General features: G+C 43.3%; 1 protein-coding gene across 1 annotated transcript; it reads left to right on the top strand.

The window, feature by feature from the left end:
• The first annotated feature begins 29,255 nt into the window (after positions 1 to 29,255).
• cspg4 (chondroitin sulfate proteoglycan 4) lies at positions 29,256 to 136,983 on the top strand. The gene is made up of 10 exons (XM_029668737.2): positions 29,256 to 29,387; positions 91,028 to 91,191; positions 92,343 to 95,906; positions 105,328 to 105,798; positions 113,552 to 113,728; positions 116,119 to 116,317; positions 117,554 to 117,685; positions 119,170 to 119,330; positions 129,067 to 129,250; positions 129,704 to 136,983. Exons 1-10 carry the CDS (start codon positions 29,315 to 29,317, stop codon positions 131,581 to 131,583), a joined length of 7,005 nt encoding a protein of 2,334 aa, XP_029524597.2. The 5' UTR covers positions 29,256 to 29,314; the 3' UTR covers positions 131,584 to 136,983.
• The last annotated feature ends 7,196 nt before the right edge of the window (positions 136,984 to 144,179 follow it).

Genomic DNA, 144,179 nt, shown 5'->3' with positions numbered 1-144,179 from the left:
CGTGCACAAGTCAAGATTACTTACATCATGATTTTAATCAGGCTTTACCACGGCAAGAAAAGGTCCCCAGGAACAGGATTAAGAAACTCTGATCTAAACAGTCTTTACAAATTGTATAGATCAGTGTTTTTACCTTCTGGGTATCTCTGCCTTCAACAGTACTCTTAGGTCAGCTACAGCGTAAAATAAAACAGGAGAGTATAAGAGACATGATACATGTATAATGGCAATATGACGAACAATACGTTTGGCAGTGCTGACAAAGATGGGGAAAAGAGATTCCCTTTTCTACCCTGTAGACAAGCAACAGGGACTTGAATTTGAAGCACACTGATTGGAGCGTGTGAAAGCGTTTTACACAGTCTGGTAGGGGGACACAATGGAGTTGTTAACTGCGACAGAGGTCTTGGAGCAGGCAGTCAATTCCAGGGAGGAAGAGCAGCAGAGTTAAGTGTTGTTTCATCTGGAGGGAGAGGACAGAGACCCCATTTGGGTAACTCAGTGTGATTGCTAACATTGTATTTTTGAAATAACCATTCGTTAGACAACTAACTAGCTAGCTAGGTGAACGAGTTGTTTATACTTTGTCTAAAAACAAGCTTTTACATTCATTAATTTAGCTATACAAGCAAGTTAAAACTGCACACCTCTGAGAACAAGCCATCTCAACCAACTGATAGCTTATTATGCTAGCTAGCTAATTCAAGGGCGAGACGAGCTATCCGCACGAGCGCAGCCATTTACACAGGAGTGTTCACACCTGGCTAACAGGCTCGTGGCTAATGCAGCAATCGCTATGCTCATCATTCCACCCAGTTGCTTTCGTGTGATATCTTTTGTGAACATCACTGATGTACATGGACCATATACTGGCGTAACACAGTTTCTATGGAACCAATGTAGGAGTTAACTTTCGATGCAACAGCATACTAATCAGATAAATGTTTTTTAGAACATTAGTTACAACTGTCCTGTATATCCTACCTGAACCTGCATGACATGAGCCGTCCTCATGATCTCGCCCAGCTTGGATAGAAAGTTGTGCGTAAAACCATTCTATTAATGCCAAATAATGCAGTCAGTCCACCCTCAAAACACTAGCTTACCAGGGATTGTTTCATTATTTAGTGTAGCCTACTATCTATAGCTATATACCGTTCCCCCCGAAAAATGCTAACCCCCCCTGTTATTGTAATGGTGAGAGGTTAGCATGTCTTGGGGTTTGATATTTATGCCGCTGTAACTTTCTCACTCATCATTATTCACGATTCATTCAGGATTATTCATAATCATGGTGGCATCCACATTAATGTAGAAGTGTTTACAAACATATTCTACTCTTATTTACAATAAAAGTGACTCCAGAATTACACAATACATTTTTAACTATTAATTTCAATTTGGCACAAAATTATCTGAAACACAAAACAAACGCAAATGCATCCAACAAACGAATAAAGTCATAAACTTGATGTAGTCATTTTGTGCTATGAATAGCCATTTTCTCTTTGCTAAAATTCAAATACTTCGCAAGCAGTCATCTTGTAGAGAATCATTGTACCATCTACATCTGAAATATATTTTCCATAACCAAAAATATTGGTTTGAAGCTGGTGTACAAAAGCGAAAGTAAAAGACCCAAAAATGAAACTTCAGAGCGGGAAGCATAGAAATGCATGCAGATCTATCGCTTCTTAGAGTTGCTTTCAATTGGAATGAAAGATTTATAACTCACATTTCCATGTGAATTTGGTTCAGTCGCCCAGCAAGTTATTTTATAGGTTTAACTTTTGACTACTTTAATAGAAGTGAATTTGTCCCAATAGTTTTGGTCCCCTAAAATGGGGGGAATATGTACACAAAGTGCTGTAATTCCTAAAAGGTTCACCCGATATGGATGAAAATACCCTCAGATTAAAGCTGAGCACATTTTATTCATTTAGCCTATATTAAACTAGGCAAGTCAGTTAAGAACAAATTCTTATTTACAATGACAGCCTACACCGGCCAAACCTGGACAATACTGGGCCAATTGTGCGCCACTCCCTATGGGACTCCATATCATGGCCGGTTGTAATACAGCCTGGATTCGAACCAGGGTGTCTGTCGTGATGCCTCTAGTACTGAGATGCAGTGCCTTAGACCACTGCGCCACTCGGGAGCCCTATGAGAATGAGAGGCTCAATTAAAGATGTTGCAGAACTAAACTGCTGTATTTGAAGCACCACACAATTCTGCCCAGTTTCCCTGATGTTGCTACAGCAATCAAGCTGTTTTTACCATCCCTGTAACTATTGCTTCTAAGGAGAGATTGTTTTCTAAACTAGAACTAGCTAAAAAAACATTAGGCTCTCGACAGTCTGATATGAGCTTTTGAACACCTGAGTAAGCTCCACTCATTGCTATAGGGAAACCTTGAGAAGTCCCTACCCTAAACCTTAACCATAACCCTTACCCTAACCATTTTAAATTTCAACTTCAATGGGGTAGTGACATCCCAAGGAACAAGGATTGCACGGACCCTCATTGCACTGGCGCAGCAGTAGGCTTGACCACGGCATTTGTTCACTGATATCCACCTACTTTCAATCAGTTACATTTTTCTTTTTCAAGGCTTTGGGCACCTTTTCAGTAACATTCCTGAAAGTGACCAAAAATATGTTTTTGAATGACTTTCTGGAGGGTTAGTGAAATGTATTACATCTACGAAAATAGACTGATGAAAGGCACTCAGAGCTCGTGGGCCTCTCCGCCTTGCGGGTGTGTCCGGTACCCCAGTGGAACCATACTGTTAAATTCCCAAATAAGTCAAAGCTAATACAATTCAGGCAATGACAGTCATACAATAGATTTTAAGAACAGATTCACTCTGCAATGACTCACTGGGTGGCTATGCTGGAATGATGATAGTGTTTGGCCTTTGACCTGAGCTCGAAATTGCAAGGAAGTTCTCATACTATCCTCTGAGATGCCCTCTTTCCTATATCTTTCCCAAGGCTCATATTTTTTCGACCACTTCTATATTACTAACTAATCTGTGAATGAAAAGCAGGGACGGAAATGACTGTTTATAATTTAAGATTTGTTTTTTTTGTATGTTGAGTCATTCTTGGCCTTAAATGACATGTAAAGTACTGTTTCGTAAACCAGCTTGAATTAAGTCTCCCAGGGACAACTTTTCAGATTAGATATTTAGATGAGACGGTCAGCATTGAGCTATGCTATTCATTTTCATCACTACTCTTGAATGAAATATGGTATTTATTGGTGCATTGATATGAAAATCATTCAATACATTCTAAAGTACTGCTTAAGAGGATAAAGGAAAGTGTGAGATTGGCACTCTGTAAGGGTCATTTGAACCTCCCCCACCAGAGGGCAGTAATTGACAGAATTAGGATGCTTTACTCTATTCCATCATACCACCCTAGTTCCTCTCTATGAATTTAGCAATGTGCCCATGCCTCTAGCTTGTCAAAAGTTGCTTGTCTGCTTTACTTAATCTATACTGATCTGAAACAACTGGACAAGTGAAAGCACCCTTCTCCACCATATCACATTCACCCATCATGTGATTTCAGATCAGTGCTGAAGGGGGGTGTTCAGTCACCCCTGGGACAGATATAGACAACTTTCTGTTTTTGCAAACATTGCCACATGCGCAAATTTGGTGGCAGAACATACATGGGGGAGTTTTCAAGACCGCCAGCAAGAAAAGCTTCCATTTACATGTTTCTTATGAATGCATTCCACGCGACTTTTGGATTCTAATTGGATTTTAAGACTCGTATGATTGTCCTGTTTAATATAATGTGTGTGTAATCATCAAAAATCAACTGTATTATACTTAATAAACACTTCAACTTCAACCAGTAAAATGGTTCTCTGGCTAGCTTTTGTTACAGCCAATTACAGCCATGTCAATGAGTGTTAGCATTCCAAGAGTGTCAATGAGTGTTAGCATTCCAAGAGTGTCAATGAGTCACAACCAAATATGATCTTAGCGACTGAAAACCCCCAAAGTTTTTGTTTTGTTTAGAAGTAATAACTATTTAAATTTAGGCTATGTTGAATGTGCACAGATGGCGATGGCCAGCCTTTCTGTGTCCAAAATGTGCTCACATCTGTGCCTGAAGTCAGTGTGTTGTGTACTAAAAAAGGATACATATAAAGTGCCTTGCAAAAGTATTCACCCCCCTTGGCGTTTTTCACTTAAATGTTTTTGTATTTGTATTTCATGTAATGGACATACAAAAAAATATATATATAAAAAGGAAATGTGGTGCGTGCATATGTATTCACCCCTTTGCAATGAAGCCCCTAAATAAGATCTGGTGAAACCAATTATCTTCAGAAGTCACATAATTAGTTAAATAAAGTCCTCCTGTGTGCAATCCAAGTGTCACATGATCTGTCACATGATCTCAGTATATATACACTTGTTCTGAAAGGCCCCAGAGTCTGCAACATCACTAAGCAAGGGGCACCATCGAACAGGCAGCACCATGAAGACTGAGGAGCTCTCCAAACAGGTCAGAGACAAAGTTGTGGCAAAATACAGATCAAGGTTGGGTTATAAAAAAATATTAGGAACTTTGAATAACCCACGGAGCACAAATTTAAAAAATATGGCACCGCAATAAACCTACCAAGAGAGGGCCGCCCACCAAAACTAACGGACCAGGCATGGAGGGCATTAATCAGAGAGGCAACTAAGAGACCAACGATAAACCTGAAGGAGTTACAACGCTCCACGGCAGAGACTGGAGTGTCTGTCCATAGGACCACTTTAAGCCATACATTCCACGGAGCTTGGCTTCACGGAGGAGTGGCCAGAAAAAAACATTGCTTGAAGAAAAAAATAAGCAAACACGTTTGGTGTTTGCCAAAAGGCATATAGTTGACTCCCCAAACATATGTAAATAGGTACTCTGGTCAGATGAGACTAAAATGTAGCTTTTTGGCCAACAAGGAAAACTTTGTCTGGCGCAAACCCAACACCCCTCATCACCCTGAGAACCACATCCCCACAGTGAAGCATGGTGGTGGCAGCATCATGCTGTGGGGATGTTTTTCATCGGCAGGGACTGGGAAACTGGTCAGAATTGAAGGAATGATGAATGGTGCAAAATACAGAGAAATTCTTGAGGGAAACCTGTTTCAGTCTTCCAGAGATTTGAGACTGGGACGGAGGTTCACCTTCCAGCAGGACAATGACCCTAAGCATACTGCTAAAGCAACACTCGAGTGGTATAAGGGGAAACATTTAAACGTCTTGGAATGGCCTAGTCAAAGCCCAGACCTCAATCCAATTGAGAATCTGTGGTGTGACTTAAAGATTGCTGTCCACCAGCGGAATCCATCCAACTTGAAGGAGCTGGAGCAGTTTTGCCTTGAAGAATGGGCAAAAATCCCAGTAGCTAGAAGTGCCAAGCTTATAGAGGCATACCCCAAGAGACTTGCAGCTGTAATTCCTGCAAAAGGTGGCTCTACAAAGTATTGACTTTGGAGGGTGATTAGTTATTTGTTTCACAATAATCATATTTTGCATCTTCAAAGTGGTAGGCATGTTGTGTAAATCAAATGATACAAACCCCCAAAAATCCATTTTAATTCGAGATGGTAAGGCAACAAAATAGGAAAAATGCCAAGGGGGTGAATAATTTCGCTAGCCGCTATAATCAAAACCCAATATAACAAAAGTATCATTCTCCTATTCTGTATCTCCTTTCCATAGTATATTTCTAATGACTATATTTCTATCTGCAAATATAAAGAATTTTACCCTTGCGTTGCAAATCATAACCATCACAGCGCATGTGATTTTGATTTGTCAATGACCAAAATGTAATAGGAGCATGCAAGAATGCATTAAAATATGCTTTTCACTTCTCATCTTGACCAATTTGAAAGGATTATCATCCATGTGTAACTGGAGCTAATTTTATTTGGTCAATCAGAGTACTCACTCATTCATATTTCTTAGTGGTGGTCTGATATGAGAAAGTGCTATGTTGTGAAGATTTAAGTGTGTCAGTGTGTGACTACAACTCCCTCATTCACATAGAGTTGAAAACATCAACTGGATTTCAATAGCCACTTCAGTGGGTAAGTGAGTAGTGGAGTCATTTGTATCCAGTTGAAGAGAATTACAGGTGTCACCCATCTTCCCATTATCCCCTGTGTATTTATACCTGTGTTCTCTGTTTGTCTGTTGCCAGTTCATCTTGTCTAGTCAGGTCTTACCAGCTTGCTTTCCCGTCTTCCTATTTCTCTAGTCTGTTTTCCTAGTGTTTCCCCGGTTCTGACTATTCTGCCTGCCCTGACAACTTCTGCCTGCCTGCCGTCCTGTACCTGCCTGACTCTGACCTGATTAACGAACCCATGCCTGTCCTCGACCTGCCCTTTGCCTGCCCAGTGTTTTCAATAAATCATCTGAGAACTGTACTATCCGCCTCCTGTGTCTGCATCTGGGTCATATCCTGAGTCATGATAGTCCAGTTTGTTGTTAAGTCTGTGTCACGTTCTGACCATCGTTCGTGTGTGTTTTCCTTGTTTTAGTGTTGGTCAGGACGTGAGCTGGGTGGGCATTCTATGTTGTGTGTCTGGTTTGTCTATTTCTATGTTTGGCCTGATATGGTTCTCAATCAGAGGCAGGTGTTAGTCATCGTCTCTGATTGGGAACCATATTTAGGTAGCCTGTTTTGTGTTGGGTTTTGTGGGTGATTGTTCCTGTCTTTGTGTTTGTGGCACCAGATAGGACTGTTTCGGTTTTTTCACGTTTCTTGTTTTGTAGATTGTTGTATTTTCATCTTTATTAAAGATGGACAAAACTAACCACACTGCATTTTGGTCCGCCTCTCTTTCCCCAGAAGAAAACCGTTACAGCCTGCAAGCATTTAGGTCATTACCTGTGTAAAGGACAGTTGATTCTCGACTGGGGGAATTCTGTCCTATAAACCATGCTTGACAAACAATTTCCATCAATGACACTGTTTTTCAGGAATGATCAACTTGAAACCAGCTCAATTCTTTGTTGTTTGTGTTTACTCTGCCCAAACAAGGGACACATCTAGGTTATTATTAATGAATAAGGTAAATGTTACATATTTACTAGGCCAGTCTCACCACTACATTTGAGTGTCAATGTTATTTCCCACTTGCTGCAAGTAAGAAAATGTAACGGCTTTCTTGTGGAGAAGGAGAGTCGGACCAAAATGCAGCGTGATGATGATTCATGATATTTTAATGAAGGAAAAAACTATACATGAAGAAACTACAAAATAATGAAATGTGAAAACCGAAACAGCCCTATCTGGTGCAAACACAAAGACAGGAACAATCACCCACGAAATACTCAAAGAATATGGCTGCCTAAATATGGTTCCCAATCAGAGACAACGATAATCACCTGACTCTGATTGAGAACCGCCTCAGGCAGCCATAGACTATGCTAGACACCCCACAAAAACCCCATGACAAAAACGCACCACAATAACCCATGTCACACCCTGGCCCGACCAAATAAATGAAGACAAACATACATACTTCGACCAGAGCGTGACAGAACCCCCCCTCCCCCTAAGGTGCGGAATCCCGGACGCACATCAAAACAATAGGGAGGGTCCGGGTGGGCGTCTGTCCATGGTGGCGGCTCCGGCTCGGGACGTGGACCCCACTCCATCAATGTCTTAGTTCCTCCCCCTCGCGTCCTAGGATAGTCCACCCTCGCCGCCGACCATGGCCTAGTAGTCCTCACCCAGAACCCCACTGGACTGAGGGGCAGCTCGGGACTGAGGGGCAGCTCGGGACTGAGGGGCAGCTCGGGACTGAGGGGCAGCTCAGCACTGAGGGGAAGCTCAGCACTGAGGGGAAGCTCAGCACTGAGGGGAAGCTCAGCACTGAGGGGAAGCTCAGCACTGAGAGGAAGCTTAGCACTGAGAGGAAGCTCAGGCAGGTAGTTGACTCCGGCAGATGCTGGCTGGCTGGCGGATCTGGAAGAGTCTGGTTGACTGGCGGATCTGGAAGTGTCTGGTTGACTGGCAGATCTGGAAGAGTCTGGTTGACTGGCAGATCTGGAAGAGTCTGGATAACTGGCGGATCCTGACTGACTGGCGGATCTAGCTGCTCTGGCTGCTCCATGCAGACTGGCAGCTCTGGCTGCTCCATGCAGACTGGCAGCTCTGGCTGCTCCATGCAGACTGGCATCTCTGGCTGCTCTATGCAGACTGGAAGCTCCATGCAGACTGGCAGCTCTGGCTGCTCTATGCAGACTGGCAGCTCTATGCAGACTGGCAGCTCTGGCTGCTCTATGCAGACTGGCAGCTCTATGCAGACTGGCAGCTCTGGCTGCTCCATGCAAACTGGCAGCTCTGGCTGCTCCATGCAGACTGGCAGCTCTGGCTGCTCTATGCAGACTGGCAGCTCTATGCAGACTGGCAGCTCTGGCTGCTCCATGCAAACTGGCAGCTCCATGCAGACTGGCAGCTCCATGCAGACTGGCAGCTCTGGCTGCTCCATGCAGACTGACAGCTCTGGCTGCTCCATGCAGACTGACAGCTCTGGCTGCTCAATGCAGACTGACATCTCAGGCTGCTCCATGCAGACTGACAGCTCAGGCTGCTCCATGCAGACTGACAGCTCTAGCTGCTCTATGCAGACTGGCAGCTCCATGCAGACTGGCAGCTCTGGCTGCTCTATGCAGACTGGCAGCTCTGGCTGCTCCATGCAAACTGGCAGCTCTGGCTGCTCCATGCAGACTGACAGCTCTGGCTGCTCCATGCAGACTGGCAGCTCTGGCTGCTCTATGCAGACTGGCAGCTCTATGCCGACTGGCAGCTCTGGCTGCTCCATGCAAACTGGCAGCTCTGGCTGCTCCATGCAGACTGGCAGCTCCATGCAGACTGACAGCTCAGGCTGCTCCATGCAGGCTGGCAGCTCTGGCTGCTCCATGCAGGCTGGCAGCTCTGGCTGCTCCATGCAGGCTGGCATCTCTGGCTGCGCTGAACAGGCAGGAGACTCCAGCAGCGCTGTAGAGGAGGAAGGCTCTGGCAGCGCTGAACAGGCGGGAGACTCCAGCAGCACAGGAGAGGAGGAAGGCTCTGGCTGCGCTAAACAGGCGGGAGACTCCAGCGGCGCTGTAGTAGAGGAAGGCTCTGGCTGCGCTGAACAGGCGGGAGGCTCCGGCAGCGCTGTAGAGGAGGAAGGCTCTGGCTGCGCTAAACAGGCGGGAGACTCCAGCAGCGCTGGAGAGGAGGAAGGCTCTGGCTGCGCTAAACAGGCGGGAGACTCCGGCAGCGCTGTAGAGGAGGAATGCTCTGGCTGCGCTAAACAGGCGAGGCGCACTGAAGGCCTGGTGCGTGGTGCTGGCACTGGTGGTACTGGACCGAGGACACGCACAGGAAGCCTGGTGCGGGGAGCTGCCACCGGAGGACTGGTGTGTGAAGGTGGCACAGGATGGACCGGACCGTGAAGGCGTACTGGAGAGCCTGAGAGCATGACTGGCACAGGATGTGCAAGGCTAGGTAGGTACACAGGAGGCCTAGTGCGTGAGGCTGGCACAATTTTCACCAGCCGACTAACACGCACCTCAGGACGAGTATGGAGCGCTGACCCAGGTGCCATTAAATCGCCGACACGCTCCGTCGGGCGAATATCGTATTTAAAGCACCAAACTAGGAACTCCCTCATAACTCTCTCCTCCACTTTCCCCATTAACTCCTTCACAGTCTCTGCTTCACTCACCTCCAACACCGGCTCTGGTTCTGGTCTCCTCTTTGGCTCCTCACGATAAACAGGGGGAGTTGGCTCAAGTCTGAACCCTGACTCTGCCACACTCTCCCTGAGCCCCCTCCCAAGAAATCTTTGGGGCTGACTCTCGGTCTTCCGTCCGCGCCGCCATGCTTGCTTCGCCAACTCCATTCTCCGATAACCTGCTTCGCACTGCTCCAGCGAATCCCAGACGGGCTCCGGCACTCTCTCTGGGTCGACCGCCCACCTACCATCTATTTCCTCCCAAGCAGTGTAGTCCCGATATTGTTGCTCCTGCTGCCGCTGTTGCTTCTCCTCATACCAGCGCCTCTCAGCTCTCGCCGCCTCCAGTTCTTCGTTGGGGCGGCGATATTCTCCAGGCTGATCCCAGGGTCCTTCTCCGAACAATTCATCCTCCCATGTCCGTTCCTCCTTTCGTATCTCCTGCTGTCGCTGCCTGTTGACACGCTGCTTGGTCCTGTTAGGGTGGGTGATTCTGTCACGGCTTTCTTGTGGAGAAGGAGAGTCGGACCAAAATGCAGCGTGATGATGATTCATGATATTTTAATGAAGGAAAAAACTATACATGAAGAAACTACAAAATAATGAAATGTGAAAACCGAAACAGCCCTATCTGGTGCAAACACAAAGACGGGAACAATCACCCACGAAATACTCAAAGAATATGGCTGCCTAAATATGGTTCCCAATCAGAGACAACGATAATCACCTGACTCTGATTGAGAACCGCCTCAGGCAGCCATAGACTATGCTAGACACCCCACAAAAACCCCATGACAAAAAAATGCACCACAATAACCCATGTCACACCCTGGCCTGACCAAATAAATGAAGACACACATACATACTTCGACCAGAGTGTGACAGAAAAAGATACATCACTCAGAATACATTTTTTAAAATATATATTTTTGCTGATGTACACAGATGATTGATATCCTATAAATGTATTGATACAGGTTGCATATCAGATTCACAGCGTCTCTTGCTGTAGGACCCCTGGAAGGTTTATGTAGCTACACATGATGAATTGATATGAACTCTTATTGGCAGGAGTAAATCGATGTTTACATTTCGGAGGAAAGAATCCAACTTCTGAATCATCCACAGGCAGCGTGAAATATCTTTGTAAATGCTCAATCACTGTTTGGCTTTATGTAAAAATATAAACACAACATGCAACAATTTCAACGATTTTACTGAGTTACAGTTCAAATAAGGAAATCAGTCAATTTAATTAAATTCATTAGACCCTAATCTATGTTTTTCACATGACTGGGCAGGGGTGCAGCCATGGGTGGGCCTTGGTGGGGGGCCTATGCTCACCCACTTGGGAGCCAGGATAATCAGAATTTGTTTTTTTCCCACAAAAGAGCTTTATTACAGACATAAAAACTCCTCAGTTTCATCAGCTGTCCGGGTGGCTGGTCTCAGACGATCCCACGGGTAAGAAGCCGGATGTGGAGTTCCTGGGTTGGCGTGGTTACACGTGGTCTGTGGTTGTGAGCCCAGTTGGACGTACTGACAAATTCTCTAAAATAACTTTGGAGATGGCTTATAGTAGAGAAATGAACATTACATTCTCTGGCAACAGCTCTGGTGGACATTCCTGCAGTTAGCATGCCAATTGCACACTCCTTCAAAACTTGAGACATCTGTGGCATTGTCTTGTGTGACAAAACTGCAGATTTTAGAGTGGCCTTTTATTGTCCCCAGCACAAGGTGCAACTGTGTTATGATCATGTTGTTTAATCAGCTTATTGATATGCCACATATGTCAAGTGGATGGATTATCTTGGCAAATGAGAAATGCTCAATAACAGGGATGTAAACACATTTGTTCATATAATTTGAGACAAAAACGCTTTAAGTGCGTATGAAACATTTCTGGGATGTTATATTTCAGCTCATGAAACATGGGACCAACACTACATTGTGCATTTATATTTATGTTCAGTATACATGGAAACAAGTGGGTTGGCTTGAGGGATATCCTACAAAGCAAGCTAGATCTACTCATGGTTTACTAAAGCTACCCAGCTTCAGTAAACTTCACAATCCAGCTCAGGCTTCATCTTGTTACTTCCGGCGCAGACAGAGATGGCCGCCTCGCTTTGCGTTCCTAGGAAACTATGCAGTTTTTTATTACATTGGTACCCCCGGTAATCTTAGGTTTCATTACATACAAAGAAAGGAAGAACTACTGAATATAAGAGCAACGTCAACTCACCATCAGTACGACCAGGAATATGACTTTCCCGAAGCGGATCCTGTGTTCTGCCTTTCACCCAGGACAACGGAATGGATCCCAGCCTGCGACCCAAAACAAAGACGTCGTAAAATAGGGAAACGAAGCGGTCTTCTGTTCAGGCTCCGGAGACGGGCACATCGCACACCACTCCCTAGCATACTTCTAGCCAATGTCCAGTCTCTTGACAACAAGGTTGATGAAATCTGAGCAAGGGTAGCATTCCAGAGGGACATCAGAGACTGTAACGTTCTTTGCTTCAAGGAAACATGGCTCACTCGAGAGACTCTAACGGAATAGCCAGCTGGTTTCTTCACGCATCACGTCGACAGAAACAAACATCCTTCTGGTAAGAAGAGGGGCGGGGGCGTATGCCTTATGGTTAACGAGACGTGGTGTGGTCACAACAACATACAGGAACTCAAGTCCTTCTGTTCACCTGATTTAGAATTCCTCACAATCAAATGTCAACCGCATTATCTACCAAGGGAGTTCTCTTCAATTATAATCACAGCCGTATATATTCCCCCCCAAGCAGACACATCGATGGCTCTGAACGAACTTTATTTGACTCGTTGCAAACTGGAAACGACATATCCTGAGGCTGCATTCATTGTAGCTGGGGATTTTAACAAGGCTAATCTGAAAACAAGACTCCCTAAATTGTATCAGCATATCGATTGCGCAATCAGGGCTGGTAAAACCTTGGATCATTGCTATTCTAAATTCCGCGACGCATATAAGGCCCTCCCCCGCCCTCCTTTCGGAAAAGCTGACCACGATTTTGACCAGCATTTTGTTGCTCCCTGCCTATAGATAGAAGCTAAAACAAGAAGCTCCCGCGCTCAGGTCTGTTCAACGCTGGTCTGACCAATCTGATTCCACGCTCCAAGACTGCTTCCATCACGTGGACTGGATATGTTCCGCACTGCGTCCAACAACAACATTGACGAATACGCTGATTCAGTAAGCGAGTGCATTAGAACGTGCATTGAAGATGTCGTTCCCATAGCAACGATTAAAACATTCCCAAACCAGAAACCGTGGATTGATGGCAGCATTCTCGTGAAACTGAAAGCGCGAACCACTGCTTTTAACCAGGGCAAGGTGACCGGAAACATGACCGAATACAAACAGTGTAGCTATTTCCTCCGCAAGGCAATCAAACAAGCTAAGCGTCAGTATAGAGACAAAGTAGAGTTGCAATTCAACGGCTCAGACACAAGAGGTATGTGGCAGGGTCTACAGTCAATCACGGATTACAAAAAGAAAACCAGCCCCTTCACTGACCAGGATGTCTTGCTCCCAGGCAGACTAAATAACTTTTTTTCCCGCTTTGAGGACAATACAGTGCCACTGACACGGCCCGCAACCAAAACATGCGGACTCTCCTTCACTGCAGCTGACGTGAGTAAAACATTTAAACGTGTTAACCCTCGCAGGGCTGCAGGCCTAGACGGCATCCCCAGCCGCGCCCTCAGAGCATGCGCAGACCAGCTGGCTAGTGTGTTTACGGACATATTCAATCAATCCTTATCCCAGTCTGCTGTTCCCACATGTTTTAAGAGGGCCACCATTGTTCCTGTTCCCAAGAAAGCTAAGGTAACTGAGCTAAACGACTACCGCCCCGTACCACTCACTTCCGTCATCATGAAGTGCTTTGAGAGACTAGTCAAGGACCATATCACCTCCACCCTACATGACACCCTAGACCCACTCCAATTTGCTTACCGCCCAAATAGGTCCACAGACGATGCAATCTCAACAACACTGCACACTGCCCTAACCCATCTGGACAAGAGGAATACCTATGTGAGAATGTTGTTCAGCGACTACAGCTCAGCATTTAACACCATAGTACCCTCCAAACTCGTCATCAAGCTCGAGACCCTGGGTCTCGACCCCGTCCTGTGCAACTGGGTACTGGACTTCCTGACGGGCCGCCCCCAGGTGGTGAGGGTAGGTAACAACATCTCCATCCCGCTGATCCTCAACACTGGGGCCCCACAAGGGTACGTTCTGAGCCCTCTCCTGTACTCCCTGTTCACCCACGACTGCGTGGCCATGCACGCCTCCAACTCAATCATCAAGTTTGCGGACGACACTACAGTGGTAGGCTTGATTACCAACAACGACGAGACGGCCTACAGGGAGGAGGTGAGGGCCCTCGGAGTGTGGTGTCAGGAAAATAACCTCACACTCAACGTCAACAAAACTAAGGAGATGATTGTGGACTTCAGGAAACAGCAGAGGGAGCACCCCCCTGTCCACATCGATGGGACAGTAGTGGAGAGGGTAGTAAATTCCTCGGCGTACACATCACAGACAAACTGAATTGGTCCACCCACACAGACTGCATTGTGAAGAAGGCGCAGCAGCGCCTCTTCAACCTCAGGAGGCTGAAGAAATTCGGCTTGTCACCAAAAGCACTCACAAACTTCTACAGATGCACAATCGAGAACATCCTGTCGGTCTGTATCACCGCCTCGTACGGCAACTGCTCCCCCACAACCGTAAGGCTCTCCAGAGGGTAGTGAGGTCTGCACAACGCATCACCGGGGGCAAACTACCTGCCCTCCAGGACACCTACACCACCCGATGTCACAGGAAGGCCATAAAGATCATCAAGGACAACAACCACCCGAGCCACTGCCTGTTCACCCCGCTATCATCCAGAAGGCGAGGTCAGTACAGGTGCATCAAAGCAGGGACCGAGAGACTGAAAAACAGCTTCTATCTCAAGGCCATCAGACTGTTAAACAGCCACCACTAACATTGAGTGGCTGCTGCCAACACACTGACTCAACTCCAAATCAAAATCAAATCAAATCAAATTTATTTATATAGCCCTTCGTACATCAGCTGATATCTCAAAGTGCTGTACAGAAACCCAGCCTAAAACCCCAAACAGCAAACAATGCAGGTGTAAAAGCATGGTGGCTAGGAAAAACTCCCTAGAAAGGCCAAAACCTAGGAAGAAACCTAGAGAGGAACCAGGCTATGTGGGGTGGCCAGTCCTCTTCTGGCTGTGCCGGGTAGAGATTATAACAGAACATGACCAAGATGTTCAAATGTTCATAAATGACCAGCATGGTCGAATAATAATAAGGCAGAACAGTTGAAACTGGAGCAGCAGCACAGTCAGGTGGACTGGGGACAGCAAGGAGTCATCATGTCAGGTAGTCCTGGGGCACGGTCCAAGGGCTCAGGTCCTCCGAGAGAGAGAAAGAAAGAGAGAATTAGAGAGAGCATATGTGGGGTGGCCAGTCCTCTTCTGGCTGTGCCGGGTGGAGATTATAACAGAACGTGGCCAAGATGTTCAAATGTTCATAAATGACCAGCATGGTTGAATAATAGTAAGGCAGAACAGTTGAAACTGGAGCAGCAGCATGGCCAGGTGGACTGGGGACAGCAAGGAGTCATCATGTCAGGTAGTCCTGGGACATGGTCCTAGGACCCAGGCCAGTTGAAACTGGAGCAGCAGCATGGCCAGGTGGACTGGGGACAGCAAGGAGTCATCATGTCAGGTAGTCCTGGGGCATGGTCCTAGGGCTCAGGTCCTCCGAGAGAGAGAAAGAAAGAGAGAAGGAGAGAATTAGAGAACGCACACTTAGATTCACACAGGACACCGAATAGGACAGGAGAAGTACTCCAGATATAACAAACTGACCCTAGCCCTCCGACACATAAACTAATGCAGCATAAATACTGGAGGCTGAGACAGGAGGGGTCAGGAAACTCCAGCCACTTTAATAATGGGAATTGATGGAAAATATATCACTAGTCACTTCAAACAATGCTACTTAATATAATGTTTACATACCCTACATTACTCATCTCATATTTATATACTGTATTCAATACCATCTACTGCATCTTGCCTATGCCGTTCTGTACCATCACTCATTCATATCTTTATGTACATATTCTTTATCCCTTTACACTTGTGTGTATAAGGTAGTAGTTTTGGAATTGTTAGGTTAGATTACTCGTTGGTTATTACTGCATTGTCGGAACTAGAAGCACAAGCATTTCGCTACACTCGCATTAACATCTGCTAACAATGTGTATGTGACAAATAAATGTGATTTGATTTGATCTGTACTACGATCTGTACTACGACGGTGGATATTTCTCGTCTGCCTGCCTCTAATTTCTGACGAAATCACTTACAGTATAGTTAATGCGGTCTTTGCTTATCAGTGCACAAGCACCTTTTTTTCCCACTCCTATCATACAAAATTGTTACATTACATGAAGTTGAAAATGTTTTCTGTCATTACTAAATGTGTTACGTGATTATATTTGAACATTACTTTTTTTTCCCCAAAAGAAAATATTTAAATCAGACAAATGAAGGGGATGATGACGCGATCTTTGCAAGAGCAAGGGAATCTGATTTCACTGGTCTTCTACTCGTGGCTCAGTCATTTCATTCAGGGTAAATGGAGATAGCCATGAGTTAGCCTGCCCCTGAGCAGGTTAGTTCTGAAGGATTTGCTGCCATAGAAACTTATCTGGCTAAAACGTGAGCCGCTTTTGTATGACTGGTTATCCTGAGTTGAACTCAGAGTTGACCAAAGTTACCTCATTTAATTAACTCCTCAAACCTGCTTCGTAGGATACCCTTTTGGTCTGTTCTTGTCACGCAGTGCTTGTGCTACTTTCGAGAGTAGAAACAGCAGGGGATATTATAGTGTTTCCCCCTAGCTCTATCTACAGCCTCCTCACTGGGCCTTGAGTTGATTGAAACAACTTCAGATTTTTTTTTCATTGGTGTAAATATGTATATGTCGATTCCTGTCGCAGATATAGCTAAAAGAAGTCCAAACATCTCTTTCAACTCCCGTACTCCAATTAAGTTGTTCCTTTGCCTTTCGGCAAAATTAGAAAACCGGATTAATATGTTATGATGGGCTTTCATGTTTTAAGCTATGCCTTGTTGCGTTGTGCACATGTACCAAAATTGAAAAGGAGTTGAACAGTTGTAACATTTAACATGTTAACTTTTTCTGTATGGTAGAGAAGATTGTTACATTTATCAAACAGTGAACTCTAAGTTTACTTTCAGTGAAGAGGAAATGACTTTTGACATCTTCAGATGTTCCCGTGTTTGTTCTCTTTGTCTTACAACTTTGCAAAGTCTCATTATAACAATGAAATTTCAACCAACGCTTAGTTGCTAATCCCTTATTTTCCCTTTTCCACTTATAATACCTGAGGATTCTGATCTATCCACACAGACAATACACCCGGCAGCATGGCATTAGAGATGGAGATTCACAGGCACAAAGCTGTCAGAAGAAAGATAAACACACTGTATGTGATGAGGATTAGCATTTAGTTAGGGATTCCTGTTACCTTTCAGAAGTGAGGGATAATACAGATTACGGCTCAGAAAATGTTGGACGTTTTTAAGTAAATACCAGGACTGTGAGTGCTTCGATGTTTCAGTATCAAGTGGTATCGCTTTTCAAGCTGTTAAGCGGTTTGACTGACTGACGGATTCGGGGCATGGATACTTGACATAACCATGTCAAAATATATTATAACAGCTGACATAACTTCTCATAACCTGTCATAATATGGCCCTAAGACTGTCATGAAACATATTTTACACCTGTTTTGACATATAGTACCAGTGAAAAGTTTGGACACACCTCATACAAGGGTTTTTCTTTATTTTTACTATTTTAAACATTGTATTAGTGAAAAACTATGAAATAGCAGAAACTGAATCTTGAAGTAACCAAAAAATTGTGAAACAAATCAAAATAGACTTTATATTTGAGATTCTTCAAAGTAGCTTCCCTTTGCCTTGATGACACTTTAAACACTCTTGGCATTTTCTATTTCAATTAGAATTTGGTAGCATTGCCTTTAAATTGTTTAACTTGGGTCAAACATTTTGGGTAGCCTTCCACAAGCTTTCCAAAATAAGTTGGGTGAATTTTGGCCCATTCCTCCTGACAGAGCTGGTGTAACTGAGTCAGGTTTGTAGGCCTCCTTGCTCGCACACGCCTTTTCAGTTCTGACCACAAATTTTCTGTAGGATTGAGGTCAGGGCTTTGTGATGGCCACTCCAATACCTTGACTTTGTTGTCCTTAAGCCATTTTGCCTAAACCTTGGAAGAATGCTTGGGGTCATTGTCCATTTGGAAGACACATTGGTGACCAAGCTTTAACTTCCTGACTGATGTCTTGAGATGTTGCTTCAATATATCCACGAAATGTTCTTTCCTCATGATGCCATCTATTTTGTGAAGTGCACCAGTCCCTCCTGCAGAAAATATACTGCCACCCTATGCTTCATGGTTGGGATGGTAACCTTCGGCTTGCAAGCCCCCCCCCCCCCCCCCCTTTTTTTCCTCCAAACATAACGATGGCCAAACAGTTCTATTTTTGTTGAATTAGAACTGGAGACATTTCTCCCAAAAGTACAATCTTTGTCCCCATGTGCTGTTAAAAACCGTAGTCTGGCATTTTTATGGCGGTTTTGGAGCAGTGGCTTCTTCCTTGCTGAGCGGATTTTCAGGTTATGTTGATGTAGGAGTCGTTTTAATGTGGATATACTGTAGATACTTTTGTACCTGTTTCCTCCAGCTCTTCACAAGGTCCTTTGCTGTTGTTTTTACACTTTTCGCACCAAAGTACATTCATCTCTAGGAGACAGAGCGCGTCTCATTCCTGAGTGATATGACGGCTGCGTGGTCCCGTTGTCAACGTTCTAGGTGAATGGATAAGGCGGAGTCAGGCGCAGGACACAGGTATGAGTAAAAATCTTAGCTTTACTCAATATACACAATGTTCCAATAATGATAAACATAAATATAGCATATAAAAGAAACCACTTGACAACGCCAATCACGCACGAAACAAAAGGGGAAGCCAGAGGGTTAAATAAGGAACACTGATTATGAAATGGAAACCAGGTGTGTACAATGAATACAAAACAAAACTAAAATGAAACATGGATCGGTGGTGACTAGAAAGCCGGTGACGTCGAACGCCGAACGCCGCCCAAACAAGGAGAGGGACCAACTTCGGCAGAAGTCGTGACACCCATGGTATTTATACTTGCGTATTGTTGTTTATTCAGATGAACGTGGTACCTTCAGGCGTTTGGATATTGTTCCCAAGGATGAACCAGACTTGTGGAGGTCTATAGAAATATTTTTCTGAGGTCTTGGCTGATTTCTTTTGATTTTCCAATGATGTCAAGCGAAGAGGCACTGAGTTTGAAGGTAGGCCTTGAAATATATCCACAGGTACACCTCCAATTGACTCAAATTATGTCAATTTGCCTATCAGAAGCTTCTAAAGCCTTGAAATAATTTTCTGGAATTTTGCAAGCTGTTTAAAGGCACAGTCAACTTAGTGTATGTAAACTTCTGACCCACTGGAATTGTGATAAGTGAAATAATCTGTCTGTAAACAATTGTTGGAAAAATTACTTTTGTCATGCACAAAGTAGATGTCCTAACTGACTTGACAAAACTACAGTTAATTAACAAGAAATTTGTGGAGTGGTTGAAAAATGAGTTTTAATGGCTCCAGCCTAAGAGTATGTAAACTTCCGACTTCAACTGTAAATACAACATAAACATACGGATACACGTAGGCTATGATGTAATTCAAATGTTTTGGCTTGTGTGGTACATTTTGGGGGTTTTGACACTCTTATGTAGGTGTCATAACCAGCAGTAAAATAACGCAATATATGCCACAATAGGTCTAAATATATATGTCATGACAGTTTTATATGACCATGTTATAACAGGTTATGACAATTTATGTCAGCTGTAATAACATATTATTACATGAATATGACCGTGTCGTAACGTGTTATGACACTGGGTGTCAAGTAAAGTGTTACAGAAGGGGTCATTCATAACATGTATTGCTCAAGGCCCCAATGGCAGTAGGGATGGCACCAGCCCTGGGTGTAGTATCGTTAAAATACATAAGATAGCTGTGCTGGATTGAACTTGCCTATTGCAGTGGAAGAAATGGAATAGTCCTGAAAGTACAAACCACACCTGCCCATCGGGCACTCCAGGCAGGCTCAAGCAGAAACTCAAAGTGTTTTTAAGATTTCAAATGCTATTTGAATCCAGGTCTGGGTGGCACCGGAGCAATTGTTTTCCATTGTAATGTGGTAGTCAACAATCTAAGCTGAGACCTGAAGACGTGTATTAGCTACACAAACTAATATTTCCTATTGGGGCTCCCGAGTGACTCAGAGGTCTAAGGCACTGCATCTCAGTGCAAGAGGCATCACTACAGTCCCTGGTTTGATTCTAGGCTGTATCACATCTGACTGTGATTGGGAGTCCCATAGGGCTGTGCACAATAGATCACTAATCACTTTAATAATAACCACTTTAATAATGTTTACATATCATCCCATATGTATATACTGTATGTTAATATCCTCTATTGCATCTTGGCTATGCTGCTCGGTCATCGCTCATCCATATATTTCTATGTATTGTTATTCCATTCCTTTACTTAGATTTGTGTGTATTAGGTAGTTGTTGTGGAATTGTTAGATGACTTGTTCGATAATACTGCACTGTCGGATCTAGAAGCACAAGCATTTCGCTACACTCGCAATAACATCTGCTAACCATGTGTATGTGACCAATAACGATTCGATTTGATTTGAATTGGTCCAGCGTTGTCCGCATTTGGCCGGCATTGTAAATAAGCATTTGTTCTTAACTGACCTGTCTAGTCAAATAAAGGTTAAATGAAAAATGAAAAAAAATATTCATCAGGCTAACAAAATCTTCTGGTGCGCAGGAGACCAGGGCTTGACCCCACCCCATCAGTAACTATCTGGTTCACTAACAACAGATTTTTCTACTAAAATAACTTTTTGTAATATCATGAAAATGTACTTTTATTTTGAAGAACCCTGATGAATGTTGTTGAATGAATGTTTTATGAATGTTGTATCCATGTCAATGTAACATTCATGAATCAAATCAAATGTTATTTGTCACATGCGCCGAATACAAGTGTAGACCTCGCCGTGAAATGCTTACTTACAAGCCCTTAACCAACAGTGCAGTTCAAGAAAGAGTTAAGAAAATATTAAACAGATAAATGAAAGAAAAAAAATCTAAAAAGTAGCACATTAAAATAACAATAATGAGGCTATATACAGGGGTACCGGTACCGAGTCTATGTGCGGGGCTACAGGTTAGTCAAGGTCATTTGTACATGTAGATAGGGGTGAAGTGACTATGCATAGATAATAAACAGTGAGTTGCAGCAGTGTACAAAACAAATGGAGGGGGAGGGGTGTGTCAATGTAAATAGTCCAGTGGCCATTTGATTAATTGTTCAGCAGTCTTATGGCTTGGGGGTCGAAGCCATAGCAGGCAGTGATGAAACCGTTCAGGATGCTCTCGATGGTGCAGCTGTAGAACTTTTGGATGATCTGGGGACCCATGCCAAAACTTTTCAGTCTCCTTTGGGGGAAAATATGTTCTTGTGCCCTCTTCACGAATGTCTTGGTGTGTTTGAACCATTATAGTTTGTTGGTGATGTGGACACCAAGGAACTCGAAACTCTTGACCCACTCCACTACAGCCCCGATGATGCTAATGGAGGCCTGTTTGGTCTGTCTTTTCCTGTAGTCCACGACCAGCTCCTTTGTCTTGAGGGAGAGGTTGTTATCCTGGCACCACACTGCCAGGTCTCTGACCTCCTCCCTATAGGCTGTCTCATCATTGTCGGTGATCAGGCCTACCACTGTCGTCAGCAAACTTAATGATGCGGTTGGAGTCATGTCTGGCCAGGCAGTCGTGGGTGAACAGGGAGTACAGGATGGGACTAAGTACACACCCCTGAGGGAACCCAGTGTTGAGTATCAGTGTGGCAGATGTGTTGTTGCCTACGCTTATCACCTGGGGGTGGCCCGTCAGGAAGTCCAGGATACAGTTGCAGAGGGATGTGTTAAGACCTAGAGTTTTTAGCTTAGTAATGAGCTTCGTGGGCACTATGGTGTTGAATGCTGAGCTGTAGTCAATGAACAGCATTTTCACATAGGTGTTCCTTTTGTCCAGGTGGGAAAGGGCAGTGTGGACTGCAAGTGAGATTGCGTCGTCTGTGGATCTGTTGGGGCGGTATGCGAATTGGAGTGGGTCTAGGGTGTCCGGCAGGATGCTGTTGATGTGAACCAAGACCATCCTTTCAAAGCACTTCATGGCTATCAAGTGCTACGGGGCGGTAATCAATTGGGCAGGTTACCTTCGGTTCCTTGGGCACAGGGACTATGGTGGTCTGCTTGAAACATTTAGGTGTTACAGACTCGCCAGTTGGTCCGCCTATGTTTGAGTACACGTTCTATTAATCCATCTGGCCCCGCAGCTTTGTGAATGTTGACCTGTTTAAAGGTCTTGCTCACATCAGCTACCGAGAGCATTATCACACGGTCGGCCAGATATCACTCGGCCGTCTAGAACAGCTGGTCCTCTCGTGCATGCTTCAGTGTTGCTTGCCTGGAAGCAAGCATAAAAGGCATTTAGTGTGTCTTTTAGGCTTGTGTCACTGGGCAGCTCGCGTCTGGGTTTCCCTTTGTAGTCCATAATAGTTTCAAGCCCTGCCACATCCGAGGAGCGTCAGAGCCGTTGTAGTACGATTCAATCTTACTCCTACATTGACACCTTACTTGTTTGATGGTTTGTCTGAGGTGAATAGCGGGGTGTCTCAAAAGCATCCAGATTAGTGTCCCGCTCCTAGAAAGCGGCAGCTATGGAGAGCTGCTGCTTTGAAAGAGCAGGACACTAATCTGGACGCTTATAAGAAATTCCTTCTGGTTTGGATATGTACGTACGGTCACTGTGGGGACAACGTCGTCGATGCACTTATTGATGAAGACGATGACTGAGGTGGTATACTTCTCAATGCCATTTAGATGAACATATTCCAGTCGATGCTAGCAAAACAGTCCTGTAGGCGTAGCATCCTCATCATCTGACCACTTCCGTATTGAGCGAGTCACTGGTGCATCCTACTTTAGTTTTTGCTTGTAAGCAGGAATCAAGAGGATATAATTATTGTCAGATTTGCCAAATGCAGAGTGGGGAGATCTTTGTATGCATCTCTCTGTGTGGAGTAAAGGTAGTCTGGAGTTTTTTCCCTCTGGTTGCACATGTGACATACTGGTAGAAATGATGTGAAACAGATTTAAGTTTGCCTGCATTAAAGTCCCTGGCCACAAGGAGCGCCACCTCTGTATAAGCATTTTCTTGTTTTCTTATAGCTTTATAGAGTTGGTTGAGTGCGGTCTTAGTGCCAGCATCGGTTTCTGGTTGTAAATAGATAGCTACAAATAATATAGATGAGAACTCTCTTGGTAGATAGTGTGGTCTACAGGTTATCATAAGGTACTCTACCTCAGGTGAGAAATACCTCAAGACTTCTTTAATCGCGCACCAGCTGTTATTGACAAATAGACACACACCCCGCCCCTTGTCTTACAAGACGTAGCTTCTTTGTTCTGCCGGTGTGTGGAAAATCCTGCCAGCTCTATATGATCTGTGTCATCGTTCAGCCACGGCTCAGTGAAATATTACAGTTTTTAATGTCCCAATGGTAGGATAATCTTGATCGTAGGTCAAGGAATGGATGGCAATGGGAGTTTACTCGCTCGCCTGCGAATTCTCAGAAGGCAGCCCGACCTCCGCCCCATTTTTTTCCTGTCTTGTCTTCACGTGAATAATTGTGATTTGGGCTTGTTCCCAAAAATGCAGTATATCCTTCGCGTCGGACTCGTTGGACTCGTTAAAGGTAAAAGCTTCTTCCAGTTCAACGTGAGTAATCGATGTTCTGATGTCCAGAAGTTATTTTCGATCATAAAAGACAGTATCAGCAACATTATGTACAAAATAAGTTACAAATAAGTTACAAACAACGCAAAAAAAACTAACAAAATAACACAGTTGGTTAGGAGCAAGTAACACGTCAGCCATCCTCTCCGGCACCATTCTACAATTCATGACTGTTTCATAAATATGTAATTACTGTTTCATAAAGATGTTATGTATACACAGTTTATTTAAAGTGTTACCAAATATTGGTCATGCATTTCAGGTGTCACAAAAACAACATGTTTGTTGTCAGAAGTGTAAAGGCTGTTGACAGTTACTCTTGACATCTTATAACATGTGTTCTATGTGAACATAGGCCCACCCATTATGGGTAGTGTTGGGCTGGGAATCCTATCGAAGTATGTCATATTCCAGTGGCCTGTCTGAGTAGCCACTTGTCTCTAGATGATAGGAACTCTTCTAAGGCACCATGTACTCTTTGAGTTGTGCTGATAATTGCCAAACCATCTGGATGACTCCAGGCACACATGAACTCTGCTTCTAAACACTACTGCTTTGTCTCACTGAGACTCATGAAAGTGTGAGCTGTAGCCGTTACACTGACAAGGGTGTGACCCCCTCCAAATAATGTTCCCTCTATAAAAATCTGGCCTCTGCACCCACACTGGAGGCAGACCACTGTGTGGCGAGGAGTGAAGTTACACAGGTGGCTTGGAGGTGACTCTTGCTTTTCTTAATGCCTGCTTATGGAGAGAAGCTGGCGTGAGGTCATAAAGTGATTACTTCTCTAGAGGGTAAATGTTTGGGTATGAATTTTGAATCATTATCACCCAACATGTGGGTTGTTATGATGTGGGACTTTTGAATCATGCCCAAAGCCAGAACAATGTGGAGCAAGGATGAAAACAGAGTTAAGACATTAAAGTGAAAGCAAATGCAACGCTTAGTCCATTTGCAAAATATTATCTCAAATGCAGTATGGAAATTCTAAACCATCTGATTTTATGTCTTATTTATGTTGGTCACAAGTCACATGGTGTCTGGAATCTGGTGCACTGCAAAATCAAACTTAAACACATTTTATGGGTATGTTATCTTAACCTCTTGCGTCTACTGAGACGCTTGCGTCCCATCCAGAGCTCTGGAAATGCAAATGCGCTACGCTAAATGCTAATAGTATTAGTTAAAACTCAAACGTTCATTAAAATACACATGCAGGGTATTGAATTAAAGCTACACTCGTTGTGAATCCAGGCAACAAGTCAGATTTTTAAAATGCTTTTCGGCGAAAGCATGAGAAGCTATTATCTGATAGCATGTAACACCACAAAAGACCCGCAGGGGACGTAAACAAAATAATTAGCATATTCGGCGGTACACAAACCGCACAATAAAATAGAAAACATTCATTACCTTTGACCATCTTCTTTGTTGGCACTCCTAGATGTCCCATAATCACTATTGGCTCTTTTTTTCGATTAAATCGGTCCATATATAGCCTAGATATCGTTATATGTAGACTGTGTGATCAACGAAAAAAACAGCGTTTCATAACGTAACGTCATTTTTTAAATTCAAAAAGTCGACGATAAACTTTCACAAAACACTTCGAAATACTTTTGTAATGCAACTTTAGGTATTAGTAAACGTTAATAAGCGATCAAATTAATCACAAGACGAAGTATATTCTATAGCTGTCCGTCTGGAAAAATGTCCGGCTAGAAACTCAACCAAAATATCCGGTCCTAGACCTGAAGAACTGCGCTGCCTTGAATCTGTTTGACCAAGAAACAAATCGTAGGCAAATGACAAGACTCTAGACACCGTGTGGAAGCTGTAGGTACTGCAACCTCAGCCTCATTAATTGTGGTTCACCTTTATCAATGGGTTCAAGTCGCGCAGCAATATATTTTTCCATTTTCAGTGATCAGGTTTTCCTGCGCTTTCCGATGAAACGCACGTTATGTTATAGCCACAGCCGTGATTTAACCAGTTTTATAAACGTCTGAGTGTTTTCTATCCACACATACTAATAATATGCATATACTATATTCCTGGCATGAGTAGCAGGGCGCTGAAATGTTGCGCGATTTTTAACAGAATGTTCAAAAAAGTAGAGGGTAGGAGTAACAGGTTAATTTTTTTGCTTGTTTGCTTCCATTTGGGTGCAGAACTGCAGCAAATGTGTACAGTATACTGTATTAGACCTTGTTCAAGGGGGCACTTGAATGTATATTTAAACCCAGAAAAAAATACAGTGATTATTTACCTTTTGTGATTATCTGGCAATTGGTGCTGGGTTATTACCCGACAGTGGAAAAAGGTCTAGAATAACATAGACACACCAGGCTGAGGTTAATCAAGTCTTTAGCTTTAAGAGTGAAGAGGTGGTCTGGGCCTGGCGTGACAGCAGTAGCAACACAGAGAGATGATATTGTAGCTCGTTTGTGGTGAAAACTGAGCCGTACTGCTTTTTCCTGAAGAGACGTGTGAGGAATTCCTTGGGAGAACTATCCCAGGCTTCTGCATATTAGAGGGTGTGTGTTTAGGGATTACACACATCAACTGTAAGGAAAATGAGAAGTGTTTAGTCTGCTTGACCCGGCTCCTTATTATTGATGTTCAAAAGAAGCCAAACAGAGGAACGAGTCCAGTGCAAAAGGGAGTGGTAGGTGTGAGGTTTTCAGCATTGTGCGCTTTGGCTAGGTGCTTGGGCCCAAAAAGTGGTCCAGTAGCAACAAGAAATTCAATGGCAGAACTTTGAAAATACAAAAATGCAAGAAGTGACATCATCATTTCCACTTATTCCATGTGAGCATGTCTGCTGATACCGTTCAGATAGCATTTTAACCCTTCTCAGATCATTTAGTTAATAAGTCCATTAGACATGTTGTGGCTCAGTCAGTATGGCATAGCACTTGCAAAGCCAGAATCATAGGTTTGATTCCTGCTGGGGCCACCCATATGAAAAATGTATACACACATGACTTTAAAAAGCGTCTGCTAAATGGCAAATATTATAAACTGGGTGGTTCGAACCCTGAATACTAATACTAATTGGCTTACAGCCGTGGTATCGCAGATCCATCGCAGATCCATTTTTCATTTTCCATTTGTTATGTCTTGTTTTCCCACACACCTGGTTTTCATTCCCTCATTATGTGTTGTGTATTTAACCCTCTGTTCCCCCCATGTCTTTGTGCGGAATTGTTTGTTGTAAGTGCTTGTGCACATTGTTGTCTGGTGCGCGACGGATTTTGTACCCATACGTTGTTATTCTGGATGCCGATGGTTTTGGATATTAAACTGCTCCGGTTGTTACCCAGTTTTGCTCTCCTGCGTCTGACTTCTCTGCCACCAGTTACTTTCCCCTTACAGTACTTGCTAAAAAGTTACAGAAAGTTAAGCCAACAACCACACAAACTGAAATTGGATGCATTGTAAACGCAGGTCCAACAAGGGAAAAACGTAGCTAGTTAGTAAGCTAGTATTGATTAATTTTTTTGCATCTGATGACATAATGTGGTGAGTGATGAACATGTGGTGAGTGATGAACATCCAGCCTACAGAGGTTAAGTTATATAAGAAACCAAATGGCAAATTGAATAATTAAATTCAATAACCTCTGTTATTGAGTTTACAGAAAAATGTCTGGGTATGAGACATAGACACACAACAACAAACTGTTTGTTGTGAATCTGTTTTATAAACCGCCACACAATTGACTCACCACACATCATGTGAAGTGGTTTGAAGCCGTCCTGACTGTGAGGTGAACCTCATTTGAATGAATGTCTGTGGCTCTGTACCCTCCCATGCTGAGAGAACCCACTCATATCTGTGAGTGGCATCCCTCCAGGCAAATTACCAAGCCCAGGGGAACGAGCCTCTGTGTCTTGGGACCATGTGGCGTGTGCTATGATTCATAAAGACATTATTGATGCAGCACAAGCTTCTGTGAAATTATCAAGGGAGCCGAGTCGAAAAGATTAGTCTCGTAAGTGGTGTCACTAAAGTCACGTAAAATACTGTTCATGAATAAGACCCATTGACCCATTCCTTTAATTTCTATACACAGTAAAAACATCTCCTATGGAGTCAAATTCAACACTATTTTGAGGTTCATATGGTTCCTCCCCCATTTTGAGGTAAAACGACTCTGGTCATGGTGTTTATATTTATATTATATGTATAGTTAAAACGACACTAAATGGAGTGAGTTGATTAAACTCCCATTTTCTGTGTTTTTCATTAACAATCAACTGTCAGAGTAAACCATTTCTCTGTCGATTTACCTCCTTTGAGTTATGAAGGTGTAAAGTCTCATTTTCATATTTCTAAAAGTGCCACATTACAGTGGCTTGCAATGTGTAATCCAATCTCTGTTGGAAACCAACTAGTAGTAGGAACATCACCGATTTGTATATCAACCATTACAATCAAAATGCCTGCCAAAGTAGGGGAGATAGAGTGCAGTTGGAGACCACTTTGTACAGTAGTTCCTTATGTAAACTGGAACAACCATCTCAGTAATGGATGCAATAAATCCAACCACTTACAGATTGGATTCGTTTTTCAAATGTTTTACTTACATTTCTGAAGCATAACATAAAATCCATCAACGCGAAATCATAAATAATTTAAACAAACTCTTTAAAAAATATACCTACAACTGAGAATGCTGGGAAAGATGACAATGAGGCCCCTCCCAAATATGTAGATATTCCATAGATTTAACTCCATGTCTCTGGTAGAGCTAAAAGTACTCAGTGATCAGCACCAAATCCAGAGAGTGTATCACTCTGTTAAGATAACTCCAGTTGAGTTAAGATAACGCCAGTAAAGTCCATTTAAACCTAAAATGTTAACACTGATTTTAACTCTCCTTGATTTACTATGTACTCTTTTCAGAAGTTATTCCATTGAATTCAAGTGTAGGATTTGTATGTGAATACCATTATTACTACCAAGTAGTAACAGAGACACTGCCTCCAGACTTAAGAGACAAAAGCAACAGAGAGTGAAACAACCTTGATTTTCATCTTTAATTAAAAGCAAAAGGTTTATCCCTGCAGCACCAGCCTGCAGTCTCTAAAGGCCATTCCAATTACTGGCAGAAGACATAAAGAGCCCTTCAACTTTGAGTGGCCAGACTCAGTAATTTGAGAGAGAGGGAGCGAGAGAGGGGGAGAAAGGGGCGAGGGAGAGTTGTGTACTTTTTTCCACCAGGGGCGGCGTGGCTCTCTCTGGGAGTGTGCTAGGCAAAGGGCTGAAGGGAGGCGTAGGCAGGGCTCTTGTGGCTTTTTGGGGGGTTGCAAGAAGGAGGGCGTTTACTTCGGGGGCCCAACCCCTTCCATAGAGTAGAGATGCAGAAGCAACTCGGCTCCCAAAATTAACTGGAAGACAGTTCCCTTTGAATGGAGAGTGAGTTGCAGAGGACTACACCGGCAATATGAGAGCCCTGCGTTTGGTCCTGTTGAGTGCCTTCTTGCCCCTGCTCTGTCTGCCCAGCCCCAGCCATGGAGGTAAGTGCAACAAGCCAAATTAGTTCGTCAAGCTATTAGTCTCCCAGCTGACCGATCCCCTGTTATGTCAGAAAGTCACAGCTGTAGCTATGGGGGTCATTCAAGTCAACTCGCACTTTCAGGGGCTTCTCTCCTATACATATCAATCATAATCACTTGAGTTTCCGGGTTGAATTTGCCTCTAATCCCTGACTTAGGTTCAGCTAATCGATCCTTCACCCTCCTCACTTTTGGGAGGTAAAAAAGAAAAACTGACATCGGACCCGGGCATAGGGGTAACTTCATCCCACACCATTAGATATCAATCAGTCAGGTTTCTTTCAAACACATTTTACTGCTGTTTTACATGAAATTACATACACCTGGAGAGATCTGCTGTAGGTGTTGTGCAGTGCTATAGGTCTCAGACAGCAGATGTTGAAGTTTATGTGTAATGTTTGCTCAGGAACAGTTTTGTGGGAGCAGTGTGTTGGTAGAGGGTACAGTCAGTGGTTAGATAGCTAACTTTAAAGGGAGGTGAGTAGTTTGAGGTCCCCTCCTCAAGCTCTGAAAAGCTCTTTCAGAAGCAGCCCAGGGCCAGGGTAGGCAAGGTTTGATTTCACCCATCCAGGGAAATTAGCTTTAAGGGGTGGAGTGTCAAGAAAGAGCTGGCTTCCTCTCTCCCTCCCTTCTCCTCTCTCTCTCCCTTCTCCTCCCTTGGCCCCACAGTTCTGAGATAGATTGAATCAGGAGCAGCAGCACCTCACAGTGCAGTTCCCCGCCACGAGGAGTTTTGGAAGTGTTTGTGGTTGGGGGAAGGCAAATCTGGTGTTCGCCCTGAATCTGGTGAGGGAATGAAACGATGCCTTTCAAAAGCTCACTGGATCCTACAGAAATCTGTACACATGGCAATTTGGCAGGAGTATCCCCGGCCCCATTGCACAGATGTTTAGTTTATTGTTTGTGCCAGGCTCTTAGATCTTTCAAATCACATTGGACATTTTACTCCAGTTAAACTCCAACGGGAAAACAGTGATGAGCCCCAGTCTGGGGTTGGGAATGGCACTTGGTCTGAGTGGAAAACTGCTTGTTAAGTCTAGTTTAGGGAATCATTTCAACCTTCAAAGCCTGTGTAGTGAATGTCATCTGTAGCACTGTAATGGGATGTTATCAGGTGATAGCATTGATATCAGTTGGCACCACAGTCTGTAGTGTTAAACTGCTGACCCGATAGCGCTAATGCTAAACAGATGTTCCAGAGTCTGCGCCTTTCTCCCCCCCCTCCCTGTCACCCTCACCCTTCCAACCACAAGCTGTCAGGAACACCTCACAAACTACCTGGAATGTGCATCTCTGACCTCACCTCCTCTGTGTTTGCATCTTGTTCCTGTGTCACGGGGTGCCACATTGCTCGCAGCTGGAACTGGACGAACTTGTACGTCATTGTACGACAGCAGAATGCTATAGAAAAGTCACTCTGATGATTTCTCTGGTCTGTGGAGCTGTTGCTAAATGACTCGGGTTCATAAACCTAATTCTCCTTAACTGCTACGTTAATTATCCTGACCTGCAACAAAAAGTCTAATCTGACAAAAGCTCTATCCTTTCCTGTCAAAACTACTACATCTCATTCTCTACCTCTGTGTATTTTGTGGCTATGGTAACAGAGCTAAACAAATATGGATTTTGACGCTGGGCTTCTTGGAGCTTCTATACAAGGAGCCCATGTGTTCTGTGTGAGTTGCCAGAAGGGTAAACTGCACAGACTACAAGTGTCTGCACGTTAGATTAATGAATCCAATACTTGTTTAAGGGAATTGACGAGATTAGTCGTTGGTGACTGGAGCTCCTCTGACTAATGCAGCCAGCAACCCTGAATTCACCCCCCACTTTAAACAGTTTACTAACTAAAATGTTATGATACATTGTAAATGCACATTATGTAGATGCAACATACTGGGCATGCAGTGTATAAATACGGCGCAAATCACACAGGACTTATATTTTGGCCCTTTGGACATCATCATAGAATAGGATGGGAACAATGTACAGTGCCTTGCAAAAGTAATCATCCCCCTTGGCGTTTTTTCCTATTTTGTTGCATTACAACCTGTAACTTAAATTGATTTTTATTTTTATTTCATGTAATGGAAATACAGAAAATAGTCCAAATTGGTGAAATGAAATTTAATAAATAATTCAAATAAATAAAAAATGGAAAAGTGGTGCGTATGTATTCAGCCCCTTTGCTATGAAGCCCCTCAATAAGATCTGGTGCAACCAATCACCTTCAGAAGTCACATAATTAGTTCAATTAAGTCCTCCTATGTGCAATCCAAGTGTCACATGATCTGTCACATGATCTCAGTATATATACACCTGTTCTGAAAGGCACCAGAGTCTGCAACACCACTAGCTAGGGGCACCACCAAGCAAGCAGCACCATGAAGACCAAGGAGCTCTCCAAACAGGTCAGAGACAAAGTTGTGGAGAAGTACAGATCAGGGTTGGGTTATAAAAATATATCAGTAACTTTGAAAATCTGAATTACCACCATTAAATCTATTATTAAAAAATGTAAAGAATTTGGCACCACAACAAACCTGCCAAGAGAGGGCCACCCACCAAAACTCACGGACCAGGCAAGGAGAGCATTAATCAGAGAGGCAACAAAGAGTCCAAAGATAACCCTGAAGGAGCTGCAAAGCTCCACAGCGGAGAATGGAGTATCTGTCCATAGGACCACTTTAAGCCGTACACTCCACAGAGCTGGGCTTCACGGAAGCGTGGCCAGAAAAAAAGCCATTGCTTAAAGAAAAAAATAAGCAAACACGTTTGGTGTTTGCCAAACGGCATGTGGGAGACTCCCAAAATATATGTAAGAATGTACTCTGGTCAGATCAGACTAAAATTGAGCTTTTTGTCCATCAAGGTAAATTCTATGTCTAGCGCAAACCCAACACCCCTCATCACCCCTCATGGGGATGTTTTTCATCGGCAGGGACTGGGAAACTGGTCAGAATTGAAGGAATGATGGATGGCGCAAAATACAGGGAAATTCTTGAGAGAAACCTGTTTGTCTTCCAGAGATTTGAGACTGGGACAGAGATTCACCTTCCAGCATGACAATGACCCTAAGCATACTGCTAAAGCAACACTCGAGTGGTTTAAGGGGAAACATTTAAATATTTTGGAATGGCCTAGTCAAAGCCCAGACCTCAATACAATTGAGAATCTGTGGTGTGACTTAAAGATTGCTGTACACCAGCAGAATCCATCCAACTTGAAGTAGCTGGAGCAGTTTTGCCTTGAAGAAGGTGCAAAAATCCCAGTGGCTAGATGTGCCAAGCTTATAGAGACATACCCCAAGAGACTTGCAGCTTTAATTCCTGCAAAAGGTGGCTTTAACAAGGTATTGACTTTGTGGGGAGAATAGTTATGTACGCTCAAGTTTTCAGGGTTTGTTTTGTCTTATTTTGCATCTTCAAAGTGGTAGGCATGTTGTGTAAATCAAATGATACAAACCTCCATTTTAATTCCAGGTTGTAATGCAAGAAAATATGAAAAGGGGGGTGAATACTTTCGCAAGCCATTGTACATGTAATTATGTAGTATAGACATCCATAAACAGACATCAATGTTAGAGACGTGGTTTCGCATTCCACTTAATCACAAAGGTTGAAACCCAAATGGCAACCTATTCCCTATGAACAAAAGTATAGACGCATCATACAACAATTTAAAATATTTGACTGAGTTACGGTTCCCATAAGGAAATCAGTCAATGGAAATAAATTAATTAGGCCATAATCTATGGATTTCACATGACTGGGAGTACAGATATGCATCTGTTGGCGACAGATACCTTTAAAAAAAATGCAGGGCAGTGGATCAGAAAACCGGTCAGTATCTGATGTGACCACCACTTGCCTCATGCAGCGCGACACATCTCCTTCGCATAGAGTTGATCAGGCTGTTGATTGTGGCCCGTGGAATGTTGTCCCACTCCTCTTCAATGGCTGTGCGAATTTGCTGGATATTGGCGGGAACAGGAACATGCTGTCGTACACAGCAACCCAAACGTGCTCAATGGGTGACGTGTCTGGTGAGTATGCAGGCAATGGATGAACTTGTACATTTTCAGCTTTCAGGAATTGTGTACAGATCCTTGCGACATGGGGCCTTGCATTATTATGCTGAAACATGAGGTGATGGTGGCGGGGGAATGGTACAAACAATGGGCCTCAGGATCTCGTCACGGTATCTTTGTGCATTCAAATTGCCATAGATAAAATGCAATTGTGTACGTTATCCGTAGCTTATGCCTGCCCATATCATAACCCCACCGCCACCACGAGGCATTCTGTTCACAACGTTGACATCGGCATACCGCTCACCCACACAACGCCATCTGCCCAGTACAGTTAAACACAAGATTCTTCCGTGAAGAGCACACTTTTCCAGCGTGCCAGTGACCACCGAAGGTAAGCATTTTCCCACTGAAATCAGTTACGACGCTAAACTGCAGTCAGGTCAAGACCCTGGTTAGCACACAGATGAGCTTCCCTGAAACGGTTTCTGACAGTTTGTGCAGAAATACTTCGGTTGTGCAAACCCACAGTTTCATCAGCTGTCCTGGTGACTGGTCTCCGACAATCCCGAAGGTGAAAAAGTCGGAGGTCGAGGTCCTGGGCTGGAGTGGTTACACGTGGTCTGTAGTTGTGGGGCCGGATGAACGTGCTGCCAAGTTTTCTAAAACGGCATTACAGGTGACATATGTTAGTGCAATTAACATAACATTTTCTGGCAACAGCTCTGGTGGACATTCCTGCATCAGCATGCCAGTTGCACGCTTCCTCAAAACCTGAGACATCTGTGGCGTTGTGTCATGTGAAAAACTGCTCATTTTAGAATGGCCATTTATTGTACAAGGTGCACCTGTGTAATGATCATGCTGTTTAGTCAGCTTCTTGATATGCCACCTGTCAGGTGGATGGATTACCTTGGCAAATGAAAAATGCTCACTAACAGGGATGTAAACCATTTTGGGAAACATGCTTTTTGTGTATGGAACATTTCTGAGATCTTTTATTTCAGCTCATGAAACATGGGACCAACACTTTACAGGTTGCGCTTATCATTTTGTTCAGTGTAATTCACTTGTTTTGGGCCCATGGGGTGACAGTCGTGATAAGATCAACCTCTTACATTAGTTCTTGATCTTCGCTATGTCTGCTATAGGCTGTATACCCAAACTTCCTGATATTGTACATCTGCTGTAGGCGGTATACCCAAACGTCCTGACATTGTTTAATGAATGGTATGTGCACTGAGCATTGTTATTTGCATTGGATAAGTGCCCTCCACTGGCTAAGACTAGTACTGCTACTACTACAATCGGAATCAGCCCCAAAGGACACATCATTTTATTACAACCTTTTTCTTGATACTAGGGGCGTAGGCACGAAAAAAATGCTTTACTCGTCAGTGTTCCAAATGTGACGTTATTTGTCTTTACTTGACTTGCATTGTACATGACTTGGGCAGGACCTCAACGGAACTGAGTACCGGCACCATTTCTTCTGCTTGAGTTCCTGCACCTCCTATAGAATACTAGTTCAAAAGTATTGAGAAGTTCCTGCAACTAAATATAAATGGTACCGGCACTCGAAATGAGTACTGGCACCTATTTCAGTCCAAGTCAAGCACTGGTCTAAACATGCATACACCATCAGATAGAAGTCATAGCAAGCAGTAGGGAGGGGGTGGGAAAATGAAAGGAATATACGAAAGGGATAATGACAATAACAATAATAATAATACAATAATAATAATATATGGTATTTGGCAGATGCCTTTCAGAACACTAAAGGACATCTTACATCAAATCTGGTGCTTTACATAAAATCAATTTCAGTTAGGCCTATGTAATGAATATGAATGATTCTTTATTTACAAGGGGGAAAACTATCAAAACAAATTGTAAAAAGAAATCAGCTCCTGAGTGGCACAGCGGTCTAAGGCACTGCATATCAGTACAAGAGGTGTCACTACAGTCCCTGGTTTGAATCTAGGCTGTATCATATACGGCCGTGATTGGGAGTCCCATAGGGCGGCACACAATTGGCCCAGCGTCGTCCGGGTTTAGCCGGGGTAGGCCGTCATTGTAAATAATAATTTGTTTTTAACTGACTTGCCTAGTTAAATACAGGTTAAACTGATGAATTTCCAAATAATATGTGGGCTCTGGCACGTGTCACTTTGCGCTGATACCATTTTCCAGAAAACAGCAGCTATCACTGTGTTGACTCTCTAGCCAACTTGGCTAGCAAAAACAAGTAAATGTGATGTTGGAGCATTTGCCAAGTTATTTGATATCAGTGATTTTGCCATGAAGGGCTTCCAGTACATTCAGAGACGATGATCAGCGCTACAAACATTTTTATTAAACATTCTTAGAAATCATGCTTTTCCACTTCGACACACGCTCGATCCCTCCCTCCGCTGAGACATGACATGAAATAAAAAATGGAGTTACTTAAATATATGCTCTGTTGTGCCTTGCAAGTAATAGGATACAACAACCGGCCCTTTACCGGTGTAATCATATAGCCTGGCTTGAGACTCGAGTTTTGAAATATAAGGGACTCTACATTATTATGAAAGTAGGCAAATGCATGGGGAATTGAATTGAATTGGAAATAGAACTTTGTCCTGTGCTTCTCCGCCAATGCACTTTAGTTAGGCCCTATAGGCTATTTGATAATTTAACTGATATCACACAATGCATTGTAGGCACACTTGATCTCCCGCGCCCACAGAGAATAGCATTCTACTTGCATTGTGACTCATAAAGTGATCTTGACTAAGAAAAGGTTGTGGACCACTGTTTTGGTCTATATAGGCTACAGGCTATTATGAGGTGCATTAGCATACTGTTTAGCAAAAATGTTTGCTGTGATGGTGTCTCACGCAAACCTGATCTAATTCGATTGGCCAACATGCTAGTGATTAACACTAGAAAAGCCTGGCCTCGTTGGATCCCTTCGGGCCAATGACGTGTCTTTCGAAAGTCAACAGTCTAATAAACACATTTCATATATACTATCGGAAGAATAATCATTTGGTTGTGTTTATGAGGGTGTTCGGTAACGCTATACAAAATATAATGTATTTCAAAGAACACAATAGAATTAATTTGTTTATGTAACTGTAGGCTACATGTACAAAATTAAAAAACAAAAAATTAAAAACAATTCAAGTGTTAAAATCCATTAAATAAACACCATCACAAAGATCAGAAATTATTCATTAGTTAAGGGCAGTTCTTAAGGAATTAATTTATGAAAAAAAAAGTATTTCAAAAGAACAGAATGGCATATTGTCTGTTTAAATATATTACTGTGCTTTGAGTGTTGCAAGTGCACGTGCTCAGGGGGTCATTTTTAAGAGTTTAGTAAGGATAGGTGATTTGGAAACTGCAGAATCGTCTCTTTCTGATACTGTATAGACATCAAAGCGTCTTACATGCTTGTCACTCTGTAGGAGAATTTGCTAAAGATCACTTTCTGAGTCAAAATGCTAGCCGAGATCTTATTAATTTAATATAAGTAGACATGCACTCAATATTGACTGTAGCGCATATGGGGCCCACAAGCTAATGGTGGCTGAAAACACAATCATCGCGGGATGAAAGAGTGACGAATTTCCTGCCAAGGGTGGTTCATTTAAAAATAATTCCTTCCTCCCTCGCCCCTTGCCCCTTGCCCTGCAAGTGTATACTCGTCAGGCGTCATGATACGTCATCAGAGGTGTCCACTTAATTTGAGGGCTGAGGGGATAGGTTGTGTCTTTTAAGTGTTTGGACCGCAGCCTATGGCTCGAGGAAGCTCAGATCACGTGTCTGCCAGCGACAGGCCTGTAGGTGCACTTGATTTGCTCTCTGGGTCTGTCGGGTAGGGGGAGTTCTACCTTCAGACACATGTAATGGTTTAATATGGGAGCCCTGCCTACCAGGCGCTGGGGCTGCTGAATCAAGTGCACTTACCGCCAACATCACAAAACAAATAAAAACAATAGGATCGCAGGGCTTTATCGTTGTTGTTTTCTACGACCGGTTGGTGACCACTGGTTTAGGTATAGTTTTGATGGGTCATCATCAGTTGCACAGGCCTGGCAGGGGGAAAAAAATAGCATGTCCTCTTAAAACTGCTTATAACACAAATTCTGTTTGTGATATTAAGAGTCTAACACAATAGTGTGTTATATAGACTTATTTAGGAAAAGTCAAAGATGGGGGACCTAACTTAACTTTGTTGTTTTAGTCTAACTATAGGTCTATGGTTTACCAGGGAACCGGGCTTGCTCTCTCTATGGTTTATTATATGTAGGTCTGTGTGAGTCGCATGTTAAATGCAAAAGTCATGGATTTACGTAGGCCATCACATGTGTGGGGTATAGTATACAGTAAAGCATAGGGTAAGCTATACTTTTATGATAATTTAATGTTGATTTAAGTTCCCAAGTTTTGGACCACATCCTTTTTTGCTGGCTCTGCCATCAACGGATTTCTGCCTACGCCACCGTTTGAAATCTTATGGAAATAAGAGGATGCCATAACATTGCAGAGCATGGGAAAGAAAATCAATGTTGACAGTGTTCTAATGAAGGTAAAGCTCCCTCCTCTTCCTGTCTGCTTTTTATCCTGGCAGCTTAAGACAGCAGGTTTCACTATTCGAGTGAGTTCTGTGTTATTAATGACCTTTCTGCCTGTGGCCGGGGGCAAAATCCGTTGTGAGAATCCACATTTCTTAATTTGGACATTCCCTATGCCTTCTCCCGCTCTTCCCCCACCAGGCGGAATAAGTGTAACTTTATAACCCTAGTAAAACTTACCATATGATAGGGCTTTCCATCTCTGCTTGTACTTATTCCCGCCTGAGATATGGCTTTTTCTTTGCAACTCTGCCTAGAAGGCCAGCATCCCGAAGTCACCTCTTCACTGTTGACGTTGAGACGGGTGTTTTGCAGGTACTATTTAATGAAGCTGCCAGCTGAGGACTTGTGAGGCGTCTGTTTCTCAAACTAGAAAGTGCATTTGTGAAGATACCCAAGTCAAAGCCAGTGTTTCTGTCCCCGAAAAGTGCAATCGTTACATTTTCTCCCTCAAGGTAGTAGGAAAAACAAGTGTAACACAAAGTTAAACAGCACCGCACAGCATATTTATTGTTGATAAGAACTGTTGGGGAATTTAATGGCGTGGATTTCATGATCAGACCAGCGTGACAAACTGGGTTTGAATAGACTGTGTTAGCCCGATCAGCTAAGGTCAAGGCATTACATTTCCCCTTTGGCGACCAATGAAGTACTGGAGAAGATCTTATCATATCTGGTTTTGAAGAAGTCTGTGTTAGCCCATCGAGCTGAAGAGTAGGCATGAGATCAGGGAACTAACCAATGTTTTCAGTTCTCAGGCGAAGTTATCATTTTAAAACATTCATTTTCTGATAAAAACAGTATCTGTTTTGCCCAATAGGCAGTACAAATCTGCTTCTCTAAGCTAATGTAACAGTGTAAATAAGTTGTTCAATTCCTGCATAAAATGGGTAATACAGACAGGAAGTCTCTCCAGTGCCTCGACCAGCACGACCGGGGTTACCTCTACCCGTCCCGTCCGGAGCCAGTCCCAGTGGGATGCATCTCTCCCTTCCCAGGGAGTATGATGGGACAGCAGCACAGTGCCAGGGGTTCCTTTTACAACTTGACCTCTACCTGGCCACCTTTCACCCAGCTCCCTCGGGAAGAGAGAGAGTGTCCGCCCTCGTCTCATGCCTCTCGGGGAGATGTCTGGAGTGGGCAAACGCCGTGTGGGGAGAAAGAGACGCGGCATTGGACCACTTCGAGGGGTTCACCCGCCGCTTCCGGGCTGTCTTCAACCATCCACCCGACGGTAGAGAGGCTGGGGAATGGCTCTTCTATTTGAGGCAGGGGACGAGGAGCACCCAGGAGTTCACCCTGGAATTCTGGACCTTGGCCGCCGGAGCAGGCTGGAACGACAGGGCCCCCATCGACCACTACCGATGCAGCCTGCGTGAGGACGTCCGACGTGAGCTGGCCTCTACGGTAAAGGATGTGCAGCGATTGCTAGGGTTTGCCAATTACTACCGGAGATTTATCCTAGGTTTTGGCCAGGTGGCTGCTCCCATTACCTCACTGCTGAAGGCGGGGTCCTGTATGGTTGTAGTGGTCGGCTGAGGCGGACAGAGCTTTTGGGCACCTGAGAGCTCTGTTTACCTCGGCTCCCATGCTGGACCATCCGGATCCCTCTTTGGCATTCATAGTGGAGGTGGACGCGTCCGAGGCTGGGATAGGAGCCGTGCTCTCAAAACGCTCGGGTACGCCACCGAAACTCCGCCCCTGTGCTTTCTTCTCGAAGAAGCTCATCCGGAGGAGCGTAACTATGATGTGGGAGACCGGGAGCTGTTGGCTGTGAATAAAGCGTTGAAGGCATAGAGACATTGGCTTGAGGGGGCTAAACACCCTTTCCTCATCTGGACTGACCACCGCAACCTGGAGTACATCCGGCAGTGAGGAGACTGAATCCTCGTCAGGCAAGGTGGGCCATGTTCTTTACCCGTTTTTTGTTTACCCTGTCCTACAGACCAGGTTCCCAGAATGTGAAGGCAGACGCACTGTCCTGGCTGTATGACACAGAGGAGCGGACTCCCATACTCCCGGCCTCCTGCCTGGTTGCGCCGGCCATGTGGGAGCTGAACGTGGACATTGAGCAGTCATTGCGTACAGAGCCCGCTCCCCTCCAATGTCCCATCGGGCGTATGTACGTTCCGTCTGCTGTCTGTGACCACGTCATCCTCCTCTGGTCATCCGGGGATCAGTCGGACGGTGCGCTCTCTGACTGGGAAGTACTGGTGGCCCACCTTGGCAAAGGACGTGAGGGTTTATGTTTCCTCCTGCTCGGTGTGTGCCCAGTATAAGGCTCCGAGACACCTGCCCAGAGGTAAGCTACATCCCTTACCCGTTCCACAACGACCTTGGTCACACCTGTCGGTGGATTTTCAAAACAATCTTCCTCTTTCACAGGGAAACACTACGATCCTGGTCGTTTCTCTAAGTCCTGTCGTCTCCTCCCTCTCCCCGGTCTTCCTACGGCCCTACAGACTGCAGAAGCCCTCTTTACTCACGTCCTCCAGCACTACGGGGTGCCTGAGGATATAATGTCTGATCGGGGCCCCCAGTTCACATCGAGAGTCTGGAAGGGGTTCATGGAACGTCTCGATCAGCCTCACCTCGGGTTTTCACCCCGAGAGTAACGGGCAGGTAGAGTCAACCAGGACGTGGCAAGGTTTTTGCGGTCCTATTGCAAGGACCGGCCGGGGGAGTGGGCGGCGTTTGTGCCCTGGGCCAAGATGGCACAGAATTCACTTCGCCACTCCTCCACTAACCTCTCCCCCTTTCAGTGTGTATTGGGGTACTAGCCGGTTCTGGCGCCGTGGCATCAGCATCAGATCGAGGCTTCTGTGGTGGACGACTGGTTCAGGCACGCAGAGAAGACATGGGAGGCCGCCCATGTTCACCTCCAGCGAGCCGCACTGCGTCAAAAGACCAGCGAGGACCATTACCGCAGTGAGGCCCCGGTGTTCGCACCAGGGAACCGGGCCTGGCTCTCGACCTGAAACCTGCCCCTCCGCCTGCCCTGCCGGAAGCTGGGTCCGTGGTTTGTGGGGACATTCAAAGCCCTGAGGAGGGTGAACGAGGTGTGTTACAGGTTACAGCTTCCCTCTGATTACCTTATTAACCCCTCGTTCCATGTGTCTCTCCTCAGGCCGGTGGTGGCTGGTCCGCTCCAGGAATCTGAGGTGCAGGAGGTTCCTCCGGCTCCTCTGGACTTCGAGGGGGTCCGTTCGTTCCATCCTGGATTCGAGGCGTTGGGTGGGGGGCCTTCAGTACCTCGTGGAGTGAGAGGGGTACGGTCCGGAGGAGAGGTGCTGGGTCCCGGTGGCGGATGTTTTGGACTCTGAACTGCTGCGGGAGTTTCACCGTCACCGGCCGGTTCGCCCTGCGCCTCGCACTTCGGGTCGTCCCCGAGGCCAGTGTCTGGCGCACTGCTGGAGCTGCGCTTCAAGGGGGAGAGGGGGGGGGGTACTGTCACGACTTCCGCCAAAATCAACTCCTCTCCTTGTTCTGGCGGCGTTCGGCGATCGACGTCACCGGCTTTCTAGCCATCGACGCTCTATTTTTCATATTTCCATTTGTTTTGCCTGGTTCCATACACACCTGGTTTTCATTCCCTAATCGCACTGCATGTATTTAGTCATCTGTTCCCCTCCATGTCTTTGTGTGAAATTGTATTTATGTTACGTGGGTATTGTTACGCGTCATACTTTTTGTCTATTGTTCCGTGTTTGGGCACATTTATGTACTTTTGTGCTTTCGTTGGACCGGAATAACAAGTGCGCCTATTCACTACACTCTGCTCTCCTGCACCTGACTTTGCCACCAGTACACACAACTTACAACAAAAAAGTAACTGTGTTATTGTCATTAACGCATTATACATTATCTACATTTTTACTCCAAGACGTCGGCAATTTGAAAAACTGAAAAATTTGATTGTGCATTGAACCATGATGTACGCTGTAGTTTCAAAACTCTGTGGATAGGGCTAAAACAATGACGCAATATCTGAATTCCGACATCTTTATGCACCTTCTCCATTGTTGTAGTTGAGTTGAGAGTGTCCTGGGAGAAAAACTGTCATTAAGTTGTCATAAAATGTACGTTTTGTATCGTGCATTAGCAATTTATGTTATCAGCAACTACCATTGTTTAGTTGGCTTCAAATAAGCCACTCCTTACATGTCTATTTCTGAATCTAAGAATATCGTTTCCATGTGGGTTTTATGCTAGCGAAGGTTGCCCATTTTTAGGAGTGCTGATCATATCTATTTTATAACTGAACATTCATCTATACTGTGTCCCATCATTGCAGGTAATTTATTGTTGACGATTGTACAAAGTATAAATGTTTTTATAAGCTCATGAGCACCAGCTAGCTTGTTAGCGTGGTTGTTAGAAATGTGGTGCATTCTATTTCTTCGCCACTAATGTGACATCGAGTCACTTTTCAGGTACATTTGACATATTTTGATGATAGTAGTTTATTGTATTGTTGTAGACATGAAACTATTTATTTGTATTATTAGAAATAGGAAGAAATAATAATAATAATAATAAGTATCTACTATACAATCACCAGGACATTTTATAGACATTCAGATTGTCTTTTTGTTAGTATATTATACAGCAGATCTATGGAGAAGTGTTGTTGGAGCGCTATTAATATGCCTTTGATGACTGAACATTCATCTATACTGTGTCCTATCAGCTTGGTAATAAATAAACTATCCATCCACTACTCCATTGTGTGCTGACTCACTGACGAGGGATGGGACCGAGAGTTCACACTGAGAAAATACAATTTTCATATAATCAAATCAAATTGTATTTGTCACATGCGCCGAATACAACGGGTGTGTAGAACTTACAGGGAAATGCTTACTTACAAGCCCTTAACCAACAATGCAGTTTTAAGAAGAAAAAACCTGTTAAGAAAGTATTTACTAAAATAAACTGAAGTAAAAAAAAAGATATTCTTATTTTAATTAAATAAAATAAGAAAAATAGAAAAATAAATAATTAAGGAGAACAATAAAATAACAGTAGCGAGGCTATATACAGGGGGTTCCGGTACAGAATCAATGTGCGGGAGTACCGGTTACTCGAGGTAATTGAGGTAATATGTACATGTAGGTAGAGGTAAATTTGGCTATGCATGGATAAAAATAGTATCCAGTGTTGGGATGATTCAATGGGGGAAGTGTGAGAAAAGAGCCTGGTCTGATGCTTAACAACATGGCAATACCTTGATCAAAATATCCCTGTTTCTTCCCCATCCTAATATAGACAAAACTGCTTCTGTGAGAGGCTTAGAAAATGTTCCGATTGCCATCTCAATAGTTCCTGATTTCAAGTATGCCTACTATTTGATTGTATTTTTTTGGTTCTTTCAATTAGATTGAGATAGTAATGGAGATTAAAAAAAGGACTTGTAAGAGAGCAATGTTATACCAAGAAACCTTTGTTACAATATATCGGCTTGGAGCCAAGCTTTACATCAGCTATGGCCAAATCTACATTAATGATCATACAAGGGAATACAAGGGAAAATGCATTCCTGACTGAATATCTGTTATGAAAATATGTCAACATACAGTATATCTTTGAAGACATACTTGTGAGGCTTTGTAATTTAAACCCTCCATGAAACTTTCCTTCTGTTAATAATATAAACATAGACAGCCTTGGTGGTCGCTCACATGTTTTAGTGAGTCATCGGCTACTTCCAAAATGGCACACTTGAGTCAAATGTAGGTCTATTGCTGCTGTTCTGTGGGAGTTCTCTCGGGTCCACACAGTGTCTGAGTGTGAGTCATACACTCATGAGGCTACTGTGGTTAAATCATGGGATACTGTATCTTACACTAACACAACCAACACATGTTGAGTCCTCTCAATGGTGCTTGTTAGAAATGTTGTGGTAGCGTTTTTGGGAAAACTCTCCCTTTTAACTATCTCAAAACCAATGGAAACCCGACGTTAATTTTCCTCTAACATCCTTGTATGTTCTACCTAGAGAGCATTTCTTTCCAGCAACCTTACACAGAAAATATAACATGATTGTCTGTTGATGTATGAAATTACTCTGTCTTCAGTTGACCTGAATATGCAGTTTGAATATCTCCTGCCATTTGAGTATCGCAACATGGCTTTGGCAGGCAGACGGCAATATGCAAGGAGGGCGACACAGAGGCATTTCAATGCCAACTTCTGTCCTGTTGAAATCTTCTTCAGGCCTGATAAAACCCTGAAGTGTTTCTGGGTAATTTGTAGCCTGCCTGTTCTCGTCAGAGGCTGGGTCCTATGGGAGAAAATCAAGGGGCCTGCTGGGGTAGCTTGGTTCTGCTCTTGCAGCTGACAAGACGTGACTAAATTGTGCTGGATAAATATAGCTGGGTGTAGCCCGACCCAGTAGCATATTGCTTCACATGTTGCAGAGAGGAGAGGGGGTGTGAGAGGGGCTGCTTGGAAGCTCTGGGGAGAGGAGAGGAGGAAAGGGGTGCAGAGTGGTGGTTCACACAGATTCCAGTGTTCAGGGGCTAGAGCATGTCGTCATCTCCCAGTCACGGCAGATTGAAATAGACAGAGGAAATGGTTTGTTCCATGGAGCTCTGCCTGACTGACTGCAACGTCTTCTTCAGTAGCTGCCTCGGGTGCTGAGGGGACTTGCCAGGAGACCAAGCCCTTGTCTGAGCTGATATAATAGCCAAGGCTAATACAGTTGCGTCTTTATTGTGTGTTTATTTACAGCACTTGAGATCATTGCTGTTTAATGCTCATTGTAAAGCAAACAAATGGGTACTGTCTTACACAACATTCTGAAGCTCTTGAATGTTTATTTGGTACATATGGATACATACTGAATGTAATAAGACAAGTCTCAATAAAATGTTATTGTATAACAAATTGTTGTTCTATGTTGCTCAATAACAATCAAATGGTGAACAATAATGCTAGCTAAATTATCGGTTTTGGCAAAAAAGTACAACTCGCAAAGTAGACAAATCATAGGTCAAATAGAAAAACACTATCAAATGGAAGCAGAATCAATGTACAATGACAAGAGCTACCCAGTATTTTCAGGTGAAAGTATTGGAATATGCTCCCACAGCCACATAACCAGTGCATCAGGTCACATACACTATATATACAAAAGTATGTGGAGTCCCCTTCAAATTAGTGCATTCGGCTATTTCGACCACATCTGTTGCTGACAGGTGTATAAAATCGAGCACACCACCATGCAATCTCCATAGACAAAAAATAGTCAGTATAATGTTTTAACTGGAGAGCTCAGTCACTTTCAACGTGGCACAGTCATAGGACGCGTCTAAGAGCGACGACAGCTCAGACGCGAAGTGGTAGGTCACACAAGCTCACGGAATGGGACTGCTGAGAGCTGAAGCGCAGAAAACTCATCTGTCCTCGATTTGCGCCACTCAGTACCGAGTTCCAAACTGCCTCTGGAAGCAACATCAGCACAGGATCTGTTTGTCGGGAGCTTCATGAAGTGGGGTTCCATCAGTGGGGGCTCATCAGATGAGAAACAGGAGGACCATCCTACTCAGTGAACTTCATAAAAATAACAAAAATGTAACATTTAAAGTTATCCTTTTTAGATTAAACTATACTAAATATATTGACATTTCACCAAATAATTGATTGAAACACACTGTTTTGCAAAAAGGTGTACAGTAGCCTCAACATCACTCTGTAGGGTAGTACCATGGTGTAGTCGGAGGACAGCTAGCTTCCGTCATCCTCTTGGTACATTGAAATCAATACAAAACCTAGGAGGCTCTTGGTTCTCAACCCCTTCCATAGACGTACACAGTAATTATGACAACTTCTGGAGAACGTCCCCCAACCTATCAGAGCTCTTGCAGCATGAACTGACATGTTGTCCACCCAATCAAAGGATCGGAGTATTAATCTAGTACTGAAAGCATAAGCTACAGCTAGCTAGCACAGCAGTGGATAAACTGTGGTGAGTAATTGACTCAAAGAAAGAGAAAGACAATAGTTGAACAGTTTTTAACAAATTAATTTCTTTAAAAATGAAGGAGAAGCGAGAGAGAGATTATCATTTTTTCACTTTCAGTTTCACTTAGCTAGCAAATGCGGCTAGCTAGTTTAGCCTTACTCAAACACCCGGCTCAAACAGAGGGATGCTATGTTAGCTAGCTGGCTATGACTATCCAACACAACACTGGAACACTTCCAAGTCAAGGTAAGCTTTTGGTTTTATTAATTTATTGCCACCGGGGCCCACCGGTGTAACTTCTTACTGACTAAACACTGTAAAGTTACTGCATGATTGTAGCAGGTTTACTAACACATTTCTAGTTAGCTAACGCACCTTTGTACATCGCGCTGTAATGTACAATTTACATTATTTTAGCGCCCAAAAAGTGTAATATGAATACCATTGTAAAGCAACATTTCTCCCCATTCCAGCAAAATCAATGACGAGACCTTCAAGCTGCCTGATTGAAGAAGGCAGTGAGCTCCATCGGGTCTTTTTAAAAATGGCGTGAAAGTGAAACCTACTGCGTGATAGGGAAATAGGGAGATAAGCTGTGTGGGCAAACTGCTTTTTCATCTGATCCGTCCAACTTATCACCTCTAAAATGTAAATAAAACACTATAAAGAGTTTATATAATATATCATTAAATACCTATTTGAATCATGTTTTTAGGGCGGTGCTAAAGTTATCTTCAGAAAAAAACAGCGGCCGTCGCGGTTTTGAGAGTCATGATGGCTTGCAGTGTTGACGCAAGAAATGAATGCATTCAATTGTACAATTGACTAGGTATCCCCCTTACCCTGTCCCTTTCTTGTTTTAAATCTGCCAGTGAAGTGCTACATCTGGTTGAGAGAGGCAGTACAACACAGAATGAGTTGCATTATGTGTGCTGTAAGTTAGTTACATCATGACACGTCACAATTTAAGGTACAGTGTCAGAGGGGTCAGTTATTTCAACTTTTCAACCCCATTACCATGTCAATCAACGCTTGAATAGAAACGTAGTTCACACCCCAGATTTTGATGTCAACACAGTCGCTACAATCCCATTAGTTTTCATTGCAGCCTTGTTTGAAAATACTGCATAGTTTCCTAGGAACGCGAAGCGAGGCGGCCATCTCTGTCGGCGCACAGAATCGTCTACAATGACGATTCTGTGCTTCCAACTTTGTGGCAACAATGTGTGGAAGGCCCTTTCCTGTTTCAGGATGACAATGCAGTACATTACATACAGAAATTAACGGTCCTTATTTTTACTGAAAGGAAACTAAATAAACTAAATTCTTGTAGGCCGATTATACAGCTGTCTTTTTTTTCTTGAAAAATGTATTGAACAATTAGGTTACGTTTTTCTTGAGCTATTGAAAATGCTTAGGCATATTGAACAGTAGCCTATAAATGTACTGAAACTAAACAAAATGTAAAACAATAAAGGGACATCTTGTAGACTGACTGCCTGTGTGGGCTAATATCCTACACCGGTATATTAATAAAAAATATATTTTAAAAAATTTAAAAAACATTTGAAAATAACTAGGCTATAACACAACATAAATGGGTGGGTCTAATCCGGAATGCTGATTGGTTAAAATCACATTCCAGGGCCCTCTCGAGTGGCGCAGCGGTCAAAATCACTGCATCGCAGACCTTGAGGCATCACTATAGACCCGGGTTTGATCCATGGCTGTATCACAACTGGCCGTGATCGGGAGTCCTATAGGGCGGCGCATAATTGGCCCAGCATCGTCCGGGTTAGGGGAGGGTTTGGCTGGGTGTGCTTTACTTGGCACATTGTGCTCTAGCGACTCCTTGTGGCAGGCCGGGCGCCTGCAGGCTGACCACGGTCATCAGGTGAACGGTGTTTTCTACGACACATTGGTGCAGCTGGCATCCGGGTTAAGCGGCATGTGTTAAGAAGCGTGGTTTGGCAGGTCATGTTTTGGAGGACGCATGACTCGACCTTCACCTCCCGAGCCTGTTGGGGAGTTGCAGCGATGAGACAAGATCGAAATTGGGGAGAAAAAGGGGGTAAAATACAACAAACAAACAAAAAAAATGTAAATACATTTTAAAAAGCGTTCCAGCCTGTTTCTATTCCAGAAGTTACCACCTGCTAAATATATGACTTTAAAATGCCTATTTAGTCATAAATGTATGACTTTAAAATGTCTATGTATCTGACTGCTCAATCCACTGTCTCATCAGCCCAGCCAGGAAGTGTATAAACCTGATCTCCACTATGAAAAGCATTCAGACATTATCTCACATTTCTTTTAGACTAACATTTTTTAAACAGTGGAGATTTGTATAAACCTTGCTGTGTGTCTCTCCAACATTTGCAACATTGTTTCAATATTCAGCTTAAATGCAAATGCAGCTACTTTGATGTTATTCTGGCTGCAGAAATTAAGTTAGCCGTAGTTGGCTAGCTAGCACGCAAGGGATAAGCCAGTATGGCAATGGAACATTCAGAATGAACTACTGGGTCGCGTCCATAGACAAAAAGACTGAACGACTGGGTCGTGTCCATAGACAAAAAGACTGAACGACTGGGTCGTGTCTCTTGTGTTGGGACTATGTCTTGTGGAATGAAATGGTGTAAATAAATTAATCAAAATAATGTTTTAATGAAAATATGACAATCATTATTTTAATATGTTGGTAACCCATTGTATAAAAGTGATAATGTCCTTGAAGCCGGTGTTTGGAGGATATATTGGCACGATTTGCCGACCCTCAACTCTCGAGCCTAACATCACCCATGCCAATATATTCTCCAAACACGGGCTTCTCGGGTATTGTCTCTTAAATAATTAGTTGGCTATCAGGCCATAGGACTTGGTGACACCACTTACCAAATAATAGGCCTACGAATATCCTATACACTAGCGGACTCAAATCATCAGTAATTAGATACTAGTAATTATTTTAAAAATATATGTAAGTCCTCTGCTTGAGGACCCCCCATGCTTCACTTGTCATTAGTCAACCACAGATTGGTTCATAATAATATACTATTCCACCCTGACAGAGTTTCCCTGCTCTTTTCACACGTGGCACATGGCGCATGGAGATTGTTATTGGCCAATCATGTCATCAAGTGGCAATAGGCTACAGTCATAGAGCCTCTGTGTATGGCAAAAGTTAGGAGATGTCTAATCAATAGAAGTTAAAAGTTAAAGGAGGAGGACAGGCTGTAGCCTAGGCAGCCGATAATGGTGTGCTCTAGATAATTTTCTCCCTGCCTTTTTGCCTTCAAAGATAGTTAAGGAGGAAAAGTATGCCTTTGCAGCCTAAATGGAGGATGCTTTATGAACGAGCCGGTCCACGGGGACATGAGTGTACTACCAGGAAATTACATCAAGCCTAGACGATTGTGCAGATCTAGCGCCCACCACTGCCGGCTGCCTAGGCTAGGTAGGCTACAACAACCAAGAGTCAACAGGTAGGCTCCTAGTTGTAGTTATTTTTAACTGTAAGACAAGAAAGCTCATGGAGCCTCAATTAGCCTAGCTCGCTAGCTGGCTAGCTTCTTCCAGTTTTATGCAGTCAAGACGGTACTACATAATCATAATGGATGATACATAACATAACTATGGAAGTTATTAGTCTGCTATGGCGCAAGTTGGCTTGGCTTGTTGCTGTCTCGAGTCTCTACCTCCCTGCACCCAATGTCACTCACAGCAGTAGCACGGCCAATCCCCCGCCTGCTAGAGCGGCACCTCTCTCTCCTTCTTTTTCTAATTAGAATGTGTTTTTTTGGCAGACTACAAGCTTTGTTGTGTATTCCTACTCTCCCTCATGCTTTATCAGCTCTGGTTAATAAATTAGCTTAGAAATATACATTTCTGCTGCTTCTGAGTCCAGTTGTTATATAGTGTCCGTTTAAAACGTGTTTCTATGTGTAAAAAAAATATTTATGCATATCGGGTCCGGGTGGGAAAGCTCCAGGTTCATTTTGAAATGGGTCCAACTTTTTGAATACCTGTAATGTGTAGCCCATGTATCTGAAGCTCTGGCCAAAAATACTATGACATGACATACTCTTTTTGGACAGACAGCATCAGATACAGTGCATTTGGAAAGTATTCAGACCCTTTCCCTTTTTCCACATTTTGTTACGTTAAGGCAAAAAATCTCATCAATCTAAACACAATACCCAATAACGACAAAGTGAAAAGATGTTATTAGAAATGTTGGCAAAAAAATTTAAAAATGAAATACCTTATCTACAGTCAAGTCATGTCCTTGGCATGCAGTCACAGTTGACTGAAGAAAGTCATTTTACATTTGCTGTGTTTTTATGTTTCTATTCAATTTATTCCACTTCCTAAGCAAAAGTGAATCATGTATTTTCCTTATTCATCATTTGTCAGCATTACATAGCTATGTTAAAACTTCTCTAGGATAGGGGGCAGCATTCGGAATTTTGGATGAAAAGCGTGCCAAAATTAAACTATGCATATTATTAGTATATTTAGATAGAAAACACTCTGAAGTTTCTAAAACTGTTTGAATCATGTCTGTGACTATAACGGAACTTATTTGACAGGCAAAACCCAGAGGACAAACCATTCAGATGTTTTTTTTTTTAGGTCACTCTTTTCAATGGGGTTTCATTGGGAATCCAGATTTCTAGAAATCTGCAGTTCCTATCGCTTCCACTGGATGTCAATAGTCTTTAGAAATTGGTTGAGGTTTTTCCTTTGAGAAATGAAGAGGTAGCCATGTTCAGAATGAGGCTAGAGAGAAGTGTACACTTTGTTAGAGGCACGTGACCTGAAAAGCACGCTCCACTTTGTTTTCCTCCGGTATTGAACACGCTTAATCCCGTCTTAAATTTTATCGATTATTTACGTTAAAAATACCTAAAGTTGTATTACAAAAGTAGTTTTAAATGTTTGAACAAAGCTTACAGGTAACTTTTGTAGTCATGTTGGGCGAGTTGGAACCTGTGTTTTTCTGGATCAAAGGCACCAAATAAATGGACATTTTGGATATATATCGACGGAATTAATCGAACAAAAGGACCATTTGTGATGTTTATGGGACATATTGGAGTACCAACAGAAGAAGGTCGTCAAAGGTAAGGCATGAATTATATCTTTATTTCTGAGTTTTGTGTCGCGCCTGGAGGGTTGAAATATGGTGGTCTGTTTGTTTGCTTGGGTGCTATCCTCAGATAATAGCATCGTTTGCTTTTGCCGTAAAGCATTTTTTAAATCTGACACGTTGGCTGGATTCAAAACAAGTGTAGCTTTAATTTGGTATATCGAATGTGTGATTTCATGAAAGTTTAATTTTTTAGTAATTTATTTTAACATCGCTGGATGTTGGCCAGTTGGGACACTACCGTCCCACATATCCCAGAGAGGTTTTAAAACCTTTTACTACAGTGGGCTAAATCAGGGTCACACAGAGTGTTTGTTTCTTGGTAGTCTTTAACAAATCTACTTTGAAACAAAAGTATGCACCTCACACATGATTATGACCTTAAAAAAAGAAGACACCTGTACCATGTCAGATATAGAGTTGTAATGTATTGAATTTTGAGTTTGCATCCCTTTATTACACTTTATATAACAAACCCTTTGCAATAGGACCATCGGATTTTCAGCATTCATGTTGAATAATTATCAAATTATGACAAATATTAATAACATGAGGTGTCTGTGTCAGTACGTGGTCCTGTGTGATGACAAACATAGTAGTCAGAATGGATCACTATTTAATGAAATATCTTGATTTGTAGCTACTTGAAAATAATTCACTGTGGGGATCGAACTTAATAAACATATTTTAGAGCCCAAAACGGGCGGACGTTTTTTTTTCTGTATGGCTCTTCTGGCTATCGTTATTTCTTTTAGGCATTCTAGGGCAGACCAGGGCTTTTGGCACCACTTGGTTGCTACGCAGTAACCGACCAGCAGAGCTTGTGACTTCATGCTCCAGACTGGACTCTTACTGTTTATTAAGCATGTGACAAATTTGATTTTATTTAATATTAGAGACCTTACAGTTAAAGCTGCAATATGTAACTTTTTGGGCAACCAAACCAAATTCACATGGAAATATGAGTTATAAATATGGCATTCTCATTGAAAGCAAATCTAAGAAGTGGCAGATCTGTTCTATGTGGGCAATTTCTATGCTAAGTTTTACATTTTGGTTTTGTCCACAGCTTCAAACAGCTGAAAATACAAGATTTTGGTTATTGAAAATGTATTTAAATGCATTTTACATGGTACAATATTTCTCTACAGCTTGTTTTGCCACATAAACTGAAATTAAGCTAGCTTTTAGAATGTTAGCAACCAAAGGTGAAAATGTATTATTAATATCATGCATTTGGCATCCTATTTGTAGAGCTAATGGTAACTACTTAAAAACTTCCAAAGATCCAATCAACCATAGATTAATGACAGGATACCTAGCTACAAGCTCAACTGAAATGTAGCTTGTTTCCAAACTGGTTGACTTGTTCTCTCCTCTCTGCACAGACCATACAAACGCTCCACACCGCGTGGCCGCGGCCACCCTAATCTGGTGGTCCCAGCGCGCACGACCCACGTGGAGTTCCAGGTCTCCGGTAGCCTCTGGAACTGCCGATCTGCGGCCAACAAGGCAGAGTTCATCTCAGCCTATGCCTCCCTCCAGTCCCTCGACTTCTTGGCACTGACGGAAACATGGATCACCACAGACAACACCGCTACTCCTACTGCTCTCTCTTCGTCCGCCCACGTGTTCTCGCACACCCCGAGAGCTTCTGGTCAGCGGGGTGGTGGCACCGGGATCCTCATCTCTCCCAAGTGGTCATTCTCTCTTTCTCCCCTTACCCATCTGTCTATCGCCTCCTTTGAATTCCATGCTGTCACAGTTACCAGCCCTTTCAAGCTTAACATCCTTATCATTTATCGCCCTCCAGGTTCCCTCGGAGAGTTCATCAATGAGCTTGATGCCTTGATAAGCTCCTTTCCTGAGGACGGCTCACCTCTCACAGTTCTGGGCGACTTTAACCTCCCCACGTCTACCTTTGACTCATTCCTCTCTGCCTCCTTCTTTCCACTCCTCTCCTCTTTTGACCTCACCCTCTCACCTTCCCCCTACTCACAAGGCAGGCAATACGCTCGACCTCATCTTTACTAGATGCTGTTCTTCCACTAACCTCATTGCAACTCCCCTCCAAGTCTCCGACCACTACCTTGTATCCTTTTCCCTCTCGCTCTCATCCAACACTTCCCACACTGCCCCTACTCGGATGGTATCGCGCCGTCCCAACCTTCGCTCTCTCTCCCCCGCTACTCTCTCCTCTTCCATCCTATCATCTCTTCCCTCTGCTCAAACCTTCTCCAACCTATCTCCTGATTCTGCCTCCTCAAACCTCCTCTCCTCCCTTTCTGCATCCTTTGACTCTCTATGTCCCCTATCCTCCAGGCCGGCTCGGTCCTCCCCCCCGCTCCGTGGCTCGACGACTCATTGCGAGCTCACAGAACAGGGCTCCGGGCAGCCGAGCGGAAATGGAGGAAAACTCGCCTCCCCTGCGGACCTGGCATCCTTTCACTCCCTCCTCTCTACATTTTCCTCCTCTGTCTCTGCTGCTAAAGCCACTTTCTACCACTCTAAATTCCAAGCATCTGCCTCTAACCCTAGGAAGCTCTTTGCCACCTTCTCCTCCCTCCTGAATCCTCCCCCCCCCTCCCTCTCTGCAGATGACTTCGTCAACCATTTTGAAAAGAAGGTCGACGACATCCGATCCTCGTTTGCTAAGTCAAACGACACCGCTGGTTCTGCTCACACTGCCCTACCCTGTGCTCTGACCTCTTTCTCCCCTCTCTCTCCAGATGACATCTCGCGTCTTGTGACGGCCGGCCGCCCAACAACCTGCCCGCTTGACCCTATCCCCTCCTCTCTTCTCCAGACCATTTCCGGTGACCTTCTCCCTTACCTCACCTCGCTCATCAACTCATCCCTGACCGCTGGCTACGTCCCTCCCGTCTTCAAGAGAGCGAGAGTTGCACCTCTTCTGAAAAAACCTACACTCGATCCCTCCGATGTCAACAACTACAGACCAGTATCCCTTCTTTCTTTTCTCTCCAAAACTCTTGAACGTGCCGTCCTTGGCCAGCTCTCCCGCTATCTCTCTCAGAATGACCTTCTTGATCCAAATCAGTCAGGTTTCAAGACTAGTCATTCAACTGAGACTGCTCTTCTCTGTATCACGGAGGCACTCCGCACTGCTAAAGCTAACTCTCTCTCCTCTGCTCTCATCCTTCTAGACCTATCGGCTGCCTTCGATACTGTGAACCATCAGATCCTCCTCTCCACCCTCTCCGAGTTGGGCATCTCCGGCGCAGCCCATGCTTGGATTGCGTCCTACCTGACAGGTCGCTCCTACCAGGTGGCGTGGCGAGAATCTGTCTCCTCACCACGCGCTCTCACCACTGGTGTCCCCAGGGCTCTGTTCTAGGCCCTCTCCTATTCTCGCTATACACCAAGTCACTTGGCTCTGTCATAACCTCACATGGTCTCTCCTATCATTGCTATGCAGACGACACACAATTAATCTTCTCCTTTCCCCCCTCTGATGACCAGGTGGCGAATCGCATCTCTGCATGTCTGGCAGACATATCAGTGTGGATGACGGATCACCACCTCAAGCTGAACCTCGGCAAGACGGAGCTGCTCTTCCTCCCGGGAAAGGACTGCCCGTTCCATGATCTCGCCATCACGGTTGACAACTCCATCGTGTCCTCCTCCCAGAGCGCTAAGAACCTTGGCGTGATCCTGGACAACACCCTGTCGTTCTCAACTAACATCAAGGCGGTGGCCCGTTCCTGTAGGTTCATGCTCTACAACATCCGCAGAGTACGACCCTGCCTCACACAGGAAGCGGCGCAGGTCCTAATCCAGGCACTTGTCATCTCCCGTCTGGAGACTCGCTGTTGGCTGGGCTCCCTGCCTGTGCCATTAAACCCCTACAACTCATCCAGAACGCCGCAGCCCGTCTGGTGTTCAACCTTCCCAAGTTCTCTCACGTCACCCCGCTCCTCCGCTCTGTCCACTGGCTTCCAGTTGAAGCTCGCATCCGCTACAAGACCATGGTGCTTGCCTACGGAGCTGTGAGGGGAACGGCACCTCAGTACCTCCAGGCTCTGATCAGGCCCTACACCCAAACAAGGGCACTGCGTTCATCCACCTCTGGCCTGCTTGCCTCCCTACCACTGAGGAAGTACAGTTCCCGCTCAGCCCAGTCAAAACTGTTCGCTGCTCTGGCCCCCCAATGGTGGAACAAACTCCCTCACGACGCCAGGACAACGGAGTCAATCACCACCTTCCGGAGACACCTGAAACCCCACCTCTTTAAGGAATACCTAGGATAGGATAAAGTAATCCTTCTCACCCCCCCTTAAAAGACTTAGATGCACTATTGTAAAGTGGCTGTTCCACTGGATGTCATAAGGTGAAAGCACCAATTTGTAAGTCGCTCTGGATAAGAGCGTCTGCTAAATGACTTAAATGTAAATGTAAATGTAATGCACTACCCTTCATATACCAGTAGGAGTTCAGGCAGGAATCATTGGACTGTGGCTTCACATTTTATTTCAATTGACCTCTTTATTTAACTTGATGGCATGATGTTGAAACGATGACGTTGATTCAAATACTATCAAATTTGAAACAAGGTCAAATAAAACATGTTTAATCAAATAAAAAATGTAACAATTTCAACCATATATTGAATATAAGATTAAAAATATTAATGTTTTTATGTGGAATTTAACACCATTTTAACGTATACATAGTTCTGATGATTATATTGATATAACAACGTGTTAGTCAGGTTATGTAAATGTATTTACAGTGGAAGTTGTACCCGAATTTCAATGCTAACAACGCTGGTTGAAATTAAATGAAAACAGTACTGATTGATTACTTTGTTCAAATCCAATAACAAATTATGTTAAAACAATGTTGACTCAACCAGTGTGTGCCTAGTGGGAAGTATGTTCCTTGCCCTTCAAATGGACATCTTGGTTCACTGGCCATAGTTCACTGGCCATGTCAATTAAATAGATCTCAGCTCAAAACACTTCACTTGGACCTCAATGGAAGGAGAGCATTGTATTCATGAATCCTGTAGCATGTAATCTGGTTGCTACTCAAAGTTGGAGACGGGAGCAAGGCAGGAAGGCTTGCAGTCCTAATTGTATCGAAGCATTCTTTAACAAATACCGCCCTGAAACCGCTTTGCATTCGTTGTCATCCAAAATGTATTTTTTATTTTTTATTTAACAAATTCTCAGAACACAATGCAATGCCACAGATGTTTTTCAAGTGCAAACATACACTTCAGAAAGTCAAAGATAAGTGAGATTTGGTCCACAGTTGAATGGAACATGTTTTTATATTCCCATAGTCTCACAGAAAAGTCAAGAGCACATTATTGGAGTGAAACATTCAGGTTTTACCTGCCATCTGTCTTTGTCTAAACTTAAACTATAGTTGGCATTCCAGAGACATTCTGCGGTCGACAAATAGATACAGTTTGGGAGCTGATACTGGGGGAGAGCTTTGTTCAACTATCAAGTCAAGGAAGCAATCCAACTATGGAGCACTGAAGTTTTACTCACAGTGTCTGCTCAGCATTTAGGATCCCGAGGGAGAATCACTTGGCTGAATTATTATTTTTTTGCGTAGGTTTTTTGCCTTTCTTTTTTACGGCAAGAATTTGCAAGATTCAAGCAAACCCATTAATTATCTAGGGTTAAGCTGCATATCTACAGAATATTCTAATAGGTTTACCACCAACCGAAGCAAGGAAAATGTTTCTGTACATCTTTCACTTGTCTAGAGCATCAGAGTCTGTTTACATTCTGTCCAAATGGTGACCATTTTTCAAACCATATGGTTGCAAACCATATAACATCAGATCTCTAAATGTGTGATGTACACTACATGAACAAAAGTATGTGGACACACCTTGAAATGAGTGGAAATCGGGTATTTCACCCACACCCGTTGCTGAGAGGTGTAATAAAATAGAGCACACAGCCATGCAATCTCCAATGACAAACATTGGCAGTTGAATGGCCATAACTGAAGAGCTCAGTGACTTTCAATGTGCACCATCATAGGATGCCCCTGTCAACAGTAAGTGCTGTTATTGTGATTTGGAAACATCTAGGAGAAACAACATCTCAGCCGTGAAGTGGTAGGCCACACAAGCTCACAGTACTGGACCACTGAATGCTGAACCACGTAGTGCATAAAAATCGTCTTCACCATCTGCCAGTCCGACGGACAAATCTGTGTTTGGCAGATGCCAGGAGAACGCAACCTGCCTCAATGCATAGTGCCAATGGTAAAGTTTGGTGGAGGAGCAATAATGGTCTGGGGCTGTTTTTCATGGTTCGGGCTAGGCCCTTAGTTCCAGTGAAGAGAGATCTTAACGCTACAGCATACAATGACATTCTAGACGATTCTGTGCTTCCAAATTTGTGCCAACAGTTTGTGAAAGGCCCTTTCCCTGTTTCAGCATGACAATGCCCCCATGCACAAAGCGAAGTCCATACAGAAATGGCTTGTCGAGATCGGTGTTGAAGAACTGAACTGGCCTGCACAGGGCCCTGACCTCAAACCCATCGAACACATTTGGGATGAATTGGAACGCCAACATCAGTGCTTGACCTCACTAATGCTCTTGTGGCTGAATGGAAGCAAGTCCCCGCAGCAATGTTCCAGCATCTAGTGGAAAGCCTTCACAGAAGACTGGAGGCTTTAATAGCAGCAAAAGAGGAGACCAACTCCATGTTAATGCTATGATTTTGGAATGAGATGTTCAATGAGCCATTGTCCACATACTTTTGGTCATATAGTGTGTGATTATATATATCATATCATTCACTAACAGATCAGGATGATCACTTTACCAGAAAATTTTAATTAGTCAATTTTACAACATGGTGTAAAATTCTGACGATGGTCTGTATCTGACCTATTCATGACTTCATTCAAGAATGCGTCTACTTGGAAACAATGGAAAAGTTGTCAAGAAACAATTTTACTCATGGAGAGAGGGGATAGGATAATATATAACGGGCTGTTCCATTTCAGTCGTTCACTCAGTATAACATACTATGGTGAGTCCATAACCAGTCATACAATATTCACGCCCAGCTGGCCAATGGATGCTGAGCCCACCCTTAGAAGCTCCGCCGCTATAATATCAGGCTCGCATTAATTTCCTAAATTCTTCACTCTTCAGCTCACCTGAAGGAAGAACATGTCACGCAATTTACACACTTTTCAAGCACACAAAAACTACAAGATTTGGCTCTGACTTAGATGTCTGTTAGTGGAGAGAGAGTTCTTTCCCCCTAGATATTGCGAGTTTTGGGTCATGATATTGCTTTTTTTGTGTTAAAAGCTAACTACTCTCTGCTCTGCTTGTGTAGCTAATGCTTCCTTTCTTGGGTAGGATTTGTGTTTACTAAAAACCCAATACTTTCTGCTGTTCTGCTTCCTTGCTTGAGTAAGATGGCCAGTGGTGAGAGTTCAAAAAGGCTTACCAGCTGAGTTTGATCCTCCGACCGTGCCGTAGGGCATGTGGTTTCACAATAAAAATGTGTGATACTCATGAGTGCTGTCCTGTTTGCCTGGGGTGGAAACATGCTCAGCGGGCTTTGGCTCAGACCAGTTAGTGTGACATTGTCTCCGGCTGTGTTCAACTTCCATTGGGCATCGGGCTGACTTTGTGAGAAAGATTGGGGCTGTTGGTGAAGGGTCATCCGGTGAAGCAACCTCAGGAATGGGGTTGTCTGAGGCCGGGAGAGAGCAGCAGCAGTGGTCGGAGTTGATAGGGGTGTCATCCCAGCAGAATGAGGCTCATTACGGTTTCTCTGGCAATGTTCTGAGTCCGGATTCCGGGGATGATATGCTACCCCTGGTTGGCTCTGGATGGCTTTGAATTCGGGTGAACCATTGGTTGTTAATGAAACTTTGATGGAGCAGTGTCGTTGGACGACAGATCACCTGGGGGTGGATTGACCGTCTTCTCCCCAGTGGAGTTCTTCCAGGTTTGGGGGAAGGTATTTGCCTCCTGTCACTGCAGCAGTGAATCGTTGCGCAACCCTGTTTAAAGATTTTGCCAATTAGCTAAAGACAACCTGGGATTCCCCTCATTCAGTCAGGCTGGTGTTACCAAGTTATGGCGAATTCATGAATGTAGAGGGTATGGAGGAGGCAGGGCCCGTTTGTACACCGCTGATTGATTGAAAGCTGGAGTTACTTAGGTCCAGAGACTAACAAAGGGGCTAATCCTGATTCCGGCTCTGTCTGGCACGGTTTCAGCTGGGGCACTCTGTACCTTTTCGCTTGTGCCTGTGGTTATTGGGTCTATGATAACTGTGGTGCCCCTGGGACTTCTTTTGATGCGTTTGTTTCAGCGCTGGGTGATTGCTATGTGTCTGGACACATCTCACCACTGCCATCGGTTACTCAAGTTATCCCCATCGTGCCTAAGGGCATTGACTCTTGGAGGGACCCGCGACTGCTGTTGCAGGGGGTTCTCATGGGCCGGGTAGTGTCCCGCAGGGTGATCACGACAGACGCATCATTACAGTGTGTGGGCGACTTGGAAAGAGGGATTTGGTCAACAGCGCAAAGGGCACTTCATATCAATTACCTAAAGCAACTGACTGTTTCGCTAGTGCTGAGGCGTTTCCTTCCGATGTTGGAGGTCCAGCATGTGTTGCCTCTCTGTATTGTCGTCTGTTCTTTCAATGAGGGATCTGGACACTCCGTTGGGAACGGATGCTTTGGCGTATCAGTGACTCTGCTCTATGTGCTCCTCCGGTGGAACTGATTCTATGAGATGGTTGTATACATATGCAATTGGTGTGGATTTGAGGGTTGGTGTGAAGTTAAAGGAGTTTCTCCTTTTCAGAGCTCTTTGGTAGACATTTTGATGTTCTTGCAAGAGCTTTTTGAGCTGGGACTTTTTCACATGGAAGGTTTATATATCAGCCATCTCGGCGTGTCATATAGGGATTTACGGCTCCACCCCTGGGTCTCATCTTCTGGTGGTGAGGTTCCTGAAAGGTGTGTCTTGGCTCAGACCAGTGTCTAAGCCTATGGCACCAACCTGGGACCTGACTGGTCCTGGATGGCCCGTGTCCAGTGCACGCTTTACTCAGGTATATGGATAAGACCAAGGAATTCCACATTTGTGACAATTGTTTTGTATTTTTCGCTAATCCAGCTCAAGGTATGGCGCTTTCTAATTGGATTGTGGAGGCTATCTCCCTGACATTTGACAGCAAATGACAAGGCTTTCCTAGCAGTGTGCTTTCTCACTCCACTAGGGGTGTGGTGGTTTCTTGGGCATTGTTCAGGGGCATGTTGGGAATTTATTCAGGTTACCACAGTTCGCTGTTGGTTTGAGCCTTAGGCTGCCTTGGGGTGTGGCAGCGCGTGGAGTGCGCATTATAAGGATTACCACAGATTTCTGCATGTTTGAGCCTTGGGCTGCCTTGGCAGTGTGTGAGTGCACAGTTTCCAGCTTACTGCAGGCTTCCTGTGGGTTTCACGTGGTTCATCGACTCTGGTCGACACTATGCAGCATGCGTGTGCTTTACCAAGGTGCAGCAGGTTCTGGTTCCCTATATGGGGCTCATGAGGCTCTGACAGTTCAGGCTTCTCTGGTAAGTATTCTGTAACCCCTTTTTGGAGCCGGTGGAACCTGTGTGTTCTTGGGCTGCCTCCTAGTTTGGTACCCATTGCGCCAGCTTGGGGCGTGATTGTATCTCCCCATAGTGTGTTATACCGGGTGATCGACTGAAAGGAAACGCAAAGTTATGAATATAACTACTGCTCCTTGAACGAGGGAACGAGGTATGACATATTTTGACCAGCGCCATCAGTGGGTTTGGGATCGCTGAAGAGCGGTAATAAATTCAGGAAATTAAAGTGTGCCCCGGTATTACATCCAGGAAGGTGGGGCTTCTGACCGCGGGCTCGGCATTGACTCCCCAGAGTATGTTATACCTGTACGTTCTGATAAAACTTGCTCATTGTTATAGAGATATGCCCTTCCCTTAGACTTCATATGGGTAAAAATATTCAACGGTTGAAGAAAATAGCTCAAGGCTTGGAGTGGAAGACTGAGCGAAATACCTCAACGTTTCCACTTATAAATAAGAGCATTGGTCTGGTATTCCACTTTCTTACACATCAGATTCGATTGATGAGTTCGTAAGTTTCCTTTTTGATTTGAATGTCACACGATCTGGAGCAGAAGACCTGTAACTAACGTTTCAATCGTGATGGCAAACGGTAATGGCTGACTCCAGTCCAACCGTTACGGAGTCACACTCCCCCCACAGATTTTCAGAACATCTGGACGTTCTGATCTCGGAAATTACAGCTACCATTGCCACTCAGCTTAAAAATGCCATTGATGCTGCTCTGGCCCCATTCTCTGCTGTCCTGGATGGTGTCCGAGCCGCTGCGGATGAACAAGGCCGCTAACTTGACGGCTTTGAACATGACCTATGTGACTAGAGTGACCGCATAGTAGCCCTTGAGAAAACAGCCCGTCTGAGCTCCGAATACCAAAAGCTGATTGGCAAGGCCGATGACCTGGAATCCCATTCTCGCCGTTGCAATCTTCAGGTTGTTGGTAGCAGAAACTTGAAGGATTGGACTCAGTTAATAAAGTGCGACTGACCCAAAAAAGCGAATTTTCCTTTTGAAAACGCCCTATGTGGCATCAATATGAGTCAGATACATGTGTTGTAATGTCAAAATTAAATAGGATCATTTTGGTCATAAATTCAGTCTCATCCAAAACAGAGATTTGCAAGATAATTAGGGGGGGGAAATGATGTCACCGAATGAAGGGTACCGTAACAGTTTGCCTTGGGTTGGGTAAGAGGGGAAGAGGCGAAGTGAAAAGGCTTACTCCGCCAAAATCTGTCCACAAAAATGAGACAAATTTGCTACTTGAGGCTTATTTGATTGAATAGAAGTTACATAATGGTTAGGTTATTACGAATGCACTAATATAAGTGGATGCACGCAGCATTTTGTCAACTATATCAGAGTTGTTCACAAGGCTATCTGCCCCCTCATTGGCTAGAATGGTCCCACCTGATCTTACCCGCCTTCTATCTTTGAGGACATGTATTTCCAATGTTAGAGCGGTCACTCGACTATCTTGTCAATATAATTGGACATCTTTGGTATGGTGTATTTCAATCCTGCCCACAGCAGGCAGCAAGTTATCATCAATTCGAAGCGCAGGTGCACGAGAGCTGATCCTAATACCATGGTCAATTCATACACAAATATTAAAAGCATTTAATGAGAACTATAAAGTACAACATACAAGTATTGGCCCATTCACATTGTGTAATTTATTGACAGTCCTTAACTAGGCCCACAGGCTATCCAAATTCAAAACAACTTCACCATGGTCACACACCGGCAGGCTGAAGCTAATTGGCGAAAGAAGTTGGCTAGCTTGTTAGCTAGTCTAGGCTACTTACAAACACAAGACCTGGTTAGACTGTTTCAAGTTATCAAGAAGGGTGAGTGACTGTAACTGTGTACTGTTTTGGCAGAGGGAAAGTACAAATGCTTCCCATATTCAAACACACACACAAGAGACACTTTCATCAGAGCACCCCTCCAAAATCCAAATCTCGTTCTGTCACATATCCTAATGAGGAGAATTGAAACCGAGTCTAAATCAGGAAGTTCAGCCCCCATTTAACATCCAACAGAGGGTGGAGTTTGAGTTTGAAAGGGTAACAAGTTACCCAGCAACAGATCTATGAAAAGGGATTATGTGCTTATACCATTCAACAGGTCTGTGAATATGATGTAGATTTATATAATTCCTCTCTGTTGAGTAAACATTATGTTCTGACAATAGCTCTTCATATCTCCCTTGAGTAGTCGTCTGCCAAACTGAATGCATGATTATATTTCATGTGTGCAGCCTTATTTAAACCAGGTCTGCTCACTGAACTTGACAGATGCTGTTTGTTCTGCCACGTCAGATGAAAGGGTAAAAATAAAACATGTTATAAATGTATTATGAAGCAGTGGTGCTGTTGCCATGAAAGTAAGTGACGCCTCTGGAAACGAGAATAAACGCCCCAGAACCTGAAGCCAAGATCTGCTGGCGAAACGTGGATTTCGAACTGAAAGAAGGATCTCTTTCTTCCCGAAATACATATTTTACAGTTCACCAAAAATCCCTCCCCTTCTGTACATTTTGTACCCTTCTGTTGAGTATTTATTTCCTGCTGTTCTTTCCTCTGCTCTGACATAGCAGTGAGTGTCCGGTGGACATCAAACATTTGAGACACAAAGGCTCCTTTTACAGTAATCAACATGAAAAAAAAGGTTTTATGCTGTTTGTTTGCTTTTCTTTTTTCGGGACAGTTTCCCCTATTACACCCTCTAGTAGGGCCTCTCCCGTCTGCGAATGGATTCGCCCTGTACCTCATAAAACAGTTAAAAAAAGAGCCCTCTTCCCATGGCTCCAAAACCACCTCAAAGCTTGGTATGGTGGAGTCTGGAGGGAAGCTGCGCAGAAAAAAAAACAGCACTTCATGTCATCAGGCATGCACGGCTGCCGAGGCACAGGGTTTCTCTACCTCCCCCAACCCCCTCTTTTGCTGACAGAGTTGAGAGAGAGTCTGTGTTTGCTTAGTTTAGCCAGTATGCCCTAATGAATTAATTGACTCCACCATCCACTTAATCTCTTCAAATGAGCGTGCAGTGATTGGGTGTTTAGGCCTGCTGAGTTGAATCTCTCTGGGAAGGGGGGGAAAGCAGACCTCCCCTCGGGAAGCCAAAAGAGAAGACCGGCTGAGTGTTGTTTGTACCCCTCTGTCGACAATATTACTGAGCGCTTTCTACCAAGGAGAGCCTACTGCACCAAATGGCTTCTCCCAGCGTGTTCTCCCTGTGACATTCTGTAGTTATGACAGACTCACTGCACAATCTGATAGGAGCTGTGTATGCTTGGGAATACCCCTTGGTGCAAAAGAATATACCGTACTGAGTACACACACGTGCACACACACACACAGACAGACACACACACACACACACACGTGCACACCTGGCTGGTCGTTGGCAACTGAAGTGCATCAAAAAGAGTCCCACAGTATTACAGCAGTTGTTGTTGTTTGTTTGTTTCTCTGGCTGTCTTCCAGTGGGCGGGAGGCAGTATGTGTGAGACTGTGTGTCTGTGGTTCCCCTGGAGTGTGGCTGTGGCTTACTGGGCGGATTCTGTTCAGCAAAGGGCTCGGCGTGGGGGGGAACGGGTGATGCGGCAGGGTTAGCAGCCAGAGACACCAGATCACACGTTGCTTGTCATGATCACAAATGGATACGTTTTGAAACACATTAAGAGCATAGTGTACCCGTTATGGTGTCAGAGTAGTGACATTTTACATGAAGTTTACCACCATGATAAATTCATGAATGTCATAACAATTTATTTAATGTGCCCAAAGTGAAAGGTGGGCTGTCATTCAGTTGCCAAATAGCGCAAAAACAACTTGTCCTTTCACCCATTACAGTTGAAGTCGGAAGTTAAAAGTAATTCAAACTCGTTTTTCAACCACTCCACAAATTTATTGTTAACAAACCATAGTTTTAGCATGGCACAAGTAATTTTTTCCAACAATTGATTACATACAGATTATTTCACTTATAATTCACTGTATCACAATTCAAGTGGGTCAGAAGTTTATATACACTAAGTTAACTGTGCCATTAAACAGCTTGGAAAATTCCAGAAAATTACGTCATGGATTTAGAAGCTTCTTATAGACTAATTGACATAATTTGATTCAATTGGTGTACCTGTGGATGTATTTCAAGGCCTACCTTCAAACTCAGTGCCTCTTTGCTTGACACCATGGGAAAATCTAAATAAATCAGCCAAGACCTCAGAGAAAAAATTGTAGACCTCCACAAGTTTGGTTCATCCTTCGGAGCAATTTCCAAACGCCTGAGGGTGCCACATTAATCTGTACAAACAATAGTACGCAAATATAAACACCATGGGACCACGCAGCTGTCATACCGCTCAGGAAGGAGACGCGTTCTGTCTCCTAGAGATGAACGTTCTTTGGTACGAAAGTGCAAATCAATCCCAGAACAAGAGCAAAGGACCTTGTGAAGATGCTGGAGGAAACGGGTACAACAGTATCTATATCCACAGTAAAACGAGTCCTATAATCGACATAACCTGAAAGGCCTCTCAGCAAGTAAGAAACCACTGCTCCAAAACCGCCATAAAAAAAGCCAGACTACGGTTTGCAACTGCACATGGGGACAAAGATCGTACTTTTTGAAGCACGGGGGTGGCAGCATCATGTTGCGGGGGTGCTTTGCTGCAGGAGCGACTGGTGCACTTCACAAAATAGATGGCATCAGGAAGATTATGTGGATATATTGAAGCAACATCTCAAGACATCAGTCAGGAAGTTAAAGCTTGGTCGCGAATGGGTCTTCCAAATGGACAATGACCCCAAGCATACGTCCAAAGTTGTAATAAAAAGGCTTAAGGACAACAAAGTCAAGGTATTGGAGTGGCCATCACAAAGCCCTGACCTCAATCCTATAGAAAACTTGTGGGCAGAACTGAAAAAGCGTGTGCGAGCAAGGAGTTCTACAAACCTGACTCAGTTGCACCAGCTCTGTCAGGAGGAATGGGCCAAAATTAACCCAACTTATTGTGGGAAACTTGTGGAAGGCTACCCAAAACGTTTGACCCAAGTTAAACAATTTAAAGGCAATGCTACCAAATACTAATTGAGTGCATGTAAACTTCTGACCCACTGGGAATGTGATGAAAGAAATAAAAGCTGAAATAAATCATTCTCTCTACTATTATGCTGACATTTCACATTCTTAAAATAAAGTGGTGATCCTAACTGACCTAAGACATGGCATTTTTCTAGGATTAAATGTCAGGAATTGTGAAAAACTGAATGTGTTTGGCTAAGGTTGCTAAGGTGTATGTAAACTTCCAACTTCAACTGTATATAGGGGGTACGTGTACAGAGTCAATGTGTGGGGGCACCGGTGTTGAGGTAATATGTACATTAAGGTAGAGTTATTAAAGTGACTATGCACAGATAATAACGAAGAGTAGCAGCAAGGTAGAAGAGGGGTGGGTGGGTTATGCAAATAGTCTGGGTACCCATTTGATTAGCTGTTCAGGAGTCTTATGGCTTCGGGGTAGAAGCTGTTTAGAAGCCTCTTGGACCTAGACTTGGTGCTCCTGTACCTCTTGCCGTGCAGTAGAAGAGAAAACAGTCTGTGACTAGGGTGGCTGGAGCCTTTGACAATTTGTAGGTCCTTCCTCTGACACTGCCTGGTATATTGGTCCCGGATGGCAGGAAGCTTGGCCCCGCTGATGTACTGGGCCATTGATGAGAATGGGAGCGTGCTCGATCCTCCTTTTCCTGTAGTCCACAATCATCTCCTTTTTCTTGATCATGAGGGAGATTTGGTTGTCCTTGCACCACACGGTCAGGTCTCTGACCTCCTCCCTATAGGCTGTTTCATCATCGTCGGTGATCAGAGTTTTAGTTATATCGTAAGCATAATCAAACTGCCTTACTGTGTTTGAACTGTACTAAAAGAATAGCCTCTTTTTACTTTTTAGACACTGTTGTGTCATCAGCAAACTTAATGAGTGTGTTGGAGTCGTGCCTGGCCATGCGGTCATGAGTACAGAAGGGGACTGAGGGGATCGAGAGGCCCATGTGTTGAGGATCAGGGTGGCGGACGTGTTGTTACCTACCCTTACCACCTGGGTGAGGCAGGTAGTCCAGGATCCAGTTGCAGAGGGGAGTGTTTAGTCCCAGGGTCCTTAGCTTAGTGATGAGCTTTGTGGGCGCTATGGTGTTGAACGCTAAGCTGTAGTCAATGAATAGCGTTCTTCCATAGGTGTTCCTTTTGTCAAGGTGTGAAAGGGCAGTGTGGAGTGCCTTAGAGATTTCATCATCTGTGGATCTGTTGATGCGGTATGCAAGTTGGAATGGGTCTAGGGTTTCTGGGATAATGGTGTTGATGTAAGCCATGACCAGCCTTTCAAAGCATTCCATGGCTATAAATGTGAGTGCTACTGGTCGGTAGTCATTTAGGGAGGTTACCTTAGTGTTCTTGGGCACAGGGACAATGTTGGTCTGCTTGAAACATGTTGGTATTACAGACTCAGTCAAGGACTGGTTTAAATTTTCAGTGAAGACTCTTGGCTGTTGGTCAGCGCACAATCGGAGCACACGTCCTGGTAATCCGTCTGGCCCTGCAGCCTTTTGAATATTGACCTGTTTTAAAGGTCTTACTCAAATTGGCTACAGAGAGCATGAACACACAGTTGTCCGGAACAGGTGATGCTCTCATGCATGTTTCATTGTTACTTACTTCGAAACGGCATATAAGTTATTTAGCTCGTTTGATAGGCTTGTGTCACTTTGCAGCTCTCGACTGTGCTTCCCTTTGTAGTCTGTAATAGTTTGCAAGCCCTGCCACATCGGATGAGCATCGGAGCTGGTGTAGTACGATTCAATCTTAGTCCTGTTTTGACACTTTACCTGTTTGATGGTTCATCGGAGGGCATAACGGGATTTCTTGTAAGCTTCCGGGTTAGTGTCCCGCTCCTTGAATGCGGAAACTCCAACCTTTAGCTCAGTGCGAATGTTGTGCGAAAACAGTCCTGTAGTTTAGCATCTGCTTCATCTTCAGTGTATGTGCAAAGTTTTAGACTGATCCAATGAACCATTGCATTTCGATTCAAAATGTTGTTTCAAGACTGCCCAAATGTGCCTAATTGGTTTATTAATAACTTTTCATGTTCAAAATTGTGCACTCTCCTCAAACAATAGCATGGTAGTATTTCACTGTAATAGCTACAGTAAAGTGCAGTTATATGAACAAGAATTTAAGCTTTCTGCCGATATCAGATATGTCTATGTCCTGGAAAATGTCCATGTTACTTACAACCTCATTCTAATCGCATTAGCCTATGTTAGCTAACCCATCCCGTGGAAGGGACACCGGTGCCGAAGGAGACCAAATTAATACAGTAGCTATAGATAGATCAAATCTCCAGTGGAAGGTGCTGCCCAGCCTATTGTTTGGAATAAAGGTCATTGTATCAAATTCATTGTATTTTATACATTTGTCTATGTTGAACATTTGTTACAATGATTACATAATCCTGTAGCTGAAATTTCACTCTCAAAACAGCTTTTTTCAAATCCTATGTATTTTCCACATCACAATAAGTAGACAAATTGCATTGAAACAACACTGATTCAACCAGTTTGTGTCCAGTGGGATTGCTCTTTTTAAAGATGAACTAAACGCTATTGTTAATTTGCTTAAATTGGAAATGTCTCATCTGACATTGATTTCTCTAATCCCATATTGGATACAGTGTTGCTGATGTTCAAAGAAGATAGCTGGCCTTATTCAAACTAAATTATTACCCAGAGCTTTTGTGTACTGTTGTTTGTGATAACAGTTCTCGGGTTGTCAAGCTGAACAGCAGAATTATGGAGTGATGAAGACATTAGCCATGTCACACAGTCTAGCATAAGTTTCCATCCGAGTGGATTCCAAGCTGGTTCCTTTATCCAGTACCTCCATCCTTGTTGACCTTGTTTTTCTAGATCCATCTGGTAGGACAGGATAGGTACAAGAAATATGGCAGAACCTGTACACACACTCTTAACATGGAACCCAAACCGGCTGCGTGCATGCGCCATTGTGCGCCATCGTGCATACATTTATTTTGTTCCCCCACACCAAACGCGATCGCGACATGCAGGTTAAAATATCAAAACAAACTCTGAACCAATTACATGAATTTGGGGACAGGTCGAAAAGCATCAAACATGTATGGCAATTTAGCTAGCTAGCTTGCACATGCTAGCTAATGTGTCCTATTTAGATAGCTTGCTGTTGCTAGCTAATTTGTTCTGGGATATAAACATTGAGTTGTTATTTTACCTGAAATGCACAAGGTCCTCTACTCTGACAATTAATCCACACATAAAACGGTCAACCGCATCGTTTCTAGTCATCTCTCCTCCTTCCAGGCTTTTTCATCTTTGAACTTATATGGTGATTGGCATCTAAACTTTCATAGTATTACCACGACGACCGGCAAAACAGTTAGTCTTTCAATCAACCACGTGGGTATAACCAATGAGAAGATGGCACGTGGGTACCTGCTTCTATAAACCCATGAGGAGATGGGAGAGGCAGGACTTGCACCGCGATCTGCATCAGAAATAGGAATGACTTCTATTTTAGCCCTTGATAACGCAGACGCTCGTTGGCGCGCGCGCAATAATAACATCGATTTCTAAATTTATTTTGCAATGCTTGCGCACGCGACGTGTCTGTTCTGATCAGCATGTAACAGTACGATGTGCATTTTAAGACACCCTCATTCTCAAGCATCACCCCTTCTTGAGCCAGAGGGTGTCCCAAAATGTACATGGTACATTAGAGGGCAAGCTATTGAGGAGATATTACCTTATTGCTTTCACCTAGCCCTTTCTGATCCATGAGGGGGAATGGTCCATTACAATTCAGTCCATGCTAGCCAATAATACATGCCTCTTTGCCCTTGTTACTCATTCTCACAGAGGGTGCAATACGTCCAACCCAATCCATAAATAATTAGTCCCAAAAAACTCATTTTTCCATTCACAAGTTATTGACATAGATATACAGACCTGGTACCGTTCACAAGAGATAAAACTATCTCCCATAATCCTTTGCAGCTGGGATCTGCATTCCCAGCACAGCAGTAGTCCATAGCATCTCCTGACCCGAACATCCATCTATCCATCCCCATGCACCTATCTACACAATCCACTCACACTCACCCCCCTTAACAAGTTTGCTCCATATAAGCACATCCCATATGCGCAGAGCAACAGTTTGCTGTGAACAGTGTCTTGAAACCCCTGTAATTAATTCTGGGTGAGGGGGGGTTTAGCTGATGTCATCATAAATAATGGTAATAGTTGAATAAATGCCCTATTTTCCCAGACTAAAAGGGTGGTGACGTGGCGCTCAAAAGCTCCCATTCTTCAAACATTGTGTAGTCTGGGGTCTTTTTGACCTTATCCTGTACTGTGTCCAATGTCTCCCTCTCTCCAAGAATCCCCAAATAGCACCCAAGTTCCAAATAAGGACCAACACATCTATCTGCAGCTGTAGATTTGCTCCCACAATGCACTGTTCTGACATTTATATAATACACTCAAACAATAGTGTTAGAAATTCTGAGACATTTGGAATAAATTCTGAATGCCTGCACATCAGTACTAAGAATGTGTAGATTTAGCTTCATAGAAATTAAGTTAAAGTCCTAACACAGGCTTTTATTGTTGACAATCTGTGAACAGTTTAGGCTTGTTAGAAACATTCAGATGTTGTTCCGCAGAGAGTGCAGAGAATGTTTTCAAAGTTAAGTAAGTTTACGAAAGGAAGAAAAAAAGGACTGGCTTGGTGTGAAAGACTCAATGAGTCTTCATGAGTGTCTGTCATGTGCAATTTGGTTTTTAACTCTCTTTTTCACTCACTCTTCATATCTAAAAATGGATCATTGCGTTGTAGTACCATGAAATCCAATGTTGGCCATAAGCATAGCAAAGGTCTTTCTAACAACCCCCATGAAACTCAATGAAAGCATTCACATCTATTGGAATTTTAACAATATTAGGATAGCTTGCAAATTGGTTCCTTGTGTTGTTTGTTGGTAAAATGGAGATGCTTAAGTCAGATGTTTTTTTCACTTCTTGTGAGGAAAAACATTTTAAGAATGTTGCAGCGCTTCCAAGCCAAACCTCAAGGTATGTTGACAACAACACGCCCAAGATATGGGGGACTTTTGTTGAAAATAAATGAAAAATAAACAAGTTGAAAACAGAAAGCTGACTTTAAATTTAAATACCAGTCTGAAAGATTCTCAGTGCCGTGAAATATTTTGAACTGTAAAACCTAAACCCCATGATTACCATATTCCAGTCTATTCCCTTGTGAGTCTTTCTGGGTAATTCTCTGGAAACTCACCTGGATTGGACACATATTTTTGCAGTTTTACTTTACTTTTATTTTTATTCTGTACAGGCTTCCTTCTTTTTACTCTGTCAATTAGGTTAATATTTTGAAGTAACTACAATGTTGTTGATCCGCCCTCAGTTTTCTCTTAACACAGTCTTTAAACACTGTAACTGTTTTAAAGTCACCATTGGCCTCATGGTGAAATCCCTGAGCAGTTTCCTTCCTCTCCTGCAACCGAGTAAGGAATGACACCTTTATCTTTGTGGTGACTGGGTGTGTTGTTATACCATCTAAAGTGTAATTAATAACTTCACCATGCTCAAAGCAATATTCAATGCCTGATTTCTTTTGACCCATCTACTAATAGGTGCCCTTCTTTGCAAGGCATTGGGCAACCTCCCTGGTCTGTGTGGTTGAATCTGTGTTTGAAATTCACTGCTCGACCAAGGGACCTTACATATAATTGTATGTGTGGGATTTAGAGATGAGTTAATCATTAAAAATTCATGTTAAACACTATTATTGTTCACTGAGTGAGTCCACGCAACTTATTATATGGCTTGTTAAGCACATTTTTACTCATGAAAATATTTAGCCATGTCATAAAAAAGTGGTTGAAAACTTATTGACTCAAGACATTTCAGCTTTTCATTTTTTATTTTATTTTATAAAAATGTATAAAAACATGACATTAAGGGGTATTGTGTGTAGGCCAGTAACACAACATCTAAATTGTATACATTTTAAAATTAGGCTGTAACACATCAAAATGTGAAAAATGTCAAGTAGTGTGAAGGAACCCTATATTCTCACACATATAAACTTTTCAGCATTCTGCAAGGATGGTTTGCTTACTTAGAGGGTAAGCAACAGTGAGCACATCTGCAGATCATTTTGGTTTTGTTCGCACTGTAAGAAAGTCCCCATTTTGGTGTTCTCTGCATTTGTTGTGCAGATAAGTGTATTCTTTTCAGTTTAATGGGGCAAAAGGAAGAACGGAAAGGTTAATCTTTGCAGTTTATAGGTTCTCCTCCATAATAACTAACAGGTAGTCTGAAAAATAGAGAAACATCCTCTTTCAAATAAGGTCAGAATTTTTTGAAGGCCAAACATTCTGTGAATGCGTTGGTTAACCGAACGTTACATAACGTTCCCGAGGAAGACATTGTGTCCTTTAAGACATATTTCAGCGACATGATGGAATATGATTGCTTCTGAACATGTAAGCTAAACATCTCTCTGCTAGTTCCATTAGGCACTGGTTAACCAACTTCTTTTTAACCCGGAAATGGTTCAACAAAACCCTGTGTGCAGGCATTGTCATTGCCACATACATGGATACAGATTTCTCAAGCAATGTGTTATGTATAGGTTTCATTCTGTCTTTGTCATTAATATGTTATACCACAGTTCTGTGATATACCCTTGTAGGTAAGTGAGGTCTCTTAGTAGGAGAACTGAAAGGCCTAGACATCTGGTACACATACGGTGAGTGTGTGTACTGGTTAATAAATTAGGAGTGAAATGGGAAGGAGGTGGACGAATGAACAAATGCCCCCCAGGGGACTGTCACAGCATCATCATAATGACGTACTATCAGCTTGCAACTACAGAGATAGAAGACATCCCCAAATGCCTTTATGCCTTGCTGCTGTAGACATGGAATATGGGGGAGTGGATCTACTTGGTTTGAATCAAGAACAGTCAAGAGTTTACAAATCATTGCCTCAGAAAGCTGGCTATCGAACAATGCATCCATGGTGGATAATGTCAGATCATCAGAACTTTACATTTACAGTATGAAACAAGTCTAAAGACTTAGATTATGGTTATAATATCTCTTCATTCAATATGGAATATGTTACTACATGTTGTTAATTTACATTAGATATTCATCTCACACACTCACTCATCTTTGCTTGCTCCTGGGAAGGTAGTGCCTATTTGCTAGCTCCTGAGAGCGTAAGGCATCGAGCGTAGTGCATCCTTTTCTAGGTATGCATTACGAATGCACAAGGTACTAAATATGTCAGGAATAGAGGCCATTATGGAATTAGCTAAGGATGCTAGCTACAGTAATTCATAATGTTGTTATCGCTAACCCACATCGAAGATAGTCACCCTTGCGTCCTTTGCATGGACCAACTTGATAGAGTCAATAACGCATTCACGCACAGAAATGCAGCATTGATTTGAGTCAAGTGCTTTGTCAAAAAGTCCTCTGTGGTACAGTCTCTATAGAGCTGCCTCCAGCTGTGAATAGAAGAGACATCCTTCACTTTCCCTTTTTTCCTCAGCAACCCAGTCTCTCAACCATGTTAATAATCTTCTCTTCTTCTCCCTCCCATTTACTGTGTGTCAGCCAAACCCGTATTCATCACAACTTGACACCAATATCAATATTGTTTGCCTGAAGTGTGCAACAACAAAAAACATATAGAGGCGAAAGAATGTGGTCGTAAATCTAGATAAAGCCGTTGAGCTGTCTCCATTGTATGTAAAACTATGATGGTAGATGTGTGTTTTATGCAAGAAATCTGTGCTTGCCATCTGCAGGGTAGAGCATATTTTATTCCGTAGAATGATTCACACAGGAGCCTATATAGTGCTTTCATCAACATAATTACACTGTGATAAGATCAAAGATCTTATGGTGGATGATTGTTTTGGCATGTGTAGGCCGAAACCGAGATGTATGGGTTAGCTTATCGCACCAGATTGAATACAGGAAGACGTGGAGTGGACATAAATAATTGCAACACTGTTGCTTCGCCCTACAGATGTATGATCTTAATTGTATCACCCTGTTGCAGCAGAACTTTTAAGAAGGATTCTGAAGTTTGTAAATTCTACTTAGGAATTTCAGACTTAAAAAAATCCTGCAGCAACAGGATTATTTTCCTGCTGTGCAAACAGGCTCAAATTCAGATCCTACATCTGCATATAGACTCATTATCTGCTTAGTTAAGCTGGGTCTGGGCTGATGATGGTGAAGCTAAAAGAGAATAAGCGTTTGGAGTAGGCCTAATGCATTATGCTCTGTGGTTGTCTTGGAAAGCTAATGCTAATTTCATGCACAATGACTAGCAACTAGCATACTACCCGGGATATTGAGCATGTTACGCACTGTGTATTACAAAGAGGGTCATTTGGGATTAGGCGCAGAAGCCAATTCATTCAAATGGAATGAAGAGATAACAGTAAATCAATTGCAGTCAATGAGGTGCAATTGCTTGTAATTACATTGGTTTAACCACTGGGAAAGCTGTTTGAACAACAGCGTCTAAAAATTGCTCCATGATTGTTATAATCTAAATGCAAATAGGGGAATAAATACTCTACTGTTTTTCCATCGTCTTGCCAGCTCTTTGACACATTGTTCGCGTACAATAATGATGTACAAAGTTCCTTTCTCTCTCCCTTTCTGTTCTCTCTCTGTCTGGTCCAATCTGTCTTTTAACAAATCTCTTTCTCTTTCCACTCTCTATCTGTCTCTGTTTCTCATTCTACTCTCTTAGTATCTCTCATTTTCTCTCTGTCTCTATATGCAGTGAGCTCCAAAAGGGACAGTGACAATTGGGACAGTGACAATTGTTGCGTTGTTTTGGCTCTGTACTCCAATACTTTGGATTTGAAATGATACAATGACTATGAGGTTAGTCATGTGCAGACTGTCAGCTTTAATTTGAAAGGTATTTTTCATCCATATTGGAAGAACAGTTTAGAAATTACAGAACGTTTTGCACCTGAAAGGAATATGTTCTACATTAATGTGGATGCTACCATGATTACAGATTGTCCTGAATGAATCGTGAAAATGATGAGTGAGAAAGTTACACATGCACAAATATCATACCCCCCAAAAATGCTAACCTCCCCTGTTATTCTAATTCTGAGAGGTTAGTATGTCTTGGGGGTATATTTGTAGAACTGCTTAGAGATACCGTATATTCTATTATTATTTACAATAAAAGTGACTCCAAAGTTACACAATACATTATTTACCATTCCTTTCTATTGGGCATAAAATAATCTAAAACACAACCAAAGCAAACAGCAAATGCATCCATGAAGTTTGTAGAGTAACACGTTTTATGTAATCATTGTGTGCTAGGAATATAGGACCAAATGCTAAACGTTTGACTACATTAATACATGTACTGCATAAGTGAATTTGTCCTAACACTTTTGGTCCCCTAAAATGGGGGGACTATGTACGTAAAGTGCTGTAACCCTTTCTTCAGTACTTTGTTGAAGCACTTTTGGCAGCGATTACAGCCTCAAGTCTTCTTGGGTAGGATGCTACAAGCTCGGCACACCTGTATTTGGGGAGTTTCTCCCATTCTTCTCTGCAGATCATCTCAAGCTCTGTCAGGTTGGATGGGGAGCGTCGCTGTACAGCTATTTTCAGGTCTCTCCAGGGATGTTTGATCGGGTTCAAGTCCAGGCTCTGGCTGGGCAACTCAAGGACATTCAGAGACTTGTCCTGAAGCCACTACTGCGTTGTCTTGACTGCGGGCTTAGGGTCATTGTCCTGTTGGAAGGTTAACCGTTGCCTCAATCTGAGGTCCTGAGCCCTCTGGAGCAGGTTTTCATCAAGGATTTCTCTATACTTTGCTCCGTTCTTCTTTCCCTCGATCCTGACTAGTCCCCCAGTCCCTGAAAAACATCCCCCAGCATGATGCTGCCACCACCATGCTTCACCGTTGGGATGGTGCCAGGTTTCCTCCATCGGGATCTTGGTCACCTCCCTGGCCAAGGCCCTTCTCCCCTAATTGTTCAGTTTGGCCAGGCGGTCAGCTGTAGGAAGAGTCTTGGTGGTTCCAGACTTCTTCTGTTTAAGAATAATGGAGGATGCTGTGTTCTTGGGTACCTTCGATGCTCCAGAGATGTTTTAGTACCCTTCCCCAGAGCTGTGCCTTGACACAATCCTGTCTCGGAATTCTACGGACAATTCTTTCGACTTCTGGCTCAGTTTTTGCTCTAATATGCAACTGTATAGACAGGTGTGTGTCTTTCCAAATCATGTACAATCAATTGAATTTACCACAGGTGGACGCCAATCAAGTTGGATGATCAGTGGAAACAGGATGCACCTGAGCTCAATTTCGAGTCTCATAGCAAAGGGTCTGAATACTTATGTAAATAAGGTATTTCTGTTTTACATTTTTTATCAATTTTAAAAAATGTCCAAAAATTTAACTTTGTCATTATGATGGATTGTGTGTAGATTGATGACGAAAATGTGTAATTTAATCGATTTTAGAATAAGGCTGTAACGTAGCAATCATGTGGAAAAGGGGAAGGGGTCTGAATACTTTCCGAATGCACTGTAACTCCTGGATGGAGTGGGGACTAATTTATGATTACTAGGAGGCTGAGAGTCGGAGTTTTCCCTTCAGGGGGACTTCTCACTGAAACAGCATATGTTTAAACCATTAACATGGATGTGGCCATTGGGATGGGAATACGGGTGTTTTGTGGTCCACAACCGCAACAGAAAAAAAAAATGGGACTTGAATAATAAAGCGTAACGCAACATTCTTTACCGCATTGGCTTTTAAGTGGGTTGAAAAGTGGGGTTTGAAAGTGGTGGAACAGTTTCCAAATGTCTTGTATGTTTTTGCGATTTGAAGACAATTCTATTCACTGTGCTGTCTCCCATTGAACCTTGAGTCCACCACCAATCAATTCCTGTTGATATATATACAGTTTATACTGTATGTCTAGACCTCATAATGTGCTAGAGCTTTTGAACAATATCATCCTTTGAGCCAAGTTTAGATTGCATCTTGATTGAGACTGGTCCATAAAGTAATTGCAGAGGCTATTAAGTAACCCACAGTCAATCAACAGTGATTACTGGGTTTCACTGTAAACTTTGTTTTGTAGAGTTTGTGCATCCTGTATCGTAACATATTTGGGGGCTCGTCTGGTATAAATCAATAGTAGATGTACAATACAGTATTTCACAAACACATTTCACTTATTTCATGTTTATCCTGAAAACCTACTTGGATAGATGGAATATGCCCTCAGGGTTCCCCATTTCCCAATATGAAATAAGATCTTGGACTTATCTATCTCTGCACAGTTGGTTAGAGAGCGTACCATGGACAGCCATGCCAGAGAGTGAGAATGTGACTGAGCTGAGAACCTGTTTCGGATTAATCTGAGTGGGTTTTCTCTCTGTCTCTTAATGACTCCCGACCTACATTTTCCGTGGCCAACGATACTATCAATCTTTAAGTTAGACTAAAAACTTCCCGAAACAAATTGTCATGGTATAGGAAAGGAAAATGGATGAATAGATGGATGAAAATTCAGAGATGGAAGATTAGACAGGCTTTTAAGTAGTTTTGCAGTGTTCCCTGGTTTTCCTAGCGCCCGTGTTTATTTTGGGCTGTGGAGAGTGGTGGTAGGGCGAGGGAGGGAGGCAGAGGGGGGTGAGAGGTGGGGTAGTGTGGGGTGGCTTGCTCCTAATTTCTCCCAAATGAGAGGCAGTCAGTCAGTAAAAACAGGGTGGGGCCCCTGAGTTGTAGCGTTGTGGAAATGGTGCCGGGAGTGGCGGGAGAGCTCCAGCTAAGGGTGGAGTGACCAGACCAACCAGGAAACTGAATACAATGATTGAGTGGTTGTGGAAAACCTAGCTGTTGGGGGAAAAAGTGAGCGAAGCAAGGCTGAGGTGGAGTGGGCAAGGAGAGCTGGGGGAGGGGTAGCTAGACAGCTTCAGGAAAAGCATTTATGGGGAGCTTTAATACAGTGGACTAGGATAGGGAGGGGTGGACGGTGAGTTGGCTTATGGGAAAGGAAGGGGGAGTGGTGGGGGGGGGGGCAACCTGAGCCCTGCGGGGTCTTCATCTGGTCTGCATTAAGGGGCTAATGTTGTGCTCTGATCTCACACACACACTGACTTACACACCAGGGTTGTAAGCCAGATAGGGAGCAACGCAGCTTTCTGCTTCTGTATCACAGTTTCCTCTCCACAGACTGTACACACAACCAGGCATGCTTGGCTAGGGGCTCACACGCCACAGCCCATAGAGAGAGCTCTGATCTGGGCTCTGCCTCAGACTAAGGGACTCTTTACTTTCCCCTTTCTATACACCATTCAGCTTATCCATATACCTGATTCACTGCACAGAACACAGCGTACAAAGGAGCCAGTAAAGAGAAATGTCTTAATGAATCAGGTCTCAACTATTGTCCTTTGTTGACATTCAGAGGGCGATTTATGACAGAGATCTGCTACCGAATTGTTCTCCACTCCATTGAAAAGCCAATGTCATAGGGATAATTAGCTGCGTGAATGAAGGCTGCTCTCTAGTGCTCATAACCAGAGTCATAACGGGGCAAATGTTAATACTGGTGAATACTGAATTAATTATGTTTTTGAAATGTCAGGAACCGTGGATTGGGTTCAAGTGGCAGGACTACAGACATGGAGGTAAAGGTGATAGAAACTCTGTATGGAATATTTTACATATGCACTACACTGGTAGTGGGTATATGGAAAGGAAAAAAAGGAAGTATTATACACATCAATCATCTCTTTCCAATATAGTGACATGAGGCTATGGTTGAACTTTATGCTACTGGTCTCGGTGTCAGAGTAACTACAGTGTAATAACCTATGTAATTACACTGTAACAAGCTAGTAAGTGCATTACATTATGGAGTAATTAGTACTTACATGTTCTCTCCATTTTTGTATTTAGCAGTGGTAAATGCCTGTACTGACCTAGCTACATGGTAATTTCCTCCATGCTTATGTCTTTGTAGTGTAGTTACCCTGTAACGAAGCCTATGTAATTTAAAGTAATACTTTATTACATTGCACTTGTCTATTGACTCAAGTGTCCCCAGGTATTGCTGACGCGGTCCACAAGTTCGATGAAGGAGTCTTCAGGAGACAGCACCCTGGGGTTTTGAAGTCCCTCCTGCAGGTCATACGAGCATAAACAATCACTTGTTGTTAGTCCCGGTGGGGGGGCTGGTCAATCATATGATGTCACGGGGGGATTATTTAAACAGAACCCACCCGCAGGGACCTTGGAGGTTGATGGCTTCCGTAGCTCGCCTGGGCCTTACAGAGGCGTCCTTTGTGTTGCCTGGCTATAAACCAGGCAGGGCTCAGGCCTGGTACAATGCTCCTGTTGAGGTTTCTGTTTTTGTTCAAATGCTGTTAGGTGAGTGAGATTATCCGTCCAGTCCATTTGTGACGACTGCTATTAGTCTTTTCATTTGGGTGTGATAAACTCTAAACCAAATAGTGAACCTGTTGTCCTGCTTGCTATAATGGAAGACATACAATTATTTACATACAAGATAAACAATGTTGGTGATTTCAGCCTGAGGTGTCTTTTCGAGGTGTCTAAATAGGAAAGAATGAAGGATTGTATGACATCACTTGGTAGATGTCTGGGGCAAAAGTGTGACACCAATCATAATTTTGTTTTGATGAGACACTTTTTTCCAAATTTCCCCTCTTTGTTGGTGAACCAAGCCCAGACAACAGAGACTCTGCACGCAGAGACATGCACATGGTATCCACTAGTTCATCTGACTCTGCAAAGTAGATAAAGGGCTTCATTGCTGAAATCCCAAAGTATCCTTTAAATCAAAGTTATTCTCCACCTCAACTTTCCCATGTTTTTCCCTCATTTCTCTTGTCGATTTCACAGCTGAACTTACACCACTATGTTATGCTTCTCTCTAAGATGGAAGGGTCCTATGTTTTCCCACTCCATGTGTAAGCTTGGTGAGTTTTTCCGAAGGAGCAGAACTGTTGTAACTATTCGCAGGGAGAAGGCCACCCCCTGAGTCATGTCCAATGGCCACCATATTAAATATTTTATTCATCTCCCCCCCGGCGGCTTTGGTGAATCTTGAGGGAACGCGGAGGTAGATGGGAATCTGAAAGGAGGCTAAAATTATGTTGTGCTTTCCTTCACAATGCATGGGTCACGTGTGAGAAATAGCTCCTCGATGACTGTAAATGTATGTCCCTGGTATGTTTACATACACCTTAGCCAAATACATTGAAACTCAGTTTTTCACAATTCCTGACATTTAATCCTAGTACAAATTCCCTGTCTTAGGTCAGTTAGGATCACCACTTTATGTTAAGAATGTTAAATGTCAGAATAATAGAGAGAATGATTTATTTCAGCCTTTATTCCATTCATTACATTCCCAGTAGGTCAGAAGTTTACATACACTCAATTAGTATTTTCACTTAGTAAATTGTTTAACTTGGGTCAAACGTTTCGGGTAGCCTTCTACAAGCATCCCACAATAAGTTGGGTGAATTTTGGCCCATTCCTCCTGACAGAGCTGCTGAAACTGGAGTCAGGTTTGTAGGCCTCCTTGCTCGCACACGCTTTTTCAGTTCTGTCCACAAGTTTCCTATAGGATTGAGGTCAGTGCTTTGTGATGGCCACTCTAATACCTTGACTTTGTTGTCCTTATTAAGCCATTTTGCCACAACTTTGGAAGTATGCTTGGGGTCATTGTCCAACTGGAAGACCCATTTGCCACCAAGCTTTAACTTCCTGACTGATGTCTTGAGATGTTGCTTAAATACATTCACATAATTTTCCCGCCTCATGATGCCATCAATTTTGTGAAGTGCACCAGTCGCTCCTGCAGCAAAGCACCCCCACAACATGATGCTACCAACCCCATGCTTCACGGTTGGGATGGTGTCTTCAGCTTGCAAGCCTCCCCCTTTTTCCTCCAAACATAAAGATGGTCATTATGGCCAAACAGTTCTTTTTTTGTTTCATCAGACCAGAGGACATTTCTCCAAAAAGTACGATCTTTGTCCCCGTGTGCAGTTGCAAACCGTAATATGGCTTTTTATGGCAGTTTTGGAGCAGTGGCTTCTTCCTTGCTGAGCGGCCTTTCAGGTTATGTCGATATAGGACTTGTTTTACTGTGGATATAGATACTTTAGTACCTGTTTCCTCCAGAATCTTCACAAGGTCCTTTGCTGTTGTTCTGGGATTGATTTGCACTTTTTGCGCAAAAGTACCTTCATCTCTGGGAGACAGAGCGTGCCTCCTTCCTGAGTGGTATGACTTTCATGCACAAAGTAGATGTCCTAACCGAGTTGCCAAAACTACAGTTTGTTAACAAGAAATTTGTGGAGTGGTTCAAAAATGAGTTTTCATGACTCCAACCTAAGTGTATGTAATCTTCTGACTTCAGCTGTACATATTTTAAAATAGCAAATGGTTTAAAGCATAAATGTTGATTTATTATAAATATTGATTGAATTTTGAGTCAATATTTTAATTAACATTTTGAAGAAGACACTGGGAATTTGAATACTTTTCATACGGTAGACTTTGTGAGATTGTAAATAATGTTACACTTCAGATTTTTAGGGCTATGTAAGTTATATCAGAGGTAACATGTACAACATGAACCTTCATCACTGGTATTTATGTGAGAAGGCAGATGTGAACTCAGGTCTCCTGCTTGTCAAAATACTGCCTCAGTCCACTCAGCCAGTCATCAGGATAAAACTGTTGTGATGAACCAACCTTGTTACACTGATGACATAGGGCCCGATTCAGACTTGAGATAAGTAGACAACATGGACTCAATTATGGACTACAGTCATACATGTTTTTAGTCCACTTTAAATCATCTTATATCAAGTCTGAATACGGCCTCGGGATAATTTTGGGGGGTGAAATTCCACCTTTATTATTTCATACCTTCTTAACAGAAGATTGAAGGCAAAATGGGAACTACAAACATTGTGCTTTTGTACTGTTCAGAATTCCCCGAGTCTGATGCATAGAGGTGAAGGGAGGGCATTTGTGGGCAAGTGTGCCCTCTAGTAAACTCTACGGTAAACTATAAAACAGGTAAGTTTGCGGTGCCATCCCTGATATCCGGCCCTTCACGAACTCAGACAGTTGAGGGCACACCAAACACTCAGATGAAACTCTCCAAAACAATCCAAGAAAGTATGTGTCAATGAAACGTGAATACACAATGTTAACACGTCAAAGAAGGAAACAGAAAAGGAATTCACTCAATAAAAACATTTATTTTGTGCATCATTTCGGCTGCTTATGCTAATAGTCTAAGTAAAAGTCCTAACTTTACTGTACTGTGATTCAATTCATCTGAACAACCTTCCATGTCATGTATTGTACCATCATCGGAATATATAGACTCAGGACAGGACATTAGAGTAATGGATGACTGACTAGTGAATCGCATTGAGCCCTGGGCTAAAGTTTTTTACAAGTTTTGTATGAGTGCTACTGCTAACATTAGCAGTCATTTTCCGTATTGTTTTTCATGAATTTGATATTTACCACATTTCTGTTGCTTTAGAAGAATATGATAAATATCTTAGATCTTTGAACTGTCTATATCAATATAAAAATGTTTAAGACCTTTACATTTTTGTTGTCATTTGACAATTTGCAAATAATTTGCTTCAGTCATGTCTTGAAAAAATAATTTTGTACTCATTCATTATTATACTGGACAAAATGTATTAATTAGAATTTTCACAAATCATTTTCTTCTTGTGTCCTTCGTTTGAGCATAATACTGTACATTTGACCATTTGTAATTACCGATGAGGAGTTTATAAACACACCATATAAGAGCAGAGAATATACAATAAGAGGTGAGACTCCCATTTACAATATTTGGAAACTCCAGATGAAGGAATCCAATTGTGCACTAGACAGGATTTGAAACACCATCATAGTGGTTAGGAGCTTTAGAGAGATGAAACAACCCCAAAAGAGAAGGGATCTAATTGTGCACTACACAGGACTCGAAACACCATGAAAGTGTTTTCAAACTTTTCCGGGTTAGGGCTACCAGTCTCTGGCAATGTGCAGCACAACACTTGATTATGTGGTGTTACAACACACCATGTCAGAACACCTCAGGATGAACGTTTCAATACACCTTAAATCGGTCCCAATACCCTCACAACCATGTGTTTTAATACTCCAGCAAAGTTAAGGTATCGTCTCCTTTAAGGTGGTGGTGGCAGCTCAGTTGGCACTAGTTTGTCTTATAAAGCACTTCAATTTTACTGTGTGTGTTTGGTTCCTTTAAAGAGCAGCTAGCGTGCTGAGTTTTGCATGTGAATAACACTGTAGGTGTTGCAATGAAGTGGTTTAAAGAGACATCATGGTGAAAAGGTCTCAAATCTTAGATTTGAGAAATAAGTGCAGCCTAGTAACAAAATAAAACTCTGGGATCCTCCTTTTAACAGTGGCCCTCAAAATTGCTTTAAAAGGAGTGTTTTCCCACGACTGTATTACGAAATGGCCATTTATATTTCACTCCCTGTGTGGCACTCGGAATTTGATTGCACCACTAGCGGAACATTATTTTCTCACATAGAATGCAACCGGCTGAACAAGAATAGGTCAACTATTGTACTATGGGGTTGTCTGATTTTGCTGTTGCTTACTCGTGTTGTTGGCTGTGGAAAATGTTCTGTGGACAACAATTTTTCATTAAATAATTCAAATAACCAAAGTTTGGCGGCCTACCAGGTCTCATTTGGATCATAGCGAGAGCTGGCCCAATTTAACCCCTGTGCATTATTGTCATTAAACTGAATAGATTCATTCATATCACTGTCATGTTACTTATAATGGTCTCATACAGTAAATGTCATCATATCCATGAGTAAATTTACTCTATCGCTGAATAGCAGCAGCAGCCCATCCCTCATGTAATTATATCCAGAGCATCACCCTGCACTGGCTGGTATAGTGGGCAGGCACAACCCAGTAAGGAAAACAAATGACCAACATGACCGCTATTCATAGGCAAGTTGACCAGAGTTTTACCACTGCTACGCAAGTAGATGGTTTGTTTGGTGAATCAGTGGCTGCCAGTGGCTGTTGCTATGGCGGAGGGCACACATGGAAAAAATGGTTTCCATGGCGATCGTCCAGATAAACATGCTGATGCGACCTGCATTATGATAGGGCCTATGACACGATGAATCTACAAATTGGACAATAGGACCACATCAGTATTAATAAAAAATCATTTTGGAATAAAGCTCATGTTGGATGTACAGGGGTATGGTTATGTACACTAAGCCCGCACACCTGTATCTGATCTGGGTGATGTCTTCATCTCTAGAGAATGCATGCAAACTTGATCAGAACAATGGAAATGCCATGGAAACGTTTGGGGGAGAGATACCAAATCTCCTTTCCCCCCAGCAAAATGTGCCTACATTTAGGCTATTTTTTCATGTGTGTTTCACACTATCTTGAGATAAAAATCTGAGTATAATGCTTTTCTGGATGTCAACCCCAACACATATTCATGTCATCGTCACCAATCAACCACATTACAGTTAAAAACTATTTTGACTACCACCACTGATTTCTGTATGCTAGCTACGCTACCAGCTTATACGAACAGGAGTTAGAATTTAGCAGTCATTTCTTCTAAACCTGAAAAGGGACAGCTTCTAAATGTTATGCAGCGAAAACATCCAAATATATCCAAACGGGATATTAGTAACCGCATTGTGGGCCTGTCACAATACATAAATCATGACGGATTTAACGAATATCCACTTTGTTAGATCAGATTTGTTGAATGTGTGCCAATCCGGCGTCCTTCTTCTATCCGCCATGGTCTGCATTTCATTGACCTCTTTACTGCATCTATAGCCAGAGGAATCTGACTCATCACCCTGCCAAGTCACAAGGCTAAAAAGAAGCAGACCAAACAATGCATAGCTTCCTTCCCCTGTGCCCTCTTCCTCATGTGTTTTCCGGGTATGTGTTGGGAGCTCGAAAGCAAAAACTCAGCCAACAATTGTAGGGAGAGAAAAAGATTTTGTAATGTTACCTGTAATGTTACCCTGATGTTTGACTGTCTAGATACCTGTTAGTTAGGGGGGGAACAATCTATGTATGTTTGCAAAAACCTCCTATAACCTCTTTAGCATGTTTTGGCATTAGCGTCAGGAGAACATTAATGTCAAACAGAACTTACCCAGAATGTAGTTACCATGTTCTCATAATATCCAATATAAATGTTCTATGCATTTTTCATGGGACGTTGCAAGTCCAGTTTTCTGAGGGTTTGGAGAATATTTCATCGACATTACACCAAACATACACAGAACGTGTTTGCCATGCTCTCAGAATATAAGATATTAATGATCTAGACACATTTCATGGGAATGTTGCTAGAACATTCTGAACATTCATGTGTCCAGTTATCTGAGGGTTATTGTTCGAGACATGTTTTTTTGGAACGTTGCAAGAACATTCCTGTGTCCAAGGACATAGGACATTCTGTCATGGTCCCCTGGAGGAATTTGTCTAGTTCCCGGCTTGTTCCGGGGACGTCCCAATATGGTCCCAAAAAAACTGAATTTCTTTCATTACACATCACCCCTTGTTACTATTGCTAAGTCCATCATTGAACCACTAATCAATTTACAAATCTTTGCCTCTTGGCAAAGTTAGGGACATCCACACATAGTGCTTTCAACCTACATATTTGACACAGGATTACATTGTGCATGTTTATTTATACGGTAATATTTATTTAGCATGGCTCACTGGGGATTTGAACTCACAACCTCTTGGTTCACAGCATTTCCAATCTTCCTGCTATGCCAGCACGTCTGTGTCGATGATTGATTTCACTTCGAATTAAATCTCAGCCCTGTTATTTCTCAGAGTGTTTACAGAGTAACATTAAAACAGAGTAATGTGTCCCAGCTTCACTAGACTTTACAGAAAACCCCAAAATTGCTGAAATAAGTCAATCAAATCAATGATGAGAGAATAGTGAGATGGTGGCGTAGCAGGAAGCTCGGAATGCTGTGAACAAAGAGATTATGCATTCAAATCCCAGGTGAGGACATGTTGTATAATAACCACTGTATAAATGAACATGCACAATGAAATCAAATATGTAAGTTGAAAATGTTTATGTGAAAAGCACTGTTTCTGTGTGAGGGTGTCCCTTGCCAACATACAAAGAGCTGTGAATGAATCAGTGGTTCACCAATCACACAATGTACAACAGTAACAAGGGGGGGTGTATAAAGAAACATTTTGTAGAAGAACGTTTCATTAGGACCATCTGGAAACACCCTAAAAACATCTTTAGGATATTTCCAGCGGGGAACCACACAAAAACCTCCAGGGGACCATGACAGAACTATGTTTTAAACGTCATTGGACACATGAATGTTTTTGAAACGTTTCCATGAAATGTGTCTCGAACATTACATGTAATATTCTGAGAACATGGCAACCGTGTTCTGTGTATGTTTGGAGTGACGTTGATGGAATATTCTGCTAACCCAAGGAAAACTGGATACATGAATGTTCTTGCAATGTCCAATGAAACGTGTCCAGAACATGAATATCTTATATTCAGACATGGCAACCATGTTCTGAGTATGTTTGGTGTGACGTTGATAGAATATTTTTCTCACCCTCAGAAAACTGGACACTGGAACAGTCTTGAAATGTTCCAATGAAACATGTTTGAAACATTAATATTGAATATTCTGAGAACATGGTAACCAAGTTCTGTTTTACATTAAGGGAATGGTCTCCTGGAAACAGTCCTTGCACTGGAGCATTCCTATGAAAACGTTAGGTAACGACGTATTGAGACTCTTAAGGGAATGTTCTCTAAAGTTGTGGGAACATTTGTTGTTAGCTGGGAAGAGAGCAGGGGTTGAAAGAAGGGGATGAAAGACAAGAGGGAAATGAATTCACTGGTCTGAGAAATAGAAGACACTTTCAGTTTCCTCCGAGCACTATAAATACAACCTCAGTCAGTCATCAAATTATAGCCATCTGCATTGGCTGCTGCCCAGGACACTGCCCATGCACAATACAGCAGTGTTAGCTTGGGTGTGGCAGCTAAGGGGGATAAGAGCTGTCTTCAGATCAGTTCTAGTGCATTCCCAGAGGAGCTGTGATGACTCTCACATACTCAGACAGACATGTGAGACCAAACCTCTCAGCTGTTTTACAACCCGGGTCTTCTGTCTACTCTGGTAGAATGTTAACCATAACTCAAACTTAATGATGCTTTACCATGGATCAACAAGGCTAGTTTTCACCTAGGCTGTACGCTCCCTGAAGGCCATTTCTTTTCAGAGTTAGCACCACATATTTTACGAATGCCATCTAACTGGTCCTGAACTTCACCCGCAATTTGACAAAGGAAGTTATTTTTGTGAAATGAGCATCAGTCTTATTTTTGGGATATTGTCTTCTTTGGCCACAGAGTGACTATCTCTAGGTTGTGGTCTAGGTTTGTGAATCATACAGAGGTGGAACACCTCTGCTCACTCTTTGAGTGGGCTGATGGTAGTGAAGGCTGTCAGCCAATAAAGGTTGAGAAATGCCTCGAAACAAAGCATGGTACATTAAAACCCCATGCAAACCCTTTAAAAATGGCCAATTTCTTTACACATGTATTCTATTCACAGCACTCTAGGGGAGGTAGTGAATTCCAGGTGCTCTGCTGAGACTAGGACCATTGTATCACATTACAAAATGGTGCTTCTTCCCCATAGGCTGGAGCAGTGAGCTCAGCACAGACCAGAAAATACCTAAGCAGAATTGTTTGGCATCACCCTCTACTTCAGTATTTTATCCCCTTTTCTCTGTGAACAATCCAGCTAAAGCTCCGGCTTAAGGACCATGAAGCTCATTGTGATTTGCTTTGTTAATTTAATTGACTTTTAGAGAACAGTTTATTTTTATTTTTCGTTCCAAGCCGCAGGCTCCTGTTCTATTAGCAGAAGTCTCATATTTGGAAGAGCTTATTTGGACCATGTCCCCAGAGTTCTCTGAAGTGTAGCATATGCAGCTTGGACACAATCAGAAACGTATAGACATGGCTTCCTGACAATCTTCAGTATTTGCATATTGCCATAATATTTGTCTGCATTTAGGCTCCAGTCTCTTCGGAGGCACGGGTTCAAATCCCACCGCTGCCACCAATAACAGATTTCTGCCTTAATTATAATGTTATTATGCTCATTTTAGAGGGAAGTAAACTCTCATTTGTGAACATTTTTATCGTTTTTTGCAACTTGTTTATTTTCACTTTGCCATGGTTTGTAAATATAGTATGTATAATATAGTAATCATCTGCTGTGTATGTTTGTACATGTGATAACAGTTAGAATAATTGTATCGTTCAACATTGGGAGTTGCCTACATTGTGTATCCTTGGCAAGAGAGCAGAAGTGTGCTGTGTGCCACTAAAGGTCACTGTGTGCATTTGGCTCTGTACGGGGACAGTTAATTACAACTGTCTTTGTTCATGAAAGAGCAAGCTTTGCACCTTCAAATGTGCAGTGGGATCACAAAGGCCCTGGGCGAGACGCTAAAAGTTGTGCCGACTGTCTTATTTTAGTTCTGTATACATGTGTTTGGGGGCTCTCTAATGCAGTATTTTGTTTTCCAGTGTTTGTTTCAGATCTGGTTGGAAAGGGATAATTTTCCAGGATGAGAAAGCGCGGGACAAACATACCCTGGTTGCGTTTGGCAGTAGGCCTATGGCCGTTAATGTTGATAAAACACAGATACTATCTACCACTCAACCATCTAAACACACACACACACAAACCACACATTGAATAAGTCTTGAAAACATATTTTTACCTTTTATAGTTACAATAATGAGTCAGAATAACTGCCCACATGCACTTTATACAGCACAACGTCTTGCAATTAGATCTGTCTCTTGTGGTGGCATTGCGCCATCTACTCTTGGCAAGAGTGCTGTGCTGCTGGCTTGCTGGGTGCTCTGTTAGTTTTTGAGGGACACTGTGACCTCTCTGGAATGTTCTGAGTGAGATGTAGCGATGTCTGTCTTTTCCTGCTGGTCCCCAAAACATCTGCATTGTCTGTCGTTCAGAACAGTGTCAGAGTTCCACTTCGATGAATTCCAGAAAGGCGCTCTGGCTTGACCTATAATCCCCAGAAGGCGAGTGTGCGGCTTGTGGAAAGCCCCCTTCTATGTCTCTTGGCTCTGGCTTTGGAAAACCCTGCCTTGGAAACAGGGCCTTGGAGGTCAAGCTATTGCTATTTAGGAGCACAAGCTATTGGGAAATAATTGGCTTCCTGAGTGGTTTACTGGTGGAAAGGGGCTCCGGAGAACGTGGTCCAAGGCAGATGGCTGAATTTGCATATAGCTGGAAAAGAGACAGCCAAAAAGCCTGGGAAACCCTACAGCCCATAGTTGGCTCACAGAAACCCTCTCTAATGATAATGACTGATGTCTCAGTGAGAGAATCCTTTTGAAGTGATGAGAACACCTCTTCAGAGAGCAACAGCTGTACTAGGCCTGATAATGTTTTAGTTCCTCCAAAAATAGCTTTTTCATGTTGGTCAGTACAGCAGAGATGCAATGGACCATGATACAGAGTTCCAGCTGAACCATGATACAATGAAATAAAGTAAAAAATTATGAAAGGTTAGAGCTGGGACGATAAACTGAAAATGACCAACACCGACATTGCATTCCTCTTACCTACGTTGGTGATTTTGCTTCACATGTTGTCTGTAGATTGTTCTAAAAACCATTATCTGCTCAATAGTAATAGCCTATACATTACGTTGATGCCTGCAATGATGGTATCTGCCTGTCCCTTTTTTGCTGTCGGCTACTGTGTGAGCAGATATGCATTCTGAGAAGCTCAAGCATATGACCATTGCTCAAAATGCAATTGCGGGACAAATACAGTTTTCAAAGCAACTACTGTTGTTACAGAGAGGAGAATCACAGCTTTCTATGAGTATATACTGTATTGCTTACCTACCAATATTGAGTTCATGACAACATTTTACAACCGGAGTAAGTTGTAGTATGGTTTTGATTTTCCCCCGGAGCAAGCAGAGTGCGCCATTTGCAGTGAATGGGCCTACATCAAGTAGCCTTGGAAAGTTTTTCTAGGACATTAGAATACATTTACTGATAGATTAATCAATTAGTCTACATGGCTATATAGCAACAATATGATATTTTAATAACCACGATAGATCATAAATGAGAGAATGTCCACTACAGTTCTTGAATTGACGGTTTACTGACTTCAAACTCACAGGTTACTGTCTGGCTGTAGCCTACGCCATATAAATCAGACAATCACAGCTACTCAACTCACTGTCGGGACAAGAAAAAGAGAGAGAACGATGACAGCATGGCATATAACAGACGTCTCAACTAACCTGAATTCAATGTGAAATCACCCAAAAATGTCACCAAGTCATTGGATTTAGGTTAAAAGTTGGGTGAAATTCCCTTACGTTGATTACTTATTTCAAATCAAATCAGTTTTCCACGTCGATTCACATAGAATGTTTTTGTTGATATGATGTGGAAGCAACATTGATTCAATCAGTTTTTGCCCAGTAGGAGGCTACCATCTCAGTTGTCTTACTTTGCACTGGAACAAAATGTTTAGAGCCCTGCCGCTAATGTAAAGTAACTGTCCATAAAACAAGTAACAAATATATTTGTTGTTATCCAGAAAACTAGTTACATTTACCACCATATGACTTATTGTCCATATCGCCCAGCTCTATGAAAGGGTATCAAGCTAATTTTCTGTTGATATCCTTATGCCATTTGGTATCAAGAATCCCCACCACACTTTTGTCGATAAATTTGGCCACTATATGAATTAATGAGTGACTGTATACTTAACAAAAATACATCTAACCATATTTATTGACTGTTTAAAGAAAACTGTATGTCAGATTTTTGTTTTTTCCTTTAACACTCCTCATTTTGTCTCTCCAGCATCCTACTTTGGGGACAGTTTCTGCAAGATAACTTCGATCCAAGATGTCTCCTCCTTTCACCTGTCGCTGCAGTTCAAGACCAGCCGACGAAGTGGACTCCTCCTCCTGGCTGCAGGGATGCAGGACTACCTATTTCTGGAACTCCAAAATGGGAAATTGCAGGTTAATATCAACACCTGTCTTGTCGGAAAGGATTCTATTTGCAATGTACTATCAGACCGCCTTAACCCAAGGCAACCTAGCAAGCTGTTGCAAAGTGTATTTTACACAAGTTTATGATGTTATTAAACCACCCAGAAATGTACAAGGCATGGTTATTTAGGTGGATGACTGATTGTGAATCCTAGATGGCAAACATGTTTTGTCAGCTGTTTCACAATATTTCAGTTTATAGTTCTATCCAGGATTGGAATTGGAAAAAGTCACTCTGGGGACTGACCATGTCAAATCCTAGAAATTCCAATTAAACACAGATTTACAAAAATGCTTTCACTTTGGGGACTCGGTTCCTACGCATTCCCCCGCCCCCCAATTCCACCTCTGGTTCTATCCTGTGGAGATGAGGCACTAAAAGTATTAGAAAAAGGACACCTGTCTTAAAACTTCCTATAAATGTCCTATATTGTAATTGAAAGACTGACAACAGCATCTGTGATGTCACTTTCCTCTTTCCAAACCAAAAATGTACTTCAACCTAATACATTTATAGATTATAACAGAAGTGAACGCAGACTGGTGGTGTGTGCTCATTAAAGAAGCATGCATGTGACAGTTTCAATTAGATGGTACTCTGAAATCATTCTACATTGCTTTACTGGTTGTCACTTTAAAATGGGATTCCTGACATTTTAATTCCATAATGAATTTCTTGGCAGAGTCTGTGAGGAGCTGAATTCGCATCACATAAACAATCCCTAAATTGTGTACAATAATAATAATAAACAAGGTTGATTGTTTTTAAAGTTCTTGTGCGTTTGCTATTAATAACGTTTGAATATGATAGAATCACAAGAAAGCTATGATGCTGCTCACACAATTCTTAAAATGCTTACCCCGTTCTCCTCTGATCCATAAGATGCAGTTTGTAAGGACAAGATACGTGAAAGAGAGATGCCCCCAAAAAGACAATCACGTCTATGCTAGATTGATTCCTCTTTGATATCATCTTTCAAATCCTTTTAGATAATCGTTCATGGAAAGAAAGGCTATGAGGAAGGAATCCTTTCAAGAATATAATGACAGTCCAAAAAACATACAATTATTGAGCTTCATAAAATAGCAATGACACTTCTCTTCTCCCTTTTTTCACATAGGTGCGAATGAACCTTGGGGCCAGTGAGATGGTGCTATCATCATCTCTGGGGCTGCAACTGAACAACCTCCAGGAGCACAAGGTGTCTATCACGATGCAGGAGGCCAAACTGACCATGCTGATCGATGATCTCTTTTCCACTTTCATCTCTGTGCCTGAAACCCAGGAGGACCTCAACATTGACATGGGGGTTTACATGGGGGGAACCGGAGACTTAGACGCCCCATATCTCAGTAATGCCATACCTCCATTCCGCGGCTGCATGACCAATGTCAAGTTAGAGTCCCATCAGTTTGATATTCTCGACTCCGAGCCCATTGACTGCCATGATACAAAGGAGTCCTGTAGCAGTGAGTTTGAGGTTGGTGATGGAGAGGCGACCAGCTTTATCAGCCCAGACTCATTTGTGTCCTTCCCTACTTGGAGCGGGGCTAGTGGTAGTGAAAGGACCTTGGAGTTTCTCATGAAGACCACCATCGAGGATGCCCTACTCACCTTCCACCCTGGACGAGAGTCAGACTTTATAGCTGTTGGCGTTGTGGGCGGTTACCTAAAAGGTGTGGTGGACTTTGGGAGTGGGATTGTGGTACTCGACAACCCCAGAGTACAGCTAGATGATGATCAGTGGCATAGGATCAGAGTCACTGTAGATGCGAGTGTGTTTGAGATGAACGTGGACAGCCAGCCTGCCTCTCTCTCTCTAAGGGGCTCAGAGCAATTGGATCTAGTTGGCAATCTGTATATGGGGGGGATCCAGGGCAAGATGAAGGATGTGTTTCGTGATAGTAGCTTGTCTCGTATGGAGGAGGTAATAACATCTGAGTCTTTTATCGGATGCATGGGAGAAATCAAAGTGAACCAGAAGGAGAGAAGCCTGCAGGACGCGTTGGTCACCAAAGACGTCCATGTGAAATGCGAGGGAGAGGACTATGACTACTCAAGTTACTATGATGTTGAGGCAACCACAACTACGGCTCCTGTTCGGATCCGATATGTCAGCGCTGACCCTAATGAAAGACATTGCTACCCAACTGACGACACACCAGAGGCCTTCCGGAACATTACAAAACTTATTGAAGTCAACCCTTTGCTTGTGCCCGAGGGTGGGGAAGCTTTTCTCGATATTAACAACCTTAGCCCTACATTTAACCTAAACACTGTGGGAATCCGCCAATCCCAGATCATTTTCACTCTACAAAATGACCCTTGGTACGGACTCGTAGATATGAACATCCATACCAGACGTACCAAAAAGTTTACACTCCTGGACGTGGTCAACAAGAAAATCAAGTATCTCCACGACGGCAATGAAAAGTATGGCGATCAGATCCAGTTGGAGGTGTTTGCCCATAGTAACAGTTACCTTCCAGAATGTCTTAAAAATCCCCACCAGTACATTCTCCCAGTGGAGATCATACCTGTCAATGACACACCACAACTAAGCGGAGGAAACATTTCCATCACAGAAAACGGTCGCACTCGCTTAAATCCCAACCTTATCAAGATTGTGGATTCGGACACTCGCTGTGAGGAATTGATTGTCACCGTGACCTCAGAACCTCCCAGAGGGGTTGGCTACTTAGAAAATGCCCAGCAACCAGGAAGAAGTATCAAAGAGTTCACATGCAGGCAGTTGAAAGACGGCGATATATATTTTGTCCACAGAACTGGGAGCGGTGGGATAACTCTACAGGTATCTGACGGACAATCCATAAGTCATTCGACCACTTTTAAACTGTCCATTACACAGCCCCAAATGAGCCTTGTGACCAATACTGGCCTTCTGTTGTCTCAGGGAAGCAACTCTTCCATTGGGATCCAGAACCTGGCCGTCATTGCCACCCCTCGTAATGGAGATATTGTGTTTAATGTCACACAGGCTCTGAGATATGGTGAATTGCATGTTCTCACTCGCAATGGTTTGCCCAAACAGGTGACATCTTTTCACCAGTCAGATTTGGAGCAAGATCGCTTGAGATATGTTAGCACAGTTTCAAGTGACCTGGAGGACGTTGTGTCAGATCATTTTCAATTTGATGTCCATCTTGGACAGTTTTCCCTATGGAACAATACTTTTTTGATCAAGATCACACCCTCCCAGGTTAAAATGGCCCAAGTAGTTCCCCTTGAGATTGAAGGCAAGGTAGAGCAAAAGGCAATAAAACACACTGATCTTGAAGCAGAAGTGAAGGGAAAAAGTGTAGCCCCAGAAACTATAAGATACATCATTCTGAAGGCCCCCACACTGGGTACTCTTCAAATGATTGGCAGGAAGCTAGTTGAGGGAGACAGTTTCACCCAACAGGACCTCTGGAATGCCCAGGTCAGCTATACAGTCCAGGTGCAAAGGGCGGTGGCTAATGAGGACCAGTTCCAGTTCAGAGTCTTTGCAGATAATCAGTACTCCCCTATGTATACCTACCCAATCAAGATCCAGGCTGATTCAGACGCCCCTGTTTTGACTAATGAGAGACTCATTGTCTTGGAGGGTGGGGAGAATATTCTGAACAAAGACTATCTATGGGTTCAGACATCCATCTCGACAAACTTTGTTTACAGGGTGACGCAAGACCCCAAGTATGGCCGTCTCATCAGGGAGTCCCCATCTGGACAGCCCAGGTTCGACGGGGCCATTAGAATGTTCAGCAATGAGGATCTGAATCTAGATAGGCTGATTTACCAACATGATGGCTCAGAGTCTAGCGATGATGAGTTCTCTTTCCTGGTATTCGAGCAAGCAGCAGGAAGTGAAAACATCAGAATCGATGGTCAAGAGTCTATGAGCAGCATGTTTAGAATATCTATTCAGTCCAAGAACGACCACGTGCCTCTTAGAGTGGTTGATAAAACCTTCAACGTGGTGCGAAACGGACAACGTTTGCTGACCACAGAAGATATCCTCTTCAGGGACAATGACTCAGGGTTCAATGATACCCAGTTGGTCTTTGTTCGCACAGGCATTCTCTCAGGAAATATTGTCTCCCCATCAGACCCCTCGCAGCCCCTCTTTCGTTTCACTCAAGCAGACATGAAAGACCAGAATGTTCTATTTGTGCACCATGGAGCAGACCGTGAGCGCTTCCAGCTCCAGGTTTCTGATGGCCTGCATAAGACCACAGCCCTGCTGCAGATCCAGGCTGGTGAGGCCTACCTCCGTGTGGTGAACAACACTATGGTTGTTATGGACCATGGAAGCACAAAGACGCTCAACACCAGTCTGTTGAGTACAGAGTCCAACATGGACATTAGAGACGCCAGTGACATTAGGTACCAAGTGACATCACCCCCTAGTGATGGGAAGATCATCGTGAGTGGGATTGAGGCCTCTTGGTTCACACAGGAGGATCTGAAAAAGAGTGTGGTGTCCTACGAGCATAACGACCAGAGTCTGAGCTCCAAGGACTCGTTTGGCTTCACTGTGGAAGCGAAAGGATTTTCTGAGGAAGGTACATTCAGAATAAAGATCTTCAAGCAAGGCTATCTGTCTGAGCCTGTGGTCATCACCAATGAGGTCATCATCTCCTATGAGGGAGAGCACACTGTGATCAACCAAGATCATCTTAAGGTATGTTTACATTATATTCCCCTCTACGTTTACCAATCATTGACTTCCACCTTTGCCTACTGTTTGTTCTTGAATCTATTACGCTACCGCCAACTGAGTGACTTAGTAGACTGTAATTGTGCTTATGAAGCAGTCATTAGAGTTGGAAGTACCCAAGCATGCACCCTCAAAAGTATGTACACTTTATGGCTGCACGATCTGGATAAAATATCTAATTGCGATTTTGGGGGGGGGGGGGGGGGGGATATTGCAATTATGAATTGCGATTTTTGAAGCACTTGGGTGAAAACGTCAGACTTAGTTAACACGAGTCAGGGTAGAGAACATCACTTCTAAAATGAGATCATATGAATGACTACATACTATGCTAACTGAATACAAAATCAAATATTTTCTAACATTGTTATAGGCTACATATGATACTAGATAGTATACTTACACCAACATATTAACAAACATTTTTACCATGATCATCAAAATATAGTGTGCATTTATTAATAAATTAGTGAAAAACATTGAGTTCCTATTTTACCATTATAAGTTCCTAAATAACCTAAGTTAATTATTTATTCAGTCAGCCATAACCTGCAGATGGAATAGGAAACTTATGATTGTGCAATTATGTATAAGTAGCCTCAATAATTATTATAATTGAAATTGTAAGCCTTAAAAACATGTAACGTGTAGCCTACCAATTGCAAGGTGCAGCCTGTGTCCAAAACATTGGAGTCTGGTCCAGTTATTCAACGAGACGTGTTTCAACTGGTCTCTTAATTTTGTTATACAGTGTTGGGATGACAACTTGGGAGAAATATGTGCGAGATGGAATCTTTATATCTCCTTTCCAGCTTGTTTATGATCTTCTTGAAGCGGTCTTTGCTGACTGTGTAAGTAGGAACCATGTCTTTGGCTATGTGTTAGCCTCTGTGATTTCTATGTCTGCACAGGGTGTTTTTTTGGGCGTTACACTTGAAAACCCATCAATGCCTGTTGAAAGTAGGTGGATGGTTGTGGCTTAGTTGCTTTGCTGCTTTTGGGCACTTTTTTTGTACAATACAATTGTTGTAAAGTAGGGGATGGTTATTCTTCAAATTATTTAATACATTTGTTGTGATGCCTCGTGTTGTTCCCATAACTCTGAGGCATTTTTTGCACAACACTTGCATTGGGTTGACATCGGTTTGCCTGTAGCCAAAATACTGCCATACTACTGAAGATGTGCACCAAATCAACATTCTCATTAGCACTAGCAGCACTCATGTTTCGAACACTCACTGATGTAAAGCCACAGAGTTCCTTACTGTACTGTCTTTGGTAAAGACCTTTCTCCCCTCACCAGCACCTAACTGCGCAATGCATGCGATTGACCAGCAGGTACATACCATGCACAGAGTAAGAGAGGCCACTTGTGATTGGTCAGTATGCTCTGCGCATGTAGAGTGAACAAACAGTCTAGTGCATCTCATTGGAAGAGGTACCATAATCTAGTTTTTGTTGTATCAACAGTGTCAAAAAAAGGACAAAATCGTAGCCTCTTGCGATACGAATATTGCACATGTCAATATCGCAATTTTGATCTGAATTCGATTAATTGTGCAGCCCGAGTACACTTGTACAGTTGTTGTTCATTCATTCATCCTGTTCATTGGATAATTCTTCAATTCATTCATAGTGTTTATAAATTCACTTTTTGTTTATGTTCTCTGTGGAGCAGACTCAGTTTCACATGACATACAGTAATCACACAAACGTGGTGTAAATGTGATGTGTAACCCCAGTCCCTGATGTAAATTAGGAATACTGTGCCTTCTCTTCGAAAACATTAAGACCCCTTGACTTTTTCCACATTTTGTTACGTTACAGCCTTATTCTAAAATTGATTTTAAGATTTTTTTTCCTAATCTATTAAGCATTCAAAACTGAAATATCACATTTACATAAGTATTCAGACACTTTACTCAGTACTTTGTTGAAGCACTTTTGGCAGCGATTACAACATCGAGTCTTCTTGGGTATCACGCAACAAGCTTGTCACACCTGTATTTGGGGAGTTTCTCCCATTCTTCACAGCAGATCCTCTCAAGATCTGTCAGGTTGGATGGGGAGCGTTGCTGCACAGCTATTTTCAGGTCTCTCCAGAGATGTTCGATCGGGTTCAAGTCTGGGATCTGGCTGGGCCACTCAATGACATTCAGAGACTTGTCCCAAAGCCACTCCTGCATTGTCTTGGCTGTGGGCTTAGGGTCGTTGTCCTGTTGAAAGGTGAACCTTCACCCCAGTGTGAGGTCCTGTGTGCTCTGGAGCAGGTGGTCATCGAGGATCTCTCTGTACTTTGCTCCGTTCATGTTTGCCTCGATTCTGACTAGTCTCCCAGTCCCTGCCACTGAAAACATCCTCCCAGCATGATGCTGCCACCACCATGCTTCACCGTAGGGATGGTGCCAGGATGGTGCCAGACGTGACGCTTGGCATTCAGGCCATCTTGGTTTCATCAGACCAGAGAATCTTGTTTCTCATGGTCTGAGAGTCCTTTAGGTGCCTTTTGGTAAACTCCAAGTGGGCTGTCATGTGCTTTCTACTGAGGAGCGGCTTCCGTCTGGCCACTCTACCGTAAAGGCCTGATTGGTGGAGGGCTGCAGAGATTGTTGTCCTTCTGTAAGGTTCTCCCATCTCCACAGAGGAGCTCTAGAGCTCGGTCTGCTGACCACCAGGTTCTTAGTCACCTCCTTGACCAAGACCCTTCACCCCTGATTGCTCAGTTTGGCCGGGTGACAAGCTCTAGGAAGAGTCTTGGTGGTTTTAAACTTAATTTAAGAATTATGGAGGCCACTGTGTTCTTGGGGACCTTCAAGGCTCCCGAGTCTAAGGTACTTTATCTCAGTGCAAGAGGCGTCACTACAGTCCCTAGTTCGTATCCAGGATGTATCACATCCAACCATGATTGGGAGTCCCATAGAGTGGCGCACAATTGTCCCAGCATCGTCCAGATTTGGGCCAAGGTAGGCCGTCATTGTAAATTTGTTCTTAACTGACTTGCCTAGTTAAATAAAGGTTACATTTTTTGTTTTAATGTTAAAAAATAAATCTGCAGAAATGTGTTGGTACCCTTCCCCGGAGCTGTGCCTCGACACAATCCTGTCTCAGAGCTCTACGGAAAATTACTTCGACCTCATCGCTTGGTTTTTGCTCTGACATGTAATGTCAACTGTGGGACCTTATATAGACAGGTATGTGCCTTTCCAAATCATGTACAATCAATTGAATTTACCACAGGTGGACTCCAGTAAAGTTTCAGAAATATCTCAACGGTGATCAATGTAATCGCGATGCACCTGAGCTCAAGGTCTGAATACTTATGTAAATAAAGTATTTCTGTTTATTATGTTTCTGTTTATTCTTCACTGACTAGTTAAACCTTTATTTAACCAGTCAGTGAAGAATAAATTCTTATTTACTATGACGGCCTACCAAAAGGCAAAAGGACTCTTGCGGAGAAGGGCTGGGATAAAAAATTTTTTTTTTTTAAATACAATATAAATATACAGTTGAAGTTGGGAGTTTACATACACTTAGGTTGGAGTCATTAAAACTAATTTTTCAACCACTCCACAAATTTCTTGTTAACAAACTGCAGTTTGTGCATGACACAAATCCCTTTTCCAACAATTGTTAACAGACAGATTACTTCACTTATTATTCACTGTATCACAATTCCAGTGGGTCAGAGGTTTACATACACTAAGTTGACTGTGCCTTTAAACAGCTTGGAAAATTCCAGATAATAATGTCATGGCTTTAGAAGCTTCTGCTAGGCTAATTGACATAATTTGAGTCATTTGGAGGTGTACCTGTGGATGTATTTCAATGCCTACCTTCAAACTCAGTGCCTCTTTGCTTAACATCATGGGAAAATCAAAATAAATCAGCCAAGACCTCAAAAATAAAATTGTAGACCTCCACAAGTCTGGTTCATCCTTCGGAGAAATTTCCAAACGTCTGAAGGTACCACGTTCATCTGTACAAAAAATAGTACGCAAGTATAAACACCATGGGACCACGCAGCCATCATACCTATCAGGAAGGAGACGCGCTCTGTCTCCTAGAGATGAACGTACTTTGGTGCGAAAAGTGCAAATCAATCCCAGAACAACAGCAAATGACCTTGTGAAGATGCTGGAGGAAACAGATACAAAGTATCTATATCCATAGTTAAACGAGTCCTATATCGACATAACCTCATAACCCACTCAGCAAGGAAGACGCAACTGCTCCAAAACCGCCATAAAAATGCCAGACTATGGTTTTTCAACTGCACTTGGGGACAAAGATCGTACTTTTTGGAGAATTGTCCTCTGGTCTGATGAAACAATTATAGAACTGTTTGGACATCATTAGGTTTGGAGGAAAAAGGGGGAGGCTTGCATGCCGAAGAACACCATCCCAACCGTGAAGCATGGGGGTGGCAGCATCAATCACACCTGTGGGGAGAGGGGCATTCTTCTTACCAAACCACATGACCTTTGTTTTGGAGGTGTTCAGAACAAGGTTACGGGTAGAGAAAGCGTGTTGGACACTAAGAAAGCTTTGTTGTGGAGCATTTAACACAAAATTCGGGGACGGGCCAGCTGAGTAGAAGACTGTAGCATCTGCATATAAATGGATGAAAGAGCTTCCTACTGCCTAAGCAATGTTGTTGATGTAAATTGAGAAGAGTGTGTGGCCTAGGTTTGAGCCTTGGGGTACTCCCTTGGTGACAGGCACTGGCTGAAACAGCAGTTTTTCTGACTTTTTACACTGCACTCTTTGAGAGAGGTAGTTAGCAAACCAGGCCAAAGACCCCTAAAAGACACCAATACTCCTTAGCTGGCCCACAACAATGGAATGGTCTACCCTATCAAAATCTTTGGCCAAGTCAATACAAATAGCAGCACATCATTGCTTAGAGTCAAGGGCAATGGTGACATTATTGAGGACCTTTAAGGTTGCAGTGACACATCCATAACCTGAGCGGAAACCAGATTGCATACCAAAGAGAATACTATAGACGTCAAGAAAGCCAGTCAGTTAATTATTGACGCGTTTTTCCAACACTTTTGATAACCAGGGCAAAATAGAAGGCCTGTAACAGTTAGGATCAGCTTGATCTCTCCCTTTAAATAAAGGACAAACCATGGCTGCCTTCCAAGATATGGGAACTTCCCCAGAAAGGAGAGACAGATTAAAAAGGTTGAAGATAGGCTTGGCAATGATAGGTGCATCAACCTTAAAGAAGAAAGGGTCTAAACCATCTGACCCAGATGGTTTTGGGGGTCAAGTTTCAGGAGCTCCTTTAGCACCTCGGACTCAGTGACTGCCTGCAGGGAGAAACTTTGTAGCGGGGCAGGGGAAAAAGAGGGAGAAGCATCAGGGATAGTCGGATTTGAAGGGGTGGGAGATGAGAAAATGTTGGATGGGCAAGGAGGCATGGCTGAGTCAAATAGGAATCCTGACTTAATGAAGTGGTGATTAAAGAGCTCAGCCATGGGCTTCTTGTCAGTAACAACCACATCATCAACTTTAAGGGACATGGGTAGCTGTAAGGAGTGTTTAATCTCCAAGTCTTTAAAGTAACTAACTTTGTCCTTCCGGATAGCTTGAGTGCACTTATTTCTCATTTGCCTGAACGAGAGCCAGTCAGCCTGAGTATGCCTGTGCCGAGCCTTTCGCAAAATGCAATTCTTGAGGTGGAGTAACTACAATATCACGGTCGACCCAGGTGCTGAACCTGTTTTTAATTATAATTGTCTTAATGGGGGCGTGTTTGTTAACAATACCACTGAAAATATCAAAAAAGAAGGTCCAAGTGTCATCGACAGAAGGGATCAAGTTGATTCTATACCATTTTACAGAGGCCAGTTCATGAAGGAAGGCTTGCTCATTAAAGTTTTTTAACAAGCATCTATGACAAATCAGGACAGGTCATATCACTGAGCAGCCGTTACGAACACAGACTGTAAAACAGTGATCACTAAGGTCATTACAGAAAACACCTGACTGATACCTATCAGGATTATTTGTGAAGATAACATCAAGGACAGTAGCATTTTCTGGGTATTTGGAGTCATACGTTGTGGGATTGGTAATAACCTGAGAAAGATTTAGGGAGTCCCATTGCTTTAGGACTTGGTCAGGTGGTTTAAGCATGTCCCAGTTTAGTTCAGCTACTAGGACTAATTCAGATTTAGTGTAAAGGGTCAGGAGAGAGCTTAGGGCAGGAAGGGTACAGGCCGGTGCTCATGGAGAACGATAGCACCCAGCAACAGTCAACAAAGAGCTATTTGAAAGTTCAATACTTAAAACCAGTGTTAGGTTCTAATTCTCTAAGTAAAACACTTAACGGACATGATGAAAGCTTAACCAAGTTTAATTCTTCCCAGAGGGTCAATACAGCTGCATTCAGACAAAACATTTTTCAACCACCACAAGTATATATACACTCCAATTTAGGCACTCCTCCTTCACTCCAATCCTTACATCTTTTATGGTTTGACAGGAAGACAAAGTGATAAGGGAGAAACAATGGTTTATTACCCTAAGGGGATCTGACCTGACCTCAACCCCCTTGATGCCTAATCCAAAGATCTCCACCCGTATGTATCCCCTATAGCAATCCAGTGACTTCCTCCCGTCCACCCAACACATTCCAAAGCCATCTGGCTCCTACAGATAACCCTTAACTTCTGATGTAAAAACCAGTCTCTATCACTCTTAGATACAACACTTCTGAGTATACAATGTTCCAAGTTTATCCCAGAATCTAACACCAGCCAATCAAACTGTTTAGGGATGGACTTGGTGGAGACAACCGAGCACTGAAGGTGATCCTTGGTAAAGATTGCCACTCCCCCACCTTTAGAAGATCTGTCTTGCCGAAAAAGGTTATAACCAGAAAGGTTAACATCAGTATTCAAAACACTCTTCCTTAACCACGTCTCAGTAATGACCAACACATCTGGATTGGAGCTGTGAACCCACACTTTCAATTTATCTATTTTAGGTAATAAGCTTCTAGTGGTGTTAACGTGCAGAAAAAAACAGGCTTTTACGAGAGCAGAAATCAGTGAAGCAGATATCGGAGCACAAGTCAGAATTGGGGCTAGCAACAGTAGATGGGCCAGGGTGTACATGCACATTTCCAGATATCATCAACAGTAATACAATCAAGGCACCGCATAGGACAGGGAGAGCTCTGCGGTGCTGATTTATAACATCTGAATGTGCATCAGATGGCAACAAGATCATGTTGTACAGCAATTTCATGAGGCAATATGAATACAAAGCCGGCGAGAGGTGATTAGAATAGGATGGGAGGCCAAAAGTCTGTGTAACCAATAGAGATTCAGAGTCCAGAGTGTGGGAACAAACAAAGTCTGTTCCATGGTTGGGGAAAGAAAGTTCATAGTCAACAAAGCATGCAGGCAAATAGCAAAATAGTAAAATGCAGAAGAAAAATATAAAATATATAACGACTTGGGGATTAACCATTGTAAGTTCAGAGTCACTCGCCCCAACAGTGCCTGTGAGCTGGAGGCGAGCAAAAGCTCAGGAGAGAGGTTTAGGGGTGTGTGGTGGGGGTGGGGGTACCTGTACCAGACAGGGGAAGACAACCAGGGCAGACGGTGAACAGATCGCCAGGTGGAATCTAAGTAGCAGTGCAGCAGGCAACGGGAGTAGGTGTCACACCCACTTGGGAGAAGCTTTTACTTCTGGAGGCAGATTTATAATATATTTGCAAAAATGTCTAAAAACCTGTTTTCGCTTTGTCATATGGGGTATTGTGTGTAGATTGCTGAGGAATTGTTTTTATTTAATACATTTTAGAATAAGGCTGTAACGTAACAAAATGTGGAAAACGTCAAGGGGTCTGATTACTTTCCGAATGCGCTTTTAATCTTGTTTATGTACTTAATTATAGTCTATTTAGTGTGGAAAACACTCACTAAGTACACCCTAAGGATATATCTGGAATCGTGTTGTTTCGAAGATGAACACGAGTGCACTTCATCTTAAGAGCCTATTGATGAAGCTACATTTTTTTCAATGAATATTGCATTCCTGTTTTCACCTCGAATTCTGAACTAATAAGAAACCTATTGAAAATTGTGCTTGATATTTAAAGTTTAATTTCTCAGAGGACCTTGTTCTGTTCTTTTCTCAGTATTGACTTAAGGAGGACCAAGATGTACAGACATTGAAACAATTATTGAGAAATGTCGAACAAAGCTCAGGTTGTCCTTTAAATGTGACCCTATTGACCATGGGTTTTGTGGAGCTTACTTGAAGTGCATTCTCACATTTAGTTGGAGAACCAATGCTTCCCACGGTTGTGTCAAGTTGGCTGGATGTCCTTTGGGTGGTGGACCACTCTTGATACACAGCAAACTGTGGACGTGAAAAAAATCAGCAGGGTTGCAGTTCTTGACACACTAAAACCGGCGCACCTGGCACCAAATTAGCGTAAAATAATATCGTTTTTTAGATATCAATACCAAGCTTTCCCAAGTGACCAAAAATAGGGCATTGTTTTAAGACCGTATAGCTATGAGTCATAGCAAGTGCCCCATGCCTAATTCACATAGGAAAAATGTGTATTTGTGACTAATGTTGTGATTATAGATGGTAGAACAGTCAAATATTCCAGAAATGATTTATCCCTGAGGCAAAGCATCTCCCAAACTCAGTCCTCGGGACCCATAGCACTACCCTAGCACTCCACAGCTGATTCAAATAATCAACTATAATCAATAATCAACTAGCTTTGAGATGCAGCTTTTGCCTATTTTGAAAGGTGCTTGTTTTCAGAAGCGCTTCAATCAGGCCACAAAAGTGCCAGACCCTGAATCTTCTTTAATTGACCAAGTTATGAGGGCTTTAGATGAAATACTATTGTGCATCGAATGTAATTCATATGCAATGAATCAAAGTCAGTGGAGACTGTCTGTTTATTCCATTGCCTAAATTTATAGGTTGTAAAAACCTTTAGTATGCTGTTATTGTGAATATAGGCCTACTTTTGTCATACAACATAAGGGAAGACATAGTAAATGCTATGGTACATTGATGTGTTCATCTTAGTAGCAGAAGGTTGTTAAAGTGGTGCTGGAACAAATTGACTGAATGTATATGGAATGTACTGACTGAACTAACTGGTCCAACTTTACATAAGTGTCCCTAAAGTATGTATTTACTTGGTAAGTTGTAAGTACTATGTAACAATGTGTAGGCTACTTACAACATAGTCACACACTGCACCTGTCCATGTAATTGCCATGTAAATGCATAGCTATTACATAGGTGTTCTACAACCATGTAAGTACAACCATTTAGTTAGTCAATACTTGAAAGTGAATCTGAACCTGGTCTCCCAACATTCTCCCCCCAGGTAGAACAAGCAGACATCCTGCCCTCTGAGATGGTGTTCACCATCAAGGAGCCTCCTCGTCTGGGCCACGTGGTCATGCTGACCAACCACTCGGACAGTACAGCTACGCCCAGCCTCGACTACATCCACTCCTTCACCCAGGAGGATGTCAACAGGGGGCGCATCCTCTATGTCTCTGCCTCCATCCAGGGCAGTGACGCCTTCGCGGCTGACGTCAGCAACGGGTTCACCACTGTGGATGACCTCCGGATGATGGTGGACATTGTGCCTCGCCTCATCCCCATCCAGGCCCTCAACTTCAGTGTGAGGGAGGGCGGTGGGATGGCCCTTACCACTGAGCTCTTGAATATTTCTCACCCATTCTACAGTGCGGTCAACGTGGACTTCGTCGTAGAGGAGCCACCGCAGCATGGGGATATCCGCTACTTGGATGGTGACGAACAAGAGCTCACCTTCTTTACCTGGGAGGAGGTGAGTGCTTTTCATAGGTTTCGTTTTGGAGGGGGTAGGTTTGATTTAGTACATTAGCTCATTTAAACGTACACAGATATCCATATCAACTGTTAAGAGGTGAACTCTGGTATGTGTCACCCCCTGTGATAAATGTATTTATTCAAATTTATTCAAATTCAAATGATCAAGGATTTAAAAAACATAAGATTTCTATTTAGATGCCAGGAATTGAGCTACTCTCTCTCCCCACATTTGAAGTGTTATTTGTTTGTTAATCTTTCTGAAAAGAAGGAACCATGAGAAAATACAACACAAAAAGGGATTCATTAGTTTAATTGAAAATGTCCGTTTTGACTTGTTTGGAAACAAACCGAGTCCCACCAGACCACAAGCCATATACTTTATATGCACCATAGCATTTTCTGTCTTAATTACAAGATGCTCACCGAATAATATCCACCTTCCCTGACTTTGATCTTGCTGGTTGTTCACGAAGACAACCAAGGCCACACTAAGTTCACTTTACTGTTGTTTGCTCAGTAACTCTTTTCACAGTAGCTGCTCACTATTCTGTGCGTTGCTTCTCTGCTGTTTTATGATTCTGTCTATAGTATTAGATAGAGAGAAACTGCAGTATGTGAGACTGTGAGTTGTCTAGTCTCCAACCATGTGGTCCTGAGGCCTAGCACTCGGAAAGAATGAAAAGGAGACATGAGTGGTCACTTGTGGTGGAAAAGCCTCATGCATTCTGTATGTACCAGGGAGCATAGTGGAGCTTGTGAGTCACTCCACTTAAGGCTAGCCTGCTACGTGTATAGCTCAGCTCTTCTCCTCACTCAAACACTACTCTTCTGAAAGGGTTGTGGAAAAACTGACGGTGATGTTCGGCAGCCCGAAGCCAAAATAAACTTGCCCATATATTCCTATAATAAGGCATGTGCACACAGCCCTCCCTCGCTTTGCTCCCAGACAGACTTTCTGAAAGACCCCACTATGTGTTTCAATTTAACTGGGACAAGCGCATAGCCATGATTCAGGTTAATCTGATTTTGATTTTTAGAGGAGAAAATGTGGGGGGAAAACGTTGACATAATCGTCTGCCATCCTGGACACGTTTTCTCTCTGGATCGGTGTATTTTTGTGTGCACTCTCTCTTTACATAGTCAGTGAGTTTTTTTCCTCTTATGCAAGGACGACCAAAAAAACGTTTAGAGGACAAAACACAACACTTCTCTAAATGAGTACCACATTTAGAAGTAAATCTGCAGACTGACTCGGTTGAGGCAGGATTAGAACCAGAGCATAATTGTTTGTAAATTAAAGATGGTTATGCTTGGACTGATTATTGGACATGATTTGGAATTTCTTGACTCACTCATGTGGGAGCAGTGGTTCTTTTCATGCTCAGGGCCCACTACTCATATTGGCTTAATTGCTGCGTAAAGACATTTTCGTGATAAACTCTTCGTCACGCAGGGGAAGTTTGTGAGGTTATGTCAGAGTATTGTAGCTTACTGCATGTAGGAGATGCAGTGGAGAAAATGAGAGTGAGGGAGCTTTACTCCTGTAGCTGAAGTGGTTGGCACTTCTCATTATAGACTGGTAGTCATCATAAGTATGAATTAAAGAGGCCACAAGAATGGCAAAAGGTACTTTCATGTACTGCACATATAACATAGGAACAGAACATACAGTAAGGAGTATTGTAACATAGGAACATAGTACATTACATGATGAAGGATGTGTCAGAAAGGTCAGAGATCATTTAAACACTTTTCTAGAAGAACCACTATATTGACTTTTGTTGTGATGTTTAGAGCTTTGTAAACAAACTGGCTTGGAAGTGGAACATTCTAGACTACCAAAGGTACGATAAACAAATCAGATCAAATTATATTTGTCACATACACATGGTTAGCAGATGTTAATGCGAGTGTAGCGAAATGCTTGTGCTTCTAATTCCGACAATGCAGTAATAACCAACGAGTAATCTAACCTAACAATTTCACAACAACTACCTTATACACACACAAGTGTAAAGGGATGAGGAATATGTACATAAAAATATATGAATGAGTGATGATACAGAACGGCATAGGTAAGATGCAGTAGATGGTATCGAGTACAGTATATACATATGAGATAAGTAATGTAGCGTATGTAAACATTATATTAAGTGGCATTGTTTAAAGTGGCTAGTGATACTTTTTTTACATCCATTTTTCCATTATTAAAGTGGCTGGGGTTGAGTCAGTATGTTGGCAGCAGCCACTCAATGTTAATGGTGGCTGTTTAACAGTCTGATGGCCTTGAGATAGAAGCTGTTTTTCAGTCTCTCGGTCCCTGCTTTGATGCACCTGTACTGACCTCGCCTTCTGGATGATAGCGGGGTGAACAGGCAGTGGCTCGGGTGGTTGTTGTCCTTGATGATCTTTATGGCCTTCCTGTGACATCGGGTGGTGTAGGTGTCCTGAAGGGCAGGTAGATTGCCCCCGGTGATGCGTTGTGCAGACCTCACTACCCTCTGGAGAGCCCTACGGATGTTGGCGGAGCATATGCCATACCAGGCGGTGATGCAGCCCGACAGGATGCTCTCGATTGTGCATCTGTAAAAGTTTGTGAGTGATTTTGGTGACAAGCCGAATTTCTTCAGCCTCCTGAGGTTGAAGAGGCGCTGCTGCGCTTTCTTCACCACTCTGTCTGTTTGGGTGGACCAATTCAGTTTGTCCGTGATGTGTACGCCGAGGAACTAAAGAATTACTACCCTCTCCACTACTGTCCCATCGATGTGGATAGGGGGGTGCTCCCTCTGCGGTTTCCTGAAGTCCACGATCATCTCCTTTGTTTTGTTGACTTTGAGTGTGAGGTTATTTTCCTGACACCACACTCCGAGGGCCTCCACCTCCTCCCTGTAGGCCATCTCGTCGTTGTTGGTAATCAAGCCTACCACTGTAGTGTAGTCTGAAAACTTGATGATTGAGTTGGTGGCGTGCATGGCCACGCAGTTGTGGGTGAACAGGGAGTACAGGAGAGGGCTCAGAACGCACCCTTGTGGGGCCCCAGTTTTGAGGATCAGTGGGGTGGAGATGTTGTTACCTACCCTCACCACCTGGGGGCGGCCCATCAGGACCCAGTTGCACAGGGCGGGGTCAAGACCTAGGGTCTCGAGCTTGATGATGAGTTTGGAGGTTACTATGGTGTTAAATGCTGAGCTGTGGTCGATGAACAGCATTCACATAGGTATTTCTCTTGTCCAGATGGGTTAGGGCAGTGTGCAGTGTGCTTGTGTCGTCTGTGAACCTATTGGGGTGTTAAGCAAATTGGAGTGGGTCTAGGGTGTCAGGTAGGGTGGAGGTGATATGGTCCTTGACTAGTCTCTCAAAGCACTTCATGATGACGGAAGTGAGTGCTACGGGGCGGTAGTCGTTTAGCTCAGTTACCTTAGTTTTCTTGGGAACAGGAACAATATTGGCCCTCTTGAAGCATGTGGGAACAGCAGACTGGGATAAGGATTGATTGAATATGTCCGTAAACACACCAGCCAGCTGGTCTGCACATGCTCTGAGGACGCGGCTGGGATGCCGTCTGGGCCGGCAGCCTTGCGAGGGTTAACACGGTTAAATGTTTTACTCACGTCGGCTGCAGTGAAGGAGAGTCCGCAGGTTTTGGTAGCGGGCCGTGTCAGTGGCACTGTATTGTCCTTAAATCGAGCAAAGAAGTTGTTTTGTCTGGGAGCAAGACATCCTGGTCCGCGACGGGCTGGTTTTCTTTTTGTAATCCGTGATTGACTGTAGACCCTGCCACAAACCTCTTGTGTCTGAGCTGTTGAATTGCGACTCTACTTTGTCTCTATACTGACGCTTAGCTTGTTTGATTGCCTCGCGGAGGGAATAGCTACACTGTTTGTATTCGGTCATGTTTCAGGTCACCTTGCCCTGGTTAAAAGCAGTGGTACGCGCTTTCAGTTTCGCGCGAAAGCTGCAATCAATCCATGGTTTCTGGTTTTTGGAATGTTTTAATAGTTGCTGTGGGTATGACATCGCCAATGCACTTGCTAATAAACTCGCTCACCGAATCAGCATATTCGTCAATGTTGTTGTTTGATGCAATGCGGAACATATCCCAATCCACGTGATCGAAGCAATCTTGAAGCGTGGAATCAGATTGGTCGGACCAGCGTTGAACAGACCTGAGTGTGGGAGCTTCCGGTTTTAGTCTCCGTTTATAGGCAGGGAGCAACAAAATGGAGGCGTGGTCAGCTTTTCTGAAAGGAGGGCGGGGGAGGGCCTTATATGCGAAGTTAGAATAACAATGATCCAGGGTTTTACCAGCCCTGGTAGCACAATCGATATGCTGATATAATTTAGGGAGTCTTGTTTTCAGATTAGCCTTGTTAAAATCCCCAACTACAATGAATGCAGCCTCAGGATATGTGGTTTCCAGTTTACATAGAGTCAAATGAAGTTAGTTCAGGGCCATCGATGTGTCTGTTTGGGGGGGAATATATGCGGCTGTGATTATAATCGAAGAGAATTCTCTTGGTAGATAATGCGGTCGACATTTGATTGTGAGGAATTCTAAGTCAGGTGAACAGAAGGACTTGAGTTCCTGTATGTTGTTATGATCTCACCACGCCTCATTAATCATAAGTCATACACCCCCGACCATCTTCTTACCAGAAAGATGCTCGTTTCTGTCGGCACGATGCGTGAAGAAACCAGCTGGCTGTACCGACTCCGATAGCGTGTCTCGAGTGAGCCATGTTTCCGTGAGGCACTCTCTTATGTCTCTCTGGAATGCTACCCTTGCTCGGATTTCATCAACCTTGTTGTCAAGAGACTGGACATTGGCGAGTAGTATGCTCGGGAGCGGTGTGTGATGTGCCCATCTCCGGAGCCTGACCAGAAGACAGCTTCGTCTGCCCCTTTTACGGCGTCGTTGTTTTGGTTCGCTGGCTGGGATGCGATCCATTGTCCTGGGTGGTGGGCAAAACAGAGGATCCGCTTCGGGAAAGTCGTATTACTGGTCGTAATGATGGTGAGTTGACGTTGCTCTTATATCCAGTAGTTTCTGCCGACTGTATGTAATAAAACCTAAGATTACCTGGGGTACCAATGTAAGAAATAACACGTAAAAAAAACTAAATACTGCATAGTTTCCTAGGAACGCAAAGCGAGGCTGCCATCTCTCTCGGCACAGGAAGTATGTAAACAAGCTCAACCAGGTGCAGAGAGAGGAGTTTCATCAGGAATGGTGTTGCTTCTATAAACATGGAGCCTCCATCTGATCGAAGCACTCATTAAAATCACATCCACGCATGCATACACAAGCACACCACACCACCATGCACACACACACACACACACACACACACAGCAGCCGAGCATTGACCCGTTTGATGCTGTACAAGCACTATCCTGGATTAGCAAAGCTCTTCCACATACTGTGGTAAAGTTGAATGACTGTCCCAAATAAAAATATCAGAACAGCACATTGTATCTCAGCATGGAACAATGTGATGGCCACATATCGAACAAGAGCCATTCATTGTTTTTTGTCCTTGAGCAGAGGCTGATTTTCCCACTCACTTTCTCCGATCAGTAATGAAACCAAGTTTTTTCCAGTTAGTTGGCTTCCATCTCGGATCAATTCGAATCTCCCTACTACAGTTGTGGTGCAGCAGGCCCCTCTCACCACCAAGTCATGCTCCCCTGCATGTAGCCTAAATAGGAAGTCCTACCCATTAATTGGAAACAATGCTTCTGTATGCATTTCCTCAAATGCTCAGGGCCGGTATTCACAAACAGTTGGACTGTAGGATTGTATTCTTAGAGTAGGGGTGCTGATTTAGGATCAGGTCCCCCGGTCTTATTTAGGTATTATGATTTAAAAAGCAAAACGGATCCGTGATCAGCACTCCTCCTATTTGCATATCAGAAAATCAAGATCGTCTGACGAAGTGGCCTACACTTTAACATGTAGCCTATGTGACTCACCACCTGGATTTGGTCTTATGTAGCAAAATTTGAAATTGTGTTTTTTATATTGGATAACGGTAGACTTAGAGCTACAAAATGGTATATCATACACTGAATTTTTGAGGAACAATGGGAAAGTAATTATGCTTTGAAAGTTGATAAACCTGTAAATTCACTTTTGGCCTTTGAACGTTTTGGTATCTAGTGAAGAGCTCTTCTTTGTCTACACCCATTCAGCATTGTCCACACCCTCCTAAGCTTTAGCCCCACCCATCTCGTTTCGCTTTTGGAGCGTTCAGAATGCACACTTGACGCTCTAGCCGATTTGTTAACCTCTTGATAACATGAAAACAGCCTAACCAGCTCTGCTGGCAACAATTTCATTACTTTTTTGTTTACTGACACCGGCCATATTTAATGGGTGTTGTACACTTTAGCTTCAGACATGTAGCTAGCTAGCTAGGTAAACAATGAACCTAGCTAGGTAAACAATGTGTAAGATCCCACACAAAATGTAATGTTAGATAAAGAGCCAGCCAGCTAACGTTAACTAGTTAAACAACAATGAACATAGTGCCAAATCATGTTGTTACTATCCTGCATGAATCTGCTGGGAACTAACCAACCAGGTCCAATGTTAGCTAGCTAACATTAGGCTCTAACTAGCAAAGCAAACTGCTCTGGGATATGAATAATAATGTCATACACGTAACGTTAGCTAGGGAGCCAGCCAGCTAACGCTAGCTAGCTAACAGTTGAGCTTGAAATGAAACCACTTTATGTCTAAATGAGAATTGTGTAATATCTGAAAATGTAGCTAGCTAGACTATCTTACCCTTATACATCATCATGTATGATGGATGAGTATCCCTGTCACGGATGCCATGCCACGGTTGCCATTAGTTTGAAGATGTAATCCGGAGACAGGTGTTTTCTCCATCTCTTTAGCTATCATACTCTCGCGCCACTGATTTGAAAATGCAATCCTCCAGAAAGTGGAGAGCAACCCTTACACAGCTCCACTACACAATACATTTTTTTTAAAGCCGCGTTCGACAGGATTACCAACACAGACTCACCAGCTCAAATAGACAGAAGCCTCTATATGGCAGACCAATCCGAACTCCTCTCTCGGCATGTCCAGCCCACTCATTATCTCAGCCAATCATGGCAAGTGGGAAGGTTGCTGACTTTTCTGTGGCTTAACCAACAAGGCTCGTAATTTAACAATTTTATTTGTATTTACAGATGGCATACAAGTTTGTTATTACGGCGCATGAAAGTTCACATGTTCCAGAAGGCATTTTGATTAAAAACAAAGTTGTGACTTGCAACATAATGTACGCCTAGTTTCCTGAAACGGGTCACCTATGTTATTGATCAGTAGAGGGAGAGAAAGACACAGTGATCCATTGTCTGTCTGTCCTCTGGACTCCAAAATACTGGGATATGAAGACCTTGATAGAATATTCTTGATCCATCCATCTCCGAAACATGTGCATGATATATTTTACACACAATAATTGCTTTTTGTTTGAGTGTAACAAACTTCCAACATGATAAGATAGTGATCAACATCTTGAATTATCATCTTAGTCCAAAATGTTTTGCCCAAAGGTTGCCAAATTTTGACTAAACATTCCTAGACACAGGAGCTATTATAACTTTGCTTGAGACTGGCATTAAACAACACCACTGTGTCCATTCTGCCAATTCTGTTTGCCTACCACTATTGTGTGACAGGAGAACTGACTAGTCTGTGTGACCCTCACGGCCCCTTTTGTTCTCCACAGGTGAAACTTGGACACATCTACTACTTACATGACAGCACGGAAAGTGGCGAAGACAATTTCACACTCTCTGCCTCAGCCTATGAGATAGAGCGCCGCAGCCTTCCCGTTACCTTCACTGTCACCGTCTTCCCGGTCAACGATGAGGCACCTAAACTGACATGCAACACAGGACTGGAGGTACTGAGCTGTTGGTTTACCACAACAGTCGACTGCTGATAACTATATATTTGATGAGTGCAAACTCCTTTTAATTGCAGTGTACTGTATTTCACCAGAACCAATACAAACGCATTTGTTTTATGCTCCAGTTTAGTGCACAAATTTAGGACACTCAAAATCCATTATACTTGTCAGAAGTTAACAGTGTTTGTTTGTTTGTTTATTGTTTGTTCATCTATGCTATCATTTATGTTTTGATAAGCCTTCTCAGTGGGTTGCCTGAAAACAACCTAATAGCTAATTAACTATATTCATAAGTGGTTTACACATTGCCACTAGTTATTACGGACAGAATTGGTTTGTAAACATCTTACTAATTAATGTACTTGATAATGAATACCTTAATTAAGTAATACACATCTGGCAACACTTTCTATTGGTAACCCTTTTACGCCGAAGGTTCATTACCAATTTCAGTCATGGATATATTGTATTACCCGTCAATTCTTGAAAGCAAACAGTAAGGCCGTGTCTTAAATCTGACTTGCCTACTACTTACTTAAACTGCATACTGTGTACTAATCGTGCTACATACTATTTAGAACATACTGTTTAGTAAAACGAATGCAGTATGCAACAAATATCAACATACTAGGCAAATCCTACAGAGAATGAGTCATCTAATGTGCATTTCCGTTGATTCCCACCATTCATTTATTTTGGCACAGCGCGTCCCCTCAACTGATTATCAGCTGTTGTCAGACACACGTGGGTCTCGAAAGACAATTATTTCCTCAATATTGTGTAGTGAAGTCTACTAAATGAGTATGACATTCTGGCATTTAAAGCATACTACATTTTCAAAATTTCAATAAAAAGTCATTTTTTCACATATCCAAAGTGCCTACTATTTAGAATGGAAATATGGGTATTCGAACACGGCCTAAGTGTTTCAAAAATTCAGAATGCAGATTTTACTGTAGAGACACAAAATGGCTGGAAAAAGCTATAATCCTCTCACATACAACTGGAAACCGAGTGTGTCATTCAGCTTTGTTCACTCTGGCCTGTGGTTCGGCGTATCCACGGTAACCCGTATTTTGGGAAAACTGAGATGACAAGACCTCAGGCTTTTGGTGATGCCAAGGAACCAGCCAGTCTCTCGCACGGCCACAAAATGTAATATAATGATATGTCTCTCTGTCCGCATGCAGGCCTAGTGTTCATTCATACCAGCTCTAGCTCCTCCTGTGAATTCTCTCCTTAGCTTCCCTAGAACTGCTTCTGATTTAAAGGCAGGAAATGTGAGCATAGTGACCTACAGCAAATGATCAGGCATGACGAACAAGATGGTCCAGGCATGACTCTGACTGCCATAGATCCTGTTGGCCAGGCCCTTGCTACAGCTGTCTTCTATTAGGATATTTTCTCTCACTCATCTATCTTTCTCTCTCCACTCCCTCTCTTTTGCTCTAATCTCTCTCTCTCTCTCTCATTTAATCTCGCTTTCTCTCTCCCTCTCTCTTTACTGGGATTTGGAGACGGATACAATTAAAACATTGACACATTGAATCATATTGTTGGCTTCAAAAGAAATGAGACATCCATTTTGTCAGATCAAGTTAAATTTGCAACCCTTCTTCCTGAGGAGAAAATCCATTGATTGTTATATAAACAATCAATTTCCAGCCCAATTTAGATATAACTTGCCAAAATGACTCAGGGAAATTTCTTGGGTGATAGTGATGTAATGTTGCCATCTAGTGGAAAGTTATTGGAATAACTAATCATTTCATGGTGTACACACCCCCCAAAACATATTAACTATATTGTCACTTACACTGGATAGGTGCAATGAAATGTGCTGTTTTACTGGGTCAACCATAGTAGTACAGCAACCCTGGAGCAAATTAGAGTTAAGTACTCTGCTCAAGGGACACATTTTTCACCTAGTCAGCTCAGGTATTTTAACCAGCAACCTTTTAGTTACTGGCCAAATGCTATAACCGCTAGGCTACCTGCCACCCTATACAGTACTACCACCAGACAGCAATAAGAAAGAATAGGTTTGGCAGAGCACAGATTGCATTTGCAGCAATCGTCAATTTACATTGTCCATAGAGTACATACAAGTATATGGAGGCCTACATACAATATCATTTTTGGGGTATATAAAACTCAACTGGTATGCTCATACATATCTATTAAAAGTAGTTGAAACATTCTCATAGTTGCTGGTTGAATAGGTCACAATGGGTATGATAAACATTCTAAACTTAAAACTTTGGAATATAATGCACATCTTGTTTTACATATGCTTTTTTGAAAATAGACTCACCAAAAGTTCATGGAGATGTATCCCTTTCCTTAACCAAGACCAAGCTCTATTCTCTGGGCTTCTCTCTCAGGTTTTAGCTGGAGAGGAATCGGACATCACCACCAGCATGTTGAATACAGAAGATGCTGACACCCCCATCAATGAGTTGGTTTATTCCATCGAGTCAACCATCAATGGGTTGGTGGCTCTAAAGGTGGAACCTGACGAAGAAATTCAGAACTTCACACAGGCACAAATTAACAATGGGGAAGTCATCTTTATCCATGAAGGTAAGGCTGTTTGAGCTTCTACCTACAGCCTCAGCTATCTCACTGACCCCAATTGACTCACTGGCCACAAATTCACTTTCAGGCTGATGAATCAATCTTTGTCCAAATGTTGGTAAATAAATTATTTCATCGGAGCTACTAGAGTGTGCAGCTCTTTCTTTTCTTTTTAAGGATGCAATTGGTATACCTTGTCTAAGACCTGAAAAACTGTGTTAGCTCCAAAGGCTTTAAAATAGCAAAATTAAGAAAGTCTCACACTCCATGTACAATCTCCCAAAAATGTAATGGGTATTTACCAACGTTTTGGCATCACTGTGCCTTCCTCAGGGTAATGTCATGAATACTTGAACCAGGTTATGTAGACACACAGTGCAATTAGTGTAACCAATGACAGTAGTGAGGGGTGTGTCATAATGATTAAGTTAATTCATTAAAATGAATTAGTGAAACTGTTAAAAAAGAGTATATGGCATATTAAATATATTACACTATTGTTATCATATAGAAACAATGGAATATTGTACAACATATTAGCATCAACATACATTATTGTTTAATTCAATTTCACATAATTGTGTATTTAATTTTTGTTTACATGTAACCTTTTGGTTCAACCTTAATATATAATGAGCATCCTCAACAGGGGGAACATATTAGGTGTACGCTAATAAGCTGTAAATAACTTTTCAATTTATAAGACTGGTTCATAAAGGAACATTTGTTCATAAGAAGGCCCTGAGATTAAAGTCAATATTCAGAATTTGCCAGTGCTTTTTCAGGATTGCTTTAATTTTCTCCGAACCCTTGGTGTACTTAGTGCAAAAGACGGTTGCATTGTTTTTCTGGAAAGCCAAGAACATTGGCTATCAAGTAGCAGCTCACTTTGTTGAAGCTAACCATCCCATCGCCTCCCTTAAATAGACAGGCATTGAGCATGTTGCTCTACCAAGGAAAGGAGGTCACATCGAGATCCTACTACTACAAGGGAGGCTTACTGGATATCCTATCTAAAAACATTGACCCCTAGTGGTCTGAATATTGACTTTGGTCTCAGGGCCTTCTTATGAACAAATGTTCCTTTATGAACAAGTCTTATAAATTGAAAAGTTATTTACAGCTTATTAGCGTACACCTAATATGTTCCCCCTGTTGAGGATGCTCCCTAGGCTTTGTAAGCTTTATCTTTGACTCTGATGGTCAACCTATGCCACCTACTATTCTGAACTGTTCCTTCAGGTCTGGAGTCTGGAGGCTTCAGTTTTACCGTGACAGATGGAGAGCACACCTCGCCTCTCTACCGCTTTGTCGTTACAGCTAGACAGCTCACCATCACCATGGAAACCGGGGAGGAGCTAAAGATCTTTCCAGGTGAGCTACCAAAAGCATGCTGGGTCATGAAGTAGTGAACCCAATTTAACCAGACATTTATGATGAACAAATAATGGCCATTTCAAATTGATTGGATAACAAATAGGCCTCAATATCAGAAAAATAGTTCCATGTGTATTTTGTAGCCTACAATGAATACAATTGAGGATGTGTAATGTTTAGCTTTGTTTTCCCTTCTAATCCCCTTTTCCCCTCTTTAAATCACAACATGTTGACATTCCACACTTAGGCATGAAACACACAGAGAATCTCACTGCCGAGACTGCCTATTTTTTTTCACATGCGTCGAAATCTCTAAGCGGTATGCTGATGCTTGTATCACTATCAGAAGCACGTGATCAATGATCAACCACCTGATTGGTTTGATATTGGTGTCCGTAGAAGACAAAAAGGCTACACTGCACGCAACGCCATCTATAATAATTTGCTGTTCTTTTGACCAGCAGGTGCCACTAATATACACAGTGTTGATTAAAGCTTCAAGTAATGAACCTATTTTTGACACAATTCGCGGGAAATGCTAAACTCTTCATGAAGGTTTATTTTCCATCATTAGTACCAACCCGGTAGTGACGAACCTGGCAATGCTCGTCAGTGGCTAACAACTTCATTTTGAGCCAATCAGAGCGCATGAACCCGCAGATGGGGAGCAAGCAAGAGTGACAACAAAATGGGGGAAAAAGATGGCAATTTCTTCATACATCCACAGTTAAATGTCATGAGCCAGTCACACTTCATATGAAATGTAGGCTATGGGATGGTAATGCGCACAACACTGAATACTTCCTCCAAGCTAATTAACCACTGTAGCTAGTATTGACATTATAATTAAATTACAATGGATTAGTTTCCATGAAACAGCTGCCGGTGTTAGCTGCCATTTTTAGTGCAGTGTCCTTAGCTAACTAGCTAAGATGTGCTAGCTAGCGAATATGCTAACATTAGCTAGATAGGTGAACAGTTGGCTATGGGCTGGCATTATGGGATTATGGAGAGTGGATTCAATTGTTTATTGGTCATCTTGCTAAGTAGTTATCTAGCTGTGGCCATCTGGCTAGTATCAACAAGGACTTTCTACAAAATAGCAACATTAGCACAGTTAGCTAGCTAACATGGGAATCTACACCATAAACTAAGCAACACACATGGACATGTATTGCCAAACAACCCTACTGCCACCTTCTGGTTTGGTGTATTTTAACAAGGCTGAGTGGCTGACGTCTTTGCTGTGTGAACATAAAAGAGATTGGCTGCCAACACTGTTCAGAGGTGCTAAGTAAGTACTATCGGCAGGCAAACGTTTGACAATCCTACTGGTGTCTGAGCTATTGGAATGTCTGGCCTTAAAGGCTTAAAAGGTGTCAATGAGAAGAAGCTAATAGCTACAATGACAGGGCATGTGTTTTATATCCTGCATTATATTCACTTATAGTGAACCTGTACCATTTTTTTCAATTTTACAGGAACAAGACATGCCATCACCAGTGCCATTTTGAAGGCAGTGACCAATGAGGATGGAGATGAGATAAGCTTCTCATTGGTCAGGCCTCCTCGCCTGGGAAGACTGATCTTAGCCAACGACAGGAACCAGTTTGAAGAGATCACAAGCTTCTCTCAGTCAGATGTAAGACAGGATCTCCAGATGACTGAGAATTATTATAATTTCATTTCCATTGTTCCATCTTCTATTTTAAGAACATTCCAATGAATGGATAAGACATGTACTTCCCTAGCCTGTGGGAAAAGTGTCCAGTCAGTGCATCTGGTTTTCAATTTAGGATGAGTTTGGAAACCAATACTTAGCTAATGCTGTAAGAGACAAGCCAATGTCAACGGCCCTGATCATATCAGCACGAAGCTATGTTCCATATTTATGTATATGCTGATAGAAAAATAAAGGAAAGCTAAGGAAAATATTACATACAGTACATGCATCCAATGTAGGATCTTAATTTGATCAGTACTGACACAGCAAAATAAACTTGCAGCAACAGGATTTAAATGTTTACTCCATAATGTTGCTTGATCTGTGGTTAGGGTATTAGCTGGCCAAAATTAGGCTACATGAAAAGTGCAATACTGTTAATATGCGTGTTAGTGTGGGTTTTCAGTGAATTTACACTACCGGTCAAAAGTTTTAGAACACCTACTCATTCAAGGGATTTTCTTTATTTTTTGCTATTTTCTACATTGTACAATAATAGTGAAGACATCAACACTATGAAAAAACACATTTGGAATCATGTAGTAAACAAAAAGTGTTTAACAAATAATATATTTTATATTTGAGATTCTTCAAATAGCCACCCTTTGCCATGACGGCTTTGCACACTCTTGGCATTCTCTCAACCAGATTCACGTGGAATGCTTTTCCAACAGTCTTGAAGGAGTTCCCACATATGCTTAGCACTTGTTGGCTGCTTTTACTTCACTCTGCGGTCCAAACCATCTCAATTGGTTTGAGGTCGGGGGGGGTTTGTGGAGGCCATGTCATCTGATGCAGCACTCTCCTTTGTACAATAGCCCTTACACAGCCTGGAGGTGTGTTGGGTCATTGTCCTGTTGAAAAACAAATGATAGTCCCGCTAAGCTCAAATGAGATGGGATGGCGTATCGCTGCAGAATGCTGTGGTAGCCATGCTGGTTAAGTGTGCCTTAAATTAGTGTCACCAGCAAAGCCCCCCACGCCATAACACCTCCGCCATGCTTTACGGTGAGAAATACACATGCAGAGATCATCCATTCACCCACACGCGTCTCAAAGACAAGGCAGTTGGAACCAAAAATCTCAAATTTGAGAAGTTTCCACCGGTGTAATGTCCATCGCTCATGTTTCTTGGCCCAAGCAAGTCTCTTTTTATTATTGGTGTCCTGCAGTAGTGGTTTCTTTGAAACAATTTGACCATGAAGGCGTGATTCACAGCCTCCTCTGAACAGTTGATGTGTATGTTACTTGAACTCTGAAGCATTTATTTGGGCTGCAATTTCTGTGGCTGGTAAGTCTAATGGACTTATCCTCTGCAGCAGAGGTAACTATGGGTCTTCTATTCCTGTATACCCCCCTATCTTGTCAAAAAGATTGGCTGAAATTTATTGAGGAAAGAACAGTCATACCTGTTAATTGAAATGCATTCCAGGTGACTACCTCATGAAGCTGGTTGAGAGAATGCCAAGAGTGCAAAGCTGTCAAGGCAAAGGGTGACTTTTTGAAGAATCTCAAATATGAAGAGTTTTGATTTGTTTAACTTTTATTTTATTTTACTACATGATTCCAAATGTGTTATTTCATAGTTGTGATGTCTTCACTATTGTTGTAAAATGGAGAAAATAGTAAAAAAAAATAAGAAAAACCCTTGAATGAGTAGGTGTTCTAAAACCTTTGACCGGTAGTGTATGTAAATCACAAAATTCATCTGCATCAAAAAAACAAAAAACTTTTTGATATTAAAACATGATTCACATTTTAATAATTTAGCAGACACTTATCCAAAGCGACTTTCAGGAGTAATTAGGGTTAAGAGCCTTGCTCAAGGCACATGGATAGATTTTTCACCTAGTCGGCTTGGCATTCGAACTAGTGACTTTTTGGTTACTGGCCCAACATTCTTAACCGCAAAATAATGATACAAAATAGACTCTGCATACTGCATTACACAATGCATTCAGAAAGTATTCAGACACCTTTACTTTTTCCACATTTTGTTACAGCCTTGTTCTTAAAATTGAATAAATAGCTTTTCCCCCTCATCAATCTACACACAACACCCCATAATGACAAAGCAAAAACAGTGTTTTTGAAAATGTAGCAAATTTATAAAAAAAAAATGGAAATATCACATTTACCTAAGTATTCAGTACTTTGTTGAAGCACCTTTTTGGCCGCAATTGCAGCCTCAGGTCTTCTTGGGTATGACGCTACAAGATTGGCAACCTATATTTGGGGAGTTTCACCCATTCTTCTCTGCAGATCCTCTCAAGGTTGGATGGGAAGCGTTGCTCCACAGCTATTTTCAGATCTCGCCAGAGATGTTCGATTGGGTTCGAGTCCGGGCCCTGGCTGAACCACTCAAGGACATTCAGAGACATGTCCCAAAGCCACTCCTGCCTTGTCTGTGTGCTTAGGGTTGTTTTCCTGTTGGAAGTTGAACCGTCGCCCTAGTCTGAGGTCCTGAGCATTCTGGAGCAGGTTTTCATCAAGGTTCTCTATACTTTGCTCCGTTCATCTTTCCCTCGATCCTGACTAGTCTCCCAGTCCCTGCAGCTGAAAAACATCCCCCACAGCATGATGCTGCCAGCACCATGCTTCACCTTTGGGATGGTGCCAGGTTTACTCAAGATGTGGCGCTTGGCATGCAGGCCAAATTGTTCAATCTTGTTTTCTTCAAACCAAATAATATTGCTTCTCTTGGTCTGAGTCTTTAGGTGCCTTTTGGAAAACTCCAAGTGATTCTGTCTGGCCACTCTACAATGAAGGCCTGGTGGGTGGAGTGCCGCAGAGATGGTTGTCCTTCTGGAAGGTTCTCCCATCTCCACAGAGGAACTCTGGAGCTCTATCAGTGACCATTGGGTTCTTGGTCACCTCCCTGACCAAGACCCTTCTCCCCGATTGCTCAGTTTGGCTGGGTGGCCAGCTCTAGGATGAGTCTTGGTGGTTCCAAACTTCTTCCATTTAAGAATGATGGAGGTGTTGTTCTTGGGGACCTTCAATGCTGGAGAAATGTTTTGGTACCCTTCCCCAGATCTGTGCCGCGACACAATCCTGTCTTGGAGCTCTACGGACAATTCCTTCGACCTCATGGCTTGTTTTTTTACTCTGACATGCACTGTCAACTGTGGGACCTTTATATAGACAGGTGTGTGTCTTTCCAAATGATCTCCAATCATTTGAATTTACCACAGGTGGACTCCAATCAAGTTGTAGAAATATTTCAAGGATGATCAATTGAAACAGAATGCACCTGAGCTCAATTTCGAGTCTCATTACAAAGGGTGTAAATAAGGTATTTAGTTTTATGTTAAAAAAATTTGCAAACATGTTTAAACCTGTTTTCACTTTGTCATTTATGGGGTATTGTGTGTAGATAGATTTTTTTTAAATCCATTTTTAGAATAAGGCTGTAACAAAATGTGTAAAAAGTTAATGGGTCTGAATACTTTCTTAATGCACTGTATGCTCCCATGTGTGGTTGATTGGTGTGTTGCAGACACATTTTAGTGGTTTTGAAAAGTTCAGCTCAGGACACAATAACCTCAAAGAAGCACACATAGGCACATTCCAGTCTACCTTCCATCACATTCCCAGTCTAGTTACTGGCCCAGATCTATCTTCAACACTCTACACTAGCTCAGTGGCAGTGGAGGCTGCTGAGGGGAAGACTGCTCATAATAATTGCTGGAAAGGAGCTAATGGAAAGGCATGAAACATGTGTATTTGATCCAATTCCACCTATCTGCTCCAGCTATTACCACAAGCCTGTCCTCCCCAATTAAGGTGCCACCAACCTCCATTGTTCAGTGGTAATCTAATTTTACAATACAGGATGCTAAATGAAGATCATGAACATGTCCAGCCACAAATAAAAATCTATGACACAAATTAATCAAATAGATTACAAAACAGGCAAGATCAGAAAAGCACTTGATCAAAAGTTTATTTAGAAGTTTTTGATCTTAATTACTCCTAATCTCCAGGCTCACATAGGGTTATGTTTATCATCCTCATCACTCAGAAACCAGCTACAGGGGTTTAAAAGTAAACACTGACACAGTGCTTATGTTGACTGGGTTGAAAGTAATACACACGCACACCAGACCTGGGTTCAAATACATGTGTATCTGATATTTATTTATTTTTTTAAATCACTTTTTCACTTTATTTTCACTTTAACCTCGAGGTTCCAAGATGGCGTAGTAGTGAAGACGTGTTTGTTTGTGCTCTTGTGTACTTTTGTATTTTTCATATTTGTTGTATATATATTTCAATTTATTTTCAATCTCTTTTCGATTTTTAATTCGATTATACCTTCTGGTAACCTGCCTCACCCAATGTGATACGGAATCGCTATTATTTTCAATTTTAGAACACATTCACGAACTTCCAGAAGCTAACCAGCTAATTAGCTACAAGCTATTTAGTCATTGTTAGCCACTGCTAGCGGCTTTTAACTTCTGCACAGATACTAGCCCTGTTTTTAGCCTGGATAATACTCGCTAGTCTACCAGTATCGGACTGTCTCTCCACAACAACGCCGGATTCCTGCCGTAATCCCTGGACCACTACTTCTGATCTTCACAGCTAGCTTGCAGCTAGCTAGCTCACAGCTAGCTTGCACTCACCGCGGCACCCAGTACCGAAGCTATCCCTGAGGCCCACCTCCCGGCCTACTCAGCTGTTCACCCGAACCCCACTCATACACGGCTAGAGCCCTGGACCTTGGCACCGGATCACCGCTGCTACCGATTGGCTATAGTGGCAAACGCCACTGCCAAGAAGCTAGCACCAGTTAGCCGTGAGCCAGGCGCATCTCCTGGCTAGCAAACTAAATTCTACAACACTTCTTTCGCCATCTGGCTTGGATTCTCTGTCGACACGGCGTCCCGCCGCACCACCACCACTGGTCTGCCGACGAATACTCCATCCGCTGTGCCTTCAACTGGCCTCCGTCGGAGCAGACGCTCCTACTAGCCCCGGGCTACTAACTTTAACGTGGGCTGTGTCGCCCACATGCTAACGTAGTGGCGGCTTCCCTGTTCCATCTACTGCTGCCCCCTGGACACTATGATCACTTGGCTACATAGCTGATGCCTGCTGGACTGTCCATTAATCGCGGTACTCCATTCTGTTTTATTTATTTTTATCTGTCGGCCCCAGCCGCGAACTCAGGCTCTGTGTGTAGTTAATCTGACCCTCTCTGCCTAGTCATCGCCATTTTACCTGCTGTTGTGTTAGCTGATTAGCTGTTGTTGTCTCACCTGTTGTTTTAGCTAGCTCTCCCAATCAACACCTGCGATTACTTTATGCCTCGCTGTATGTCTCTCTCAAATGTCAATATGCCTTGTATACTGTTGTTCAGGTTAGTTATCATTGTTTTAGTTTACAATGGAGTCCCTAGTTCCACTCTTCATACCTCTAATACCTCCTTTGTCCCACCTCCCACACATGCGGTGACCTCACCCATTACAACCAGCATGTCCAGAGATAGAACCTCTCTTATCATCACCCAGTGCCTGGGCTTACAGTGGGGCAAAAAAAGTATTTAGTCAGCCACCAATTGTGCAAGTTCTCCCATTTAAAAATATGAGAGAGGCCTGTAATTTATCATAGGTACACTTCAACTATGACAGACAAAATTAGAGAAGAAAAAAATCCAGAAAATCACATTGTAGGATTTTTAATGAATTTATTTGCAAATTATGGTGGAAAATAAGTATTTGGTAACCTACAAACAAGCAAGATTTCTGGCTCTCACAGACCTGTAACTTCTTCTTTAAGAGGCTCTTCTGCCCTCCACTCGTAACCTGTATTAATGGCACCTGTTTGGACTTGTTATCAGTATAAAAGACACCTGTCCACAACCTCAAACAGTCATACTCCAAACTCCACTATGGCCAAGACCAAAGAGCTGTCAAAGGACACCAGAAACAAAATTTTAGACCTGCACTAGGCTGGGAAGACTGAATCTGCAATAGGTAAGCAGCTTGGTTTGAAGAAATCAAATCAACTGTGGGAGCAATTATTAGGAAATGGAAGACATACAAGACCACTGATAATCTCCACGCAAGATCTCACCCCGTGGGGTCAAAATGATCACACAAAAAATCCCAGAACCACACGGGGGACCTAGTGAATGACCTGCAGAGAGCTGGGACCAAAGTAACAAAGCCTACCATCAGCAAGGGCATTGAAGATGAAATGTGGCTGGATCTTTCAGCATGACAATGATCCCAAACAAACCGCCTGGGCAACGAAGGAGTGGCTTCGTAAGAAGCATTTCAAGGTCCTGGAGTGGCCTAGCCAGTCTCCAGATCTCAACCCCATAGAAAATCTTTGGAGGGAGTTGAAAGTCCTCATCCTACTCCTCCTCTGTTCCACGGGTGATGTGGAGGTAAACCCAGGCCCTGCATGTCCCCGGGCACCCTCATTTGTTGACTTCTGTGATCGAAAAAGCCTTGGTTTCATGCATGTCAACATCAGAAGCCTCCTCCCTAAGTTTGTTTTACTCACTGCTTTAGCACACTCTGCCAACCCTGATGTCCTTGCCGTGTCTGAATCCTGGTTTAGGAAGGCCACCAAAAATTATGAGATTTCCATACCCAACTATAACATTTTCCGTCAAGATAGAACTGCCAAAGGGGGAGGAGTTGCAGATATTGCAGGCTAAGTAATGTCATACTTTCCAGGTCCATACCCAAACAGTTTGAATTTCTAATTTTAAAAAGAAATCTCTCCAGAAATAAGTCTCTCACTGTTGCCGCCTGCTACCGACCCCCCTCAGCTCCCAGCTGTGCCCTGGACACCATTTGTGAATTGATCGCCCCCCATCTAGCTTCAGAGTTTGTTCTGTTAGGTGACCTAAACTGGGATATGCTTAACACCCCGGCAGTCCTACAATCTAAGCTAGATGCCCTCAATCTCACACAAATCATTAAGGAACCCACCAGGTACCACCCTAAATCTGTAAACAAGGGCACCCTCATAGACGTTATCCTGACCAACTGGCCCTCCAAATACACCCCCGCTGTCTTCAATCAGGATCTCAGCGATCACTGCCTCATTGCCTGTATCCGCTATGGGTCCGCAGTCAAACGACGACACCTCATCACTATCAAACGCTCCCTAAAACACTTCTGCGAGCAGGCCTTTCTAATCGACCTGGACCGGGTATCTTGGAAGGATATTGACCTCATCCCATCAATTGAGGATGCCTGGTCATTCTTTAAAAGTAACTTCCTCACGATCTTAGATAAGCATGCTCCGTTCAAAAAATGCAGAACTAAGGACAGATGTAGCCCTTGGTTAACTCAAGACCTGACTGCCCTCGACTAGCACAAAAACATCCTGTGGCAGACTGCAATAGCATCGGATAGTCCCCGCGATATGCAACTGTTCAGGGAAGTCAGAAACCAATACACGCAGTCAGTCAGGAAAGCAAAGGCCAGCTTTTTCAAGCAGAAATTTGCTTCCTGCAACACAAAATCACAAAAGTTCTGGGACACTGTAAAGTCCATGGAGAACAAGAGCACCTCCTCCTAGCTGCCCACTGCACTGAGGCTAGGTAACACGGTCACCGCCGATAAATCCATGATAATCGAAAACTTCAACAAGCATTTCTCAACGGCTGGCCATGCCTTCCTCCTGGCTACTCCAACCTCGGCCAACAGCTCCCCCCGCAGCTAATCTCCAGCTTCTCCTTTACCCAAATCCAGATAGCAGATGTTCTGAAAGAGCTGCAAAACCTGGACCCGTACAAATAAGCTGGGCTTGACAATCTGGACCCTCTATTTCTGAAACAGACTGTTCAACTTCTCTCATATCGTCTGAGATCCCCAAGGATTGGAAAGCTGCCGCAGTCATCCCCCTCTTCAAAGGGAGACACCCTGGACCCAAACTGTTACAGACCTATATCCATCCTGCCCTGCCTATCTAAGGTCTTCGAAAGCCAAGTCAACAATCAGATCACTGACCATCTCGAATCTCACCGTACCTTCTCCGCTGTGCAATCTGGTTTCTGAGCCGGTCATGGGTGCACCGCAGCCACGCTCAAGGTACTAAACGATATCATAACCGCCATCGATAAAAGACCGTACTGTGCAGCCGTCTTCATCGACCTGGCCAAGGCTTTCGACTCTGTCAATCACCATATTCTTATCGGCAGACTCAGTAGCCTCGGTTTTTCTAATGACTGCCTTGCCTGGTTCACCAACTACTTTGCAGACAGAGTTCAGTGTGTCAAATCGGAGGGCATGTTGTCCGGTCCTCTGGCAGTCTCTATGGGGGTGCCACAGGGTTCAATTCTCGGGCTGACTCTTTTCTCTGTATATATCAATGATGTTGCTCTTGCTGCGGGCGATTCCCTGATCCACCTCTACGCAGACGATACCATTCTGTATACTTCTGGCCCTTCCTTGGACACTGTGCTATCTAACCTCCAAACGAGCTTCAATGCCATACAACACTCCTTCCGTGGCCTCCAACTGCTCTTAAACGCTAGTAAAACCAAATGCATGCTTTTCAAACGTTCGCTGCTTGCACCCGCACGCCCGACTAGCATCACCACCCTGGATGGTTCCGACCTAGAATATGTGGACATCTGTAAGTACCTAGGTCTCCAATCTAAAATCAAATCTTGAGTCGGCTTTCTATTTCGCAACAAAGCCTCCTTCATTCACTCCGCCAAACTTACCCTAGTAAAACTGACTATCCTACTGATCCTCGACTTCGGCGATGTCATCTACAAAATAGCTTCCAGTACTCTACTCAGCATTCTGGATGCAGTTTATCACAGTGCCATCCGTTTTGTTACTAAAGCACCTTATATCACCCACTACTGCGACCTGTATGCTCTAGTCGGCTGGCCCTCGCTACATATTCGTCGCCAGACCCACTGACTCCAGGTCATCTACAAGTCCATGCTAGGTAAAGCTCCGCCTTATCTCAGTTCACTGGTCACGATGGCAACACCCACCCGTAGCACGCGCTACAGCAGGTTTATCTCACTCATCATCCCTAAAGCCAACACCTCATTTGGCCGCCTTTCCTTCCAGTTCTCTGCTGCCTGTGACTGGAACGAATTGCAAAAATTGCTGAAGTTGGAGACTTTTATCTCCCTCTCCAAAATACTGTGTATTTCCAAATACATTAAAATATTCAACTACTTATCTTTTCAAATAAAATATATCTGAATATGACCTTTGTCCCAATACTTTTGTCCTCTAAAATGGGGTGACTATGTACAAAAGTGCTGTACTTTCTACACAGTTCACCAAGGCTGCACTTTAACCTCGTAGTTATTGTATAATTTCAAATCCAATGTGCTGGAGTACAAAGCCAAAAACATTTGTCACTGTCCCAATGCTTTTGGAGCCCACTGTATGTGAAAGTTATTGAGATATTTGAACCCAGTTCTGACGCCCACACAAACACGCTCGCTCTCTCACTCACTCACAAACGCGTATACACACACATACAAACACACAGCTACCTGGGTCGTGTTCATTAATTAAGCGCCAAACTGAAGATTACATGCTGAAACAGGGAGGGACTACCTGGTCTTGTCTAATGAGAAATGCTCATGTTTGTTGCTAAACATTTAAAACGTTGCCTTAATGAACAATGTCCAATCCTCTGCTCTTCCCCACAGCTGGAGTCCGGGGCCGTCTTTTACGAGCACCAGATGCCTGAGGAGCCCTTCTGGGTGGTCCGGGACTCTGTGGAGCTCCTGCTCTCCTCCCCTCCAGCCCCCGCTGTGCATCACGTCCTCCCCATCACCGTGTCCTACTCCGCAGCCAGCCACAACATCTCCTCACAGCTCTGGAAGAACAGAGGTAGGTAGACCCACATGGATCTGGGCAGGTGCCATGTCAAAAGTGGTGGATACCAAAGAAAATGGTGTCCAGGTCAGTCATTGTATGGGATTCAAGGCGTTTCACAACATCTAAAACTGCAGATAACTGTGTACTAGCACTAGTTACTATTCCGGTGGTTCTATTCTAATGAGTAAGATAAATCAAGCTGACTTGACATACAGTATGTATTTGACACAGGTCTGGCTGTCTGTTGTCAGTGTAAGATATGCATGTGTGTCAGGCAGCAGTTTGTAAACAAAATGTTCTGTAAACAATATTGCTATTGCAGGTTTATTGAATCAGGTCTTTAAATGGCATAATTACAAAGAAGCATTACAAGAAAATAAAAAAGTTATTTCAAATGTCATATAAAGAAAGGGTATGTGGCCCTATACATCAATGGATAATCTTGTATGTTATTTTTCTTTTCAGGTCTGGACATAGTGCAAGGTCAGAAGAAGGTGATTGACAGTTCCATCCTGGACGCCTCCAACCTGCTGGCCAGCCTCCCCGAGGCGGAGCGAGGTTCCTTGGACGTGGTCTTTGAGGTGCGCCGCTTCCCGGCCCATGGGAGAGTCACCCTGGGGGGCCTGAATCTGCCCCAGGGTGCCCCCTACTTCATGCAGGAGGATGTGGCGCAGGGCGAGCTGGAATACCTCCACGATGACTCTGGAGCCTCCGTGGACAGCTTCTCTTTCCGAGCCCGGCTCAAATCCCAGGGCCGCGGCACCCTTCCCCCCTCCCCAGCCCAGGCAGTGGTCCTGGAGGAGGTCTTCAACATCTCGATCCGGAGAAGGGACTCTAGTCCTCCAGAGCTGGTGAGCTTGGACGTTCTTCTGGAGGTTCTCCAGGGCTCCATGACGGTGATCACCCAAAAGTACCTCAACACCCGCGACGAGGACAGCACGCCCGATGAGGTGCGCTTCACAGTCTCCAAGGCGCCCACCAACGGGCGGCTGGTGGATGCCACCAAAGGCGACCACATCTCCACGTTCACCCAGGAGGCGGTCAACAAGGGCCAGGTGGGCTTTGTCAGTGACGGAAGCCTGTCGGACGGCTTCATAGAGTTCACTGTGTCGGACGGGAAGCACCACACTGAGCCGCACACTCTCCATGTAGGAGTCCTGGCCCGGACGCTGGTGCTGGCCAAAGCCCCAGAGATCCAGGTGCTGCAGGGGGACGACGAGACCCTAGTGACAGAGGAGATGTTGAGGGCCACCACAGGTGGCCCCAATGAGGAGGAAGTCCTCTACAAGATCACCAGTGTGCCCAAGTACGCTGCCGTCATGGTGGACCGGCAGCCCACGTCGGCCTTCACCCAGACCCAGATAAGGGAGGGCCGGGTGAGCGTTCGCTTCATCAAGTCCACCTCGCCCCGGGACAGCGTGGCCTTTGTGGCCCGGAGCCGGGCGGCCAATGTCTCCTCTGTCCTCAACATCACGGTCAAGCCTCTGGCCAACATCCCCCAGGAACTCCTGCTGCCACGGGGTGCCACCGTGCTGCTAGACAAGAAGCTGCTGGATGCCACGCCGCTGGCCAACAAGACCCGGACATCACCCACCTTCAGCGTCATCCAGCAACCGCAAGGCGCCCGCTTCGTGAGGGCTGGCGGGAGAGGGCCAGGGGGAGACGGCCAGCCCGTGGACACGTTCACCCAGAAAGAACTGGATGAGGGACGTGTAGCCATGGAGATCCTGAATGGAACAGGAGGCAGCCAAGCCCAGGACGTGGCTCGCTTCCTGCTCAAGGCCCACGGGGTCCCTCCAGCTGAGTGCGTTCTCTCCTTCAAGACGACCCCTTACAACGCCTCAGCGGTCTACCCGGCCACTCTCCTTAAGGTCCCTGGCGGGTCTGCATGGTCCAATAGCAACGACCTCCCTGGAGGGGCGGGGTCCCCACGCATCACCCCAGCCAGCCCTCGCTGGAGGGGCAACATGGACTGGCCTCATGGAGGAGATGCCCCTACCACTGCCTACACTGACAAAGACTCCCATAGGAAACCAGTGGTGTCCAGGAGGAACAACCTGTGGTCCATCCTCATCCCCATTCTGATCCTCCTGCTCCTCCTCCTGCTGGTGGCCATATTGGCTTTCTACTTGGTGCGTCGCAACAAGACGGGCAAACACAATGTGCAGACGGTGGCTGGCTCCAAGCCCAAAAACGGAGAGATCAGCCAGGAGACCTTCCGGAAAACCGACCCGGCCAATAACATCCCCATGTCCCAAATGGACTCCAAAGACGCCGACCCGGAATTGCTGCAGCACTGTCGGACAACGAACCCGGAGTTAAAAAAGAACCAGTACTGGGTATGAGAGTTGACTGATTGCTTAGACATAGGAAACAGAGAGGAAGATCCTCTACCATTTTGAATGCGGCCTTCTTGAATCATTCCTTTTCAGTGTTAAAGTCCTTTTTGCCATGATAGTATTAAGAAATGTGTATGTTTTGATATCATTGGACATTTCACTATCACATATTAACGTTGTGCCAATCCTCAGGTCAAGAAACACTGAATATTTCCATTGGTAAAAATGTCACCATTAAACTTAAGAGGGTTTTGCCTAACACGTATATTTATTTTTAGGACAACTGCTGGACATCTATGATGTACTTTTTCACAGGGCACAAATGAGGACATATTGTGCTTGCTAAAAATTTGTGTGCTGCCACAATATATTCAGTATGCTATTATAGGACAATATTACTAATTTGACTACATAAACAGATTTATTTGAAGTTTTGGTAATAGTTTTATTGTAGTTTCGCTTTAACAGTAAAGGTGGACAAGTGTGTACATAATTCAGCTCAATAAGGTAGATCTATGCTGTATGAAGGAAAAGGAAAAACTGCCTTTTGTTTTTGATTATTATTCTATAAATGTATTATTGACCATGTATTTTTTTTTTTGCTTTGTTGTTCGGCCCCAATTCAATCTAACTTCTGTTGCAGTATTTACAAAGCCACATATGACATTTGTCCTGTTGTAGAATCAAATCTGAGGGGTTTTGGGCAGATCCTTCTATTTAGATATACACTACATCACCAAAGTATGTAGACACCCCTTCAAATTAGTGGTTTCGGCTACTTCAACCACACCCGTTGATGACAAGTGTATAAAACCGAGCACACGGCCATGCAATCTCCATAAACAAACATTTGCAGTAGAATGGCCCATGCTGAAGAGCTCAGTGACTTTCAATGAACCAACATAAGATGCCACCTTTCCAACAAGTTAGTTAATCAAATTTCTGCCCTGCTAGAGCTGCCCCGGTCAACTGTAAGTGTTATTGCGAAGTGGAAACATCTAGGAGCAACAATAGCTCTGCCGCAAAGTTACAGAAGCTCACAGAAAGGGACAGCCGAGAGCTGAAGCGCATAGCGCTTTAAAATCGTCTGTCATCGGTTGCAACACTCACTAACAAGTTCCAAACCACCTCTGGAAGCAACGTCCGCACAAGAACTGTTCGTCGGGTGTTTCATGAAATGGGTATCCATGGCCGATCAGCCGCAACCAAGCCTAAGACCACCATGCACAATGCCAAGCTCGCCGTCATTGGACTCTGGAGCAGTGGAAACACATTCTCTGGAATGATGAATCATGCTTCACCATCTGGCAGTCCAGATAAGAAGAACACTAAACTGAAAGCAGATATTAAAGAGCATTTAGATTACCACCTGCAGTTTTTTCACACTAAAAGTTTAGAAATATCTCAACTTAGTATTTAGAACTAAGAAGAATCCTTAAGTTTTGCCATTGAGTTTAGGTTGTGAAAAGATCTATTTGGCGCTATTGGAAATATTATTGTAAATCTCTGTTCAAAGTATATAGATGCATTATGAATAATGTCTGTTCAACCAACACTGTTGTAACTTTATTTGATGGATCAAGAAATGACTACAGGGGTGTTTGTTGTTTCTAACATCCCAAAGTTTGACCTATCTTTGTCCTCAGCTGGGCTGTCCCTCTAAAGTGGCTGTGTAGACAGCCTTAAGTGTATTTCCAGAGGTTCTCTCTTAAAATAACTGCACAGCCGGGCTGCATACCAGTTATTTTGCCCCCCCTTCCCTCCACCCCTCCTCCCCTTCACTCTTCACTTGTTGGAAGACCACCACCCCCATCCCATTGGCTGGCACACAGTGACTACATGGCCCAGATCAAAAGCCAAATCAAGCCCTGTTTCCCATCGGGGCGTCCACCCTGGCAATTTCCCACCATAACCCCAGCCTCTGGCCTCCTCCATGGTCTGGGGACGGGGTTGTGCTAGACTGAGAGCTGTGTTTTCCTTGGCTGTGTCTGGCTTTGTAGTCTGACCAAGCCCACTGCAGGGCCTCAGACACTCACATGCATGCATGCACCCACACATGCACACACACACACAACCTGTTATGTTTGTTATTTTTCCAATACCAAATAGACTACCCTCATAGGAATATACTTCAATTGTTCATATGATGTCACAAGTGTCTCAGGGCAGTAATTGTGAAAAGATGCTCCCTAAACATTGCTAAGGCAGTTTTGATTGAATTGACCCTAGATCTTTCAACCAGCTTTTAATCGTATCCTTTCATTTAGCCTTTCAATGCTAAAGAGTTGCTCAAAACTGAACCACTTGCTTGGATTCACAGGACTGACATGACACTGATGACAAAAAAACTGCATAGTATAACATTTCGGCACCACAGACAGGACGTGACTCACGAGTGGCTGTCTTAAAAGCAACTCTATTGGCTGACAAGCAGCGGTGAGGTCATTTTAGAACTGCCGGAGTTTTATTTATCCCAGCCTGCAATTAATGTTTAATAAAGGCTCTGATTTCTATATGTGAAGTTGAGAGAAACATCTGTGATAGGATAGGTGTTTTACCTAAGCTCCACTGGTTGGATCATGTAGTATAGCACATTCTGTGAGAGGTTATTCTCTAGCTTGGTCCCAGATCTGTTTGTGATGTCTTTCCAACTGCTATGGTTGTTGTGATTTGGCAAGACAACACAAACACATCTGCGGCCAGGCTAGGTATTCTGTGCTGATGAGCTTTTGTGTCCCATTAGCGGTTTGAATTCCATAATTAAGTTGACCAGATGAAGGTACAGTACAATCTTGCAATTTCAGGAGATACAGTGTACAGCTTATGCCATAAGTAATAACACTCAAATTGGCATCACATCCTGGTGGTGTTGAAATGTTTATCTATAGACTTACCCTGAAAATTAGCACACACAAAAATTCAAGATAGACATTGATGGACACGCATAGTTTGAGTAAGAAACAGTTATTTACTGTCAGTGCACTGCAGGGTGTTTTCTTTTCTTTTGATATAGTGATCTGATAGAAAATAATAGGTCGTAAGTCATATCAACCACAATTTACAGAAACTTGTATTATTTTACTGTTACTACATTTACTAACCAAATGTCCTTTTTAATTTAATTGAACGGTGCCTATTACCTTGTATATACTCTGTTGCTTTTAAATTAAATTAGCTGCTGACTGTTGTGAAGATGTCAAATTAGGAAAACATTTGTTCGGAATTAGACAATATAAAGGGTAAAGATAATTATCATATAATCACCAATTATATGAGAATATTGTTTGATGTATTTTATCATTTGATGAAAATAAATGGGCCCGAAGGTTAGTATCGTTACAAAATCTAACAGTATAACACATTTTTGCAACAGTTGTACATTTATTTTCCTTTGAAATGACTATATACAGTGCATTCAGAAAGTATTCAGACCTCTTGACTTTGTCCACATTTTGTTACGTTACAGTCTTATTCTAAAATGGATTTGATTGATTTTTTCCTCATCAATCTACATTAAAAAAAACTTAAATATCACATTTACATAAGTATCCAGACCCTTTACTCAGTACTTTGTTGAAGATCCTCAAACTGTGTCATGTTGGATGGTGAGTGCCACTGCACAGCTATATTCAGGACTCTCCTGAGATGACTCTCCTGGTTCAAGTCTGGGCTCTGGCTGGGCCACTCAAGAACATTCAGAGACTTGTCCAGAAACCACTCCTGTGTTGTCTTGGCTATGTGCTTAGGGTTGTTGTCCTGTTGGAAGGTGAATCTTCGCCCCAGTCTGAGGCCCTGAGTGTTCTGGAGCAGGTTTTCCTCAAGGATCTTTTTGTACTTTGCTCCGTTCATCTTTCCCTCGATCCTGACTAGTCTCCCAGTCCCTGCCTCTGAAAAACATCCCCACAGCCTGATACTGCCACCACCATGCTTCATCATAGGGATGGTGTCAGGTTTTCTCCAGACGTGACGCTTGGCATTCAGGCCAAAGAGTTCAATCTTGGTTTCATTCAGGTGTCTTCTGGCAAACTCCAAGTGGGCTGTCATGTGCCTTTTACTGATGAGTGGCTTCCATCTGGCCCCTCTACTATGAAGGCCTGATTGGTGGAGTGCTGCAGAGATGGTTGTCCTTATGGAAGGTTCTCCCATCTCTACAGAGGACCTCTGGAGCTCTGTCCGTGACCATTAGGCTCCTCCTCCTGGTCACCTCACTGAACAAGGCCCTTCTCCCCCGATTTCTCAGTTTGGCTGGGCAGCGAGCTCTAGGAAGAGTCTTGGTGGTTCCAAACTTCTTCCACTTAAGAAGGATGGAGGCCGCTGTGTTCTTGGGAATGTTCAATGCTGCAGACATTTTTTGGTACCCTTCCCCAGATCTGTGCCTAGACACAATCCTGTCTACAGACAATTCCTTCGACCTCATGGCTTGTTTTTTGCTCTGACATGGACTGTCAACTGTGCAACCTTATATAGACAGGTGTGTGCCTTTCCAAATCATGTCCAATTAATTGGATTTACCACAGGTGGACTCCAGTCAAGTTGTAGAAACATCTCAAGGATGATCAACGGAAACAGGATGCACCTGAGCTCAATCAAGTCTCAAAGGGTCTGAATACTTATGTAAATAAGATATTTCTGTTTCGTATGTTTAATACATTAGCCAACATTTCTAAAATCCTGTTTTTCACTTTTTCATTATGGGGTGTGTGTAGATTGATGAGGAAAAAACTGTATTTAATCAATTTTAGGATAAGGCTGTAACGTAACAAAATGTGGAAAAAGGGAAGGGATTTGAATAGTTTCAGGATGTACTGTATGTACCAGTTTTATATCTATTTTCTTTAGATAGCTACACATTACCTTGTTACTTTTAGAGGCTGTTGCTGTTTTTGTTTAAAAAAAACTATTATCTGTAGAGCATGATATTACAGTATAATATTGGTATCAGATACACCATTCAGGAGATAGCTCAGGAAATGTCTGAATTGTGATTCCTTTTACAGTATTATTATAGGCAAGGAGCCTTGTTGTTTCGTTTCTGTTTAATTGATTAAGTCCATGCCTTGATGGCTATTTTGTAAATGTTATATTTTTAAATACCATTGCTTGTGCATACCTCATAGAATAAAAATACAATTTTTTTTTCTTTGATTTGCAATGCTAATATGCCATATTTTCTATATTTGCACTTTTCCGCAGTTGTCTCTTTCCCTCTTCCTGTTGAGGGCATCTTTGCATATCACCCCTAATATGTTTCTGCTTTTATTTATTTGTTTTGGTCACTTCTGCCATAAATAGACTTGGTTATTTGGTTTGTCAGAGGTGTACTTTGTAAATGCAACCCAACAACATGTGCCTTAAATTGTCATAAAATTCCAATCCTCAGACAAATAAAGAGTTATGTCCATGGAATATGTCTTTGAGGTTGTTTTTGACTGTTTTATAGAAGATTATTTATACAGGGAGGCCTTTGTGTGCTCTAGCTCTACTGTTACATCAGTTGCTTGGTGACAGGTAGCTCTACTTACAAAGACTCACTGGTTGAGTGATATTTCATTTTATTTCTCACAGAGAAACTTGTATCCTTTTTTTTTATTCATCTGAAAGCATTTAAATTACTGTAACTGAGTGCAACTCAGATTTTTTAGGGTGTCATATATACTATTTGACACCAGGTGGCGTAAGGGTGAAAGTGGAATGATCAAGTAATGACGTATGTACAGGCATTCGTCAGCATTTAACAAGCCCCTCTTCAGACAATTTTTTCCTATGAACAACCTTTACTTTCAGGGCTTATTTCTGCTTTTTCTGTCTTGTCAAAACAGCCCTCATGCTTTCATGCTAGTGTTCTGGATGTGCTTTTCAATGATATGCTACTGCACCCTATGAGTTTCATAACTTCCTAGGCCAACATACATTTAGATAGCTGTTTCTGCATGTGTTTGCTTTGCTTATGTCTTACATCATGGACAAACAATTGGATGGAACAGTACAGTATGTTTCCAGAGAGATTATGTCATGGTAAATTGGTTACACCCTACACCAACTTCACTCCCCAAACTGGGACTTGGTATCGAAGGAAATGCTTTTCTTCCTCCTACATTCCTTTGTTGTCTGTTTTTCTTCTATTCTGTAGCAGTTGGAGGAGGGAGGGAGGGAGGGAGGGAGGGGAGGGAGCATAGACTTAGATAGACACCACATCATTGTATCTGTTTCATTATGGCGTCTGAGGCCATCTCCATTTTCAAGTAGTTAATTTTCTTCTGCTTCTATGAGTTGGCAAACAAACTGAAAGGGTGCATACTGCCACCTAGAGTGTGTTGTTTGAACAGGTATAAAGCTAAGGTTGATGATTTACTGCCACCTGCAGTTCCGGAATGTTTGCTCACAAGTTAAATTTATTGGCTGACCCCTCATTACCTGGATGGAAATCATGTGATATTTCCTTAACCCATAGGAAGTCCCACCCAGTTGTCTACTTCAAGATGGTGAATGTCCTCAATGGCACTGCCCAGGATAAAACAGGCTTTTGAGCAGTGGAGTCCTCTATCTTTCTCCATGGGAAAGACAGACAGAGAGAAAGAGCAGCTGATTGCTGTCTGTGCTACAATCAGCCAATCAGTCTTTGTTCCAAGTAGACCAGCTCCCCCCTTAACTTCTCCCGAAAGAACATAGGAGAAAACAGGCAAATGACACAGAAACTCAGAAGAAAAAGGAAAAGAAAAAGGACAACAAAGTGAAACCTCTAAAGAAACAAGAGACCATAATACAAGAAACAGCACTATAGAGAGATAGAACAACAACAACGCAGCCACTGCCAGCTAGCCTACTTCAGCAGTACTGTATCATTTGAATTATTTTAGTCAATAAGATTCCTGCTACGTAAGCTTAACTTTCTGAACATTCGAGACGTGTAGTCCACTTGTCATTCCAATCTCCTTTGCATTAGCGTAGCCTCTTCTGTAGCCTGTCAACTATGTGTCTGTCTATCCCTGTTCTCTCCTCTCTGCACAGACCATACAAACGCTCCACACCGCGTGGCCGCGGCCACTCTAATCTGGTGGTCCCAGCGCGCACGACCCACGTGGAGTTCCAGGTCTCCGGTAGCCTCTGGAACTGCCGATCTGCGGCCAACAAGGCAGAGTTCATCTCAGCCTATGCCTCCCTCCAGTCCCTCGACTTCTTGGCACTGACGGAAACATGGATCACCACAGATAACACTGCTACTCCTACTGCTCTCTCTTCGTCCGCCCACGTGTTCTCGCACACCCCGAGAGCTTCTGGTCAGCGGGGTGGTGGCACCGGGATCCTCATCTCTCCCAAGTGGTCATTCTCTCTTTCTCCCCTTACCCATCTGTCTATCGCCTCCTTTGAATTCCATGCTGTCACAGTTACCAGCCCTTTCAAGCTTAACATCCTTATCATTTATCGCCCTCCAGGTTCCCTCGGAGAGTTCATCAATGAGCTTGATGCCTTGATAAGCTCCTTTCCTGAGGACGGCTCACCTCTCACAGTTCTGGGCGACTTTAACCTCCCCACGTCTACCTTTGACTCATTCCTCTCTGCCTCCTTCTTTCCACTCCTCTCCTCTTTTGACCTCACCCTCTCACCTTCCCCCTCTACTCACAAGGCAGGCAATACGCTCGACCTCATCTTTACTAGATGCTGTTCTTCCACTAACCTCACTGCAACTCCCCTCCAAGTCTCCGACCACTACCTTGTATCCTTTTCCCTCTTGCTCTCATCCAACACTTCCCACACTGCCCCTACTCGGATGGTATCGCGCCGTCCCAATCTTCGCTCTCTCTCCCCCGCTACTCTCTCCTCTTCCATCCTATCATCTCTTCCCTCTGCTCAAACCTTCTCCAACCTATCTCCTGATTCTGCCTCCTCAACCCTCCTCTCCTCCCTTTCTGCATCCCTTGATTCTCTATGTCCCCTATCCTCCAGGCCGGCTCGGTCCTCCCCTCCTGCTCCGTGGCTCGACGACTCATTGCGAGCTCACAGAACAGGGCTCCGGGCAGCCGAGCGGAAATGGAGGAAAACTCGCCTCCCTGCGGACCTGGCATCCTTTCACTCCCTCCTCTCTACATTTTCCTCTTCTGTCTCTGCTGCTAAAGCCACTTTCTACCACTCTAAATTCCAAGCATCTGCCTCTAACCCTAGGAAGCTCTTTGCCACCTTCTCCTCCCTCCTGAATCCTCCTCCCCCTCCCCCCATCCTCCCTCTCTGCAGATGACTTCGTCAACCATTTTGAAAAGAAGGTCGACGACATCCGATCCTCGTTTGCTAAGTCAAACGACACCGCTGGTTCTGCTCACACTGCCCTACCCTGTGCTCTGACCTCTTTCTCCCCTCTCTCTCCAGATGAAATCTCGCGTCTTGTGACGGCCGGCCGCCCAACAACCTGCCCGCTTGACCCTATTCCCTCCTCTCTTCTCCAGACCATTTCCGGAGACCTTCTCCCTTACCTCGCTCATCAACTCATCCCTGACCGCTGGCTACGTCCCTTCTGTCTTCAAGAGAGCGAGAGTTGCACCCCTTCTGAAAAAACCTACACTCGATCCCTCCGATGTCAACAACTACAGACCAGTATCCCTTCTTTCTTTTCTCTCCAAAACTCTTGAACGTGCCGTCCTTGGCCAGCTCTCCCGCTATCTCTCTCAGAATGACCTTCTTGATCCAAATCAGTCAGGTTTCAAGACTAGTCATTCAACTGAGACTGCTCTTCTATGTATCACGGAGGCCCTCCGCACTGCTAAAGCTAACTCTCTCTCCTCTGCTCTCATCCTTCTAGACCTATCGGCTGCCTTCGATACTGTGAACCATCAGATCCTCCTCTCCACCCTCTCCGAGTTGGGCATCTCCGGCGCGGCCCACGCTTGGATTGCGTCCTACCTGACAGGTCGCTCCTACCAGGTGGCGTGGCGAGAATCTGTCTCCTCACCACGCGCTCTCACCACTGGCGTCCCCCAGGGCTCTGTTCTAGGCCCTCTCCTATTCTCGCTATACACCAAGTCACTTGGCTCTGTCATAACCTCACATGGTCTCTCCTATCATTGCTATGCAGACGACACACAATTAATCTTCTCCTTTCCCCCTTCTGATGACCAGGTGGCGAATCGCATCTCTGCATGTCTGGCAGACATATCAGTGTGGATGACGGATCACCACCTCAAGCTGAACCTCGGCAAGACGGAGCTGCTCTTCCTCCCGGGAAGGACTGCCCATTCCATGATCTCGCCATCACGGTTGACAACTCCATTGTGTCCTCCTCCCAGAGCGCTAAGAACCTTGGCGTGATCCTGGACAACACCCTGTCGTTCTCAACTAACATCAAGGCGGTGGCCCGTTCTTGTAGGTTCATGCTCTACAACATCCGCAGAGTACGACCCTGCCTCACACAGGAAGCAGCGCAGGTCCTAATCCAGGCACTTGTCATCTCCCGTCTGGATTACTGCAACTCGCTGTTGGCTGGGCTCCCTGCCTGTGCCATTAAACCCCTACAACTCATCCAGAACGCCGCAGCCCGTCTGGTGTTCAACCTTCCCAAGTTCTCTCACGTCACCCCGCTCCTCCGCTCTCTCCACTGGCTTCCAGTTGAAGCTCGCATCCGCTACAAGACCATGGTGCTTGCCTACGGAGCTGTGAGGGGAACGGCACCTCAGTGCCTCCAGGCTCTGATCAGGCCCTACACCCAAACAAGGGCACTGCGTTCATCCACCTCTGGCCTGCTCGCCTCCCTACCACTGAGGAAGTACAGTTCCTGCGCAGCCCAGTCAAAACTGTTCGCTGCTCTGGCCCCCCAATGGTGGAACAAACTCCCTCACGACGCCAGGACAGCGGAGTCAATCACCACCTTCCGGAGACACCTGAAACCCCACCTCTTTCAGGAATACCTAGGATAGGATAAAGTAATCCTTCTCACCCCCCCCCCTTAAAATATTTAGATGCACTATTGTAAAGTGGCTGTTCCACTGGATGTCTTAAGGTGAACGCACCAATTTGTAAGTCGCTCTGGATAAGAGTGTCTGCTAAATGACTTAAATGTAAATGTAAATGTAAACTAACAGGAGTAGTCAGTGTTTTTAAAGTGCGGAGGTAGTGGGACATGGGCCTTAGAATAGCTGATTATGGTCTAAAACAACACAATAATGTAAGAGCTAAATGGTGATATCCAATGAACTTCACTGAAAACAATGAGTATGTTGACATGCACACTAATAATTCAATATTAAACGGATTATGGCAGTAGCCCGAATATGGCATTAGTCTTGTAAACACCTTAACCTACTTATCTTAATCGGTGTATTTGATCTATGCATATGCTAGCAAGAGTAGCACAAACCTCCCTCTTTGCCAAGTGAAGAAAAACTGAAAGTATGCATCATATTTTTCACATACAAACTTTATATGTCCAAACTTGGAATCAATTAGGCTTCCCTAAAATAACATGATCGCTGTGGTAGAATGTTTATTTTGATTGGTGATGTTCTGCATTTATCAAAGTCCTATCAGATGTGTCCAGGTAAACAGGATTCCTAGAGCAATCGTTCTTCTTGCAAAGCATGTAAATGTTTTATTCAAACTATTATATTAATCTGACTATTCCCAATGTGCATTTGAAAGTATTCTTACAGTAAGGACTCTATTTTCGGCTGGTGCAAAGGGGGCGCATTCTTACAGCAAGTGTCAATAATGGACAAACAATTTACCTGTAAAACATAATTTCGCTTGCGCTGCAATACTTGAGGTGTGTCCTTAAAAACAAGCATAAAAGTTTGTGTTAGTTTTTTTTACTTCAATTTGTAAATATTTTATAAACTCATTTTTCTTAACTGCATTGTTAGTTAAGGGCTTGTATGTAATCATTTCACGGTAAGGTCTACAGCTGTTGTATTCCGCACACGTGACAAATAAAATATGATTTGATTTGAAAAGTGACAATTTCATGTAGCAACAGGGGTTTAGAGCTGCCGGCGCAGAGGAGCGGCGTTCCCTCACGTTTTTCTATTTGAGAATACACAGAGCTGGTCAAACTATTTCTGGAAAATGTACTCTGATAAATTCTAAATAAATTCTATTGAATTACCAAAAAAAAAAACAACAACAGAATGACAAACCAAATAAATATGTATAGCAGCCTAGAGGTGGGTGAATGGTGGTTTCTTCCCTGTCTTCTCTCTGGCGATGGCAAGAAATCTGAAGAACTATGTGTGCACTGCGGAGGTCCTTTAGAGGCCTGCAGTTAATAAAACTCAACGAACCCCCTTTCTACTTTTGCAGAGTGGAGCCCAGAACGATACAGTATGTGACCACTTGGATACGGCGACACCATTCTAAGGGGAACACCCAAACCAAAGTAGCCACCACTGTAGTCCTGCTAGGGATATTTTTGACTGCCCGTTCTAGCTTGGTACGTCAGGGTGGGTAATTGGACATTTTAATTGGGGAAAGTTGGAGGTAGTAATGCATTTAGGTTATTGTTTATTGAGTTGCATGAACGCAACAAAACAAATATTGATTTTATGGCCGTTTTAAAACGAATTTCCAGCAATTCTACTCTAAATGATTTATATTCACTAATTGGTCAATTCATTTGATAGCATGTTTAATCAATCTGTTTTCTATTATTCTGTAATAGGGTATATTGTAACTCAAATGTTTATTTATGATACAGTGTGTAAGCTACACAACACAATTAAATGCCTAATCGTATTGCAGATTTCCTCGCAAACTGTGCAATGATATTAAGCTTTATGTATTTGTATTTATATTAGGCTATAGCGTATAAATAAACACAGCAAAAAAAGTAACGTCCTCTCACTGTCAACTGCGGGTTTTTTTCAGCAAACTTAACATGTGTAAATACTGTATGAACATAACAAGATTCAACAACTGAGACAAACTGAACAAGTTCCACAGACATGTGACTAACAGAAATGGAATAATGTGTCCCTGAACAAAGGGGGACTGCACCAGATTTACCAGTTCTTGCTGTGAGATGTTACCCCACTCTTCCACCAAGGCACCTGCAAGTTCCCGGACATTTCTGGGGTGGAATGGCCCTAGCCCTCACCCTCCGATCCAACAGGTCCCAGACGTGCTCAATGGGATTGAGATCCGGGCTCGTCGCTGGCCATGGCAGAACACTGACATTCCTGTCTTGCAGGAAATCACGCACAGAACGAGCAGTATGGCTGGTGGCATTGTCATGCTGGAGGGTCATGTCAGGATGAGCCTGCAGGAAGAGTACCACATGAGGGAGGAGGATGTCTTCCCTGTAAAGCACAGCGTTGAGATTGCAGGCAATGACAACAAGCTCAGTCCGATGATGCTGTGACACACCGCCCCAAACCATGACGGAGCCTCCACCTCCAAATGGATCCTGCTCCAGAGTACAGGCCTCGGTGTAACGCTCATTCCTTTGACAATAAACGCGAATCCGAGCATCACCCCTGGTAAGACAAAACCGCAACTCATCAGTGAAGAGCACTTTTTGCCAGTCCTGTCTGGTCCAGCGACGGTTGGTTTGTGCCCATAGGCAACGTTGTTGTCGGTGATGTCTGGTGAGGACCTGCCTTACAACAGGCCTACAAGCCCTCAGT

This window comes from Oncorhynchus nerka, linkage group LG9a (assembly GCF_034236695.1).
Source record: "Oncorhynchus nerka isolate Pitt River linkage group LG9a, Oner_Uvic_2.0, whole genome shotgun sequence".
NCBI lineage: Eukaryota > Metazoa > Chordata > Actinopteri > Salmoniformes > Salmonidae > Oncorhynchus > Oncorhynchus nerka.
This window is presented reverse-complemented; position numbering and strand designations above follow the sequence as displayed.

Bases quoted from the DNA above. Each gene is read 5' to 3' on its own strand.
- cspg4 (XM_029668737.2), top strand. From the start codon at position 29,315: ATGAGAGCCCTGCGTTTGGTCCTGTTGAGTGCCTTCTTGCCCCTGCTC. The intron at 116,318-117,553 runs GTAAGGCTGTTT...CTGTTCCTTCAG, and splicing joins AGTCATCTTTATCCATGAAG to GTCTGGAGTCTGGAGGCTTC. The intron at 129,251-129,703 runs GTAGGTAGACCC...TTTTCTTTTCAG, and splicing joins ACAGCTCTGGAAGAACAGAG to GTCTGGACATAGTGCAAGGT.